Source organism: Bufo gargarizans, chromosome 1 (genome assembly GCF_014858855.1).
Source record: "Bufo gargarizans isolate SCDJY-AF-19 chromosome 1, ASM1485885v1, whole genome shotgun sequence".
NCBI classification, from domain to species: Eukaryota; Metazoa; Chordata; class Amphibia; order Anura; family Bufonidae; genus Bufo; species Bufo gargarizans.
Window position 1 is genome coordinate 669,249,697 of NC_058080.1, and position 144,179 is coordinate 669,393,875.

General features: G+C 44.9%; 1 protein-coding gene across 1 annotated transcript; it reads right to left on the reverse strand.

Annotated features, from left to right (window-relative positions):
- Window positions 1–5,417: 5,417 nt before the first annotated feature.
- On the reverse strand, window positions 5,418–74,119 carry WDR41 (WD repeat domain 41). Its single transcript, XM_044276098.1, has 13 exons — window positions 73,988–74,119; window positions 72,759–72,874; window positions 55,217–55,265; window positions 47,787–47,918; window positions 45,923–45,985; window positions 37,579–37,690; window positions 27,737–27,799; window positions 26,520–26,630; window positions 15,294–15,478; window positions 13,493–13,614; window positions 11,994–12,082; window positions 9,851–9,984; window positions 5,418–7,167 (listed from the first exon to the last, which is right to left on the reverse strand). The coding sequence occupies exons 1-13, from the start codon at window positions 74,033–74,035 to the stop codon at window positions 7,006–7,008; spliced, it is 1,386 nt and encodes a 461-aa protein (XP_044132033.1). The 5' UTR covers window positions 74,036–74,119; the 3' UTR covers window positions 5,418–7,005.
- Between the last annotated feature and the right edge of the window lie 70,060 nt (window positions 74,120–144,179).

Sequence of the window (144,179 nt, forward strand, 5' to 3'; positions counted from 1 at the left end):
TTTCTACATTAATCTCTGCTGATCCTCTCAGGTTGGATGCGGACCGTTGTTGGACAGCCATTTTCAGGTCTCTCTAGAGATGTTCAATTGGGTTGAAGTCAGGGATCGCTGGCAAAGGTGCCTCAAATAAATGCTGAGTAAAGGGTCTGAATACTTATGTCGATGCAAGATTTTAGTTTTTCCTTTCCAATAAATGAGCTAATATTTGGAACATTCTGCGTTCCCTTTGTCATTATGGGTTATAGAGAGCAGACTAATGGGGGAAACTTTTATATTTTTACTAGCAGAAGGACCCGGGTTCGCACGGGTATATTTCATCCATTTAATGTTTGTGTGCGTCATTAACATATCGACAGTATCCACTACTCCTGTGACTTCCACAGCCCCCCCACCCCTTAAGGCCTCTTGCACACGACCATATGGCTTTTTCAGTGTTTTGCAGTCCGTTTTTCATGGATCCGTTGTTCCGTTGGGCATAAATTTTTTTCAATAGATGGTTCCGCAAAAACAGAACGGATACGGAAGACATATGAATGCATTTCCGTATGTGTTCCGTTTTTTTGCGGACCCATTGACTTGAATAGAGCCATGGAATGTGATTTGCGGGCAATAATAGGTCATGTTCTATCTTTCAACGGAACGGAAAAACGGAAATACGGAAACAGAATGCATATGACGTACATTACTTTTTTTGCTGAACCATTGAAATGAATGGTTCCGTATACGGACCTTATATGGAACGTAAAAATGGCCCGTAAACGAAAGAAAAAAAAACAGTCGTGTGAAAGAGGCCTAACACTGACCCCCACAGTGCCGTCTCCTTAAAATAGGACCTCCACAGCAGCCCACCCCCTTAACAGTGACCTCCACAGGGGCCCACCCCCTTGACAGTGACCTACACAGCACCCGCCCTTTAACACTGAACATAGGTTACAGTCCCCTTATCTGACCTCCATCATTCCTGTCCCCCTTAACAGAGAACTCAACAGCGACTGCCCCTTTAACACGAGTGAGTATTCTGCACGGATGCGATGCGTGAGTGAGTTGAACGAATTGCACCCGCACTGAATACCGACCCATTCATTTCTATGGGGCTGTTCACATGAGCGGTGATTTTCACGCATCACTTGTGCGTTGCATGAAAATCGCAGCATGCTCCTCTTTGTGTGTTTTTCAAGCAACGCAGGCCCCATAGAAGTGAATGGGGTTGTGTGAAAATCACAAGCATCCGCAAGCAAGTGCGATTTTTCACGCAGGGTTGCTAGGAGACGATCGGGATGGAGACCCTATCATTATTATTTTGCCTTATAACATGGTTATAAGGAAAAATAATAGCATTCTGAATACAGAATGCATAGTAAAATAGCGCTGGAGGGGTTAAAATTTTTATTTATTTTTTTAACTCCCCTTAATCCACTTGCTCGCGCAGCCGGCATCTCCATCTGTCTTCATCTTAGCTCTGTGTAGTAATAAGGACCTTTGGTGACATCACAGTCATCACATGGTCTGTCACATGATCTTTTACCATGGTGATGGATCATGTGATGACCAGAGTGACGTCACCACAGGTCCTGTTGCTACACAGAGCTAAGATCAAGACAGAAGGAGATGCCGGCTACGCGAGCAAGTGGACTAAGGTGAGTTAAATTATTTTTTATTTATTTTTAACCCCTCCAGCCCTATTGGACTATGCATTCTGTATCCAGAATGCTATTATTTTCCCTTATAACCATGTTATAAGGGAAAATAATACAATCTAGAGAACACCGATCCCAAGCCCGAACTTCTGTGAAGAAGTTCGGGTTTGGGTACCAAACACTTGCGATTTTTCTCACGCGAGTGCAAAACGCATTACAATGTTTTGCACTCGCGCTGAAAAATCGCGGGTGTTTCCGCAAAGCACCCGCACATTTTCCCGCAACGCCCGTCTGAAAGAGGCCTAACAGTCTCCTCCCTTAACAGTGACCTCCACAGTACCCCATCTCCTGAACAGTGATTTCCACAACACCCCATACCCTTAACAGTGTCCTCTACAGCAATCTGCCCCTTAACACTGACCTCCATAGCGGACCGTCACCTTAACTGTGACCTCCACAGCAGCCTGCCCCTAGGGTGGCCAGAGGTCCGGTTTTAGGCCAGACAGTCTGGCTTTCAGATTCCCTGTCCTCCATCCGACGCAGGGCCTGGACGAACACAGGGATCTCCTTTTGAACAGCTCGCTCTCAGACAGCAGCACTGTGCTGTCTGAGTGTGAGCTGCAGGGAGAAAGTCACCGTCCCTCCCACCCCTGCAGCTGACAGAAGTTGATTTTTACCTTCATTTTTTTAATCCCCGTCGGCTGTGGAGTGGGAGGGGGTGAGGTCTGACGCTTGGCGGGACCTGGGGGTGGGGTTTTAAGCCTGTCTTTCGAGGGTGCCCTGAATGGCCACCCTACCTACTCCCTTAAATGTGACTTCTACAGCACTCCACTCACTTAAGCCTCATTCACATGTCAGGGTTTGTGAGCCAAAACCAGTATTGGAGCCTTCACAGACATAAGGTATAAGGGAAAGATCTGCACCTGTTCTGTGTTTAGAGCCGCACTGATGGAAATCACTGACCGAACACCGACGTGTGAATGAGGCATTAACAGTGTCATCCACAGCGCCCTGCCCCTTTAAAGCTGACCTACAGCAGTATAGAAAAATGTCTGGCTTGTTATGGAAACCTGGAGTAAAACTGTATGTGTAGACTAAGGGCCTGCGAGCTTCTATTGGCTGATCAGGGTCATGTTACCAGGCTTCTATTGGCCAATGCATTTTTTGGGAATATCTCAGGAACGGTAAGTGGTAGAGAGCAGAGTCGAAAACCTGACTGGACACCTGATGTACCTGTGTGCCAAATTTCGTGATTGTAAATGCGATGGTGCGGATTCCTTTAGCGGACATACACACACACACACTCAGATTTATATATTAGATTTTTTAGCACAAGGACACAACATAATAAAATGTGAAAGGGTGAAAATGTCCTGTAAATTAAGTCAGCTGGATCATGCAATATCTAGTAATGTCAGTATTTAGAGAGGCCAGGTGATCCAGGTTTTATCCTGGAGTATAGAGGCTGTGCTTAGTACTGCAGCTCAGCCCCATCTGGGCCATGTGACCGATGTACGGTGACATCACATTGAGTACGAAGTCCGCGGCACCTCTTTTATCAGCCTTTATTACACCAGGGACCCTCGCTGATCTGATATTGATGACCTATCCTGAGGATATAACTACACTGTGCAGTCATGATGGGGCAAGTAACAATATAAAGCAACAAAACAGCACCATTCTCATTAACAGGAACCAGCTGCAGCCTGTATAGCTACGTGATACTTGACGACAGGGCAGCTGCGTCACAACCGTGCCGTATGGGAGTACTCTAAAGTGATGTTATAGCCCAGAGGTATGTCATCGCTTTATAATGGGAATAAATCTTTAAAGCATATCCAAGTTTAAAAAAAAAAAAAAAGTTTGCATAATGGCTGTGCTTCATTGGGGAATCCTAACCGACTTCTTCCGGAAGAGTTTTTTTTTGGACTTCCCCAATATCTTCTTCAGTCATATTATTCCCTGTTTCACTTGCGCAGCTAGATGCATTTCTTTCACAAGCAGGGGGCATCTCCATTCTGTGGAATCTTCCAGTACTGTATGCAGTGACCTCTCTGTATGTTTTCTTCTAGGGAGCTAGAAAGCTGATCTCTGACTAGGATAAATCACACTTACAAAAGTTGTTGTATAAGGCTGAGGTTTCTCAGCTAGCTCTAACACGCCCCCACACGACGGATCTTGCCTGTCAACATGTAGTGGACTACAAGTTAGGTGGAAGTGAGACCCCTAGGGGGCCATGATTTTACAGATTATTTTTTTTCCAGGTGGATGCAGGCATTTTCTTTTTTTTTTATGAAGTGATTTAGAAATGTGCTAATTACACCATTCTCTATTAAATGAAATTGTGTGAAAATACAAGGACTCTCTAAATCTCCTGGAAGGGTGGGTATTGAACTATGGAGGCTTTCTGAAGCAGCTGTGACCATAGACATAGTATAATACTGGATCTGAAAACACCCACCACTCCGGAGACTCCACTAACAGAACCTATAACCTATGTCACAGAAGCTATATTATGTATAGGTAATTAAGAGTGGCACACAAACCATGAACCAGACAAGGATTTTTGTAAAAAAAGATTTAATTCAATGTCACATATTAGTATAATGAGCATAAGGACATCTGAAACAGAAAACCCCACTTGTCAGAAACCACTGAAATGTGGCAGCATTAATACAGTACGGAATTGATCACAAGAACATGTGGCACATATAGAATGAGTGGTTATCAGCAGTGCATACATGTAAAAATGTTCCTCTTTAGAACAAACATAAAATGTAGGTAAAGCTACAAAGCTGATGACTATACCTCCACTCGTAAAACAAGATTTATATACAGAAGAGATTGCATTGGAGCTTGTGGGTATGCCTCATGTATGCTGGAGTGGATAAGGTCGACTTAGTGGCATTTGGTAAGTATTCCATATAGGTTGTTCAAATAATATTGTAATGCTCTTTTGAAACCACTAGATGGTGCACCATCAGATCAATGACAAGATCACCCTAAGGGAATGTTCAGACAGTTTATTTTTTTGTGCAAATTCGGTGCTGAAAACTGGGTAGAATCTGCACCAAAGCCTCTTTCCATTGTTTTCAATGGAGCTAAACCTACAGAGGGACCACATGAAAATCTATGACAGAATCCGCAAAACAGTACAGTGGTTTCTGCCATGGAACACGAAATCCTCCATCTAAACACACCCAAAGGGTATCTGCACACGTGTTGGATTACGCACGTTTTTACCATGTGGGTTCTTGTGCAGAAAAACCACACAGTAATACTGTACCAGCAAAGCGTGCGTTTTTGCACAGATTGTACCTGTGTGGAAATTGACCTGTTGTGAAACTGACCAAATCACTGAAGTGTGAACGAGGCCTAAATCTTAGTTTTGTGGACTGGTGTATTGGGGTTAGCTTACACTCTAAACTTTAGATTTGGCTGCAGTTGTCCTTTCATATTTAATGCTCAGGTCGCACAGCTCCGTGTCTCATATTGAACATAACAAATTGGTGTTATACCATCAGACTATTTGATCTCCTGTAACTTCCATTAGCTTTTGGAAAGTTTTCTGGCTGTATTTCTCAACCATGGCAAGACATCTGCGTTCCGCAAATCGCAGATCCTAAAAAAACGGAAGCCTCCCATGTGCCTTCTGCAATTTGCGGAACGGAACGGGCGGCCCATTGTAGAAATGCCTATTCTTGTCCGCAAAACGGACAAGAATAGGACATGTTCTATTTTTTTTTGCGGGGCCACGGAACGGAGCAACGGATTCGGACAGCACACGGAGTGCTGTCCACATCTTTTGCGGCCCCATTGAAGTGAATGTGTCTGCACCTGAGCCGCAAAAACTGCAGCTCGGATGCGGACACGAAAAACGGTCGTGTGCATGAGGCCTAAGGCTCTCTATATTTTACAAGAAGAATCAGGGCTTAACCAGGACCAAAAGCAGATGTAAGACTGTGTTCACATACGTGTCACATACTGCATTGCACTTGTTGCCCTAACAAAAAAACACAATGCAAATGAGAAAATAGCCTCAGACTGCGGCAATTCACTTTCCACTCATTCTACACTGGTTACGGACATTGTAATAGCATTATACAATCAAAAACTAATTTTAAAGGGGTTGTCTCACTTCAGCAAATTGCTTTTATCACGTAGACAAAGTTAATACAAGGCACTTACTAATGTATTATGATTGTCTATATTGCCTCATTTGCTGGCTGGATTCATTTTCCATCACATTATACACTGCTCGTTTCCAGGGCTTACAACCACCCTGTAATCCATTGGTGGTGGTTGTGCTTGTACACTATGGGAAAGAGAGCTGGTCTCTAGTAGCCAAGACCATGGGAGTGCACATAGGCACGCATGTGCAGCAGCTCCGGTGGCATCTACGCTGCAGCGGTGGCCATCACTCCAGTGTACAATACGATGGAAAAATTTAAATGACAATACATTAGTAAGAGCCTTGTATTAACATTGTCTACATGATAAAGGTCATTTGCTGGAGAAAGACAACCCCTTTAACAGAAAAAAGGTAAAAAATAAAATACTTTTATCTAAATAAAATAATTGCGAAAGCCAAATGCCCAATGCCTTCATTGGCAGCATCATCTTCTAATCCCAAAGGGGTTCTCCGGGGCTTTGACTAAATTCTAGCCTTCAGGCAATATGTGAAAGGATTACTTCCCATTCTGTTACAATAGTGATTCTGCAGTCTGGGCTGTACGCCCGGCACCCCCTGACTGGCTGCTCCTCCACTAATGTCTCAACCAGATCAGCTCCTTTGTCTTCCTGGTCAATGTATATGGTATATGCAGCTGAACAGGAAGGCACAGGAGAAGACGCGGTCGAGGCTTCAGTATAAGGGCGCATTCACACGACTGTAGTATTTTGCGGATCCGCAAAGCACGGATACCGGCCATGTGCTTTCTGCAATTTGCGGACTGCATATGACCGCAACTATAATAGAAGATGATTTGTTTTTAAATTTTTTTTATTTTTTGCGGGGCCGCAGAACGGAACCACCGATGCGGACAGCACACGGCGTGCTGTCCGCATCTTTTGCAGCTCCACTGAAATGAATGGGTCCGCACCCGTTCTGCAAAATTGCGGAACGGATGCAGACTCATTCAGAAGGCCATATGAATGATCCCTAAGAGCCCGCAACCAGTCAGGTGGTGACGTGAGCACAGCTCAGTCCACAGAATCGGAAAGTAACGGTGAAAGAATCTCCCATCACAGGTCGAAGCTCCAGAGAATGCCTTTAAGGATTTCTTCTTTTTTTAAAATAAATTAACACTGAAAATAAAAACAAGCTTTGCTCTTTGCTCCACACTGGGCGACACAGTAACTACATGGTTTAGTGTAGGGAGAACCTCGCCTGTAAGTCTCCATTTTGTTCCAGTTTTTGAAAGAGCATCAGGCTACGCAGTCTGGACTCTCGCTTTCCCTCCTTCCAAAGGATAATTAGGTGATCAGCAGAACACGTCACCAGACCATGATCTTGAAGATACAGAAACATCTAGAGAAAAAATAAAATAAAAAAAGTGTAGCAGGAAACAATAAAAAAGATAATTATCTAGTTATAGACACAAAACATGAACCGTTTTTAGATCATATGCTCACATGTAAATATCGGTTGCTGAAATATTACCACTGAAACCAAATTTTATGCCAAAAATATTTTCAAAGAGGTTGTGCAGGCAGAATCTCCCTCCAGATCTGAGATTCATCACCCAGCAAGCATCGTCCACAGGTCTCCATCAGAATGGGACCAGAGCGCGATACTCGCCGGGATTGGACAACTCTTCTGCTCAGAACGCGGTGAAATCTCAGTGGGTGGGAGAACAGGCCTGCAGAACCCCTTTAAGTTTTTATTTTCAATGTTTTTATTACAAAAATATCCTGAATTATTTTATTTTCACGATCATGGGCCCTGATATTCTCTACAGACAATTTTTTTTGTTATGTTAGGCTGTGAACCCCGAAGACCGGATCAGCAGACGGAGTGAACGCTTGCAGAAAATCTCTTCATCACAATGTGAACATTGTACACCAGGCATGCTCAACCTGTGACCCTCTAGCTGTTGCAAAACTACAACTCCCAGCATGCCCGAACAGCCTACAGCTATCAGCTTACAGAGGGCATTGTGGGAGTTGTAGTTTTACAACAGCTGGAGGGCCGCAGGTTGAGCATGCCTGTTGTACACAATGTCAGCAGAAAGCACCTGAGCCATTAGAAGTGGACCATCAGCACTTGGGCTCTTCCTGCACATTGCTCCTTGATTTCAAATAAGTATTTATATTTTTTTTTTCAAGTTTTAGAGGGAATCGTAGTATCAGTCCATAAAGTCCTAAGATAACGGCGCGAACACAATCTGCATTGTTAAGTTTGTGTAGCGTTTTTTGTGTTTTTTTGGGAAAAGTATAGCATTCAGACATCATGTCTAGCTAGACAATTTAAGGTATGTCCACGTGGGACAGATATGATGTGGATTTTTTGTGTTGCAAATTTTTCCACCACGTTTGGTTACCACCTTAAAGTTTTTAAATGCCACAACAAGATACAAAACTGGCCCGAGAGGCAGCAGTGGTGCAGCCTTTGGGGGTTAAATCGGGCAGAGAGACTAGGCTAGCTTCACATCTGCAAAGGAGGTTTCAACAGGAGCCGCTGTCGCAGATTTTAGGGGGGGGGGGGGGTAAAGTACAGCTGCATGCAGCGGTGTTATGTCTAGCAGAATGCCAGTATCCATGCCAGAGAACCAGTTAACTCCATTATAGTCAATAGGATCTGTTGGGCGCCGTTGGTGTCTGGTGTAAACCAGATCCAGCGATTCCGATTTTTTGTTCCTATGCCAGAACAGAAAGCTGGAATTCTGCAGCAGATGTGAACCTAGCCTTAAAGGGCTCAGTTAGAATTAGATCCGCTATTTCTACAAGGCATAGAAAGTACCATATGGATGGAGATTTACGAAGTAAAACACTCCAAAACGCTGGTTTAAATCGCTCATGTATAGATCTAACATCATCATTTCTGTGCGGCGGATTGTCCTGTTTAAAGAGGGATCTGCTGCCCAGAAACAAAGACTCGATTGCTGTAGTGACTGTTTGTCCCCCTACAGAGGGGATGATTACTGCCTGTAAATGCAGCTCTCACCTCCCTGACGATCAGGGAATTATTCAGAAAGTTGTGGGTCGGAGACCCAGCACCCCCGCAAATCATGTTTCAGAGAGTCCCTTCACAGACAGGAGCTCTGGTAAGCGCAGTCCGCTCCCGGCAGCTTACCAAGGACAGCGCCGCACACTGTACAGAGGCTGTGCTTGGTATTGCAGCTCAGCCCCATTGACTTGAACGGGGCTGAGCTGCAACTAGGACATGTGACCCATGTATGGTGATGTCACATGGTCTAGAAAGAAGGGGTCCCGGGTTTCCCGATCTGATATTGATGAGAACCTAATCCAGAGGATAAGTCTAGCAACATTCACCAAATGTGACAAATGTACAACAGTTTCTGCCTCTCATCAAGGATTTATTCTGTCTAAATTTAAAGGGCTTCTGTCACCCCACTAAACTCATTTTTTTTTTTGTGTACTTATAATCCCTATCCTGCGATATTGCCATACATTATGTTATTAATAATTTTCGTTCAGTAGATTTAGCAAAAAAAGTACTTTTAAGATATGCTAATTACCTGTCTACCAGCAAGTAGGCCTGCGCCGATGACGTCTTCTCTTTCGGTGACGTCATCGGCGCAGGCGCACTGAGGGAGTGCTGAGGAGGCGAGCCTCCTTATCTTAGAGCTCCTGCGCCGAATCAACACAGGCGCGATTTTTGAAATGCTGACAGGGCCGGCCGGAGGAGGAGATCGCGGCTGGCCCTGTCAATCAACAGAAGGAGGGGGCGGTTATCTGCGGCTGCTACCAGCAAGTAGACGCCCTACTTGCTGGTAGACAGGTAATTAGCATATCTTAAAAGCACGTTTTTTGCTAAATCTACTGAACGAAAATTATTAATAACATAATGTATGGCAATATCGCAGGATAGGGATTATAAGTACCCAAAAAAAAAAAAATGAGTTTAGTGGGGTGACAGAAGCCCTTTAAGACCGTATTAATAAATCTCCTCTATTGCATTTTAGGTTTTATCTACCAAACAGTACCCTACACGTCGCTGCCTTCCCTAAATTGACAACATCTGCCTTTACCTGTACAGAAGAAGAATGTCCGATCAGATCACCGATGAGCTCCAGCGAGGCTATAATTCCATTTTCTGCAGCCCTCTTCGCTGTATGATTAGACTGTTTGCTTGGTTTCCCAAATGCCCACATACTGAAGAAGCCTAATACAAAAGGAGTAGAATTACAAAAATAAGAAAAAAAATGGTGAAATACCAAATATGCAGACAAGCCAATTCCATCTCTGGATCTATAGGTGAAATATATTTTAATTGAGACTTTTGGGCAGAGACGTTGGAGACTTTCAAGGGGTTTCCCAGTTCTTAGAAATTGATGACCTGTCCTGAGGATAGGAGAACCACAAGAACCAGCAGCACAACGTATAACCAAACTTGGTATGGGCCAGGAATAGGATAGCCTGGTGCACACAACCTTTGATTTCTGGCTTGGAATCCCAGACAGCATAATAAAGGTTATCTGCAGCGCTCCTCCAATTCATGCGATTTACTGAATCTGCATCAAACATGGCTATGCAATGCCATGTTTGATGCAGATTATTAACCCCTTAAGGACACAGCCTTATTTCACCTTAAGGACCAGGCCATTTTTTGCAAATCTGACCAGTGTCACTTTAAGTGGTGATAACGTTCAAACGCTTTGACTTATCCAGGCCATTCTGAGAAAGTTTTTTCGTCACATATTGTTCTTCATGACACTGGTAAAATGAAGTAAAAAAAAATCATTTTTATTTACAAAAAATAAAACATTTACCCCAAAATTTTTAATAATTGCAAATTTCCAAGTTTCAATTTCTATACTTCTATAATACATAGTAATACCTACAAAAATAGTTATTACTTTACATTCTCCATATGTCTACTTCATGTTTGGATCAATTTGGGAATGATATCTTATTTTTGGGGGATGTTACAAGGTTTAGAAGTTTAGAAGCAAATCTTCAAAAACCCACTTTTTAGGGACCAGTTCAGGTCTGAAGTCACTTTGCGAGGCTTACATAATAGAAACCACCCAAAAATGACCCCATTCTAGAAACTACACCCCTCAAGGTATTCAAAACTGATTTTACAATCGTCATTAACCCTTTAGGTGTTCCACAAGAGTTAATGGCAAATGGTGATAACATTTTAGAATTTTGATTTTTTGGCAAATTTTCTATTTTAATCAATTTTTTCCAGTAACAAAGCAAGGGTTAACAGCCAAACAAAATGCTATATTTATTGCCTCGATTCTGTAGTTTGCAGAAACAGCCCATATGTGGCTGTAAACTACTGTACTGGCACACTGTAGGGCGTAGAGGGAAAGGTGCGCCGTATGGTTTTTGGAAGGCAGATTTTGCTGGACTGTTTTTTTTGACACCATGTCCCATTTGAAGCCCCCCAATACACCCCTAGAGTAGAAACTCCAAAAAAGTGACCCCATTTTAGAAACTACGGGATAGGGTGGGAGTTTTGTTGGTACTAGTTTAGGGTACATATGATTTTTGGTTGCTCTATATTACACTTTTTGTGAGGCAAAGAAATAGCTGTTTTGGCACCGTTTTTTGTTTGTTATTTACAACATTCATCTGACAGGTTAGATCATGTGGTATTTTTATAGAGCAGGTTGTCACGGACGCGGCGATACCTAATATGTATACAATTTTTTTGTACACAATGATTTCATTTTTGAAACAAAAAAATAAAAAAATTATGTTTTAATGATTACCTTGGGTAGGGTCTTTTTGTGGGATGAGATGACTGTTTGATTGGCACTATCAGTGGGCATCCTGTTCCAATTAACGCCCGCCGCAATCGCGTTTTAAACACATGACGTACCGGTACGTCATGTGTCCTTAAGGACTCGGGAATCATGCCGTACCGGTACATCATTTGTCCTTAAGGGGTTAAATAAATCACATGAATTGTCCTAAGGATAGGTCATAAATATCAGATTTGTGGCGTGATTGCTAATACCCGCCAATCAGCAATTGGACTAGAATAGTAATTTCTATCATAGTGCCGGCCATGTGCGGTCCTCAAAATGTGAAACACACACACGGCCGGTATCCGTGTTTTGCGGACCTGCTGTTTGCGGACTGCAAAACACTATGTTTGAATGAGCCCTAAATTAGATGCAGAACAGGTTAGAGAAATAATCCATGTGCTGTGCTTACCTGCAGGAACAGACTCCGCCTGAAATTGTGGTTTTGACCTTAACTCCCAAATGCGAACGCTACCATCTTCTGAGCACGACACCAACTGTCTGGAAGACAAAGTGTCAAATGCTGATTCCTGAGGTCATTGATAAACTGCATATTAGAGAACACAAAGCCCAGCACACTCATTTATAACTAAGGCACATCCATGGAGACACTTAAAGGGCACCTGTCAGCAGATTTGTACCTAGGAAACTGGCTGACATGTTACATATATGCCCGCATTGCTTTGAAAAATATTATAATATAGGCAAATAAGCCTCTAGGAGCAACGGGTGCGTTGCTGTTACTCCTAGAGGCTCAGCTCTTTCTGCAACTGCTGCGCTCTTTTCACTTTGATTGACAGGGCCAGGCAGTAATGATATTTTCACTGCCTGACCCTGCCAATTAAAGTGGAGAGGGCACAGCGGTTGCAGAGAGACCCGAGCCTCCAGATGTAATGGTAATGACCCCGCTGCTGCTAGAGGCTCATTTTCATATATGAAAACATCATTCCAGTGAGAAGGACTGGCGCTGTGCATGGTATACTATGAAGAGACTGCTGCTCTCGTCCAAGAGCAGCTGCCTATTCAGAGGATCTGTGGGGTGCAGAGAGTCGGATCATTTATTGATGACCTAAGCATGAGGACATGTCATCGATATATTTCCAGGAAAAAAAAAATGCTTTAAAATGTAAACTTCTAGGAAAAACAAATGGTCTAAAGCACTTTCTAGCCCTTGATAAAAGATACCATGACACTCAAATGTTTGAGGATGTTTTCCCAACATAAAAGATCACAAATCTTCAGCCATCAGGTCATTCTCCAATGCAAAATAAGGCCTCTCTCACGCGACCGTATGCCCTCCGAGATATACGGTCCGTGAGCGGGCCATATGTCCCAGAGCGGCATTGATCATGCGCACGGGAGCACACAGCATTATAGATTACAACAATGTGCTGTGGACGTCGGACCGCCCGCGGGACTATTGTCCCGCATTCATATGATCTTATGAGTGCGGGACAATAGTCCCGCGGGTGGCCCAACATGCACAGCATCATTGTAATCTATGATGCTGTGTGCTCCCGTGTGCATGATCAATGCCGCTTCGGGACCGTATGTCACGGAGGGCATATGGTCGTGTGCAAGAGGACTAACACAACTTTACAAGTGAGGGGAAGTAACTTCTTACAACTACTTAGAAGAAGCAAGAGCATGGAAAAGACAATGGGGGCACTGAAGCTGGCGCTATGGGACACAAAGTATGCTGCATCCCTCTTGGGCAGGAAGGCAGTTGCTAATGAATGCCAAACATTACTATGGTCTTGCTGAGCCAGGAGAAAATGCCTGATAAGTCTGGGTCTAAAAATGTCATACTGTGTTGTTCAATGAAAGGTAGCTCTACCATCACACAAAAGATGGACAACACATTACCAGGGCTGTAGAGGAACCCTAAAATATAGGATTTAGAAAAGTTACCTGTTAGGAAGAGTTGCCATGTGCTGAATATCAGAATCATGGGCGTTCTTATGATAAGCAATGACTCGCTTTGTTTGCAGGTTGTACACATAAATACTTCTACATACAGCCACAAAGACACACTGGAAAGGAGAAAACAACAAATACTGGATATAAATTTACAATCTATGAAAATCTGGATTTATATATTCAAAATCTTTGCATCAAACGAGAGCGCATCATGTCTTCCATAAAAGAGCCAGCTGACTGCCCCATATGTACAGGAATTCAGTTCTCTCAAGAGTGTGCCAATTTAAATGCATCCAACCGCACTTCTTTCACTACTTACAAGCTCCAAGTTAAACTACGGGGTGTTGCACTCCATGAGGGAGCAGGACCGGGTGACAATTTGTTACATAGACTTGTTATCCTGATGGAACCTTATAAGCAAATCTCAGGAGATAAGTAATCAGTGGGGGTCCCAGCAGTAGGATCTGATAGTTATCCCGTATCGACCATCAATAGGCATCAACGCTGATTTTTGCCAATAAATAGCGAGAACCGAAAAACTGCCAAACTTGTTCATCAGAGACATAGCTGCCGATAGGGAAGATGTCGCATCCCCCAGAAAAAGAAAAGTGTCATCAGCGTATAGCGCAATTTTGTTATTTATCTGCCCGTATTGGAAACCCTTAATGTCTCGGGACTTACGCACTTCCGCCGCTAAAGGCTCAATAGCTATAGCAAAGAAGAGGGGGGATAATGGAAACCCCTGCCTAGTTCCCCTAGCTAGCTGGATGTAGTTAGACACACTCCCATTGGCTCTAATACGCGCCCTTGAATTAGTGTACAGGACCTGCACCCACTTAATGAACCGCTGACCAAAGCCCATACATCTCAACGTACCCCAGAGTTACCCCCACTGTCAAAGGCCTTAGCAGCATCTATCGACAGAACGGCCCTATCCCCACAATTATCTGCTGGGATTTGTAAGCTGGTATAAACTCTACGAATGTGAATAGCTGTAGATTTTTTAGTTTTATATACACCAATAGACTTTATCAGTAGCCCCCTTAGATATGCTTTCATAGCATCCCAGATCATGGGGAGATGTTGTACCACTATTTTAAGTAAAATATTCTTTGAGGGATCCAGTCATATTTGTCAGGTCCCCCAGAATTTGTACCCAAATTGCATTGCACTTCCATAATTTTGGCCCCACTCTAGCCCTTCCCATGTCCAGCTTTATCTTTAGTATGGAATGGTCTGATATCGACCTGGGAAGATAAATCGGAGGAATTAAACATTCCATCGTTCACCAATGCTAAATCTATTCGAGATAGAGAGAACAATACGTGGACGAGCTAGAAGGGTATTTCCATTCTGTCGGGTGCCTCAATCTCCATACATCCATTAAACCCATCTTTGTCATAATGTTATAGAACGCCAAACTTCTATCCATCCGGTCATCTGGTGTACAGTTGTAGTCTCCCACCAGCATCCACGGAATTCCAGGATATTCTACCACAAACTCAAGGATCACTCAACAGGGTTGACGCAAACGGAGGGGGAATATATAATGCTACCAGTATCAGATTAAAAGTAACAGACTTTGGCTCCCACCAGATTTTTTGATCAATGTTACACCACTATGGCCATGATGCCGCTGAGCAGGATGGGGTGGGACTTCCCACTGCTTGACAGTTATTATAATTTATGCCATAGCTGATGCAAATCATAGAACAAATCTATGCCAGCTTCTAGCCACTTCCGATTATGCCTGGCATACAAAAACCGCACTGATTGTTTGTAGACTACCCACCTCTCCATCCGATGCAATGCACTGGATTGAAACCTCCTCTTGCAGAGGCAGCAGGTTATTCTCTGGGGACACATCTTGTGGTGAAGCAACGCAAGAAAGATTCCTTTCAAAAGCTTGAACCGACCAATCTAAAGCATCCCACACGATCAATTCCCCAGCATGGGAGCCGCTTACAAATGTTACCTCTAAAGTGGGAGGGAAACAAACACATGCATTATTTTCCTCAGGATTTACAGAAGTGGCATACAACCTCCATAATTATATATGCAAAGACATCATAGACAACAAGCAGCAACCCTGGGATCTTTGCCTTAGGTTTGCGCCAGTTTTGTTGGAATGCTGAATGTCACCAGCCTTTAGGAGACCATTCTATATGGTTTTAATGGCCAAGAGTAGTATTTTCAGCAACTAAAATATATGAGCAAATAATCTGCAATTAATTAAATGGAAAGTAGTAGTAAAATGGGAGCTAAACATTTCTACACAGACAAAAATATTCTTACTGCTAGAAAAGACAGACACTTTATACTCAGATCATTCAAAATGGTTAAAAGGACTTATCTAATGGTGAGAACCCCTTTCTATACGCTCTGTGAAGAAGGACCCCCCTCTATGAGCTAGAATGGAGAGACGCTCTAAATTGTCCTTGTATTGCATGGACGGCCATTCACCTATATGGCCACCACTGCAGGAGGTACCGGAAGTGGGACCTGGGGAGATTCTGAAAGGGAATGTCTCAGATGAGACAATCCCTTTAAATATTACTTGTCTGCACATACTACTTTAAATTTTTAATTCTATATTCTGAAATTAATTTGTTTTCTGTTATCTTTTGGCAGCACCGACTCCCCCCCCCCCCCTCTTTAGCATGAGGTGGTACACTTTTAGAGACTGAAAATCAGTTTTATTCGCCTGAATGGAGCTTGCAGAAATCCATGTACTTCCTGCCAAAACAACTCCATACAAATGAATGGAACAGATTTTCAGTTGCAGTAAAATTTCAGAAACAAAATTGTGTGAGGGCACCCTTATTCTGCTCGGCATCAGCCGTTATCAATCTTCTCTTTACTGTTGGTAATCCAATTGGGAAAGCTGCTTATCTTGGTTCAGGCAGTATATTAGAGATATCAATCCAGCATTAGCCTACCAACGCCAACTCAATTTCAGTGTAGGATTTAACCTCTTAAGGACATAGGGCGTACCCCTTGTGCCCTGGTACTTAAGGACACAGGGCGTACATGTACGCCCTGTGTATTTCTGATCACTGCCGTGCGGCTGGCAGTGATTGGAACCCGGTGCCTGCTCAAATCATTGAGCAGGTACCTAGGCTAAATGCGCAGGGGGGGTCCCGTGACCCCCCCCCCCCCCCCCATGTCGGCGATCGCGGCAAACCGCAGGTCAATTCAGACCTGCGGTTTGCTGCGATTTCTGCAGTTTCTGATCCCCGCAGTCCCTGACCGCGGGGATCAGAAACTTTAGGATTCCAAAAATGTTCCTGCATCCCTCCCCCCTGCACCCCTGAGTTATTTGAGCACGGTGGGAGGTGCAGGGGGAGGGTTGCGGGCGGTGCGGGAGGCGGGATCGCGATCCCCGCCCGCCTCCCCTTGAATAATAGTTGGTTTCTAGTGGGTATACCAGGGTACCAGGGTGCCAGCACATTGCTGGCACCCTGGTATAAACGGCTGACATCTGTGCTGAGATGTCAGCCGTTTAACCCTTTCCATACCGCGGTCCGTACGGACCGCTGTATGGAAAAGGTTAACAGCGCAGGGAGCTCCCTCCCTCTCCCATCGGGGGGCTGCTGTGCCTTTGCAGCCCCCCGAATGGAGAGGGAGAGAGCTCCCAGGCAGCCCCCCCAGAGCCCCGTCCTTACCCTTCCCCGTCTGCGCAGTTCTGACCATAACTGAGCAGACGGGAAAGGTTCTCATGGCAACAGGACGCCTTCTCAGGCGTCCTGCTGTCCATTGTGCTGAACAGATCTGTGCTGAAAGGCATAGATCTGTTCAGACAAAGTGTAAAATACAGTAAAGTACTATATATTGTACTGTACTGTATTATACAGACATCAGACCCACTGGATCTTCAAGAACACTGGATCGTCAAATCAAGACCCACTGGATCGTCAAAAAGAAAGTGAAAAAAAGTGAAAATAAAGTAAAAATCAAAAAAACACATTTATCACTAATTAAAAATAAAAAAAATTAAATTCCCTACACATGTTTGGTATCGCCGCGTCCGTAACGACCTGATCTATAAAACGGTCATGTTACTTTACCCAAACGGTGAACGCCATAAAAATTAAAAATTAAAAACTATGATGAAATTGAAATTTTGCCCACCTTACTTCCCAAAAAAGTTAATAAAAGTGATCAAAAAAGTTGTATGTACTCCAAAATTGTAACAATCAAACCGTCATCTCATCCCGCAAAACTCATACCTTACCCAAGATAATCGCCCCAAAACTGAAAAAACTATAGCTCTTAGACTATGGAAACACTAAAACATGATTTTTTTTGTTTCAAAAATGAAATCATTGTGTAAAACTTACATAAATAAAAAAAAGTATACATATTAGGTATCGTCGCGTCCGTATCAACCGGCTCTATAAAAATATCACATGACCTAACCCCTCAGGTGACCACCGTAAAAAAAAAAAAAAAAAAACGGTGTAAAAAAAGCTATTTTTTGTCATCTTACTTCACAAAAAGTGTAACAGCAAGCGATCAAAAAGGTCATATGCACCCCAAAATAGTGCCAATAAAACCGTAATCTCATCCCGCAAAAAATGAGACCCTACTTGAGATAATCGCCCAAAAACTGAAAAAACTATGGCTCTTAGACTATGGAGACACTAAAACTTTTTTTTGTTTTAAAAATTAATTCATTGTGTAAAACTTACATAAATAAAAAAAATTGTATACATATTAGGTATCGCCGCGTCCGTGACAACCTGCTCTATAAAATTACCACATGATCTAACCGGTCAGATGAATGTTGTAAATAACAAAAAAAGAAAAACTGTGCCAAAACAGCTATTTCTTGTTACCTTGCCGCACAAAAAGTGTAATATAGAGCAACCAAAAATCATATGTACCCTAAACTAGTACCAACAAAACTGCCACCTTATCCCATAGTTTCTAAAATGGGGTCACTTTTTTGGAGTTTCTACTCTAGGGGTGCATCAGGGGGGCTTCAAATGGGACATGGTGTCAATAAAACCAGTCCAGCAAAATCTGCCTTCCAAAAACCGTATGGCATTCCTTTCCTTCTGCGCCCTGCCGTGTGCCCGTACAGCAGTTTACGACCACATATGGGGTGTTTCTGTAAACTACAGAATCAGGGCCATAAATAATGAGTTTTGTTTTGCTGTTAACCCTTGCTTTGTAACTGGAAAAAAAATATTAAAATGGAAAATCTGCCAAAAAAGTGTAATTTTGAAATTGTATCTCTATTTTCCATTAAATCTTGTGCAACACCTAAAGGGTTAACAAACTTTGTAAAATCAGTTTTGAATACCTTGAGGGGTGTAGTTTCTTAGATGGGGTCACTTTTATGGAGTTTCTACTCTAGGGGTGCATCAGGGGGCTTCAAATGGGACATGGTGTCAAAAAAACAGTCCAGCAAAACCTGCCTTCCAAAAACCATATGGCGCACCTTTCACTCTACGCCCCGCTGTGTGGCCGTACAGTAGTTTACGGCCACATATAGGGTGTTTCTGTAAACGGCAGAGTCAGGGCAATAAAGATACAGTCTTGTTTGGCTGTTAACCCTTGCTTTGTTAGTGGAAAAAATGGGTTAAAATGGAAAATTAGCCAAAAAAATGAAATTCTCAAATTTCATCCCCATTTGCCACTAACTCTTGTGCAACATCTAAAGGGTTAACGAAGTTTGTAAAATCAGTTTTGAATACCTTGAGGGGTGTAGTTTATAGAATGGGGTCATTTTTGGGTGGTTTCTATTATGTAAGCCTCGCAAAGTGACTTCAGAGCTGTAGTGGTCCCTAAAAATTTGGTTTCTGTAAATTTCTGAAAAACTTCTAAGCCTTGTAACATCCCCAAAAAATAAAATATCATTCCCAAAATAATTCAAACATGAAGTAGACATATGGGGAATGTAAAGGCATCACAATTTTTAGGGGTATTACTATGTATTACAGAAGTAGAGAAACTGAAACTTTGAAATTTACAAATTTTTCCAAATTTTTGTTAAATTAGGTATTTTTTGGTGCAAAAAAAAATATTTTTTTTTTTACTTCATTTTACCAGTGTCATGAAGTACAATATGTGACAAAAAAAAACTATCTCAGAACGGCCTGGATAAGTCAAAGCATTTTAAAGTTATCAGCACTTAAAGTGACTCTGGTCAGATTTGCAAAAAATGGCCTGGTCCTAAGGTGTAAAAAGGCTGTGTCCTAAAGGGGTTGTACAAGATTATAAAAAAGAAGGATCAGCTTATTTTTTTTTTCCTTCAGAACAGTGCAGTTCTTGTCAATGCAGCTCATCCCCCTACTCAAATAAAAATTGTTTTTCTCACTCGTATCATTGGGGGACACAGAAGACCATGGGTATAGCTGCTGCCACTAGGAGGAGACACTAAGCAAAAAAAAAAATGTTAGCTCCTCCTCTCTGCTATATCCCTCCTGCAGACACTGAGCTGATCAGTTTTAGCTTAGTGTCTGTAGGAGGCAGACCTCCGTGCTTTGCAGGTCTGCTGATTTTTTATTTTTTTTATATTTACATTTTCTCTTTTTCTTTCCTTTAGTTCGGCTGATGGCAGGCTCCAAGCTGCCCGTGTTCCCACCCAAGAGACGGGAGTCCAGGGGCTCCCCAAGCCCGCTGTTCGTTCCCGGGCTCCAGAAGGCAAGGAGGACCCGAGGTTCCTGAAGCCTCTGTATCCCGCCAGCTTTCGGTTCACCAGGTCCGGCCTCCACCAAGTCCCCTCTGTTACCAGTGTAGCTACCCTCACCAAGGGGGTAACACAACAAAGCTGGGGACCTGGCTGAAACCAGGGGGCAGAAAACACCAGACAGGCGAGTATTCTCTCAGTGCCAAAGGCCCCATTCCTCCTCCCTCCTCCATCTCAGGTTTTACCATGTGAATATTCCCCAAGGAAGGCTGCTTACCTCCACCTGAGGCCTCAGTTTCGGCAGGCGTCCCTCCCCTGGCGGGGGAGGGGAGACTTCATGTCAGGCCACCTTCTGCTTACTCCCAGAGATGCAAGCAGAAGGTAGCATAATTGGGTGAGCGCCTCCTGAGAGCTTGGTCCAACTCACCCCCTTGGTATGGAGAGGCAGGACCTCAAAAGCCATTGGAGTAGCTGTAGGAAAAAGGCTACTCAGCTGAAACATTGCACATGCATTAAGTAAAAAACAACAACAAAAAAAAAATAAAAAAATACCCCTGACTTGGCTTTAATCCCCACCAGCTGCCCAATAAGCTCCGTCCCTGCCTTCTGCCTAACCCCTTCATTACCTTCCTTCCACAGGCGGAGTAATTGCCCTTGCGCTGGATACCATACGGCCTGTAGCATTACCCTCCTTCCACAGGCGGTGTACTTGCTCTTCCACTGGATACTGTACAGCCCATGCCATTACCATCCTTCCGTAGGAGGAGTAATTGCACCCCCGCTGGGTTCTGTATGGCCTGTAGCATTGCCCTCCTTCCTTAGGCGAAGTAATTGCACTTCCACTGGGTACTGTAGGGCCCTTAGCATTATATTTTTTCCATTTTTTCCAAGTATTCCTCTATCGACGGAGTGTTTACATTCCCTTGGTTTCTATATGTCCGGCAGCATTGCCCGCTTTCCATGGGCGGAATATTTATACCACCACTGGATACCGTACATCCGGTAGTATTACCCTCCTTCAGTAGTGGGAGTATTTGCACTTACTCTGGGTACTGTACATTCTGTAGCATTACCCTCCTTCCCTAGAGTATTTGTACTACCACTGGATCCTGTACAGACGATCACATTACCCTTCTTCCTTAGACTGAGTAATTGCACTTCAACTGGATATTATACGTCCTGTTGCATTGCTCCCTACACAGGCGGAGTGATTGCATTAATGCTGGATGTCATCCGTCCTGTCGGTTTCCACCCTTATATAGGTGGTTTTGTTGCACCTCAGTCGCATACTGTAGATCCTGTAGCATTATCCTGCTTCTATAGAGTAATTGCACAATCACTGGATCCTGGACAGACTGTCGCATTACCCTCCTTCCTTAGGTCCCTTTCACACGAGCGTGATTTCCGCGCGGGTGCAGTGCGTGACGTGAACGCATAGCACCCGCACTGAATCCTGACCCATTTATTTCAATGGGGCTGTGTACATGAGCGTCTTTTTTCACGCATCAGTTCTGCAATGCTTTGAAATCGCAGCATGTTCTATATTCTGCGTTTGTAACGCAGGACAGGCCCCATAGAAGTGAATGGGGCTGCGTGAAAAACGCATTGCATCCGCAAGCAAGTGCGGGTGCGATGCGTTTTTCACTGATGGTTGCTAAGAGACGTTGTTTGTAAACATTCCGTTTTTTATCACGCGCGTGAAAAACGCATCAAAACGCATTGCACCCACGCGGAAAAAACTGAACAACTAAACGCAATCGCAGACAAAACGGACTTGTTTTAGTGCCAAAATCGCAGCATTTTCACTGAACGCATCCGGATCAAATCCGTCACGCCCGTGTGAAACCAGCCTAAGGCGGAGTATTGAACTTCCACCGGATACCATACGTCTGGTTGCATTAACCCCCTCCGCAGGCTGAGCAATTACTCTCATACTGCATATCAGCTATCCTTTTTGTTTTCCCCCTTCTATTGGGGGATTAGTTGCACCACAATTGCATGCTATAGATCCTGTAGCATTACCCTCCCCCCATTGACGGAGTAGTTGCACAACCAGTGGTGCTTGCACTACCAGAGGACCCTGTGTATCTTTTCAGTTCCCCTCTTTCAGTCAGCGGAGTAATTACACTACCACTGGAAACTGTTCCTCCTATTACATTATCAGTCTTTCTCGGATAGAGTAATTGCTTCGACATTGTCTACCACGACTACTCATTTGTTCCTTGTTGAATGGCATCCCGTTCCACGAGTGGCCTATTGGCTAGACACGGTACCTACAATCGCCTTATCCCCCATCATAGGTGGTATTTTGGCACTCCTGCTGGATACTGTGACTGTTTCACACTACCCCCTTCCTCAGGTAGTCTTAGTTTGGATTGGTGTCTGGCGCCTACGTGGCAGCCTTGGTCGGCCTGTAGCTCTAACAGGCCGTTGGTATACCTCATACCTTTTCTCGTGCCTTGAGTCTCTGTGAGGGACAATCTCAATCTCATTTGGTTGATTGTCATTGGCACGCCCATCGTCCACACTCCTTCCGTAGGTGGAACGTCTGCTCTGATTGCCAGTTTTCTTCCTTCTCAGGTGGAGTGTTGCGCTAGCACCAATTCTTGGTGGCTATTGCTGTTGTCCTCATTTTCAGGTGGAATCTCTCCCCTGACCCTAGAGGCCATGGTTGATGCTATCGCCTCCCCCCTGTGAGGCAGTCTTTGCACTGCCCATAGATATTCTGGCTACTCCGGTTCCGTGGCTACTACTGCATGAATCCTTCCCAGGGGGAATTTTTGCGTTCATCCTTCAACTGCGGCTTACATGACGCATAGGCGGGAGACACTACATTTATGGTTTTCTCCTCATCCCCTTCCTCCATGTGGAGTATCGGCCCTGGCATTCCAGCGGCATCTACACAGCATTCCTCCTGGTGCCTTCTCACTAGTTGCAGTTGTGATCATGTCTATATTTCCTTCTTCCACAGGGGGCACTTTGCTTATGTTCTTCTGGGCATTAGTAAGTTTTCTGTACCTGGTATAACCTACCGATTTCTATAGAGCTGGCTTAGCGCCTTGTTCCCTTTACATGTACCGCATTGACTCTACATTCTACTACGGTGACAGCATCAATGTTCCCTCCGTGTCGAGTTTGGGTATGCACTTATTCAGTTTGCATATGCGAGTTTTCTACATGGCTCCCCTCACCGGGTCGAGCGGTCGTAATGCCCTTGTTGTCACCCCTAAGTGCTGGTTTTCTACTAAGCTGCATCAGCTGCTTCTACTTCTCCCCTTCCGCAGGGCAAGTAGTTGCGCTCCCCCACATACTGTTACTGCCTGCTCGGCCAGTGTTCATAGCTATTGGGTTCTTGTATGCCTCCTTTCTGCTGTGGGGTGCCTGCGCGGGTAGTGTTGGTTCTGTTACCATTTTTTTTCTTAGACTTTGTGGCGTTTGCGTCCCTTCCTGGCGCAATATTTTTCCTATCTCTGGTTAACATAGAATGTGTCGGCAGATAAGAACCATTTGGCCCATCTAGTCTGCCCAATATACTGAATACTATGAATAGCCCCTGGCCCTATCTTATATGAAGGATGGCCTTAAGCCTATCCCATGCATGCTTAAACTCCTTCACTGTATTTGCAGCTACCACTTCTGCAGGAAGGCTATTCCATGCATCCACTACTCCCTCAGTAAAGTAATACTTCCTGATATTACTTTTAAACCTTTGCCCCTCTAATTTAAAACTATGTCCTCTTGTAGCAGTTTTTCTTCTTTTAAATATTCTCTCCTTATTTACCTTGTTGATTGGTTCCTGTCTGCAGCTTTTGATTAGGTCTGTCAGGTCAGGCAGCCTTCAGTGGAGTATCAGACGGCTTCTCTCCTCTCTTGTTCTGGAATTTTTTCTTGTGGGCCATTCTCATGCCTGACTTCCAGATTCTCTAGCACTGACTTGTTCGTCATGGTATCCAGACGCCATTTTCAGTTCGTCTTCTTCCTCTGGATCCAGGCTACATATTTATCTGCTGTATCTTCCGCAATCGCTTAGTTGCTTTTAGGGACTGTCTTGTCTTCATTCTTGTCCACATTGTGGATATTCTGTGTGCTCTCCACTTCTTCTGAAGTATCCTAAGCCATGAATTATATTCCCTAGGCTGTTCTTTCTTCTGCCCAGCCGGAGCCTCTGCGTATTCAACCGCTCTCTGGCTGCCCTTCCGGGGAATGGGTCTTCCTGTCCCTTTACAGGGTTCCTGGTGTGTCTTTCCCCCGCATTTCTGTGCGGGGCCTTATGACCGGCCTTGGATTCGTTCTGTTTTTGTTCCCTCCCCATGTTACTACTCTTTAACATTCCATGGTCTTCTGTGTCCCCCAATGATACGAGCAAGAAAATAGGATTTTTGGTACTTACCTGTAAAATCCTTTTCTCGCCGAGTTCATTGGGGGACACAGCTCCCACCCTGTTTGTACATTGATAGTTCTGCTATATGGGTCCTTCTGGTTCTTGATGATGACCCATCTCCGGGTTTTTTATCCTTTTTATTGTGTTCTGTTGGTTTCTCCTGGCTGCTCCTACTGCTTTTGTACAAACTGATTAGCTCAGTGTCTGCCGGAGGGGTATAGCTGAGAGGAGGAGCTAACACTTTTTTTGCTTAGTGACGCCTCCTAGTGGCAGCAGCTATACCCATGGACTTCTGTGTCCTCCAATGAACTCAGCGAGGAAAGGATTTTACAGGTAAGCACAAAAAATCCTATTTTACCAAATTGCGGTAGCGACATCTAGTGGCAAATGTGAAAACTACAGAATTTCATCTGTTTACACAAAAAGACTCCATGAAATACAAAACACAATAAAAAATAATTCCTGCAGAAAAATATAGTTTAAAAAAAACATTTTACCATTTTTTGTGGTAATAGGGTCCTTTTATTTGCAGCAATTCTAGGCCTCCTTTAAGTCCTCCTCTTGAAATAAAGCGCACATTTAACTGCAACGGATACTTCTGACACTCTGGAAACGCTGGGCGAAACTTTACTACTAGTCACTAATCACTATAATATCCTGTCATGCTTACTCTATATTACCTGAAAGATTTTACAACGTAACTTGATTGCTCTTGTCCGTTAATGGTGCTTCCATAAAATTTATGCTTTATTAGTGCATAAATGTTTGCATAATATATTAACGCACTGTGCTTGCTGGTAAAGTCGCTATTGCACAAATATATTTTGGGTGACTATAAAATGTTAACTATTCAGCACAGATTATAGACACGAATGGGCTGCACATAAACATGGACTGATCACTATTGCACAATGGAGAATAGCTTGAAATACGCAAGTAAAGCTTTGGAGTCACTTGAATATATAGGACAAGTGCAGGAACAGCAATCCCTTTATGAACAGGAATTTAGACATCGAGCAGCTGCTCCCTGGACACAGGAGAAACAGGATCCATACATGTCATCTGTATTCTGCGAATAGCACCAGTGAAATTCCCCTGCTTATACTCTCCTATTAAGGGAGGGATTTAAAGGCTATGGACACCTTTAGGGGCAATTTGTATTATTGCATTCAACTCATTTAGGATTAAAACATGTTTCAATTGGTCTTTATTAAAAAATGTTCAGCTTTTTTTTTTTCTTTCTACAGCTTTCAGTTACTGTGTGTTGGTCTCTGCTTCAAGGGAACTGTTCTGTCTGATCTCGTAAAAGCTCAAACACGCCTTATAGCTAAATGAGTGTTTATGAGCTGTCAGAAGTTCAGAGATAAGGGCTACAGATTGAGCTGTCATAGCAGCTCTCTGATGGATTCAGTGTAAAACAGAAAACCTGCTAGTCTGCAAATGCACTGAAATTAAAGGCTATAGAAGAAAAACTGCTGACATCTTTTAATAAAGAGCAATTCAAAAAATGACTGAGCCCAAAATTAGTAGAATGCAATAATAAAAAAATATATATAGCCTTTAAAGTACCACTATCTATGTGCAATAAATAACTGCTTATAACACAATTCCCAATAAACCAGTAAAAGTTATATTCATCGTGGCCATTTACAGCATATCCACAGGGGATCAAGGGGTGGGCCAAACTTACATGAGACATTGTCTATGGGAATAGCTGAACACTGCCATAAATGCCCACGATGGACATAACCATTTAAAAGAAACATTATATAAAATAGATTTAAGTGAAAAAGTGAATTCTATATTTTAGTAATTGATATAAATAGTAGCAGATATGATTGTATATTTTTAAGCACTGATGTTCATTTGGGTCATTTTTCTGTGCACCGAAGAAGTACACATCTATATAAATGCATACAGCATGCCTGAGAGTTTCTTCAATCAGAAAGTCAAACATACAGAAGTCTAAAGAAAAGACACCTCAATACGACAATTCTTACCGTTCACATTTGCAAGTGTTCGAATAACATCTTGGTGAGTAGAAAGACATCTGACTTCAGAAATGCTCCACTTGTCAGACCCTGCAGCTCCTGCTCCAAGTTTATAGATACCTATTAAAAGCAAGACCAGCAGTGAAATGGTTATTCCCACATTATAAGTTATGCCTTCACTTTATGATCGGTGGGGTCCAATCCTAAGAATCAGCACTATGGCCTAGATCTATCGTTTCCCTGAATGGCAGCATCTTCGTCACCCGCTGTGTAAGGCTACAGCACTACAGCTCTAGTCAAGGGAATATGACAGGCTGAAGTTCTCTGGACAACTAGGTGGCCAGGATGCATGGAAAAAAGATTGATGAACTATCCTCAGGATAGGAGATCAATATCAGATTGGTGGGGTTCCAACACCCGAGACCTCCACCGATCACCTGTCACATGTTGTCACAGTACATTGGTCACATGACCTAGCTGCAGCTACAATACCAAGCATAACTGCTATGTATGGTGCTGTTCTTGGTGAGCTGCGTGTAGCCCGCCACACTCACGAGAGCTCTGGTGAGCATGGTGGCTCCCTGGAACAGCTAATCAGTGGGAGTGCCAGTACTTAGATTCCTGCTGATGTAATAATGATGACCTATCCTGATGATAGGTCATCATAAGCATTACCTGAGTAACCCCTTTAAAAGGGTTTTTCCAGGAGTACCATATTGATGACCCATCCTTAGGATAGGTCATCCATATCAGATCGGTGGGAGTCCAAACCCCCACCGATCAGCTTTTTGAAAGGGATGCAGCGCTTGGACAAGCTGTGCAGCCTCCTTGCAGCACACATCGTATAGTGGCTGCACTTATTACAGCCCAGGCCCATTCACTTGAATGGGAAGGAGCTGTCATGTGACCAATGATTGTGACATTACTGGCCTAAGAAATGGTTGCGGTGCTCATCAAAGCGTTGCAGCATCTTCAAATAGCTGATTGCAGGGGTGCCGGGAGTCAGACTCCCATCAATCTGATGTTGATGACCTTTTGCTCCCAGAAAACACCGTTAGTAACCAGTTTACTCCCCTGCTGACACCCTTTGCTTTTCTGTTTAATCAATAATTTAGAATTCAATACATTTCTATTAGATATAAAATTATTCTGTAGTTGTGGCTTTCCTATAGAAGGATATAGTTATAAAGACAGCTCTTACTTAGTGATAAGAAGGATAAACTTACGCAAATCTCTTCCGACTGCGGCAGCCACGCAGTTCTTAGGTAGTTCAACCAGTGCTGCAATGCCTTAGAAGAAAAACAGATCCATTTCATAATTGTATAAATTAGGTATTTAAACCATGTAATACAACTTACAGTATTGTTAAATTAAACAAACAACCCACAAAAATACAGAGATTAAAAGGTGCATATATAGTGCGTCTGGGTATTTGGTCTAATTACCATAAACTGATCTCTAGATTGAAAGGGATTTCGCAGGGACTACTTTTTCTTTATAAAATCGGACATAATGTGTTAAAAATAAAAAACAAACAATCACAACTCCCCTCCATTAAAGTTCTGACGCTGCCATTCTGATGCTGCTCCGGTACCGGCTCAGCTCCACCTCATGGTCCAGGGCTCAACACACAGGAAAAGGCTTGAGCTACCTGCTGAGCCAATCACTGGCTGCAGTGGTGACCTGCTTCAGTCAGTGACTACTTGAGAAGGCAGACCAAGCCATTTCCTGTGTGTCGAGCCCAGAAACAGGACAGCAAGACCAGTGGGGACATATGCAGTGTTGCAATGGCAGGGGTGGGGTATCGGTGCAGATGAATATTGATCGTTTGTTCATTTTAAGCCATTTTGCCTTATTTTATAAAGAAAAGCATTGCCTGAAAACCACATTCTAAGGAATTTATGCACCAATAAGTTACTATTTATTTACTGGTGCAATGAGTTGCTTCTCATTTCTTAAACAACCATGTCAAAAGACATCTCGTGGTCATGGAAAAGAGGTTAGTCTGTCTGAGAAGGGTCAAATCATTGGCATGCATCAAGCAGAGAATACATCTAAGGAGATTGCAGAAACTACTAAAATTGGGTTAAGAAGCATTATTAAAAACTGGAAGGATAGTGGGGACCCATCGTATTCGAGGAAGAAATGTAGCGGGAAAAAAAAAAATCCTGAATGATCGTGATCGGCGATCACTTAAACGTTTGGTGAAATCAAATAGAAGAAAAACAACAGTAGAACTCAGGGCTATGTTTAATAGTGAAAGTAAGAGCATTTCCACACGCACAAGGCAAAGGGAACGCAAGGGATTTCGACTGAACAGCTGTGTAGCCATAAGAAAACCACTAATCAGTGAGGCAAACCAGAAAATTTTTTGTTAGGGAGCATAAAGATTGGACTCTGGAGCAATGGAAGAAGGTCATGTGGTCTGATGAGTCCAGATTTACCCTGTTCCAGAGTGATCGGCGCATCAGGGTAAGAAGAGAGGCAGATGAAGTGATGCACCCATCGTGCCTACTGTACAAGCCTGTGGGGGCAGTGCTATGATCTGGGGTTGCTGCAGTTGGCCAGGTCTAAGTTCAGCAACAGTATGTGCTCCAAGAAAGAGGTCAGCTGACTACCTGAACATACTGAATGACCAGGTTATTCCATCAATGGATTTTTTCTTCCCTGATGGCGCGGGCATATTCCAAGATGACAATGTCAGGATTCATCGGGCTCAAATTGTGAAAGAGTGGTTCAGGGAGCAGGAGACATCATTTTCACACATGGATTGGCCACCACAGAATCCAGACATTAACCCCATTGAGAATCTTTGGGATGTGCTGGAGAAGGCTTTGTGCAGCAGTCAGACTCTACTATCATCAATGCAAGATCTTGGTGAAAAATTAATGCAACACTGGATGGAAATAAATCTTGTGATATTGCAGAAGCTTATCAAAACAATGCTACAGAGAATGCGTGCCGAGAGGGCTTTTTAGTCTTGTCGCCATTTGAGACTAGCTCTGAATACAGCGGCGGGGCACAGGAGATGATAGTTCTCTGCCCCGCCGCCGATGTTCTTCTCAGCAGCGCAGAGGAGGAGGAGTCTCTCCCTCCCCCTGTGCTGCCGCCGCCAATAAGAAGAGAGACAGGAGGAGGAGGGGAGGGTCTGTGGCCACTGCGCCACCAATGAAGATAACTGACCTGTTAATACAAATACAGGAGGCGGGTGCCGGAATCAAATAGCCAGCACCCGACCTCTATGACGGGGAGCGGCACCTGAGGGGTTAACTGCGGCTGATCGCAGCTCCCTGTCATAGAGGTCGGGTGCCGGCTATTTGATTCCGGCACCCGCCTCCTGTATTTCTATTAACAGGTCAGTTATCTTCATTGGTGGCGCAGTGCCCCTCCCACCCCCCAAACACCCCAGTATAATAAAAACATTGGTGGCGCAGTGCCAATGAGGGTTAAAAAAATAAAAATTAACTCACCTCCTCCAATTGATTGCGCAGCTGACGGTCTCCTGTTCTTTCTTCGGGATCTGTGGTGACGTCACTAAGCTCATCACATGGTCCATTACCATGGTGATGGATCATGTGATGTACCATGTGATGAACACAGTGATGTCACCACAGGTCCTTTGACAGGTCCTGAAGAAAGAACAGGAGACCGGCAGCTACGCGATCAATTGGAGGAGGTGAGTTATTTAATTTTTTTAACCCTCAATTGACCTTCTACTATGCATTCTGTATTAAAGAATGCTATTATTTTCCCTTATAACCATGTTATAAGGGAAAATAATACAGTGAATAGACTTTCATCCTAGAAACCATGCGTGAAAAATCGCACACCGCATCCTCACTTGCTTGCGATTTTCACGCAGCCCCATTAACTTCTATAGAGCATGCTGCGATTTTCACGCAACGCACAAGTGATGCGTGAAAATCATCGCTCATGTGCACAGCCCCAGAGGAGTGAATGGGTCCGGAAATCTCGCCCGTGTGAAAGGGGCCTAAGGGTGAATAGGACAAGGGGGCTAAGGGTTCCAGCCCCTAAGGGGGCTAATAGTAAGTTAAAAAAACAAACAAAAAAAACCACTAAGGCTACTTTCACACTTTGGGCAGTGTGATCTGGCATGCAGTTCTGTCGTCGGAATTGCCTGCCGGATTCGCCGATCTGGATGTGACTGAAAGCATTTGTGAGACGCATGCAAATCTGTCTCTCAAATGCATTGCAAGGACTGATCCGTCTCTCCGCTTGTCATGCGGACAGACGGATCCGTCTTGTATCTTTTTACACATTTTTACCGGTTGGTATTTTGAATGCCAGGTCTGGCACTAATACATTCCTATTGGGAAAAATGCCGGATGCGGCATTCAGGCTACGTTTTTATCTTTTGCCTAATCAGTCAAAATGACTGAACTGAAGACATCCTGATGCATCCTGAACGGATTACTCTCCATTCAGAATGCATGGGGATAAAACTGATCAGTTCTTTTCCTGTATAGAGCCCCTGTGACGGAACTCTATGCCGGAAATGAAAAATGCTAGTGTGAAAGTAACCTAAAATATTAAGTTTAAATCCCCCCTTTCCCAATTTTACATATAAAATATATAAACAATAAATAAACATATTACATAGCGCTGCGTCCAAAAAGTCCAAACTATTAAATTATGAAAAAAAATATCTCCTATGCAGTGAGCGCTGTAACAGACATAAATAAAAACCATGCGATTTGCCATTTTTTAGTCACCTTGTCACCCCAAAAAATAGGATAGGACTGTTCTATTATGGGCCAAACATTTCACGAAATGCATGTGGCTTTTTTTTTTTTAACCAAATCTCTTTTTATTGGTCATATCATGTGCAAACAAAAATGTACTGATACAAGAACCCTTTTACATCAATACACATACAGGGAGCTGCAAAAACAGCAAAAGTACAATACATCTTTTCAGGCACTTTCAGCAAGCTGCACATGGCAAAGATGAACAAATATACCCTCAAAGAGTGTAACACAGTAGACAGAAGTTAAGACAAACGAAAATGAAAAGGACTAGAAGACAGACAAAGGAGAAGAGGGGGGGGGGAGGGGGGGGGGGGGAAATGTAATGCTCTATCCGGCAGGATGTTTAAAGTTTACCCAGGGGCTCCATGTCTTCAGGAATTTAGCACGGGTATGCGACTCCCAATGGGCCAGTTCCTCAAACCTGTACAACTGATCTATTTTTCCCATCCACCTCATAACAGTAGGAGGTTCGGTTTGTCGCCATAGAAGGGGGATTAAGAGCTTGGCCGCTGTAATAAGTATAGTAGGCAAATCTGACTTAGCTGGGGTGATCGACGCGTTTGGGCACCAGAGTAAAATTAATTTGTGATCCAAGACAATGGAAGTGGAACAGATCTTGTTCAAATCATTCTCTATCTGCTTCCAATAGGGGCGAATACTAGGGCAACTCCACCATATGTGCGAGAGAGAGCCGATGCCCGCTCCACACCTCCAGCAGACCTCAGGAATTTCCGGATTAAGTTTATGAAGGAACTCTGGTGTTTTATACCAGCGGGTTAGCAATTTATACGAGTTCTCCTGAATTTTGATGCAACGGCTAAAGCCGTGTGAGTGGGTCAGTATAAAGGCTTTCTCTGGATCGGACAGCGTAAGGGATAATTCTTTCTCCCAGGAGCCTATAAAGTGGGGTTCAGAGTACGTAGAAGATAGTAATTCTCTATACATCACTGAGAAGGGTCTGCTGGAGGGTCGAGCGGCCCTCAGCCTCCGTTCCAACCAGGTGGGAGAAGCAAGGTGGGAGGTCTGCAACTTCAAAAGTTTAATGTCTCTCTTAAAGCTAAGGAGATGTAGAAATGCAATCGATTTAACCCTGGGCAATCCGAGTATCCCCTCCCAATCCAGCCCTCCCCCTGTGGACACCACCTCCTGTAAAGTATGATTTCTGAGCAAAGCCCATACTCCCGTAGCATTCGATACCTTAGGATAGATAAAGGACTGCAGGAGATGTAGCGGAAGGTCGGGGCTGGGGAAGTTAAGTGTCTTAGAGCCATATAGCAAAGACCAAGTGAGTAGCACCCCTCTCCACAATAATGGTAATTTAGAAGCCGTGGGGGGACAGGAACGAACACCCCACAATATTAACCTTTCACGGTCTGTAAGCAAAACTCGTTCCAAACGCGAACAAATACTTCCAGAGCGGTCTGAAAGAAGGTCCAAGCCTCTGCACATAAGATTTGCTTTATAGTACCCATGAACATCAGGTAATCCAAATCCCCCAAACCTCCTCTCCCTAGTCAGGATGGTGTAGGCTATTCTAGGGGACCGACCTCTCCAAAGAAAGAGGGACAACATCCGGCGAACCTCTATGAAGTAGGACTGCGGAATCCATATGGGTAATGTCTGTATAAGGTACAAGAACCTAGGAATTATATAAGTTTTTAGGTAGTTTTTCCTTCCTATCCAGGAGATAAATGGCATGTTTAAGGATTGTAATTGCGTCCTGACAGACTTCAGTAAATGCAGGTAGTTGGACGGGAACAGCTCCTTGGGATCCGCTGTGACACGAATGCCAAGAAATGGGATTTCTTTCGGGGCCCACTTGAAGGGGGTGGAGTTTTTCAGGTGTTGCACCACATTAGAAGGGCAGGAAATATTAAGGGCCATGGATTTGGAGTAATTAATCTTAAAATTGGAAACAAACCCAAACTCTTCAAAAATAGCAAGTAATTTGGGGAAAGACGTCTTAGGGTTTGAGGTCATCACCAGTAGATCGTCCGCAAAGGCAGCAGTCAGGTGTCTCTGAGATCCTATGGTAATTCCCTCAATCCCAGACGATTGGCGAATTTTGCTCAAAAGCGTCTCCATCACCATTACAAATATTGCTGGAGAGAGTGGGCATCCCTGGCGTGTGCCATTTGTAATGCCAAATGATGGGGAAAGGGTCCCGTTGACTTTGACCCTGGCAGAGGGGGCCAAATATAGTGAGAACACAGCAGAAATAAATTGCTCCGGTATTCCAAATTTAGCCATTGTTTTAGACATGAAGGGCCAGCTCACCCTGTCAAAAGCTTTTTCCGCATCAGTGCTCAATAACGCTACCGGCACCGCCTTAGCCCTCGCCCAAGACATCAGATGCAATAGACGGATGGTGTTCTCCGTGCCCCGTCTGCCAGGAACAAAGCCAACCTGCTCACCATAGATTATATCTGGGAGTATCTGTTGAAGACGCTGAGCCAATATTTTCGCCCACCATTTGACATCCACATTCAATAGTGAGATGGGCCTGTAGCTGCCGCATTCAAGGGGATCTTTATTCTCTTTAGGGAGAATGGTTACATGGGCCATCAGGGATTGTGAGGGTAAAGAACCGCCCTGTAGTAGATAGTTGCATAAGGAGTTAAAGTAGGGAAGGAGTGTGTCCTTAAAGGTTTTATAGTATGCAATGTTTAGGCCATCGGGGCCGGGACTTTTACCAGATGGGATAGAAGATAAGACTTTCAATATCTCTTCATCTGTAATCGGGGATGTGAGTTGGGAAACCTGAGAGGGGTTCAGTGATGGGAGATTAATGGAGTTAAGGAAAGCGTCTGATGCCTTGGCAATCATATCAGGAGTAGCCTGGTTCGGGGGGGGTAAGTTATATAAACCGGAATAAAAGGCGCAAAAAGCTTTCGCTATTTCAGGAGTGGTTTTACATTTGATACCTGCTGCGTCATTAATGGCAGGAATAAAGGAGTCTGTCTGCTGCTTCTTACTGAGCGCTGTCATTAGCTTATTTCCTTTGTCGCCATGGGCGTAGGCTTTAAACTTCGCTCTGAACAGTAATTTGGCAGAGGTGACATTCAAAAGATTCTTTAAATCATTTCTAGCGTCACACAATTCCGCAGCTACTCGGGAGGCCTGAGACTGCTTGTGTGAGAGTTCAAGGGCCGAAATACGGGACACTAACAGGTTTTGGGCCTGGGAACGCTTCTTCCTGATATGAGAGCCAAGTGCAATCAGTTCCCCCCTAATCACAGCCTTGTGCGTCTCCCAAATAATGGGGATAGCTGGAGCAGATGGGCCGGATGCATTTATCTTAAAAAACTCTGCCAGTAAAGCTGACAATTTGGAAACACTGTCAGGGTCCTGAATAAGTGTGTCATTCAGTCGCCATGTCCAGTCTTTCTTTGGGAGGTCGGTCAGATATAAGGTCAGGGAGATTGGAGCATGATCAGACAGTACAATGTTCCCAATTTTAGCACCAGAAACCAGCGAGGCATTAGCTGATGAAAGAAAAAGGTAATCAATCCTATGGTACGATGTTTTGGCAGGAGAATAGAAGGAATAATCCCTTCCAGAGGGATTCAATGTGCGCCACACATCCATTACTCCCAGCCTCCTCAAAGAAATCTTGAGACGCCTCAAGAGTCTGTGCGTAATGGATGACCTGCCTGCGGATGAGTCTAGAGACGGTTCAAGGGCCACATTAAAATCCCCCCCCAAAATAAGCATTCCCTCTTTAAAGGCACTCAACTGCTTGAGGGTCTGAACGAGCCATGGGACCTGACCCCTATTAGGGGCATAAACATTCGCCAGGGTAACAGAGGAGCCAGCAATCAGGCCCTTGAGGAACAAAAAACGCCCCTCAGGATCCGTGGAATTCGCAGTAACCTGAAACGGAAGATTTTTGTGCACTGCAATGCTGACCCCCCTGCTAGCCGAGGAATGGGTGCTGTGAAACCACTGAGAGAATTTTGCAGTAGATAATTTTGGGACCTTCCCAGTTTTAAAATGTGTTTCCTGCAAGTAAACTATAGAAGTTTTATCTTTTTGCAAAAGCGACAGTACCTGAGATCTCTTACATGGCTCGTTCAGACCCCGGGCATTCAGTGAGGATACGACAAAGGTAGTCATGACAACCTAATATAGAATGGAGAAAAAGCATATGCCACCTGAGAATCACATAATGCAATTACACAATAACACGTGGAAGAGCATGGAAGGAGGACAAGAGGAAAGGAGACAGACGAACAGACTGGGGGAGACAACAAACAGATGATAAAGCAAATTAAAGACAAATAGACAAGCAAATGAACCGAGCAATCAAGCTCGCATTGTGGGAGTCCCATGAGACATCTGATGCTGGCTAGACCCTTTTTCAGTGCGACAATAAGCCGGGATCTAACATCAGAGGGGGGCTTCCATGGGACAACTGAAAGCCGCTGAGAGGCTGTCAGGAGGGGGATGAACCTCATGTGGTGAGGAGCCGGTGAAACCCCATAACTGAACTAACTGGGGTAGAACAAAACATAGCCGCACAAACCGTCCGAGCCAGGGCATGGCTGCACGGATACAAGTGGACGAAAGGCCACACAGTTAGCTGTGATCTTCAGCCAGCGAGCTCGGCCACTTTGCACCGCAGGGCAGGATAGCGTCCATAACTCAGAGCAAAACTTCTCCAGTCAAAAAACGGACAAAGGAGCTGGAGACAAGGGCATACAGCCCAGTATCAAGCTGCACAGCAGCCTCTGCTGTACGAGGAGAGATGAAAAACCTCATGCGGATAGCAAGAGGCTAAGACTTGCAGATCAGGTAACGTGGCGGCTTTTCTTGCTTCTCTCCGCTTTCCCTGGGGAGACTTCCGACCAGGTCTCAACGCTTGGAGGGGCAGGTATGGGATCCCCCTGGTCAGCGGGCATCCAAGACGGGACATCAATAGGCGTCAGGCCCAGCGGACCCCAGATGGTCTTCAGATCCGCCGGTGTGCGGACCGTGAGCTGCCTGCCATTCTTCAAAATGGCTAGGCCAAATGGGTATAGCCACCGGAACTGTGTGGCAGATGCTTTCAAGGCCTCTAGTAGTGGCTTGAGTATGCGCCGCTTAGCCAGCGTGGTGGGCGCTAGGTCTTGGAAGAACAATATGGCAGAATCCGCATACCTCAGGTCTTCAGCTTCCCTGCCGGATCGGAGTATGTCCGCGGTATCCACAAAACTTAGCAGACCGCAGATCACATCGCGCGGTGGGTCCGATGGTTTCGGCTTAGGCCGTAGAGCGCGGTGGATGCGCTCCACCACCACTGTGGCGGCCCGGTCCGGGCCTAGTAGCTGGGCGAAAAGTTCAGACGCCACCTTGCGAAGGGCCTCGTGCGCAATGGATTCCGGCAGGCCTCTGATTCTCAGGTTCCGGCGTCTGCTCCGGTTTTCCTGGTCTTCTATCCGAAGTAAGGCCTCGTTAATCATATCTCGGTGCGCCTGTAGAGCCTGGCAGGTCTTTCCTTCATGCAGGAGGATCGCGTCTTGTGAGGTCTCCAGCGCCAGCACTCTGTGGCCTAGGCCCCGGAGGTCCTCTTTAATGTCCTCTAAATCCCTCTTCAGGGGAGCCAGAGCCGCGTCCAGTAGCTCCTTAAGAACCTCCTTAGATAAATTTGAACGCCTCCGCGGCAGTCTGCAAACCGATGCCTCCGATGCGCTTCCCGCTTCAGACGGGTCTTCAGCGTCTGATGGCTGCGGCGCTCGCGGCGCCATTTTGGAGCTTTCGGCGGGACGCAGTTTCGCCTGCTTTGTGAGGTACTGCTCCATATCAGGTTGCTTCGAACGAGCGGGTGTCAGCTCCAGATGTTCCCTGGGTCGGTCTTTGCCTGTTTTCCCCATTAGTGAGCGCTTTTATAGCATATAAAGGGGTTTAATCACCAGCAGAAGTGAGGAGCTCAGGAAGCTGCTGCCATTCAGCTTCAAGGTCAAGCTCCGCCCCGTGGCTTTTTTTTTTTTGTGGTATTGAGTATTGCAATACTTTTTTATGGTGACAAAAGCGAATCAAAATTTTTGTATTGAAACAACCCTACGCCGATCTGATCGGCATAGCGTTGTCACGATACCAAAATTTTGATTCGGTTTTGATTTGGCGACTAAAAATTTAATTTGGCTCCTAAATTTTTCAGTTCAGGAGCCAATGGCTACTAGGTATTTTTTTTAGTCTGGAGCACTGTGTGTGTGTGTGTATATATATATATATACACACACACACACACACACACACACACGCACACAGTATACATATGCTTTCAATTACAGAAGATAACATCTATTTCTCTAACTCACCTCCATCAAAAAAGGAGCCAATCTCACCCAGAACCTTAAAATCACGACTCCATATACGGATCTCTCCTCCACCGGAGAGCCAGACGTCTAAGCTCTGAAGGACTATTAGATTCTGTCAAACAAGGGAAAGACCATCAAATAAGAAGAAAATAAATAAATAAATAAATAAGTGGTCAACAGAATAGAAGCTGCTGCTTTGTCAGAATTTACCACTAGTGATGGCGTGTGTATGAGAAGTCATTTCTAATGACTTTGCTCTGGGACCTGCATCATGACAACACGTACTGCACATGGTCTGGCTGTGGTCAGTGCAAACACACGACATGGATCCACATCAGTGTTCACATTCTAACTGGCTTAGGCCCGAGTTACACAACTATATTTTCGGTACATGCGCACAATGGACTGCACACACATCCATTGCAGTCAATGGTTCAATTCACATATCTGTGTCGGCCCATGCTGAGCATCTCCCAGAAGGTACTATTCTTGTCCGTTTTCTGTTCAAGACTCATTGATTAAAGTGTATGGGTGCAGGGAAAAAAAAAAAAAAGTCCGTATGGCATTTTTCATGTACTAATCTGAAATACACCTAAACTAGGCGTATTTCAGGAGCAGATGGTGGCGCTGCTATCTGCAACTTTGCCCTGCTGATGCCAGGTCTAAAATTGTGGGTGGGGACGGGCTGGCCCCTCTCATTTAACATTTTCTATTCCTGTTTTAGGCGTAGAAAAAGGTCTAAATGTAACACAGCTCGGAAGCGGTCTTGCATTGAGAATTGGTGGAGGATCTGCCGAAGTTATGGAGAGGCCTGCACCTCTTCATAACTCCAGCGGATCCACCGCCAGCATAGGGCCTTTATTAAGACCGGCGTCTAAAACGCCAGTCTAAATCAATGTACCCCTATATCTGGCAGCCACCCCTTCAACATGGGGAATTGTACTTGTAATAGATTTTGAATTGAAATAATGCTATGGTAATATTAGACCAGTATTTCCTCACATAGACTCTGTTACGTGACCTACATTTATGAGTAGACATGACAGGAGCTCCATGCAGAGTTTTGCTGACTATACATGTTAGATTAACCCCTTCAGTAACAAGCCATTTTTCACTTTAAATTCCAGGCTGATTTTTGCAAATCTGACATGTCTCACTTTATCTGGTAACTTTGGAACGTTTTTACTTATCCAAGCCGTTCTGAGACCGTTTTCTCGTGACACATTGTACTTCATGTTAGTGACAAATCTGAGTCAATATGTTTTACCTTATTTAATTTAATTTATTTATTTAAAAAAAAAATCCAAAATTGATAGAAAATTTGGAACAAATGCACAATTTTCAAAATCTGAATTCATCTGCTAAGGCAGATAACTACTTTACATTTACCATATGTCTACTTTATGATTACATCATTTTGTAAATGTGATTTTATAATTTTTTAGGACTTTAGAAAGAATTCTTAAAAGAAAATTTCCAAAACCCACTTTTTTAAGGAACGGTTCAGTTATGAAGTCACTTTGCGGGGCTTGAATAGTAGAAACCACTCATCAATGACCCCATTTTAGAAACTACACCCCTCAAGTTATTCAAAATTGATTTTACAAACTTTGTTAACCCTTTAGGTGTTCCACAAGAATTAAAAACCCTATTTTGGAAACTACAGGATAAGGTAAGGTGACCGTTTTATTGGTACTATTTTGGGGTACATAGGATTTTTTAATTGTTTAACCCCTTCAAGACACAGCCTTATTTCACCTTAAGGACCAGGTCATTTTTTGCAAATCTGACCAGTGTCACTTTAAGTGCTGATAACGTTAAAACACTTTGACTTATCCAGGCCGTTCTGAAATTGTTTTTTCGTCACATATTGTACTTCATGACACTGGAAAAATTAAGTCCCAAAATTAATTTTTTTTGCATAAAAAAATACCAAATTTACCCCAAATTTGGAAAAATTAGCAAATTTCAAAGTTTCAGTTTCTCTACTTCTGTAATACATAGTAATACCCCCAAAAATTGTGATGACTTTACATTCCCCATATGTGTACTTCATGTTTGAATTATTTTGGGAATGATATTTTATTTTTTGGGGATGTTACAAGGCTTAGAAGTTTAGAAGCAAATCTTGAAATTTTTCAGAAATCCAATTTTTAGGGACCACTACAGGTCTGAAGTCACTTTGCGAGGCTTACATAATAGAAACCACCCAAAAATGACCCTATTCTATAAACTACACCCCTCAAGGTATTCAAAACTGATTTTACAAACTTTGTTAACCCTTTAGGTGTTGCACAGGAGTTATTGGCAAATGGGGATGAAATTTGAGAATTTCATTTTTTTGCCTAATTTTCCATTTTAACCAATTTTTTACACTAACAAAGCAAGGGTTAACATCCAAACAAGACTGTATCTTTATTGCCCTGACTCTGCCGTTTACAGAAACACCCCATATGTGGCCGTAAACTACTGTACGGGCACACAGCGGGGCGTAGAGTGAAAGGTGCGCCGTATGGTTTTTGGAAGGCAGGTTTTGCTGGACTGGTTTATTTACACCATGTGCCATTTGAAGCCCCCTGATGCACCCCTAGAGCAGAAACTCCCTAAAAGTGACCCCATCTAAGAAAGTACACCCCTCAAGGTATTCAAAACTGATTTTACAAACTTGGTTAACCCTTTAGGTGTTGCACAAGAGTTATTGGCAAATGGGGATGAAATTTGAGAATTTCATTTTTTTGCCTAATTTTCAATTTTAACCCATTTTTTCCACTAACAAAGCAAGGGTTAACAGCCAAACAAGACTGTATCTTTATTGCCCTGACTCTGCTGTTTACAGAAACGCCCCATATGTGGCCGTAAACTACTGTACGGGCACACAGCGGGGCGTAGAGTGAAAGGTGCGCCGTGTGGTTTTTGGAAGCCAGATTTTGCTGGACAGTTTTTTTGACACCATGTCCCATTTGAAGCCCCCTGATGTAGAAACTCCAAAAAAGTGACCCCATTTTAGAAACTACGGGATAGGGTGGCAGTTTTGTTGGTACTAGTTTAGGGTACATATGATTTTTGGTTGCTCTATATTACACTTTTTGTGCGGCAAGGTAACAAGAAATAGCTTTTTTGGCATCGTTTTTTTTATTGTTATTTACAACATTCATCTGACAGGTTAGATCATGTGGTAATTTTATAGAGCAGGTTGTCATGGACGCGGCGATACCTAATATGTATACATTTTTTTTATTTATGTAAGTTTTATACAATGATTTCATTTTTAAAACAATTTTTTTTTTCGTTTCTCCATAGTCTAAGAGCCATAGTTTTTACAGTTTTGGGGCGATTATCTTAAGAAGGGTCTCATTTTTTGCGAGATGAGATGACGGTTTGATTGGCACTATGTTGGGGTGCATATGACTTTTTGATCGCTTGCTATTACACTTTTTGTGACGTAAGATGACAAAAAATAGCTTTTTCTACACCGTTTTTATTTTTATTTTTTTACGGTGGTCACCTGAGGGGTTAGGTCATGTGATATTTTTATAGAGCCGGTCGATACGGACGCGGCGATACCTAATATGTATACTTTTTTTATTTATATAAGTTTTACACAATGATTTCATTTTTGAAACAAAAAAAATGATGTTTTAGTGTTTCCATAGTCTAAGAGCCATAGTTTTTTCAGTTTTTGGGCGATTATCTTAAGTAGGGTCTCATTTTTTGCGGGATGAGATGACGGTTTGATTGTTACAATTTTGGAGTACATGCGACTTTTTTGATCACTTTTATTATCTTTTTTGGGGAAGTAAGGTGGGCAAAATTTCAATTTCATCATAGTTTTTTATTTTTTATTTTTATGGCGTTCACCGTTCGGGAAAAGTAACATGACCGTTTTATAGATCAGGTCGTTACGGACGCGGCGATACCAAACATGTGTAGGGAATTTTATTTTTGTCATGTTTAATCAGTGATAAATGTGTTTTTTGATTTTTACTTTTTTTTTACTTTTTTCACTTTTTTTTTTGACCCAGACCCACTTGGTTCTTGAAGATCCAGTGGGTCTGATGTCTGTATAATACAGTACAGTACAATATATATTGCACTGTACTATATTTTACTTACACTGAACAGATCTATGCTTTCAGCATAGATCTGTTCAGCACCATGGACAGCAGGACGCCTGAGAGGCGTCCTGTTGCCATGGGAACCTTCCCCGTCTGCTCAGTTATGTTCAGAACTGCGCAGACGGGGAAGGGTAAGGACGGGGCTCTGGGGGGGCTGTCTGGGAGCTCTCTCCCTCTCCATCGGGGGGCTGCAAAGGTACAGCAGCCCTCCGATGGGAGAGGGAGGGAGCTCCCTGAGCTGTTAACCTTTTCCATACCTCGGTCCGTACGGACCGCGGTATGGAAAGGGTTAAACGGCTGACATCGCATCACCGATGTCAGCCGTTTATACCAGGGTGCCAGCAATGTGCTGGCACCCTGGTATACCCACTAGACACCAACGATGATTATAATGGGAGGCGGGCGGGGGATCGCGATCCCGCCTGCCGCACCGCCCGCCTCCCGCAACTGCCACACCGCCCCGCACCGCCCACAAACCGCCCCCTGCACCCCGCCACATAAATGGAATTCAGGGGTGCAGGGGGGGTAAAAAAAATCGATTTGGGGCAATTTTTAGGTTTCTGATCCCTGCGGTCAGGGACCGCAGGGATCAGAAACGACATAAAGCGATCGCCGATAGGGGGGGGTGCTGAAACTACCCGATCGCCGATACGGGGGTCACAGGACCCCCCTCGGCATTGAGCCTGAGTGCCTGGCTGTGTGTAACAGCCGGCACTCAGCGCTGTCACCATGTCTGCAGACATGGTGACAGTTTTATGCCATGACGAGTATACTAGTCATGGAGCGCTAAGTAGCAGTGCTCCATGACTAGTATACATGTGATAGGTACAGTATATTGTCACACTCTCCTTCTCTGATCGCTTCCCTGACAGGAATGGGGACGATCAGAGAAGGAGAGGCACACAGTCCCTCCCTAACCCCCCTTACCTGCCCCGATGCGCTGCGATTGGTCCCTCTGCAGTATTGGACCAATCACAGCGATCGTGGGCGGGTCAGGGGTCTAATACAACTCCTTCCGGCTTCTAGGGTTGCCTAGCAACCCCAGCACGCCGGCTTCACTGAATCTTCAGCGCTCAGGTCCCTGCGCTGACAGTGAAGCCGATCACGTACATGCACGTGGGGATGCGGTGAGGCACCACATTCCCCCACGTACATGTACGTGATGTTGCGTGAAGGGGTTAAGGTTACACTTTTTTGGGGCAAAGTGACATTATTGTTTTTACAGCATTCATCTGAGGGGGTAGATCAAGCTATATTTTTATAGAGCAGGTTGTTACGGATGCAGCGATACCGAATATGTCTACTTTTTAAAATTTATTTCAGTTTTACACAATAAAAGCATTTTTGAAAAAACAAAATCATGTTTTTGGGTCTCCAATTTTTGAAAGCCATATTTTTTTTATTTTTCTGTGGATCATTTTATGTAGGGGCTCATTTTTTGTGGGAGCAGTGGGGACATTTTGATTAGTACCATTTTTGGGTACATATGATTTTTTGATTATTCAATATTACACTTTTTTGGGGCAAGGAGACCAAAAAAAATGGCAGTTTTAGTACACTTTATATATAATTTTTTTTTATTTTTACGGCATTCATCTGAGTGTGTACACCATGTGAATTTTTTATCGAGCTGGTCGTTACGGACGCAGCAACACCTAATATGTATATATATTATTTTTTTTTGTTAAGTTTTACAAACAAAGCATTTTTGAAAAGAAAATATCTTGTTTTGTGTTGGCATTTTCTGAAAGCCATTTTTAAAAATTTTTTTAATGATTGTCTTATGTAGGGGCTCATTTCTTGCAGGATGAGGTGACTGTTTGACAGGTACCATTTTGGGGTACATATGACTTTTTTTGAGGCAAGGTTTTGGCACCCAATTTTTTTTTATGGTGTACACCCGATTGGGTGGATCATGTGATATTTTTATAGAGTCGGCCATAGGCTTCCGTAGGAGGCAAGCCCCGATGCCTGCGTACAACATCGGACTGCCGTTCCTGCCATTGGGCCCCCCCATCACCACAGCGCTGACTGCGGCATACAAATGGTTAATACGGCATTTACAGCAGGTACCCGACTGCCCGTAATAGCCAGACCCCAGCTGCTGATCGAGCGGGCGCAGCTTCTGCACCCGCCTGATCAGAGTGCCATACATATACAGCGCTGGGATCCTATGGGTTAAAGGGAAAGTCTCACTTCAGCAAATGGCATTTATCATGTAGAGAAAGTTAAATTACTAATGTAATGTGATTGTCCATATTGCCTTCTTTGCTGCTCGTTTCGAGGGGTTATGACCACCCCGCAATCCAGCAGCGTTGGTTGTGCTTGCACATTACAGGAAAAAAGCACAGGTGGCTGGGACCTCGGGAGTGCGCATAAGCCGATGCCTATTTCTATAGTGTGCAAGCACAACCACCGTGGCTGGATTACAGTGTGCTCGTAACCATGGAAACTAGTTGTGTATAATTTGATGGAAAAATGAATCCAGCCAGCAAAGGAGGCAACATGGACAATCACAATACATTAGTAAGTGTCTTGTATTCACTTTCTCTACATGATAAATGTAATTTATGAGTGAGAGAACCCCTTTAACATCTGCCAAAATGAGGGAAACTAGGATTCTAGCTCTGCAAACACTGATGATATGGATTCTGAATCGCAGTACTAATATATTCATTATACATGAAAAGTTGAGGATCTTAGTGTACATTTTGATCAAAGTGTGCGATTTCATTTGGAGGTCTAGGCCCAAGACAGGCAAGTCGATTTAGTGTAGGGTACCATCTGTAAGAGGTCAGCTTGATGGGACACATGGGCTCTAACACTTTGATCAAAATGTATAATAAGAACCTCAAATTTATGTGTAGAATGAATAGATCAATAATACAATTCAGAAACCATATATTCAATGCTTGATAAGTGCTGTTGCAGCCATGGCGTACACGCGCCTGCGCATTTATTTCATTTGGAGGGAAGGGCAGAGTAACACAGTGCACTATACATATGGGGCAATGGTTGTCTGTACCTTGGTGGGGCATCCACTCATCTGTCCAGAGCAGAGTGTGCATGTGTATGTGGGGTAGGGGTATATACGGTATATGGCCAACCTAACTCCGCAGATGTAACTACAGTTCTAGGCAAGTCCACAGATAAGTGACCAGATTGTCATGTGAAGTTAAAAAATAAAAATACCTGCCATATTTAACATATGATGATCTCCAATCTGCTATCCCTATATAAATATTGTGGTTAAAGGGTTTATGTCACCAGAATTAGGGTCCATTCACACGTCCGTAATTTGGGTCCGCATTCGTTCCACAATTTGCAGACCCATTCACTTTCAATGGGGCTGGAACTGATGCAAATCCACATTTCTGGATCCGCATCCGCATTTTCGGGATTCGCATCCGTTTTTTCGGGATCCGCAATTTTGTTCCTGAAAAAAATAGAACATGTCCTATTCTTGTCCGCAGTTGCGGACCAGAAAAGGCATTTTCTATTATAGTGTCTGTGATGTGCGGTCCGCAAATTGCTGATTGCACATTGCAGGTGTCCGTGTTTTGCGGATCCGCAAAACACTTACGGACGTGTGAATGGACCCTTAACCCTATTAAACTAGCTGACATTAGCGATGTGCTAATGTCAGCTGAACCTAACTAGCCTATTCCTACTTTTATCTATGACAGGGCCAGGCAGTGTTGGTCTCATACTGCCGGCCCTGTCTGCCGTGTAAATCTCGCGCCTGCGCCGCCCCGTTCAGTATTCGGTGCAGTGAGTGAAGGGCACTCGCTGGCTTCCTCACTGCACCGGATACTGAACTACGCGAGATTACCCCAGCGCACAGAGCCGGCAGTTGGAGGTGAAGGCTGCCTGGCCCTGTCAATCAGTGTAGCAGGGCGTGGCCAGAGGTCGGAGAACGGAGCCTCTAGGAGCAGGGGAAACCTAGAGGCTAATTAGCATAAAATAAAAGTTATATTTCTGGAGTAACGGGGGCATAGATAAAAGTAGGAATAGACTAGTTAGGTTCAGCAGACATTAGCACATCGCTAATGTCAGCTAGTTTAATAGGGTTAATTCTGGAGACAAAATAAAACATCTCTACAACATAATTAAGTATAGACTTTGGTTTAAAGGGATATTCACATCTCAGCCTAGCGAAATGCCACTAACGTATGGGATGGACACCCCTTTAAAGGCGTGTGCAGAAAACAAGTACGGCTAGTTTGTACCTTTACAGTAGAGAGGAAGTCGGAGGCTTTATAAGCTACCTGGCCGCTTTCACAATCCCAAGCCTAACTTCAGCTATTAAGGAACAATTCTGTAGACATCTTTGGAAAATAATTTACCACGCAAGTGTGTGAAATGAGAGTCACAATATTACTATGGGAACCGCAAAAAAAAAATTAAAAATAGATTTGTGGTTCCATTGTAACAATGCCTGTCCACGTCCGCAAAACAGACAAGAATAGGACGAGTTCTATTTTTTTTGCGTAACGGACATATGGGCACGGAATGCACATTCAGTCATTTCCATTTTTTCAAGCCCCCATGGGGGTTCTGTATATGGACCTGTGAGAAAAAAAAACAAAAAAAAAAAAAAACGGAATGGAAACAGAAGAAAATTATGTTTGTGAGCAGATAGTGACTTTGCAGCCATAAACCAGTTGCCAATCTAAAGTGTATGGGGACCTACTGATTCTCCCTAGACAGATGATGTCGAGGAGAGAAAAAAAAAAAAAAAAACGGGCATGCCGAATTTCAAAGCCTGATCCTTATGTTCCCCTGATGGATAATTGGTGCAGCAACTTTCTTCCCATTGAAGGCACATATACACTCTGCACAGCCAAAAGTCTATGGGGAAGATTTATCAATACTGGCTGGTAACGTAGAACTGGCTTTGCCTACAACAACCAGATTCCACCTTTCATTTTTCACAGCTCCTTTGCTATGGGTAACTAAGCCACCAGTTTGGATAATTCTTCACCTATGTGTATGGGAGAGTAGGGACAGCTGCCGGATGAATGAACTTTGGCTGACAGCTATCAGGGAAGGGGGGAACCTTTTGGGAATGTTTAAACAACGGATTTTGAAAACCTGCTGAGAAAAAATAAATAAAAAATAATAATAATAATAATAATAATAATAATAATAATAATAATATTAAATTGGCACAGAATCCACATCAGTTTTTCGGCGCGTTTTTGAATTTTTTAATCAATGGGTCCTCAATACAAAGCTGCATTTTCAGCTCGAGGATTTTTTAGTGGATTTGCACCAAAAAACGCGCAGAAAATGCATGGTCTTACGTGGAGCTGATTTTTTTCATTTCAATGGGAGATTCAGTGCGCATTCTGCCCCAAGATGGGACACGCGGCTTCTTTTTTCCACGTAGAAAAAAAAACAAAAAACAGAAAAAACAAAGTGCTGTTTCTCATTGAGATGAATAGGAGGCTGTTTTGGAGCTCATTTTGGAGGTAGAAACACTCCAAAAATCAGCGCCAAAAAACTCCATGTGAACTGGCACTTAGAGTGAAATAGCCGGGTTCAAACACTATTACTCCAATGCATATGAGCAGCTTAAGGCTACTTTCACACTCGCGTTTTGGGCGAATCCGTCATGGATCTGCAAAAATGTATCCGTTACAATAATACAACCGCATGCATCCGTCATGAACGGATCCGTTTGAATTATCTGTAACATAACAAGACGGATCAGTCATGAATTCCATTGAAAGTCAATGGGAGATGGATCCGTTTTCTATTGTGCCAGAGAAAACTGATCCGTCCCCATTGACTTACATTGTGTGTCAGGACGTTTGGCTCAGTTTCGTCAAGCAGACAGCAAAGCGCTGCAGACAATGTTCTGGTGTCCGCCTCCAGAGCAGAGTGGAGACTGATTGGAGGCAAACTGATGCATTCTGAGTGGATCCTTTTGCATTCAGAATGCATTAGGGCAAAACTGATCCGTTTTGGACCGCAAACGGAAAGCCAAAACGCGAGTGTGAAAGTAGCCTAATACACATTGCTGCAATGTGGTCTGCAGCTGATTGATTGACTCTTCTGTGGTATGAAGACATCACAACATAAGGATACAATGACGGTCCTATCAGACGACGCCGTCAGCATTAGGTCAACCCTTTCGCTGTGCATTTCATTGCTTGGAAACACAATGATAGCGGTGATCTTCTGTGTGTGTCCATGAAGCTCGAAAAGCACTTCACCAGTCTGGAAGAAAGACGTTTGACAGTAAAGATATAAAAAGGTTTCTTCAACATGAACTGATATCAAGTACAGGCTGGGAGCTGCAGTTCCTCAAGTACAGGCTGGGAGCTGCAGTTCCTCAAGTACAGGCTGGGAGCTGCAGTTCCTCAAGTACAGGCTGGGAGCTGCAGTTCCTCAAGTACAGGCTGGGAGCTGCAGTTCCTCAAGTACAGGCTGGGAGCTGCAGTTCCTCAAGTACAGGCTGGGAGCTGCAGTTCCTCAAGTACAGGCTGGGAGCTGCAGTTCCTCAAGTACAGGCTGGGAGCTGCAGTTCCTCAAGTACAGGCTGGGAGCTGCAGTTCCTCAAGTACAGGCTGGGAGCTGCAGTTCCTCAAGTACAGGCTAGAAGCTGCAGTTCCTCAAGTACAGGCTAGAAGCTGCAGTTCCTCAAGTACAGGCTAGAAGCTGCAGTTCCTCAAGTACAGGCTAGAAGCTGCAGTTCCTCAAGTACAGGCTGGGAGCTGCAGTTCCTCAAGTACAGGCTGGGAGCTGCAGTTCCTCAAGTACAGGCTGGGAGCTGCAGTTCCTCAAGTACAGGCTGGGAGCTGCAGTTCCTCAAGTACAGGCTGGGAGCTGCAGTTCCTCAAGTACAGGCTAGAAGCTGCAGTTCCTCAAGTACAGGCTAGAAGCTGCAGTTCCTCAAGTACAGGCTAGAAGCTGCAGTTCCTCAAGTACAGGCTAGAAGCTGCAGTTCCTCAAGTACAGGCTAGAAGCTGCAGTTCCTCAAGTACAGGCTAGAAGCTGCAGTTCCTCAAGTACAGGCTAGAAGCTGCAGTTCCTCAAGTACAGGCTGGGACCTGCAGTTCCACTGACTCTCCCTCCTCTTTCCAGCAGCAATCATTTCCCCATAAATACAGCATCAGTGTGGCACCTGAGGGGTTAACTACCGCGGATCGCAGCGCCCTGTCATAGAGGCTGGGTGCCGGCTATGCGATTCTGCCGCCGGAACATGCCTCCTGTATTTGTATTAAAAGGTTACTTATCTTTATTGGTGGCGCAGTGCGCCCCTCCCCTTCCCCCAGTACTAAAAACATTGGTGGCGCAGTGCGCCCCCCAACCCCCTCAGTATTATAATCATTGGTGGCAGGGGCCACAGGGTCCCCTCCTCTTCATTCGTTGGTGGTGCAGTGGTAGCTTCTGATGAAGCCCTGGCTGCCATGGTAATCTCCATGCTGCTGTGTGTACTATGCACAGGAGAGCAGGGAGAGTGTGAAGTCCTATTCACCCTAATAGAGCTCTATTCGGGTGAACAGGACAAGGGTTCTAGCACCTAAGCGGGCTAATAGTTATTAAATAAATAAAAATTAAAAAAATACACCAAAATATTAAGTTTAAATCACCCCCTTTCCCAATTTTACATATAAAATAGATAAACATATTACATAATCGCCACGCCCAAAAAAGTGCAAACTATTAAAATATTTTTTTTTAAATATCTCCTATGCAGTGAACGCCTTAACAGAAAAAAAATTAATTAAAAAAACGTGCGATATGCCATTTTTTTGTCATCTTGTCCCCCCAAAAAATAGGATCGGACTGTTTGATTATGGGCCGGTTGTTCCATAAAATCCAAAATGCACGCTGCTTTTTTGGAGTTTTATTTTTTTAGGATATCGAAATCGAATTAAAATTTTGGTATCGCAACAACCCTAGCTTGCACACTATAGGAAAAAGTGCTGGCCTATGTGCACTTCTATGGTCCCGGCCACCAGAGGGGCCAGTGCTTTTTCTATAGTGTTAAACACGACCACCACTGAAAGACTGCAGGGTGGTCGTAACCATGGAAACAAGCAGTGTATAATTTGATGGAAAAATTTGCTTAGCCAGCAAAGGAGGCAATATGGACAATCACAATACATTAGTAAGTGCCTTGTAGTAACCGTCTCTACATGACAAATGCCGTTTGCTGAAGTGAGACAACCCCTTTAACCACCTCCCGTCTGCCCATTGACTATAAACGTCCAGGAGGTGGATCTCTATTTCTGACAGCACGTTTTAAAACGTCCTGCAGCTTTCCCCCCTGTGCTCCGCCCCTGTACACAGAAACTCCGTGACTCAGCTGCCTCCTGACAGCCAAGAACATGGAGCTTTACCCTGAGACCTTTTTTCCTGGTCTCTGTTCTTTTGATCGCTCTGACAAGCAGTCAGAGCGATCACAAATGCATCTACCATCTCCCTCTCAGTACTGCCGGTCAGAGAGGGAGATCGGTATTTAAACTAATTATTGCAATGTTAATGTTAAACTTTAAGCCCTGGAGACCGATCAGCATGGTCTCCTGGGCATGTGAGCGCTGTAATTGCCAGTTACAGCGCTCTGAAATGCTTATACCGTCTCCCTCTCATTAGTGCTGGCAGGAGAGGGAGATCGGTACATTTACACTGCAGCAGCGATCCCCCCAGCAGCTGATTTCACCTGGAGACCGATCAGTATGGTCTCCAGGACATGTGAGCTCGGTAGTATCCAGTTACAGCACTCAGCTGTTTGGGAGGGAGGGCTGAGGGAGATTGCAATAGCCCCATAGTACCTGTGACTCCTGCTGCCTCCAGAATCAGAATGGTCTCCAGGGCATGTGATTACTGTGACATCCAGTCACAGTAATTATGCAGAAGTTTGTGAGTAAACAATAACTTACTATCATCTCCCTCTCCTCACAGCCTGCTAGTGAGGGAGACTGGTATGTACAGAACACTTACTGTAACACATTTCTTTCTTTCATTCTTTTTTTTTCAATAAATGGCAATCTATCTATCCCTTTTTTGCTTCTATGTATATATACATAAAATACAGTTTTAGGGTATGTGACTGAAATGCTGTGGATTTGCTGCCATGTATTTTCATGTGGCAAGTCCACAGTGTTGTACAGTATCCACACACTGCATAAAAAAAGCAGAAAAAAGCTGCAGTATTGTAGATTTGAAATCTGCGGCATTTAAATTTATACAGTGGATTTCGCTTGCAGAATTCATCCTTCTCAATGAAGAGGATGAAATCTGCTGGCTTTTCCACAACCAAAAAGGTTTTTTTTTTGTTTTTTTTCCGCTTGAACCCAGCCTAATGCCTTATTCACACAGTCGGCTTTCGGTCAGTGATTTTCATTAGTGCCGCCAGGTGCGGCTCTAAACACAGAACAGGCGCAGATATTTCCCTTAGGGCTCATTCACACGACCGTGGTTTTGGTCCCCATCCGAGCCGCATTTTTTGCGGCTCGGGTGTTGACCCATTCACTTCAATGGTGCCGCAAAAGATGCGGATAGCACTCTGTGTGCTGTCCGCATCCGTTGCTCTGTTCCATGGCTCAGCAAAAATTATAGATCATGTCCTATTCTTGTCAATTTTGCGGACAAGAATAAGCATTTCTTTATCCACCTCCCGACCGCCTAACGCGCCGATGCGTCCAGGAGGTGGTTGATTTGTTCCTCCTGGACGCATCGACGCGTCATATCGCACGCAGGCGCGCGCGCTCACAGGAACAGAAGGTAAGCGAGTGGATCTCCAGCCTGCCAGCGGCGATTCGTTCGCTGGCAGGCTGGAGATGTGATTTTTTTTAACCCCTAAAGGTATATTAGACGCTGTTTTGATAACAGCGTCTAATATACCTACTACCTGGTCCTCTGGTGGTCCCTTTTGTTAGGATCGACCACCAGAGGACACAGGTAGGTCAGTAAAGTCGCACCAAACACTACACCCCCCCCCGTCACTTATTAACCCCTTATAAACCCCTGATCACCCCATATAAACTCCCTGATCACCCCCCCTGTCATTGATCACCCCCCTGTCATTGATCACCCCCCTGTCAGGCTCCGTTCAGACGTCCGTATGATTTTTACGGATCCACAGATACATGGATCGGATCCGCAAAACACATACGGACGTCTGAATGGAGCCTTACAGGGGGGTGATCAATGACAGGCGGGTGATCACCCATATAGATTCTCTGATCACCCCCTGTCATTGATCACCCCCCTGTAAGGCTCCATTCAGACGTCCGCATGTGTTTTGCGGATCCGATCCATGTATCCATGGATCCGTAAAAATCATACGGACGTCTGAATGGAGCCTTACCAGGGGGGTGATCAATGACAGGGGGTGATCACCCATATACACTCCCTGATCACCCTCTGTCATTGATCACCCCCCTGTAAGGCTCCATTCAGACGTCCGCATGTGTTTTGCGGATCCGATCCATGTATCCATGGATCCGTAAAAATCATACGGACGTCTGAATGGAGCCTTACAGGGGGGTGATCAATGATGGAGGTGATCAGGGAGTCTATATGGGTGATCACCCCCCTGTCATTGATCACCCCCCTGTCATTGATCACCCCCCCCCCCCTGTAAGGCTCCATTCAGACATTTTTTTGGCTCAAGTTAGCGGAAATATATATTTTTTTTGTTTGTTTTTTCTTACAAAGTCTCATATTCCACTAACTTGTGTCAAAAAATAAAATCTCACATGAACTCACCATACCCCTCACGGAATCCAAATGCGTAAACATTTTTAGACATTTATATTCCAGACTTCTTCTCACGCTTTAGGGCCCCTAAAAAGCCAGGGCAGTATAAATACCCCACATGTGACCCCATTTCGGAAAGAAGACACCCCAAGGTATTCGCTGAGGGGCATGGCGAGTCCATGAAAGATTGAAATTTTTGTCCTAAGTTAGCGGAAAGTGAGACTTTGTGAGAAAAAAACAAAAAAAAATCAATTTCCGCTAACTTATGCAAAAAAAAAAAAATTCTATGAACTCGCCAGGCCCCTCATTGAATACCTTGGGGTGTCTTCTTTCCAAAGTGGGGTCACATGTAGGGTATTTATACTGCCCTGGCTTTTTAGGGGCCCTAAAGTGTGAGAAGAAGTCTGGGATCCAAATGTCTAAAAATGCCCTCCTAAAAGGAATTTGGGCTGCTTTGCGCATCTAGGCTGCAAAAAAGTGTCACACATCTGGTATCGCCGTACTCAGGAGAAGTTGGGGAATGTGTTTTGGGGTGTCATTTTACATATACCCATACTGGGTGAGAGAAATATCTTGGTCAAATGCCAACTTTGTATAAAAAAAATGGGAAAAGTTGTCTTTTGCCAAGATATTTCTCTCACCCAGCATGGGTATATGTAAAATGACACCCCAAAACACATTCCCCAACTTCTCCTGAGTACGGCGATACCAGATGTGTGACACTTTTTTGCAGCCTAGGTGGGCAAAGGGGCACATATTCCAAAGTGCACCTTTCGGATTTCGCAGGCCATTTTTTACACATTTTGATTGCAAGGTACTTCTCACACATTTGGGCCCCTAAATTGCCAGGGCAGTATAACTACGCCAAAAGTGACCCCATTTTGAAAAGAAGACACCCTAAGGTATTCCGTGAGGGGCATGGCGAGTTCCTAGAATTTTTTATTTTTTGTCACAAGTTAGTGAAATATGAGACTTTGTAAGGAAAAAAGAGAAGAAAAAAAAATCATCATTTTCCGCTAACTTGTGACAAAAATAAATAAATTCTAGGAACTCGCAGTGCCCCTCACGGAATACCTTGGGGTGTCTTCTTTCCAAAATGGGGTCACTTGTGGGGTAGTTATACTGCCCTGGCAATTTAGGGGCCCAAATGTGTGAGAAGAACTTTGCAATCAAAATGTGTAAGAAATGGCCTGCGAAATCCGAAAGGTGCACTTTGGAATATGTGCCCCTTTGCCCACCTTGGCAGCAAAAAAGTGTGACACATCTGGTATCGCCGTACTCAGGAGAAGTTGGGGAATGTGTTTTGGGGTGTCATTTTACATATACCCATGCTGGGTGAGAAAAATATCTTGGTCAAATGCCAACTTTGTATAAAAAAAATGGGAAAAGTTGTCTTTTGCCAAGATATTTCTCTCACCCAGCATGGGTATATGTAAAATGACACCCCAAAACACATTCCCCAACTTCTCCTGAGTATGGCGATACCAGATGTGTGACACTTTTTTGATGCCAAGGTGGGCAAAGGGGCACATATTCCAAAGTGCACCTTTCAGGTTTCGCCGGTCAATTTTTACAGATTTTGATTGCAAAGTACTTCTCACACATTTGGGCCCCTAAATTGCCAGGGCAGTATAACTACCCCACAAGTGACCCCATTTTGGAAAGAAGACACCCCAAGGTATTCTGTGAGGGGCATGGTGAGTTCCTAGAATTTTTTATTTTTTGTCGCAAGTTAGTGGAATATGAGACTTTGTAAGAAAAAAAATAATAATAATAAATCATCATCATTTTCCGCTAACTTGTGACAAAAAATAAAAAGTTCTATGAACTCACTATGCCCATCAGCGAATACCTTAGGGTGTCTACTTTCCGAAATGGGGTCATTTGTGGGGTTTTTCTACTGTTTGGGCATTGTAGAACCTCAGGAAACATGACAGGTGCTCAGAAAATCAGAGCTGTTTCAAAAAGCGGAAATTCACATTTTTGTACCATAGTTTGTAAACGCTATAACTTTTACCCAAACCATTTTTTTTTTTTGCCCAAACATTTTTTTTATCAAAGACATGTAGAACAATAAATTTGGCGAAAAATTTATATATGGATGTCGTTTTTTTGCAAAATTTTACAGCTGAAAGTGAAAAATGTCATTTTTTTGCAAAAAAATCGTTACATTTTGATTAATAACAAAAAAAGTAAAAATGTCAGCAGCAATAAAATACCACCAAATGAAAGCTCCATTAGTGAGAAGAAAAGGAGGTAAAATTCATTTGGGTGGTAAGTTGCATGACCGAGCGATAAACGGTGAAACGAGTGTAGTGCCAAAGTGTAAAAAGTGCTCTGGTCATGAAGGGGGTTTCAGCTAGCGGGGCTGAAGTGGTTAAAGTCCTGACATCTGCTGTACAAGTAAAGGAAACAGGCCTATTTTAGGTGGGACAAGAGGACACTCTACACATACATACTTGGCCAGGCATGTAAATGCATGGGGGTTTCAGGAGCAGTAGCGCCTTTTGGCTCAACCAAACGAAGAATGAAGCAACTTTACAATAGGCCTTAATGTTATAATGTCCTGCCGTTTTGTTTCTACAGTTCCTATACAGACCGATGTGTCTCCATGGTAGCAGACAAACAAACCCAACTTTATGCTAATACACACAGTAATGGATAGATAGTTAGAGACAGATTACAGGGCACACAATGCACCCCCCACCAATCACCTATTCTGTGTCATGGACAGAGCTGGTTACTACATTACATTATTCCCATTAAAAAATATATATAAATAATAAGAACATATAGAGGTCTCCTACCTGAACATCCCATACAATGACGGAGCCATCATCACAAGCCGAAGCAAACCTAGAAGAGAAAGAAAGTGACTCAACATAAGAAGAATGTCCTGTACACACAGAGTAAGGGCTGGGGTCCACACAGATCTCTACGCTATGTCGCCAGCGTCCTCCTTTGCCCATACCCTTGTCATAAGGAATTGCAAAATCCTTTTGCTTCTGAGCCTCTGAAATTCCACGAAATTGAAATGTAAAGGGAAACTTTGGTTTGGAGCCACATTATTATATTGGGGAATCATAATCAGAATTGCTTACTATACAGAGTAGAAATAAGCCTTTTTTTTTTTTTTTTTTTTTTTTACAGGCTTGTTTGGGGTGGTGCTTTTTAGTCACAACATTTTGTGTTTTTTCAGACTTTTTTTCCTTAAAGAGAGATCTACAGGAAAAAAATAAAAAAAACTAAAATAAAAATGCAAGGGACCAAAAATGGCAGGAAGCACCACGACGAGAAAAAAAATAAACTTACTATGTTTGTAGAAAAAAAAATTGCCATTTTAAAAAAAATACCTACATGTACAACAACCCTAATAGAGGATTCTGCTGACGTGGTATGTATTCCCTCTATGGACCACAGCAGCTATGATGAAAGTGCGGGGCAATGGTGGAGAATATCATTTGTAAACCTAGAACAATCACATTATCTTATACACAGAGCTTTATATTAAACACATTAAGGGTGTAGGAAGGCGCAGGGGTCCGTCATTGACGGAAGGTACGTGTCCCCGAGGTTCCTGGCCTCGGTGAGATAGGAATCGGTAGTTTAGTGTGTCAGCAGCAGCTAGTGCTCGCTGACACAGTGTTTTTACTTAGTGTGGCTGTAAAGCCGATCCGGGCCAGTTCTTATTGGGAGCAGCCAAAGAGCAGGGTGGGTGGCTGTTCACCAAGTTCCAGGCCAGGGTTTGGGCTGGGAATAAAAACCCAGGAGAGACACTGGAGAGCCGCACGCTGAAAATCAGGCGCCCTAAAGCCTGCTGTGGACGGCTGTGGATTGCCATGGACAAAACAGTCCGCCAGGTGACACGTTTGTGCTGTGGACTTTATGCGGTGTGAATTAACACCAGGACTCTGCACAGTGTTGTTTTTGCCTTATTGCTTTCTGTGTGAATAAACACTGAACTTTTGCTTTATTACCGTGTTCTTGCCTCTGTACTGCGTCCACTTACCCTGCCTAGCAGAGCAAATCCCTACAAGGGTTAACCACGGTGTGACTTGCAGAGAGTGACTTTGCTGCCACATCTGTGTACAGTTTTCCAAGTTCTTGAGCCCGGTAAACCCATACTATGAATCTATTATCGGCGACCCCTATTCCAGGTCATTTTGATCCGATTAGACGGCTATGGGGGGGCAGTGGTTAAGGATCGGTGAAGCATTTCATTTTCTCTCTGGTCTGGCCGTGGCCGCCCTCAGGGAATAGGATTGCTTTTATCATATCCCCTTTCTGCTCCTATTAAAAGCAGAAGCAGTGCTGATGATACACATTGCTCGCTGTAAGTACACCTCCTAATGCCTTCTCTCCCGGCTATTGATTTCCTCGTTTACTCCTGGATTGACAGGTGAGGGCTGCAAGAACGCAAGTCTCCATATTTTGCATTTTCTTTTGCACGCCGGCATCATTTCTATTGATCTTTTAAGCCTTTGTAATTGCTTTTTTTCTTTCGAAAAACAGCTATTCTCTACACTAAATCTGCAGTTTTCACAAAACGGGGAAAAAAAGAATGAAAAAAAAAAGCCTATTTTTGTTTGTCAGAGTCCACATTTGTCAAGGTGGCAGCCATAACCTGCTGTAGTGAATCAACTCTTATTGGATTTGCTGCTTAGAAAGATGGATATGTTTCCTAAAATCCATTGCCAAGCGTATGATGTGGTCTACAAGTAGGTTACAGTCACACCTTGTTGTGCATCCTGTCTATGCCTTCCATAAATCAGCATTTATTCTGGAAACATTTCTCAAAGCTAGAGAGATGACAGAACATTCACAGAATCAATCTGAAGGTTTCATGCACACAGCAGTGTAGTTTATGCAAATTTTTGTGCGGTTTTCTCTGCACCAAAATCTTGCTTGATTTCCCCGAGATCTCACTCTTTGCATACTGTGTACATGAGATTTTGAAAGTCTCACCTATTTAGCTGGTACTGTATTAGGGCTCATGCACATGTGCGGCACATGCCCGTATTGCGGCCCACAAACAACGGGTCCACAATATACGGGCACTGGCCGTTTGCACGCCGCATCATGGATGTGTACCCCTTCACTTGAACTGTGTGGAAAGCCCACCGTGTACATAGACCCTTAAGGCAGGTTTAGACAGATGGAGCGGCTGATTGTCGGGAAGGAAGCGTTTCTTCCCGACAGTCGGTTGCTCGTCCAGTGAAGGAAATCACTGCATTTATATGCATCGATCTCCACCACAGTATGAGGAAGAGGGATTGCTATTGCCATAGCTTGTCCTGATACAGCTGCACTGTTTCCGGGCAGCAGATCGCTGTTTAGACCACATGATCTGCTGCCCAAAAATGATGATCGATGTACCTGCACCAACGACAGGATCACCCAATGATGGAGCGCTTTTCTCCTTCATTGGGTGATCGGCGGCACATTTAGATGGCCAGATTATCGGGAACGAGTGTTCACACAGGATTATTAGTTGGTCTAAATCCACACGTAGGTTTTTGCTAGTGCTTTTCTGCCTTTTTACAGTTTTTGTAGAGTGTTTTACGAACGTACAAATTCCAAAGTGCTAGGAAAATGTGTGAAAAAAAATAAAGTATATTACAAAAACTCATTGTCTGACATTTAGATTTGGTTTACATAAAGTATATTCAAAAGTTTAGCACCAAAGATGACAAAAATTAAGGTGGGCCCAGCATGCATGTGGAACCAACACTCCCTGAATTTTATGGTAGCCGTCATGGCACATTACAGGAAGAATTTAGTTTTAGGTTCCTGTCTTACAGAGATCGCCTTGACGTTAGGCAGACGGGCCCAAATCATTTTATACAAAATGGATTTGCCAAGAATCTCTAATTTTCATAATAAGCATAGCATTAGAATACTTTTCTAATTGTACTTTATTTGGTTTGCAGATCGCTGTTACACTTAATTTTTTACCTTGTGTTTTCAGCCACAGCAACGTGCACCTGCACATTGGGATGTGCTGACTGACCCCCCCAACCCTTTAGTTATACTATAATTATCATTGGATTTTTTGTTGTTGATACAATTATAATGGGCCACAGCGTCATTCTGACCTTTGTAATGTCTGGCGACAGAGAAGTCGTCAGACAAAAAGATGTCATTGTAAAGTTTTGCACAGGATTCATTTAGTATCTTGAAAACCAATCAAAGTAAATGTTCCAATCACTGACTTTTTTACCCGTCTACAATGAGAACATGAAAATCCCTTTTCAAAGCTCGCAATAAGATATTATCAAACCACTTGAAGCATGAAACCATTTACAGAGGCTGACGAAAACACACTAGTGTACATATTGAACAGGCTTGACTCATTCATTGCTGCTCGCACTACCCAAGTCAGAAATAATAAAATAATAACGATTATAATACTTGCTGTGGCTAAAATGAGTTATCCAGGTTCTCCAAAGCAATAAGTGGGAACCTCGAAAGGACCCTCGGTTGCGAATAAATAAAAATTATACAAAACAGATTATGAAAGGACATAAAAAATTATTGTGCATACATTACATAAAAACGAAATACCTACCCTTATTAAAGGGGTTGTGCCAAGTTTAGACGTTATCGCCTATCCACACATGCCCGGCCTACCACTCTATCAGATCAAGGGAAACGGGAACCCATTCTTGGGATCGGTTGGGGTCCCAGTGGTCAGGCTTCCAGTGATCAGTTTAAGGAGTTGTACCCGGACATAACCCCTTCTTTCCCCATTCAGCCCCTCTGATGCTCTCCCTTACCCTGCGCTGTACAGAAAGGGCTTTTCTTAAGTCCCGGTGACGTACTGTGCCAGGCTAGGCAGAGGCTTCCGCCTAGCAGTGATCACGGTGACATCACCTGCACTAATAGGTGGTCTTTAGCACTGCCCTAGGTTGTAAAACAGGCCGCCCATTAGTGCCGGCGATATCACCGGGATCATTGTAGTGAATGGTTCGGCATACGGGCTGCAAAAAAAAAAAAACACACAAACAGACACGGAAAGAAAATGGGTGCAGGCACTTTATATTTTTAAATTATGTAGGCTGAAGCAGAGGTGCACGTACAAATATGAGGCATCAGTGACGCGGTCCAGTGGCTGACAAAAATTTTGTTTTTATGGTGGCAATTTACATTAAGGCTCATTCAGATGCAGATCCGTTTTTTTTTTGCGGACAGTTCAGCATGTCCACAAAAAAAAAAAAAAACGGATTGCATTCCACACTTTTGTGGACCCATAGACTTCAATGAGGCCACGTCTTGCTTTTCACTGACAAGCATAGGACATGTTTTATTTGTTTTGCGGAGAAATAAAATGGAAGAAAAGGGCCCCATAGAAGTGAAGGAGTCGGCTTGTGAACAGCATACGGCTGTCTGAATGAGCCCTTAACTCTAGATTTTTATGACCAGATGAATTGTAACTAAGTGCAAAGTCATTGTTTGACATGAATACTAATTTATTCACAAAAACCCCATTTCCCTTGCATTTTAACAATGCCACAAAATGACCTGCATACATCATTTCAGTGATCTGGTTAGCTCAGGAGAAAGAGTTAACAAGGCTGTTATCACTGACATGCAGACTGAATTAAAAGAGCAGACTGGTTGCTTATAAAAAAAAAAAAAAAAAAAAAAAAAAAGGAGGAGTGCTTGTAATCATTGTCTTCTTCTGTTAACCATGATTACCTCCAAGGAAACACATGCAGTCATCAAAAGGCCTTCGTAGGCAATGACATTTCTTGTATGATTGCATCTAAATCAACCACTGATCCGATCATCAAGAACTTAAGGAGAGATGTTCAATTGCTGTAAAGAAGGCTTCAGGGTGCCCAAGAAAGTCCAGCAAGTAATAAGATTGTCTCATAAAGAGGATTCAGCTATGTGATAGGGTCAACACCAGTGGAGAGCTTGCTCATGGAATCTGGGAGCGCTAAAACGGGGAACTCTGCTCTTTCCGCCTCAGTGTGCCTTCCACTGGCTGACAGCGAAGAAGGTGGCCCGGACTAGTAATAGGCCTAAGCTTCTACAAGGCTTAGAGGCCGATTAGTAGTATATTCAGATGCTGGCGGCCTGCAGGTGGCAGCACAGCATAGGAACATACTGAATATTGTATTCTGTAAGGCATGGATATGAATTACAGAATACAAGATGCAATCTAATGACGGACTTAACCCCTTCCTGACGCAGCCATTTTTTTTGTTTGTTTTTCGCTCCCTGCATTCCTGGAGTAGTAATCTTTTTCTTTTTCCATTCAATACCATTCATTTTCCATTCATACCCCAATAACTTTTTTTTTTTATAGTTTTGTCTATGGAGACATTTTTGTGGTACGGTCTGTAGTTTTTGCTAATACTGATATGTATGACTTTTTGATCACTTTATATTGAATTTTTTTGAGCAGTAAAGTGATGAAAAAAATAGCGAATCAGACTTTTTTTTTTTCCATTGCATCATTCACCATATGGTATTTTTTTTATATATTTTAATAGTATGGTTGTTTTTGCACGCAGCAATGTCCATGATGTTATTTTTGTTATCGTTTTTTTTTTTTTTTTTGGGGAAATGGGGGTGAAAACACCCGTACTATTGAAATACAAAAATATCCCATATAGTAATTGTAGAAATGGGAAGGAAAAACAAAACAAAAAAAAAAAAGCCAATTCGCCATTTGTCACTTCATCTCCCACAAAATTGAATAAAAAGTTATCAAAAAGTCGTACACACTCCAAAATGGTATTAATAAAACTGCAGATCGTCCGGCAAAAAAATTAGCCCTCATACAGCTCCGTAAACATAACTATAAAAAAGTTTTGGGTTTCAGAATATGAAAATGAAAAATAAAGGTTTTTCAAAGTTTATTTAGTTCCACATTAACACACAAGAAAAGCTATATAAATGTGTTGTCACCATAATTGTACTGACCTGGAACATGAAGGCACGGTAACTGGTCGCTTTTACCTCATAGGGAAGGCTGTAAAAACTAAACCCATTACACCCATTGAATTGCGTTTCTTTTCCAATTCCACCCCAACTGGAATATATTTTTCCAGCTTCCCGCTACATTGTATGCAATATTCAATAGTAGAATTAGAAAACGCAACTTGTCCTGCAAAAAACAATCCCACATACGGCTATATGACAGAAAACAGAAATATAAAATAAAGTTATTGCTTGGTAAACCCGTGCTGGTTATCACTTATGATATTATTTACAGTCACATACTCCTGTATATAGTCCCTTAAGGCCCCTTGCAGACGAGCGTGCTGGATTCAGTCCGAATGCGTTGCGGGTAGGTTCAGGGAAATCCGCGCGAGTTTGTATGCAATTTGTCTGCGATTGCGTTGTTCAGTGTTTTAATGCGTTTTGCACGCGTGTGATAAAAAAAATGAATGTGGTACCCAGACTCGGACTTCTTCACTAAAGTTTGGGTTAGGTGTTCTGTTATTTTCCATTATAACATGGTTATAAGGGAAAATAATGGCATTCTTAATATAGAATGCTAAGTAAAATGTCCCTTGAGGGTTAAAAAATAATAAAAAATTACTCACCTCATCCACTTGATCGCGCAGCCGTTATCGTCTTCTTTCTTCTATCTTCAGGACCTGCACTGACGTCATCACGCGGAGACGTCAGCGCTGGTCCTGCGGAATGAAGATAGAAGAAAGAAGACTATAACGGCTGCGCGATCAAGTGGATGAGGTGAGTAATTTTTTATTATTTTTTAACCCTCAAGGGACATTTTACTTAGCATTCTGTATATAGAGTGCTAATATTTTCCATTATAACTATGTTATAATGGAAAAAAAATTAAGGAAATGGACTTTAATGGGGTCCCAGGGTTCATTCCTATTTATTAACATCATCTCTTTAGCAACCATCCGTGAAAACCACATTGCATCTGCACTTGCTTGCGCTTTTCACTTAGCCCCATTCACTTCTATGGGGCCTGCGTTGCGTGAAAAACGCAGAATATAGAACATGCTGCGATTTTCATGCAAACGCACAAGTGATGCGTGAAAAGCATCTCTCATGTACACAGCCCCACTGAAATGAATGGGTCCGGATTCAGTGCGGGTCACGCATTGCACCCGTGCGGAAAACTCGCCTGTGTGAAAGGGACCTAAGAGTCCTTCAAACATTTTTCCCCACAACAGAAGTTAGGCCTCATGCACACGACCGTAGTTATGGTCCGCATCCGAGCCGAGGACCTTAACATGTATAGTTTGGAAGAAAGACGAGACAGAGGGGATATGATAGAAACTTTTAAATACATAAAGGGAATCAACTCGGTAAAAGAGGAGAGAATATTTAAAAGAAGAAAAACTGCTACAAGAGGACATAGTTTTAAATTAGAGGGGCAAAGGTTTAAAAGTAATATCAGGAAGTATTACTTTACTGAGAGAGTAGTGGATGCATGGAATAGCCTTCCTGCAGAAGTGGTAGCTGCAAATACAGTGAAGGAGTTTAAGCATGCATGGGATAGGCACAAGGCCATCCTTCATATAAGATAGGGCAAGGGGCAGTGCTCCAGACAAAATAAATAAATAAAATATCTAGTAGCCATTGGCTCCTGAACTGAAAAATTTAGGAGCCAAATTAAATTTTTAGTCTCCAAATCGAAACCAAATAAAAATGTTGGTATTGATACCAAAATTTTGATTCGCTTTCATCACCATAAAAAAGTATTGCGATACTCAATACCATGCAAAAAATAAAACACCAAAAAAAGCCGCGTGCATTTTATGACACGTTCGGCCCATAATAGAACAGTCGTATCCTATTTTTTGGGGTGACTAAAAAATGGGAAATCACATGGTTTTCATTTATTTATTTCTGTTACGGCGCTCACCGCATAGGAGATATTTTTTTATAATTTAATAGTTTGGACTTTTCAGACACAGCGCTATGTAATATGTTTATTTATTGGGAAAGGGGGGATTTAAACTTAATATTTTAGGGTACTTTCACACTTGCGTCTTTCATTTTCGGCATAGAGTTCTGTCACAGGGGCTCTATACCGGAAAATAACTGATCAGGTATATTCCCATGCATTCTGAATGGAGAGTAATCCGTTCAGGATGCATCAGGATGTCTTCAGTTCAGTCATTTTGACTGATCAGGCAAAAGAGAAAACCGTAGCATGCTACGGTTTTATTTCCGGCGAAAAAAACTGAAGACTTGCCTGGATCCGGCATTTTTCCCTATAGGAATGTATTAGTGCCAGATCCGGCATTCAAAATACCTTAATGCCGGACCCGTCCTTCGCATGCGCAGACCGGTAAAAATGTGTAAAAAGATACAAGACGGATCCGTCTGTCTGCATGACAAGCAGAGAGATGGATTCGTTCTTGCAATGCATTTGTGAGATGGATCCGTCTCACAAATGCTTTCAGTCACATCCAGATCGGCGGATTCGGCAGGCAGTTCCGACGACCGAACTGCTTGCCGGATCACTCTGCCGCAAGTGTGAAAGTAGCCTTAGTGTTTGTGTTTTTTTTTTTTTAACTTACTATTAGCCCCCTTAGGAGCTGGAACCCTTGTCCTATTCACCCTTAGGCCCCTTTCACAAGGGCGAGATTTCTGCGCGGGTGCAATGCGTGAGGTAAACGCATTGCACCTGCACTGAATCCGGACCCATTCACTTCTATGGGGCTGTGCAGATGAGCTGTGATTTTGACGCATCACTTGTGCGCTGCGTGAAAATCGCAGCATGTTCTATATTGTGCGTTTTACATGCAACGCAAGCCCCATAGAAGTTAATGGGGCCGAGTGAAAATCGCAAGCATGTGTGGATGCGGTGCGATTTTCACGCATGGTTGCTAGGATTAAAGTCTATTCACTGTATTATTTTCCCTTATAACATGGTTATAAGGGAAAATAATAGCATTCTTTGATACAGAATGCATAGTAGAAGGTCGATTGAGGGTTAAAAAAAATAACATAAAATGAACTCACCTCCTCCAATTGATCGTGTAGCTGCCAGTCTCCTGTTCTTTCTTCAGGACCTGTCAAAGGACCTGTGGTGACATCACTGTGCTCATCACATGGTACATCACATGATCCATCCCCATGGTAATGGACCATGTGATGAGCTCACCGACATCACCACAGGTCCTTTGACAGGTCCTGAATAAAGAACAGGAGACCGGCAGCTACGCGATCAATTGGAGGAGGCGAGTTAATTATTATTATTATTTTTTTAACCCTCATTGGCACTGCGCCACCAATGTTTATTTGTTTGTTTATTATACTGCGGTGTTGGGGGGGCGCACTGCGCCACCAATGTTTATATGTTTATTATTCGGGGGAGGGGGGGGCGCATTGCACCACCAATGAAGATAACTGACCTGTTAGTACAAATACAGGAGGCGGCTGCCGGAATCAAATAGCCGGCACCCGACCTCTATGACAGGGAGCAGCACCTGAGGGGTTAACTGCAGCGAATCGCAGCTCCCTGTTATAGATGTCGGGTGCCGGCTATTTGATTCCGGCACCCACCTCCTGTATTTGTATTAAAAGGTCAGTTATCTCCCCTCCCCGTCTCTCTTCTTACTGGCAGCGGCGGCAGCAGCAAAGGGGGAGGGAGAGACTCCTTCTCCACTGCGCTGCTGAGAAGAACATCGGCGGCGGGGCAGAGAACTATCAGCTCCTGTGCCCGCCGCTGTATTCAACAGCAGAGTTGCAGCGGCGGGTCTAGTCGCAAATGGTGACAAGACTAAAAAGTCTGGTCACCATTTGTAAATTCCAAGTCGCATTGGTGACCATTTTGGTCGCCATCTGGAGCTTTAAAGGGGCTATTCATAGTATTCAGTATATTGGGCAGACTAGATGGGCCAAATGATTCTTATCTGCCGACACATTCTATGTTTCTATGTTCCGAGGCCCCGCAAATAAATAAATAAAAATAGTATGTCTTATTCTTGTCCGTTTTTCAGACAAGAATAGGCCTTTCTACAATGGGCCGCCCGTTCTGTTAATTGCGGAAGGCACGCAGTTTGCGGACTGCAAAAAAAAAAAACAGCACGGTCTTGTGCATGAGGCCTTAAGCTTACTGGTCTATAATTACCTGTGGAACACAATACCATTAAAACCTCCGACAAAAAGATCTAAAAATACTGAAGCAGCAAGCTTTGTGAAAAACTAAATTTGTGTCAGCCTTAACTGTGTGGGTATATATTTATATGATTGTGGACATTTTGTGTGGTACTGGGAGTAGATTAGATACAATTTCTCTATGGTTATTTTTTCCCCAGGGGTCCCTGGACACATTCAGTACACGGTTGACACTATGCACAATACATGGTACAACAGCATTTAGCAACCAGGGGTGTGGAAAGCCGGAATTAGACTTACCGGTAATTCAATTTCCACGAGATCACCACGACGGCTACAAGGAGATTGACCCCTGACCTCTGTAGGGGCAGGAACAGAGAGAGGGTTTAAATCCCCCCCTCCCACCACCAGCACCAGTGTGTCCAAAATTACAGAGACAGAAAAAAGGTGGTGAGAACAAACATAATAAACCAAGAGGGTATTACTTCATAACCTCCCAGGTAAGGCTAAAGGAAGGGTAGGGAATATATGTGCCGTCGTGGTGATCTCGTGGAAATTGAATTACCGGTAAGTCTAATTCCGGCTTTCCACTTCATCACCACGACGGCTACAAGGAGATATAAAAAATTATAGCTTAGGGGGGGACGACCGCCTGAAGGACTTTTCGTCCAAAAGACAAGTCTGAGCTAGATAGGTCTAACCTATAGTGTTTTGTAAAGGTGTGGATGTTAGACCACGTAGCGGCTTTACAAATGTCTTCAAGGGAAGCTCCGGCCCGTTCTGCCTGGGAGGAGGACATAGCCCGGGTAGAGTGAGCTCTTAAATTTGAGGGGCAAGACAGGTCTTGGGACTCGTAAGAAATGGAAATGGAGTCTTTTATCCACCGTGCTAGAGAGGATCTGGAGGCTTTTAGACCCTTATTCTTCCCCGAGAAGAGGACAAACAGGTTATTGGATCTACGGAAACCTTTTGACACTTCAAGATACCGTAAGACAGAGCGTCTTACGTCTAGAGAGTGGAAGTTAGATTCCCTATCGTTAGAGGGATTATTGCAAAAGGAGGGTAAGACTATCTCCTGGTTTCGGTGGAAGTCCGATACTACCTTAGGCAAGAAACCCGGATCCAATTTAAGAATAATCCTATCATCGGTGATACGGAGATAGGGTTCCTGTATCGATAATGCTTGGATCTCGCCTACCCTTCTTGCGGACGTGATGGCCACCAAGAAAGCAGTTTTAAACGACAGATGTTTGATGGAACAATCAAATAGGGGTTCAAATGGAGCGAGAGTTAAGCCAGTGAGTACCACGTTAAGGTCCCAGCTGGGGATCCTAGATTTTAGAGAGGGACGTAGACGGGAGGCAGCTTTCATGAATCTCCTGATCCAGTGATGACTGGCTATATCTCGATCAAAGAAGCAGGCTAGTGCCGAGACCTGTACCTTTAGGGTAGAGGGTCTGAGACCTAGTTCAAGTCCCTGCTGGAGGAAGTCCAAGATCTTCAAGAAATTGGGCGGCTCTAAGTTTGGGGCCGGGTTCCCCATCCATGTACAGAATCTCTTCCAAATTTTTAGATAAATTGAGAAGGTAACCTTCTTCCTACTCGCTTTAAGGGTAGTTATCACTTGGTCCGAGAGCCCCTGTGACCTCAACTTCTGGACCTCAGGATCCAAGCTGACAACTTGAGGAAGCTTGGGTCTGGATGTAGTATTGGGCCTTGGTGAAGCAGGTCCCTCCTGGCAGGAAGAGGCCATGGGTCCTCTACTGATAGATTCCTTAGAGCAGGAAACCAGCTCCTCTTCGGCCAATAGGGAGCTATCAGGATTAGTGTCGTATCTTCTAGGTAGAGTTTCTGGATTATCCTGGGAAGTAGAGGCAATGGTGGGAACGCATAACTGAGATCCCAGTCCCAACGAATTGTGAGCGCATCCAACGCCCAGGGATTGTCCCGTGGGTTTAACGAACAGAACGTCGGTACCTTTGCGTTTCTTTTGGATGCGAACAGATCCACCTGTGGAGTGCCCCATCTTTCTGCCAGTAGCTGGAACACTTCTGGATTCAAGGACCACTCTGTCTGGTCTATCGACTGGCGACTGAGATAGTCCGCTTCCACGTTCAGTATCCCTTTTAAGTGGATTGCGGAGATGGAATTCACGTGGGATTCTGCCCAGTTGAAGATCTTCTTTGTAATAGACATCAGTTTCTCCGATCTCGTGCCTCCCTGGTGAGATAGGTACGCCACCGTCGTCGTGTTGTCTGAAAGAATCTTTACGTGTTGACCCCTCAGAAGTATCTCTGCGGTTTTCAGGGCTTTCCAGACCGCTTCTAGTTCCCTGAAATTGGAGGACTGAGAGCGGATAGTTGGGGTCCAGGAACCTTGAAACCAACGGTCTCCCACTGTCGCTCCCCATCCTTTCTCGCTTGCGTCTATAAGTACCTGAATGTAGGGGATTTTCTCCCAAACGACCCCCAAGGACAGATTGCTTGTGTTTTTCCACCAATCTAGGGAGGTTTTTACTGCCAGAGGGATCAGGACCTTCTGATCCAAGGAGGCCTGCTGTCTGTTCCAAGCTCTGAGGATCCACGACTGGAGGGATCTGAAGTGGGACTGGCTCCATGGGACGGACGTGATGCAGGACGAGAGAAGACCCAGGAGGCTCATAGCTTCTCTTATAGGACAGGACCTCCTGTGCTGGAATCGTCGGACCTTTAATTGAAGGTTTCTGACCTTGTCTGGCGGAAGGAAGGTATGTTGTGTTCGGGAATCCAGGATAACACCCAGGAACTGGATAGTGCTGGAGGGCACCAGGTTTGATTTCTTCAAGTTCACCAACCAACCCAGATCCTGAACGAGAGACAGAAAGGTTTGTAGGTCTCTTCTGAGTTCTTTCTCTGAATTGCCAATTAGGAGGAAATCGTCCAGGTACGGTATGATCACCAGTCCCTTGTGTCTCAAGAAGGCCATCATTTCGACTACCAGCTTTGTAAACACTCTGGGTGCAGATGATATCCCAAAGGGAAGGGCCGTAAACTGGTAGTGACGGGTTACCCTCTTGTGGTCCTGGATGGCGAACCTCAAGAACCTTTGTGACTCTGGATGAATTGGGACGTGATAGTATGCGTCCTGAAGGTCTACTGAGCACATCAGGGCATTCCTCTTTATCAACGGAATCAGGGATTTCAGGGATTCCATCCTGAACTTTCGATAGATGACAAATTTGTTCAGGGCTTTCAGATTTATGATTGTACGGAAAGAGCCTTCTTTTTTCTCTACCAAAAACAGGTTTGAGTAGAAACCTTGTTTTTGCTGTGTTGGCGGGACTTGTACTATTACGTCCGTTGCCAGAAGGCTTTGAATTCCTTCCAGAATCTTTCCGCGTACTTTGGGGGAATGTGGGTTGGTAACAATGAAGCGGTTTGGGGGAGATGAAGAGAGTTCGATCCGGTACCCGGATCTTATGATGTCCCGGACCCAAGGGTTCGGGGTAATGGACTCCCAAGGAGTCAGAAAATTCTTCAATCTCCCCCCCACTCTGACGTCATTGTTTATCCGAGGGTTTACTCTGGGAGGAGGAGGGGTTATTCCTACCCCTGCCCCCTTTGGGGTAACTCCAGCGTCCTGACTTCCCTTTACCCTTAAAGGGATTGTTCTGGCTAGTGGGGGCCCGAAAGGGATATTTCCTTTTGTAGGGTCTCTCTTCTGGGAATCCCTTTTTCTTGTCAGCCGCTTTCTCCAGGATACGGTCTAGGACGGGGCCAAAGACGTATTCCCCTGAGAACGGGATGGAGCAAAGCTTCATCTTTGATGTGTTGTCGCCCGACCAGCTTTTCATCCATAGGGCGCGACGGGCCGCATTGGAGAGTCCCGCGTCCTTTGCAGCGAATCTGACCGATTCCGCTGAGGTGTCAGCCATAAATGCTGTGGCGGATTTTAACAGGGGGAGGGATCTCAAGATCTCATCCCTAGGAGTATTATCTCTGATACGAGATTCCAGTTCCTCTAGCCACAGTTTCATGGATCTTGCAACTGAGGTAGCTGCGATGTTTGTTTTTAAGATAAGCATCGCTGCTTCCCATGATTTTTTTAAGAGGCTATCAGCCTTCCTGTCCATGGGATCACGCAGTTGAGAGGTGTCTTCAAAGGGCAAGGCAGTCTTTTTATTGACCTTTGCGACCTGAATATCGATTTTCGGTGTTTCACTGAAGATTTTAACTTCGTCCGTGTCAAACAACAGCCGGTTTTTAAAGGACCTGGACACCCCCAACCTCTTTTCTGGGTTGGACCACTCGTCCAACACCATATCCCGTATGTTCTCATTGATTGGGAACACCCGGGTTTTTTTAACCCTGAGTCTCCCAAACATCTCATCCTGGACTGAGTGTGCTTTAGGGGTTTCTTCGACCCCCATAGTGGCCCGGACTGCCCTTAGCAGGTCTGGCATCTCGTCCAAGGAGAAGCAGAATCTTTGATCTGATTCTGAAGTCTCAAGATCAGAGGAGACCGCCTCGTCCTCCCGTGTTCTGGAGGACGAGGCCTCCTCCTCTATAATCTCTGGATCAGATAGGGAAGGGGATGGGCCCCTACGTCTTTTTGAAGGGGGTGCATCCCTAGGTAAAGGTATCTGGGATAAGGAGGTTTTAACTTCCTCATGGATCATGGACCTTAGATCTTTAAGGAAAGAAGGCTGTTCCTCGGCGATCACATTAGATATGCAGTCCTTACAAAGCTTTTTACGGTAGTCGTCCGGTAGCCGTTTGAGGCAGGACACACATTTGGACTGTTTTTTGATCTTTTTCTGAGCCTCCTTAGTGACCTGGGGAGAACAACCCTTATTAGCTATGGTAAGTACACATGCCAACAGCAGGTTATAGCCCCAAGCCAGAGATGTGGAGGAGGAGGAACAAGCAACCTGGTACAGTGTATAGACAAGTACAGGGTAAAGGAAGAAGCGCTTCCCCACAGGGGACTTACTACAGGCGGCACAGAAGGGTCTCCAGGGGAGCGGGGTTCAGCCGACATGACTGCACGCTGGCTCCGATGTACGCCGGTACACTGAGACATTCGGCGCTGCTGCGCGCGAAAATTTGACTCGGAGACGCTTCTGAATGACGTCACTTCCTTCGGCACCCGGAAGTGACGACGGCCGTTATCCTGAAGCGCTTAGGCGCGCACCCGGCGATAGCCAAACAGGCCCGGCGGGAGATCGCGACCGGGAGCAGGCTCACATATAATAATGGAGCGAGGCCTCCCTCCTTCGCCCCTGCCCAGCGTTAGTACGGAGACCGCAGGAGGGCAGGGGGAACACCCGGTAGGTGTCAGGAAGTTCCGCTTTCATCTTCATCTCCCCGCAGGGAGACTCTCTCTGCCCCTGTCCTCTGTAGGGACAGGAAACACTGGTGCTGGTGGTGGGAGGGGGGGATTTAAACCCTCTCTCTGTTCCTGCCCCTACAGAGGTCAGGGGTCAATCTCCTTGTAGCCGTCGTGGTGATGAAGTGGAAATTGTATCGCCCGATGCCCGGGACATGCAGTTCCGGGCGCCGGGCAGGTAGTTTGTTTAGTAGCTTAGCCCTGCTGCGGACAAGTAGCAGGGCTGAGATGGCTTTGTTTACCGGAACAGTGGATCGGCGACGAGCTGGGGGTGTGGAGCGGCGGTGACTGAGCAGTGGGCGTAGAGCAGTGACGCAGCCGCGGTGACAGAGCGGGGCGGGGGAGGGGCGTGGTGTAGTGACAGCATGGGGAAGAAGAAATGACAGAGCTGGAGCAATGAAAGGTTCTGTCACGTCTCCGGCTCGGGGGCAGGAGCAGTGATGGAGCAGTTATAGAGCCAGGGGCATTGATAGAACTCAGCTCTGTCAGCGTCCCTCAGAGGACCCCCTTTCTGCAGGTGTTGTCAAACTGGGAAGGTGAGGGGGGTCCTTTCCATGCCACATCAGCAGCTAATTTGCCTAAACTACCTAGAGGTACGGGTAGTAATGTGCCAAGAGCAAGAGTGCGCACTAAACTAATTGCTGTGATCACATTAAGGCCTCATTCACACCAGGGAGCGCGTTCCGGCCCGATTCTGTCCAGAATGCACTGCACCACATTGCGGCCGGCTAACTATATTGTGGGGCAGGAGGGGGCGGAGTGGTCTGTTGAAGAGATTAGCACCATAACCATGCCCAACGGCTGCAATGAGATTGGCTGCACAGGATCGCAAGGAACATTATGCCTGCCGTCCAGTCCAGACAAAATGCTGCAAGCAGCATTGTGACCGTACTGCAGGCATAATTGTGCCTTGCGATCCTGTGCATCCGATCGCCTGCGGCTGTGGCTATGGTGCCATTCACTTCGATGGATCGTCACACCCCCTCCTGCCCCACAACATAGTGAGCCGGCCGCGACATAGTGCATTCTGGACAGAGTCGCCTGGTGGGAACGAGGACTAAACTTAGAGTCATTTCACACCACAAAGACTGGAACGCAAGCCAGCCACCTCCCTGCATAAGGAAGCGCGGCGGTGCATTGAAATATGGTTTTGATGTAAAATAATTTTTTGTATCAGGACAAGTAGATCGAGCCCCCGCTATAGTCCTTCGACAAGTAGTTTTAAAAAAAAATATTTCCACACCCCTGGCAACTCAAAGCTAATATGGATCCATGTGATAAAAACTGTATAGGCCAATATGTTATCTTCGATTTTGTAAAAAGCTGAGCTGATGTCTGTTTTTTTCTCAAGGATGCCATGAACATCTGCAAGTCATGCTAGAGGTAAACACTGACCAATGGGTCGCTTGGAGCGTGGCCATCATAAGCGCATGTTGTCAAAAAGAGCACGTTGGCATCAAACATACCGTTCAGTCAAATAAAACAATCTGGGGGGGGGGGGGGGGGGGGGTCATTGACTAAAGACCAATGCTTCACATATCGGTCTTAGTAAAAAAAAAAAAAAAAAAAATGCTGATGCAAGATCCAACCAGTTGCATGCATGCCTCTTAAGAAATTGGTTGCATCCTCTGCCAGAAATGAAATCTACCGTACTCCAGTCAGGAGGCGGTGTACTGTGTGCCAGTTTTCGGGCATGCATGTTGTTAAAGGAGTCGTTGTTAAAGGCCCACCTCCTAATGCCCATATCCCCCCAACTTTTTTTAAAAGTGTCACAAGAGGCCAGAAAGTAACACAACAGCACTTTCACCAAAACATGGTGTTAAATGTTAGTACATGAGCCCCATAGTCTTCAATGCATCCCCCCCCCCCCCCCGCCATATATTAATATTGAACTTTATATGCTAGGCGTCCTCTCACCTGTTGTCGTCTACTTGCACTAGGAAGCGCACAATGTCCGTGTGGGCTTTTAGGGCTGTAAGTTCTGTATATGGATTCTGGCTCTGCTCCTCCCCGATGTTTAATATGGCAGACTTCTACAAAAAGAGGAAACATTGTATTTCTGAGGCAAGGGGTACAATGACACAACGCTGCACGTCAGGGGTGGGCAAACTGAGCTGCAGATCCAAGATCCCAAGCTGATCCGTTCTCCATATTAGTTTTAATGCTGTATGGAGACCTATTTCTATACAGCATTAAAATGTATGTGCTGCAGCGAGGCAAATTTCGCTAAGTCCGAACTTGCACATCACACATTATTCCCACAATCAGAGCGCTGATTGGACAGAGTGAGGAGGGACATGCCTGGTCACGGGCTGTCTGACCACTATGGCGCCAGTTCTGGAGGTTGACATGGTAAGATAAGTGGCCAGAATTCATTTAACCCTTTAAATCACACTTGTTCGTGCTCACATTGATGCCCATTTGTGCGCCAGTCTTTTCTGTTTTCATGCCGACCTCAACTGATATTACGTCGGGACAGCCCAGATATGTTCCCATAATTCATTAACAAAAAATACTAATCATGTGAAGAAACCAACTTCAGCTTCCTAAGGGCCAGTTGACACTGAGTTTTTTTGTGCTGATTTTGGAGCGTTTCTGCCTCAAACCGGCCTCCCATTCATTTCAGTGGGAAGCACCCGTGTGTCCTTGTATTATTTGGCGCAGATCCACACCAAAACCCTCAAGCTTAAAAAATGCAGCTTTGTATTAAAAAAAACATTGCTTAAAAAAAGTGTAAAAAAAAGAAAAAAAAACAACACAGGTCAAAAAAATGCATGAGAAAACATGCCAAAAATGCGCTAAATAAAACAAAACAAAAAAACTTGTGGATTCTGCGCTGATTTTTTTCAGCTTGTTTTCAAACTCTGTTGCATTACACACACACACACATTATATATATATATATATACACACACACACACACATTATATATATATATATATATATATATATATATATACATATATACACACACATAATATATATATATATACACACACACACAATACAAAAAACGCACAAAACACATAAATACACACATATAGACAGATACATAATATACACACATACATAAGAGACAGGTATATATATATACACACACATGATATCACTCCCAGCACCACACACCATCACTACAGCCATATTACCTCGGCCCCGGCCTGCTGCTCTCTGCTGCCCAGCAGCCACCGGAACATAGCGGCTGTTCTCCGCACAGGGTCTCCGGGCTCCGGGGTTTACAGCCGGTAGATTCTATTTCCTGGAGAGGGAAAGGACCTGAGATGACGTCATGCCCATGTGACCAGACTTTCCTGGGGGCGGAGCAATGCTGGGAAGCTGGATGGATTCTGAGCAGCTGCTGGAGCCGTGCACTCTGTGCGCTGTCATCAGCAGGACGAGAGCCGCTGGTGCACGGACATGTAATGCTCTGCATGGATTAGAGACACTGTCTGGGACGTAATGTTCTAAGAGGGGGGGACACACATTGGGATGCAGTGCTCTGCATGGACTGGGAACTCTGGGTTTGCTCTGCATGGACTGGGTGCACCAGGATGTTACGCTATGGGGGCACTGGGCACGTTGGAATGCAATGCTCTGCATCGACTGGGGACTGTAGGTGCACCTTGTTGCAATGCTCTGCATGGACTAGGTGCACCAGGATGTAATGCTCTGAGGGGATTGGGCACATTGGGATGCAATGATCTGTATGGCCGGGGACTTTGGGGTGCAATTTGTTGCAATGCTCTGCATGGACTGGGTGCACCAGGATGTAATGCTATGGGGGCATTGGGCACATTGGGATGTGATGCTCTGCATGGACTGGGAATTCTGGGTGTGCTCTGCATAGACTGGGTGCACCAGGATGTTACGCTATAGGGGCACTGGGCACATTGTGATACAATGCTCTGCGTGGACTGGGGGCTGTGGGTGCACCAGGATGTAATGGTATGGAGGGACTGGGCACATTGGAATGCAATACTCTGCATCAACTGGGGACTGTAGGTGCACTTTGTTGCAATGCTCTGCATGGACTAGGTGCACCAGGATGTAATGCTATGGGGGCACTGGTAACATTGGGATGCGATGCTCTGCATGGACTGGGTGCACCAGGATGTAATGCTATGGGGGCACTGGGCACATTGGGATGCAATGCTCTGCATGGACTGGGGATTCTGGGTGCAATGTTCAGCAGGGGGGTGTGGGTGCCCTTTCAGACCCGCACTGATCCTCAGAATGAGGGGTAGAACAGTGTCCCCTTCAGTGGTTTTTTTCCTGCATATGCCATCAGTCTATGAATTTCTTAACCACCTTAAAAGGGGTTGTCCAGGATTTCGATATTGATGTCCTACCCTCAGGATTGGCCATCAATATCAGGTCAGTGGCGGTATGATACCCCCCCGCCGGATCAGCCGTTCTGCAGCAGCTCCGGCACGGGAGGTCCATGGCTCAGATCACTGTGCAGCGGAGGGCGCCGGTGGCTGCAGTGCTGCTCACATTGACTTCAGTGGGATCAGTGCACCTACACAGTGGACAGGGGTGCTACTGCAGAACAGCTGACCGGGGGGGAGCAGGGTGTAGGACCCCGCCAATCAGATCCTCAGGATATGCCATCAAAATCCCGGGCACCGCGTTTATACATTTTTCTGCCGCCATATGAGGGCTTATCTTTTGCAGGACAAATTGTCTTTATTCACGTGAACTTATGCCCCACTCACACATAATGAGGACAGAACGTGCGCCGGTACACAGAAATATCAATTATGTATAGTCTTTTCATGTAAATAAAGCCATTTATAAGAATGTATTTTTTGTTTTTTCATGTACTTTTTTTTTACATTTGACCCCACCAACCTCTGATCACCCACACAATAAGCTGCAATGCTGCATACTGACAGGCTGCCAAAGGTAGGCCCTAATTGCCACCTGTACATGACAGGCATTTTGTAAGCCCCAGGCTGCTATGGCAACCCCTCGGCACCATGAGATCACATCGCCTTGAGGGGCCTTACTTTCACAAAAAATGTAGATGCCACAGTCAGCATTGACCGTGACATTTAGGCGGTTAAACGACCGGGATCCAGGGATGACGTGTGCATTCAGTGTCTGCAAGTCCGTTCCGCAAACAAATAGAACGTCTGTTTGGCGGACAAGGACAGGCATTGTTACAATGGATCCGCCCCAAAAAAACAAAACAAACTAATAACTACCTTCCTGCTGTGACAAATAGGAAGAAGTTTGCAGGGGGAGGGGGCTCCAGAAAGGGTTAAAAAAAAAGGCCTAAGGCCTCGCGCTGGTGGGGGCCTTGCTCTGGCTCCCACCCGACATCGGCGCAAGTACAAATTGTACTTGCGGTGATGTCGGGTGGGAGCATCCTTAAGTCAAAACATTCTGGACTTGAGCTCCAGTGCCCCGAATGCTATTCTCCCCCCCGATACTTGTCCACTGATCTGCCAGGGCCAGGCTGCTGCGCCGCGCACTCATAAATTCAGTCACTTCAGAGCGCTGCGCAACCCCGTCCTGCGGCGCATAATCCCGCAAGACCCGCCACGGGAGGTCACGGGTCTCGCGGGATTACATGCAGAAGGACGGGGTTGCGCAGCGCTCTGAAGTTTTACTTTAACTACTTGCAGACCACCGGATGACGTAAAACGTCTAGCAGGTCCAGATGTATCTCTGCCAGGATGTTCCTGGATGTCCTCGCCGAGTACAAGGTGGGCGGCAAATTACTATATTACCACTAATATGAGGCACTAGTGTGTGGGCAAATTTGTGAGGCAGTGTGGGGGGCAAATTACTTAATGGGGGAAGTGTGGGGGGCAAAATACTTAATGGGAGCAGTGTGGGGGGAAAATTACTTAATGGGGGCAGTGTGGGGGGCAAAATACTTAATGGGGCAGTGTGGGGGGCAAATTACTTAATGGGAGCAGTGTGGGGGGCAAAATACTTAATGAGGGCAGTGTGGCGGGCAAATTCTTAATGGGGCAGTGTGGCGGGCAAATTACTTAATGGGGCAGTGTGGGGGGCAAATTACATGATGGGGGCAGTGTGGGGGACAAATTACTTAATGGGGCAGTGTGGGGGACAAATTACTTAATGGGGCAGTGTAGGAGCAAATTACTTAATGAAGGCAGTGTGGGGGGCAAATTACTTAATAGGGGCAGTGTGGGGGGCAAATTACATGATGGGGGCAGTGTGGCGGGGAAATTACTTAATGGGGCAGTGTGGCGGGGAAATTACATAGTGGGGGCAGTGTGGCGGACAAATTACATAATGGGGCAGTGTGTGGCAGGCAAATTACATAATGGGGCAGTGTGTGGCAGGCAAATTACTTAATGGGGCAGTGTGTGGCGGGCAAATTACTAAATGGGGCAGTGTGTGGCGGGCAAATTACTTAATGGGGGCAGTGTGGCATGCAAATTACATGATAGGGGCAGTGTGGCGGACAAATTACTTAATGGGGCAGTGTGTGGCGGGCAAATTACTTAATGGGGGCAGTGTGGCATGCAAATTACATGATAGGGGCAGTGTGGCGGACAAATTACTTAACTGGGGCAGTGTGGCGGGAATAGGGGCTAATTACATAGTGTGGGGCAGATTACATAATGGGGGCACTGTAGGGGCAGTATTACTAATGAGGGCATTCTAGAAGGGAATTACTATTGGTGGGACTATGAGGAGCACTTACTATGGGGGCACTATTATTTATTCAGGATAGTATTTGTGGTATTGGGGCCGGGGCACAGCGAGCAGCAGGATAACACTGTGGGGACTCCAGGTTGGGGGATGATGATAGAAAAGTAAGGAAGCTAAGATGTCCGTGTGTCACACTCTGCAGAAACAAGGCGTCTGAGAGAAGTGTCCGGACTGAATGCAGAAGATGATTACAGAGAAGATCTACATCAGAGGAGACGTCACCTGGAGGCCCTGGATGTGACAGGCATGTGCTGCTGTATAGCGAGTACAGCAAAATGCGGTGTGTGGGGGGAGGGGGGACGACTTAGAGAACTGGGCCAGGGTTAATGCAAAGTGTTAATATGCGCTGTGAATATAAGCCCTGTACTGTGTTGTCACTGTGCATATTAACCCTTTACTGTGATGTCACTTCATATAAAAGGGGTACTCCGGGATAGGAAAATAAATCCCCTATCCAAAGGATAGGAGATAAGTGTCTGATCGGGGGGGTCTGGCCGTTGGGATCCCCCACGATCTCCTGTATGGTACTCCGGATCTCCTTGCACCCGGAGCGGTGGTGAACACTCCCCCTCCATGTATCTATGGGAGAGCCGCAGATACAGCACTTGTGTATCGCTGAGTCTTCCATAGAGATACATGGAGGGGGAGTGTTGACCACACTACCGCTCCGTGCGGTGGTTGACACAGCTTATTTCTTTTGGACTGAGCCGGGGCGCCGTACGGGAGAACACGGCATCCCAACGATCTTCGTGGGGGCCTCATGTTTGAGTTTCGCCTAAGGCCTCACAAAGTCTAGAGCCGCCTCTGTACAGTGCAGTGGATGGTAAGCCGCAATACTCCTAGGAGAGCCAGTGCCTTCTGATACAGCTGATAGGCGGGTGTCCGGCGCCCACCAATCAAATATTGATTACCTATCCAGATAATAGGTCAAGAGTTAAAAAGTGTTGGAAACCCCCTTTAATGAGGAGCCATCACTTCTGCTGACTTGTGTGTTGAAGTAACTACTTGCATCCCCATAAAGTAATGATTCTGGAGCATCTTTTCTTATAAATATATTTTGTTTTTCCTATTAGAAGTTTACGAATAAATTGCCAGCTGGGTCTTACTATTCCCCATAGTCAAAGGGGTGTGACCCTGCACAGTCCGCCACTGGCAGCACTGATTGGGCAGTGTCAGACTGTGTTACTGCGTGCCCCCAACTGGTAACACCCCCATTGGCAATTTAGTCATCAATTTCTAATGGGAGTTATATAGGAACTGGGTCACATACTGTTAGGCCTCTTTTACACGGGCATTGTGGGAAAAGGTGTGGGTGCGTTGCGGTAACATGCGCGATTTTTCCGCGCGAGTGCAAAACATTGTAATGTGTTTTGCACGCGTGTGAGAAAAATTGGCATGTTTGGTACCCACAGAAGTTCGAGTTTGGGTTAGGTGTTGTGTAGATTGTATTATTTTCCCTTATAACATGGTTATAAGGGAAATTAATAGCATTCTGAATACAGAATGCATAGTACAATAGCGCTGGAGGGGTTAAAAAAAAAAAAACCATTTTTAACTCACCTTAATCCACTTCTGTCTTCATCTTTGCTGTGTGCGGGAAAAGGACCTGTGGTGACGTCACTCTGGTCATCACATGGTCCGTCGCATGATCTTTTACCATGGTGATGGATCATGTGATGACCGGTGTGACGTCACCACAGGTCCTGTTCCTGCACACAGCAAAGATGAAGACAGAAGAGATGCCGACAGCGCGAACAAGTGGATTATGGTGAGTTAAATTATTTTTTTATTTTTTTTAACCCCTCCAGCGCTATTGTACTATGCATTCTGTATTCAGAATACTATTATTTCCCTTATAACCATGTTATAAGGGAAAATAATAATGATCGGGTCTCCATTCCGATCGTCTCCTAGCAACCGTGTGTGAAAATCGCACCGCATCCACACTTGCTTGCGGATGCTTGCGATTTTCACGCAACCCCATTCATTTCTGTGGGGCCTGCGTTACGTGAAAAATGCACAAAGAGGAGCATGCTGCGATTTTCAGGCAACGCACAAGTGATGGGTGAAAATCACTGCTCGTGTGCACAGCCCCATAGAAATGAATGGGTCAGGATTCAGTGCCGGTGCAATGCGTTTAACTCACGCATCGCATCCGCGCGGAAATCTCGCCTGTGTGAAAGGGGCCTTACAGGGAAGGATGCTCAAGAATTGGCTTTCCCACAACTCCATCATCGGGAAAATAAAAATGTAGCAGCAGCAGAATACAGTGACACATAGCAATTTTTTTTACAGTGGTAAAACCTAAGAACTATGGGGGTCATTTACTAAGCTGAAATATATTAGGTGTATTTCAGGAGCAGATTCTCACTGCTTACACCAGGTCTATATAAGTGGGCGTGGGGTGGAAAAAGGTCTAATTGTAAGACAGGAAGATGTGCCCCTATATCATTTAGATATTTTCATAATAGTACTCAAGGCAGAATAAAGTTATCATGCCACTTGTACATCATAAATATAGCGCATCCTCTGGCAGCGCACGGAATATCAAAACCGGTCTTCAGAAATCCCCCCCACGTATTACAGCTGAAATCTGCAATGGATGGCACCTGTATAGATCCCAAGCCCAATAATACTGTGTGGTGCATGAACTACCCACTCCGGACACTGTGCCGCCCCGGTGCATGCACAGCTCCCTGCGCCGAGCATGAAATACCCGCTCTACATACTGTACTCATCGCGCTGTTCGGGAAGGTGTTACTATATAAATGCTTGGGAAACAAAAGTTTTGCACTTTTATGGTGTCCAAAATTCACAGTTTTTGGCACGAGCCCCACTCTTGCAAAAATGTGAGTTTTTGAACTTGCCGCTTTTCAAATAAGTTGGTGGAGCACATTTATTATAATTTAAAGGGGTTGTCTCACTTCAGCAAGTGGCATTCATCATGTAGATGAAGTTAATACAAGGCACTTACTAATGTATTGTGATTGTCCATATTGCCTCCTTTGCAGGCTGGATTTATTTTTCCATCACATTATACACGGCTCGTTTCCATGGTTACCACCACCCTGTAATACAGCAGCGGTGGCCGTGCTTCCACACTATAGGAAAAAGAGCGGGCCTCTCTGGTGGCCAGGAACGTAGGAGCGCACCAAGGCTGGTGCTTTTTCCTATAGTGTGCAAGCACGACCAACTTGCAGGATGGTTGTTACCTTGGAAACGAGCAGTGTATAATGTGATGGAAAATTAGTCCAGCCAGCAAAGGAGACAATATGGACAATCACAGTGCATTAGTAAGTGCCTCATATTCACTTTCTCAGATGATAAATAAATACAACCCCTTTAAGCTGGAAAATGTTGAAATTTATGTCAGAGGACCACAGATTAGGCTACTTTCACACTCCGGTTTTGTGCGGATCCGTCATGGACGGATCAGTTCAGATAATACAACCGTCTGCATCCATTCAGAACAGATCCGGTTGTATTATCTGTAACATAGCCAAGACCGATCAGTTTTCTATTATGCCAGATTGTGTCAGTGAAAACGGATCCGTCCCCATTGACTTAGGCCTCTTTCACACTACAGTATGTTGAATTCAGTGTTTTGCGTTCCGTTTTTCACGGATCCGTTGTTCCGTTTTTTGCTTCCGTTGTGGTTCCGTTTCCGTTCCGTTGTTCCGTTCCGTTTTTCCGTATGGCAAATACAGTATACAGTAATTTCATATAAAAAATTGGGCTGGGCATAACATTTTCAATAGATGGTTCAGCAAAAAACGGAACGGAAACGGAAGACATACGGATGCATTTCCGTATGTGTTCCGTTTTTTTTGCGGACCCATTGACTTGAATGGAGCCACGGACTGTGATTTGCGGCCAAATATAGGACATGTTCTATCTTTTCAACGGAACGGAAAAACGGAAATACGGAAACGGAATGCATACGGAACACATTCCGTTTTTTGCGGAACCATTGAAATGAATGGTTCCGTATACGGACCGTATACGGAACGCAAAAAACGGACCGTATACGGAACGCAAAATACTGTAGTGTGAAAGAGGCCTTACATTGTGTGTTAGGACGGATCCGTTTGGCTCAGATTCATCAGACGGACACCAAAACTCTGCAAGCAGCATTTTGGTGTCCGGCTCCAAAGCGGAATAGAGGCAAACTGATGCATTCTGAGCGGATCCTTTTCCATTCAGAATGCATTAGAATGCAAACTAGTCCGTTTTGGACCGCGTGTGAGAGCCCTGAACGGATCTCACCAACGGAAACCAAAACGCCAGTGTGAAAGTAGACTTAACTATGCCTTAGGCCTCATGCACACGACAGTTTTTTTTCACGGCCCGCAAAAACGGGGTCCGTGGGTCCGTGATCCGTGACCGTTTTTTCGTCCGTGGGTCTTCCTTGATTTTTGGAGGATTCACGGACATGAAAAAAAAGTCGTTTTGGCGTCCGCCTGGCCGTGCGGAGCCAAACGGATCCGTCCTGAATTACAATGCAAGTCAATGGGGACGGATCCGTTTGAAGTTGACACAATATGGTGCCATTTCAAACGGATCCGTCCCCATTGACTTTCAATGTAAAGTCTGGAGTTATTTTATACCATCGGATTGGAGTTTTCTCCAATCCGATGGTATATTTTAACTTGAAGCGTCCCCATCACCATGGGAACGCCTCTATGTTAGAATATACTGTCGGATATGAGCTACTTCGTGAACCTCAGATCCGACAGTATATTCTAACACAGAGGCGTTCCCATGGTGATGGGGACGCTTCAGGTTAGAATACACTACAAACTTTGTACAAGACTGCCCCCTGCTGCCTGGCAGCACCCGATCTCTTACTGGGGGATATGATAGCACAATTAACCCCTTTAGGTGCGGCACCTAAAGGGGTTAATTGTACTATCATATTCCCCTGTAAGAGATCAGGGCTGCCAGGCAGCAGGAGGCAGCCCCCCCCCCTCCCCAGTTTGAATATCGTTGGTGGCACAGTGTGCCCCCACCATCGCCCCCCCTCCCTCCCTCTATTGTATTAAATCGTTGGTGGCACAGTGTGCCAACCACCATCGGCCCCCCTCCCTCCCTCTATTGTATTAAATCGTTGGTGGCACAGTGTGCCAACCACCATCGGCCCCCCTCCCTCCCTCTATTGTATTAAATCGTTGGTGGCACAGTGTGCCAACCACCATCGCCCCCCCTCCCTCTATAGCAGTAACATTGGTGGCAGTGTGCGGTCTCAACAGTAGAAGATTCATACTTACCTGCTTGCTGCTGCGATGTCTGTGTCCGGCCGGGAGCTCCTCCTACTGGTAAGTGAAAGGTCTGTGCGGCGCATTGCTAAAGAACTGTCACTTACCAGTAGGAGGAGCTCCCGGCCGGACACAGACATCGCAGCAGCAAGCAGGTAAGTATGAATCTTCTACTGTTGAGACCGCACACTACCACCAATGTTACTGCTATAGAGGGAGGGGGGGGGGCGATGGTGGTTGGCACACTGTGCCACCAACGATTTAATACAATAGAGGGAGGGAGGGGGCCGATGGTGGTTGGCACACTGTGCCACCAACGATTTAATACAATAGAGGGAGGGAGGGGGGCCGATGGTGGTTGGCACACTGTGCCACCAACGATTTAATACAATAGAGGGAGGGAGGGGGGGCGATGGTGGGCGCACACTGTGCCACCAACGATATTCAAACTGGGGAGGGGGGGGGGGGGTCTGCCCCCTGCTGCCTGGCAGCCCTGATCTCTTACAGGGGGATATGATAGTACAATTAACCCCTTTAGGTGCCGCACCTGAAGGGGTTAATTGTGCTATCATATCCCCCTGTAAGAGATCGGGTGCTGCCAGGCAGCAGGGGGCAGTCTTGTACAAAGTTTGCAGTGTATTCTAACTAGAAGCGTCCCCATCACCATGGGAACGCTTCTGTGTTAGAATATACTGTCGGAAATGAGTTTTCACGAAGTGAAAACTTAGATCAGAAAAAGCTTTTATGCAGACGGATCTTCGGATCCGTCTGTATGAAAGCAACCTACGGCCACGGATCATGGACACGGATGCCAATCTTGTGTGCATCCGTGTTCTTTCACGGACCCATTGACTTGAATGGGTCCGTGAACCGTTGTCCGTCAAAAAAATAGGACAGGTCATATTTTTTTGACGGACAGGATACACGGATCACGGCCTCGGCTGCAAAACGGTGCATTTTCCGATTTTTCCACGGACCCATTGAAAGTCAATGGGTCCGCGAAAAAAAACGGAAAACGGCACAACGGCCACGGATGCACACAACGGTCGTGTGCATGAGGCCTTATTCACACGTCAGTGTTCAGTCAGTGATTTCCATCAGTGATTGTGAGCCAAAACCAGATGCGGCAATAACCAAAGAACAGGTGCAGATCTTTCCCTTTATACCTTATATCTGTGGAGGCTCCAATCCTGGTTTTGGCTCACAATCACTGATGGAAATCACTGACCAAACACTGACGTGTGAATGAGGCTTAAGCCTATATATAAAGCGGCAGTCTTAATAAATGACCAAAGACTTTGAAACCAGGATATTCATCTAAAATAAAAGGGCTGTTAGAGATTGTCATGTCCTATATGATGGCTGATTTTCATTTTTTATATTAGTCATGGGATAACCCCTTTAATGCTCTGCATGGCACATCTGTGCAGGAGACCCCATATTATGCCAGGCTTTGTTTGTTCTGCACTTGGACCGTACACAGATGTGAACATCGCTCGTCTAAACAAGCCCCAAAAAGGCAGAATTGTAATTTCTTGTATACTCAACAGTAAATACATGTGCATATTCTTCACTTGGAATAAAGAGAATACACCTGGAAGATGTAGTGTTAAATAAAAGGATACATGACGCACGGTGGGATGTTGATGGGCAGATGGATCTATCTGGAAATCCTAGCATACTTATACTTGACAATCTAGATCCAGTATCTGATTATCCTATATAAGAATGGTAGAGCCTGCTTGGCTAAAAGCTGTGATTCTCAACCTGCAAAATGTGCACTCAAGGGGGTAAACGCCAAATCCCAGCCCCCCCCATGACGCGGCCGCCGCAGAGCCCAATACAATGAGCGGGCTCTGAGGCGCCACGCCACTGCCACCAATGAATGTGTGTCTAATATTAAAGTAGGAGGCGGGACGGGGGAGGGATTACCGCTGCGGCGTCTCAGCTTGTGCTTGGTGAACGGCAGCAGCTGTAGCCTCCTCCTGATTCTTGTGTTCTTCAGTCCCCAGCCATCAGGCTGGGTTCACACCTGAGCGTTGCGCAAACGTGCGTTTTACACGTGTTTTTGTCGCGCATTTTTATGCGCGTTTTTTGTAATAGTAAACGCGCGTTTGACGCGCGTTTGTGTGATTGACTACAGTGTCCTATGGCCACAAACGCGCGTCAAACGCACCAAAGTCGCTCATGTACTTTTTTGAGCGTCGGGCGTTTTACAGCGCAATCGTACGCGCTGTAAAACGCCCAGGTGTGAACCATTCCCATAGGGAATCATTGGTTTCTCCTTGTTGAGCGTTTTACAGCGCGTAGGAACGCGCTGTAAAACGCTCAGGTGTGAACCCAGCCTTAGTGCTCTGAAAAGCGCAGGTTCCCACTCCCCGTCCCACACACTGCAAGATTATTAGCCTGCCTCACAATAAAGGCATTAACCGCAATGTTGCCAGTAGCAATAATTTGAGAAGATGGGGTCACCTATTGTTAATCTGAGGTAGATTGTGCTATCACATTAGTACCCCCATGTACCTCACATTAAAAGTAAGTGGCCCCCAAGCACTTCATCAAATAATGTGCAACATTAGGTTAACCATTAATGTGGTTACTCATTAAGCATATACCTGATGCCATTAACCCCGTTATATAGTGTTATATATTTTAATATGCACCTTGTGTTTTGTTATGCGCGTGAATCAGTCGGCACCGACGAGCACCCCCCTAAGCCCTGCCCCAGAACCCACCCCACCCGGTCCCTGGGAAAATTGTCTTGCATGAAACTGGTCCTTAGTGCAAAAAAGGTTGGGGACCACTGCTTTAGCCCACTAAATCCAGCATTCTGACATAAAAGAAGCTTAAAGGGGTTGTCTCACTTCCGCAAATGGCATTTATCATGTAGTCGAAGGCATATACTAATTAGAGATGAGCGAACCAGTCAAGATTATTTTCTTCTCTGGTTCCCTGTATTTTTGAAAAAATTTGGTTCGGACCTGGATCGGTTTGGGCAGAACCAAGGTTGCTCCAATTGCCCCGAATGTTGGTATGTAACCACCTCTAGCCTCCTTTTTTAGGAAAATTATGTCTTTTAGGGGGGTTTTTTATGATTTTTTTTCACTCCCCAAGCTCTGTAACACAATTATTGTAATAGTAAATGATGTCTGAGTGACACTGACATACATAGCTATGGGTGAACTCACATTTGGCAGCGTTAACATACAACATGTTTAAAAAACAAACCTCGTCGGCAGATATGTTCTGCTTTTTTATATTCCAAAGCCTCCAAAAATTGTCCCTCATCAGGGGCAGATGATGTTTAAACACACAGTGTTATGGGATATTTTTTTTTTTTAAGTGGCTCGTTGTAAACAAGCCTAAAAAAATTATTTCTTTTAAGGCCTCTTGCACACGAATGTTGTGTGCCTGTGGCCGTATTGCGACCCGCATATATGGCAAGTCCGCAATACACGGTGTAGGAAGGTGCAAGGGACCGTCTTTGACGGAAGGTATGTATCACCGAGGTTCCTGGCCTCGGTGGAGTAAGAGCCAGTTTTCATGTGTCAGCAGCAGTTGCCGTTTGACACCTTGCTATTAGCATAGCTGTAATAGCTGATCCGGGTTGGCTCTTACTGGGAGTAGTCAAAGTGCTGGGTGGGTGAATACTCCCCACGTTCCAGGCCGGGTCTTGACTGGCCTATATAAAAAATCCAGCCAGTAGTGTCAGGTGGTGGTAATTACCTCTCTCTCTGACAGAGGAGCTCTGGCAATCGCTGGATTGGGATCTGAGCCGTGTGCTAGGCTGGAGGGTTGAGTTTGGGAGGTCTGCTCTGTCCTGAGCAATGCTGATTGGGTGTGAACTAACACCTAGGATAACAAGTGACTCTCTTCCTGTATGAACTGTCTAGGTGTGAACGAACACTAAAACTGCAAATGGACTGTCGTACTGTTTTGTTGCCATAAGTGTGAATAAAACACTGAAGTTTTTGAGTTACAAACTGGTCTTTCACTCTATACTGCGTCCGCTTGTCCTGTCTACTAGAGCGAATCCCTACAACGGGCACCGGCCTGTGTGCACTTCGCATCACGGATGCGGACCCATTCATTTGAATGGGTCCTCAGTCACGGAGATGCGGAACGGAAGCACGGATCAGAACCCCATGGAAGCACTAAGGAGTGCTTCCATGTTGTTTCTGTTCGTGCCTCCGCACCGCAAAAAAATAGAACTTGTTACGTTACGGACGGATCACGGACCCATTCAAATTGCATTCCCCAATGCACAGAACGTATGCACAATGTTCGTGTGCAAGAGGCCTAACTGGGAGCAGCAGCAGTGCAGTATAAATGTGGAAAGGGTATGGTACAGATATAGTGAAATGCGGCCGCAATAGTGGCAGCAGCAGGAACAGTATAGCATGGAACATACAAGGCTGTCTATGGGTAGTAATGGCAATAGTAATAGTGTTGGCAGTAGGCGATTAATAGCGAGGAGCAGCAGCAGCCATATGGTACATGTTGACAGAAAGGTAGCAGCATGATGGAGGCAGCAGCAGCCTTACGGAAAGTGATGGTCAGCAGGTCACAACAGTGGCAAGATGGTGGCAGTGGCATGATGGAGGCAGCAGCCACACAGAACGTGATGGTTGGAAAGCGGCATAAGTATCATGATGCAGGCCACAGCAGTCGTACAGAACGTGATGGTTGTAAAGTGGCATGATGCAGGCCACTGCAGCAATCCTACAGAATATGATGGTAGGCAGGCAGACAATAACAGTGGTAAGATGGGGCACCGCAAGCAAGGTGAGGTTGTAGTGTCCCAATCCAGGTGGATGAGAACACTCCAAAATTGGTTGTGCCATTCTTTGTCATTTTGCACTATTTATTGTATTTTCCTTTGTCAATGCTGTTAAATTCCCATTTCAGGCTGGTTCAATGCACTACACCTATCCTCCTCTAGGTGTCACTTTAACACCATTAATATAGGTCAGCCACAGGAAGTTAGGGGGAGATTAGGAGTGAGGAGTTAGGAGGAGAGTAGAGGAGACAGACTTGTCTCTGCTCTCCTGGGCCTAGCCCAGGGGACTGTGAGATTGTGAAACAGCTATTTCTGCATAAGGTATGTACTTAAAGAGGACCTTTCACTAGTATGCAAACTAAAAACTAACTCTATCTGTGGGCAGAGCGGCGCCCAGGGGCCCCCCTGCACTTACTTGTATGCCTGGGCGCCGCTCCGTTCGCCCCGTATAGGCTCCGGTGTCTCAGCTCCGTCTGTTGTATTGGACTGATTTTTTGTAGGAGGCGTGTCCCTTGCTGCAGTGCTGGCCAATCGCAGCACACAGCTCATAGCCTGGCTCAGACCTGCTGAGGCTGTCTGGTGCATGACAAAATCATTCACGGCTTTCCGTTGCTCAGTACAGATGTTCGAGCATGTGCAATGACGAATTCCAGTAGGTTGGCATGTCATGGATTAAGTGATGTAGCAGCAGGCCGTATGTCGCTACAGGTCTGGGAGAGCGTCCCTCACCTCGTAAGAGTGGCTGAATTGCTGGGACAGTCTCCTGGACTTTGCCAGCACCTGGCGCAAGCCAGTGTATTTATTTAGAAAGCACTGCACCGCTAGATTCATGACATGCACCATGCAGGGAGCATGTATTATTTTGCCCAGGTTCAGGGAGGCCACGATGTTGCGCCGATTGTCGCTGACCACGTTGCCCAGTTGGAGTCGGTGGGGTGACAGCCAGCAAGATGTTTGCTGCTTGATGTACTTGAGCAACTGCTCGCCGGTGTGGCTACTCTTTCCCAGACCGATCACATCCAACACGGCGTGGCAAAGCTTGACCTGACACATGTGATAGGAAGGAGGGGGAGTGCGAGCAACCCTGTGCCCATCTGCTGTTGGGGACAGGAACAAATCCATAGAGGAGGCAGATAAGTCTTGGAGCCAGGATAACGCATTTGGTGGTGTCATTGCCGGGGTGCTCCTTCGCAGCTGCTAGAAAAAACATTGACCCAGGTGGCCGTGAAAGAGCTGCTCCAGGGGTGAACCGTGTTGTGAACCTTGCCGCACAGCGAGAGGGAAAGTACAAGTGAGAGTACAAGGCAGAAGTGGCTTTTTGGAAGAAATAATGCCGGCTAAGAATCTTCCAGCGAGGTTGAACACATGCCATAAGCTTCCTAAAGGCAGCAGACTAAGCTAAATGGTATGGCAGCAACTGCACCGCCTGCAACTTCTCCAGGTGGAAATTCAGGTTGCACACGCCTTTCTGAAGCCAGCAGGGACAACTGCGGCATACTACTACTAATTCTGGACAGATAGTTGGTGCTGCAATTATGGCTCTGAGAAAGTTTTGGGCCTCTCAGATGTTCTGCACTACCCTGTGTATTGTTGTAGAAAACACGTATGTGACGAAACCAACCTCGCCACGGTGTTTTGGAGGGGGCTGGTTGCTAGCCTCTTGCCTCAGGATTATGGCCCATAGTAACTTTTAAACCCCTGAACCTATTCCAGGGAATTTTGGATAGGTTTGTCCCCCAAGTTATACTGTTTAAATTGATGTAAGTTATATGTATGGACAATGTAACCTCACAAAGTTATAACAACTTATAATAAGTCTAACTTGTCAGCTTGGGAGGAATATGCTGGGTGTGGTTCTATTGTCCCATTGTGTGTTTAAATGGTGATGTCTGTCCTGTTGTCTCCACATGTGTATTGGTGATCTCCCCTTTGTCCTGAGAGATAATTGGATTGGCTTCGGTCGTCTCCGGGACAGAGAGGAGGAAACCATGATGCATTGTGGGGATATGTTGTATCTGTCCTGTGTCGCAGTCTCCTTTCTGGTCCTCTAGGGGGCGGGAACGATTGGTTGCTGTACTTGCATTGTGTGTGTTATAAGGTATTGATTGGTTGGATTTCAAAACCCTGTGGGCAGTACTATGTATGTTTTTTATGAATAAAAGAGTCTGTACCTGAAGTACAGTCAGATCACTGCTGACCCTCAAGACAGAGCCTTGTCTCGTTATTGGGGGGATTCCCTGTATGCTGTTTGAGACTGATTGCCAGGAGTGTAAGCTGATTGGATCCTTTTCCTGTTCGTCTGCTGACAGCTATTTGTGAGGTTCCAGTTTGGAGTGCTATTTTGTATGCAGTTCGGGAGGTTGGTGTTCTGCAGTAGCTGTGCCTGTCTCTCGGAAAGGGGCATATCGCCTAAACGGATTTTAACCCCTTGTCTGCTGAAACGGTCTGTTACAACGTATATATGCTGCCTAATTAAATAAATGAATAACCCTTCCCCCCCCCAAAAAAAGCAACTGTGTGGAGAAATAAATGAACTTTAACAGATGAATGAGTGCCAGGATTGGCACGCTTAATTTCACTTTGTAAGAACATAATTAGACTAGGGCTAAACTGATAAAATGTCCTCTTTAAATTCAACAAGTCTAAATTGCAACCTTGTGGAAACTGAATATACGTAATTGGACTATCGAGGCTTGACGCTCAATTTCTCCTTAATACACACAGGTAGATTGCTGGTATTGATGCAAACAGACAGCAGTACTGGCAAGATGGGACACCGCCAGCAAGGCATGGTCTATTCATTGAAATCAGCCGGAGGAGTGTGAAAATGTCGGTATTGATGCAGTAATCACGCATATATATGCAGCTTAATTAAATTGAAACGCCGCCCCCCCCCCCCCTAAAAAAATATTAAATTGCAACCATGTGGAAACTGAATAAACAGAAACTGGTGATTCAGGCTTAATGCTAAATTTCCCACAGATAGATTACTGCTACACCTTGGGTATTGATGCAGAAAGACAGCAACAGTGGCAAGATGGAGCCGGTCGGTTGCCCTGACTACCAGGGGAGCAGTGGGAAGACAGTCTGGGACTTGATATCACCCTTATTTGGCAAGGGGTACCATCTTTATGTGGACAATTTTTACACAAGTGTGCCCCTCTTCAGGCATTTGTTTTTAGAACAGATTGGCTGCTGTGGCACCACGCAACCTAGTCGCCGGGGCTTCCCCCAACGGCTCGTTACTACCCGTCTTGCAAGGGCGGAGAGGGCTGCCTTGTGTAACAAAGAACTGCTCGCGGTGAAATGGAGAGACAAGCTCTCCTCCATTCACGCAAACACGACAATACAAATTGAACGAGCAACCAGTGTCATTGAAAAGCCCCTCTCGGTCCATGACTATAATTTGCTCATGGGAGGGGTGGACTTCAATGACCAGATGTTGGCTCCTTATTTAGTGTCCCGCCGCACCAGACGCTGGTATAAGGAGGTGTCTGTATATTTAATTCAATTGGCACTGTATAATAGTTTTGTTCTCTACAGTAAGGCTGGGAGAACAGGATCCTTCCTCAAATTTCAGGAAGAGATCATCGAGAAGGTTCCGTGGCCCCATCCACCAGTGTAGTTAGCCGTCTACACGAGCGACATTTCCCCAATGTCGTTGCTGGCACCTCAACCCAAGCGCCACCTCGAAAAAGATGTCGTGTCTGTAGCAGGAGTGGAATAAGGCGTGACACCCGCTATTTCCGTCCTGACTGTCCTGAACACCGTGCCCTATGCTTAGGGGAGTGTTTCCAGAAGTACCACACACAGGTACACTATTAGCATAGGGATTGCATCACACTGGACAGGCACACAGGGCTCTTAGGGCCCTTTCACACAGGGCTGCTGCAAACCTCTCCTTTCACCTGGGACAAAGTGCATAATGTACTTCGCCACATCTCTGGGTGATTTGCGCTTTGCACATTGTCCTATGGGGAAGAAGAGGTTTGTCCTATAAAGGTAAAAAAAGCAAAACAAAAAAAAATCACCGGTAAGCAAAAAAGTTAATGTTCTGTTCCAAAAGTTCAATAAAGTTTATAAAAGTTAATGTTCTGTTTAAATGTTATTATAAAGTTCATGTTAATAAATTTATTGCGTTGAGCCCTGGTTTTTTATTAAATTTTTTTTTTTTTTTACCTTCTAGATGGACCAACCGATAAACCAGCTGCAGCACTGATGTGCATTCTGACAGAAGCATTGCGCTGCTGTCAGATTACACAAAAGTCGGTGTATGCAGCGCTGCAAGACGAGATTTCTCCTCTGCAGTAAAAAAGATACATTTGCCAAGGCTTATGAGCTGAGGGGCGGTGTTCATATGCTTTGGCAAACACTTTGTATATAAAAAAAAAATATCCCGGCAATGAATTTTTCATCCACATCGATTGATGTGAATGGAGAAATCGGGTTTGCCAGGACATACGGGCTGAGTGGGTTTGGCTGTTGGGCGGAGCTCCTATGTCCTGGCAGACGCCTTTCCCCTCCTTTTTTTTTTTTTGGTCAGAGATTTTTTCATCCACATTGATCGATGCGAATGAAGAAATCTGTGCCATTCATTTATTCTTTCAGCCCGGAGGCTGAAAGGAAAAAAAATAAAATCTCATTACCCGTTCAATATAAGGAGAATAGCAGAAACTCCTAATGCTGGCCATACATATAATGATTGCGGAGACCCTCAAATGCCAGGGCAGTACAAACACCCCACAAATGACCCCATTTTGGAAAGAAGACTCCCTAAGGTATTCACTGATGGGCATAGTGAGTTCATAGAAGTTTTTATTTTTTATCACAAGTTAGCGAAACATGATGTTGTTGTTTTTTTTTTTTCCTTACAAAGTCTCATATTACACTAACTAGTGACTAAAAATAAAAACTTCCATAAACTCACTATGCCCATCACAAAATACCTTGGGGTGTCTTCTTTCCAAAATGGGGTCACATGTGGGGTATTTATACTGCCCTGGCATTTTAGGGGCCCTAAAGCGTGAGAAGAAGTCTGGAATCCTAAATGTCTAAAAATGCCCTCCTAAAAGGAATTTGGGCCCCTTTGCGTACCTAGGCTGCAAAAAAAGTGTCACACATGTGGTATCGCCGTACTCAGGAGAAGTTGGGCAATGTGTTTTGGGGTGTCTTTTTACATATACCCATGCTGGGTGAGAGAAATATCTCTCTAAAATGACAACTTTGTATAAAAAAAATGGGAAAAGTTGACTTTTAGAGAGATATTTCTCTCACCCAGCATGGGTATATGTAGAAATACACCCCAAAAAACATTGCCCTACCTCTTCTGAGTACGGCGATACCACATGTGTGACACTTTTTTGCAGCCTAGGTGGGCAAAGGGGCCCAAATTCTAAAGAGCACCTTTAGGATTTCACAGGGCATTTTTTACACATTTGGATTTAAAACTACTTCTCACGCATTAAGGCCCCTAAAATGCCAGGGCAGTATAAATACCCCACAAGTGACCCCATTTTGGAAAGTAGACACCCCAAGGTATTTCGTGATGGGCATAGTGAGTTCATGGAAGTTTTTATTTTTTGTCACAAGTTAGTGGAATATGAGACTTTGTAAGAAAAAAAATCATCATTTTCCGCTAACTTGTGACAAAAAATAAAAACTTCTATGAACTCACTATGCCCTTAGGGTGTCTACTTTCTGAAATTGGGTCATTTGTGGGGTGTTTCTACTGTCTGGGCATTTTAGAACCTCAGGAAATATGACAGGTGCTCAGAAAGTCAGAGCTGCTTCAAAATGCGGAAATTCCCATTTTTGTACCATAGTTTGTAAACGCTATAACTTTTGCGCAAACCAATAAATATACACTTATTGCATTTTCTTTTATCAAAGACATGTAGAACAATAAATTCATAGAAATGCAGTTTTATTTGAAAAATGTTACAACTGAAAGTGAAAAATGTCATTTTTTTGCAAAAAAATGTATACATTTCGATTAATAACAAAAAATTAAAAAATGTCAGCAGCAATGAAATACCACCAAATGAAAGCTCTATTAGTGAGAAGAAAAGGAGGAAAAATTCTTTTGGGTGGTAAGTTGTATGACCGAGCAATAAACCGTGAAAGTAGTGTAGTGCAGAATTGTAAAAAGTGGTCTGGTCATTAAGGGGGTTCAAGCTAGGGGAGCTGAGGTGGTTAATTCCAGGGGGCAAAGGGACCTGGACATTTAGGCCACTAGGATTTAGCAGGACATATATGGCATATAGAATTTACTTTGGTTTTTATAGATTCTATGAATCAAGTGGAGTGGATTTTTGTAAGATTAGTTTAACTAGGGGCTCATGGGCCCGGTGCAAGAGTTCTGCTTGGGCCCCCCTTCCCTCAGTGCTTTGTGTGTCTTCTTATGCGGCACAAGTGTCTTTGGGCCCCTTCAGGCTCCTGGGCCCGGTAGCGACTGCTACCTCTGCACCCCCTATAGCTACACCCCTGACTAGGGGCCTTAGACGTAAATATCAAGTTTAGAGGGGTTCTCTGGAATATACATTTTGATGACTTAAAAATTGCGGACACCACACCATGTGCTGTCCACATCCGTATGTCTGTTCCGCCGCCCCGCAAAAAATAGAACATGTTCTGTTCTTGTCCGATTTGTGGACAAGGATAGGCATTGTTACGGTGGATCTGCACAAAAATCGGATGCAACACAGACGTCACACGGACGTCATCCGTATTTTATGTGGATCCGTTTTTTGCGCCCCGCAAAATACAAACGGTCATTTGAGTGCACCCTAAATCCTGATTGTAACCTTTCTACAGTTCCTTCACTTTCTAGCAGGGAAAGGAGGTGGCCAGGAACAGAGCAGAGCCACATGACCATGGACTGGTGAGTTTTTTTACTTTTGGACACGGGTTATGACCTCTGAGGTTTTCTGCTCACAGGCCGAACACCCCTTTTAAATTCGATATCCACTTTTAAGCCCCCTAGTTTTTTTAAAATTAACTTTAAACAAATCAATCCACTTGATTCAATGAAATCTCTAAAAATGAATGTACTGTAAATTCCATATACAATGTATGTCCTTTACCCCATGAGTTTAGTTCTCTTGTATAGACATGTCTAAGGCCTCATGCACATGAACGTGTGCCGGCCATGCCTGTACTGCAGACCGCAAATTGCAGTTCGCAATGCACGGGCACCGACCATGGGGCCGTTGCATGCGGATCGCGGACCCATTTACTTAAATGGGGTCCGCGATCCGCATCTGACTGTCCGCAAAACAGCTTAAATTCAATAGGCAATGGTCATGCTGTGGTTGAAAAAGACACAATGTGGGTGATTTATCAAGACCAGTATATTGTCTTGATATCTTCACAAATTATGTGACTTCTGAAGGTAATTGGTTGCACCAGAGCTTTTTATGGGCTTCCTTACAAAGGGGGTGAATACATACGCACATGCCAATTTTCTGTTTTCTATCTCTAAACAATAGTTTGATTTATATATTTTTCCCATTTCACTTCACCAACTTAGAGTATTGTGTTCTGAGCCATCACATAAAATTCAGATTAACAAAACATTGAACTTAAGGCTGTAATGTAAAAAAACACGAAAAAAGTCAAGGGGGTGAATACTTTTGCAAGGCACTGTACATGACAATTCCACATTACTCACAAGGATTATGCTGCAGATTCATGGAAAATTCAGGTGCAGATGTTTTTACTGTAAATCTACATTCCATGTGGATGTACTGTTAGTGTGCCAATGAGCCCGTTCACACGGTGGGTTGTACCCCAGAATTTTAGTGTGGACAGCCAGGCCAAAATTCTGCCGAAATTCTGCCGAAAAAAATACAAACAGGATTCCCAAAAAGTTGGGACACTAAACAAATTGTGAATAAAAACTGAATGCAATGATGTGGAGATGGCAAATGTCAATATTTTATTTGTAATAGAACGTAGATGACAGATCAAACGTTTAATCCGAGTAAATGTATCATTTTAATGGAAAAATACGTTGATTCAAATTTTCACGGCGTCAACAAATCCCAAAAAAGTTGGGACAAGTAGCAATAAGAGGCTGGAAAAAGTAAATTTGAGCATAACGAAGAGATGCAAGACCAATTAACACTAATTAGGTCAATTGGCAACATGATTGGGTATAAAAAGAGCTTCTCAGAGTGGCAGTGTCTCTCAGAAGCCAAGATGGGTAGAGGATCACCAATTCCCACAATGTTGCGCAGAAAGATAGTGGAGCAATATCAGAAAGGTGTTACCCAGCGAAAAATTGCAAAGACTTTGCATTTATCATCATCAACTGTGCATAACATCATCCGAAGATTCAGAGAATCTGGAACAATCTCTGTGCATAAGGGTCAAGGCCGTAAAACCATACTGGATGCCCGTGATCTCCGGGCCCTTAAACGGCACTGCACCACAAACAGGAATGCTACTGTAATGGAAATCCCAGAATGGGCTCAGGAATACTTCCAGAAACCATTGTCAGTGAACACAATCCACTGTGCCATCCGCCGTTGCCAGCTGAAACTCTACAGTGCAAAGAAGAAGCCATTTCTAAGCAAGATCCACAAGCTCAGGCGTTTTCACTGGGCCAGGGATCATTTAAAATTGAGTGTGGCAAAATGGAAGACTGTTCTGTGGTCAGACGAGTCACGATTCGAAGTTCTTTTTGGAAATCTGGGACGCCATGTCATCCGGACCAAAGAGGACAAGGACAACCCAAGTTGTTATCAACGCTCAGTTCAGAAGCCTGCATCTCTGATGGTATGGGGTTGCATGAGTGCGTGTGGCATGGGCAGCTTGCATGTCTGGAAAGGCACCATCAATGCAGAAAAATATATTCAGGTTCTAGAACAACATATGCTCCCATCCAGACGTCATCTCTTTCAGGGAAGACCCTGCATTTTTCAACAAGATAATGCCAGACCACATTCTGCATCAATCACAACATCATGGCTGCGTAGGAGAAGGATCCGGGTACTGAAATGGCCAGTCTGCAGTCCAGATCTTTCACCTATACAGAACATTTGGCGCATCATAAAGAGGAAGGTGCAACAAAGAAGGCCCAAGATGATTGAACCGTTAGAGGCCTGTATTAGACAAGAATGGGAGAGCATTCCTATTTCTAAACGTGAGAAACTGGTCTCCTCGGTCCCCAGACGTCTGTTGAGTGTCGTAAGAAGAAGGGGAGATGCCACACAGTGGTGAAAATGGCCTTGCCCCAACTTATTTGGGATTTGTTGACACCATGAAATTCTGATTCAACATATTTTTCCCTTAAAATGGTACATTTTCTCAGTTTAAACTTTTGTTCCGTGATTTATGTTCTATTCTGAATAAAATATTAGAAGTTGGCACCTCCACATCATTGCATTCCGTTTTTATTCACGATTTGTATAGTGTCCCAACTTTTTTGGAATCCGGTTTGTAGAACATGTCCTATTATTGTTCGCATTACGGACAAGGATAGTACTGTTCTATTAGGGGCCAGCTGTTCCGTTCCCAAAATTCGCAATGCACACGGACGTCATCCGTATTTTTTGAGGATACGTGTTTTGCGGCCCGCAAAATACATACGGTCGTGTGCATGAGCCCTAAGGGCCAGCTGTTCCGTTCCGCAAAATACGAAATACACACGGATGTCATCCGTATTATTATTAGATGGATCCATTTTTTGCTGACCGCAAAATACATACGGTTGTGTGCATGAGCCCTCATGCCTCATTCACAAGTCAGTGTTTTGGTCAGTGATTCTGAGCCAAAACCAGATGCGGCTCTAAACACATAACAGATGCAGATCTTTCCCTTATACCTTATCTCTGTGGAGGCTCCACTACTAGTTTTGGCTCACAATCACTGATGGAAAACACTGACGTGTGAATGAGGCTTTACTTAACAAAATGTCTAGAATGTATAGTTAGTTGTTAGTGGCCTCCCATTATAAACTATGATCCATATTTCCAGCAGGTGGTGCTATACTACAATATAATGAAATTCAAATAGGCAATTTGTGCTAGGATGCTTTAACTATTGGAAGACCATTAGGTAGAAGCTATGTATCCAGACCATTGATGTTCGTTTTACATTATGAAATGAACCAGGTACCGGAATGTATAGTAGTAGTAGTAGTGTTTACAGAGAAAATAAATGAAGGCCATAGATTGGTACAGTGCCAAAACCATACCTGCCCACCTTTAGAAATGGTCTTCAGGAACATAATGAAACAGGCGTGCATTATTATTTTTTGGGTTATTTAACTATACACCCTTTACACACAGGGATGCACTGCCAACGAGGCAGGGTGAGGCGATTGCCGCAGGCAGCTTCACCTAGGGACAAGTGGGGGGCGGCAGTAGAGTATCAGCTTGGCACAATTATTTTTGGGAGACGCTATTTGTGGGCGCAATCATTTTTGAGGGCACTGTGTTCCAATAGTTATTGAAGGGGGCACTATCTGCGTGATACTAGTATTTTCAGGAGGATTATCTGTTTCTGCAGTATAGTATTGGGGAGCACAGTGGGCACAGTATTAGAGGTAGCAGGATGGGGTGTCCAGAAGTTTGGGAGGAGGATAGAAAAGTCGGAAACTAATATGTCTGTGTGTCAAACTCTGCAGAGACAAGAGATGGCTGAAAGAAATCATCATGGTGGTCTGGTCCGAATAGAGAACATGAGGAAAGAGAACGTCTACATCAGAGGAGACATTCTGCGATATGTAATGTTTTGTAACTATGTCTTTAACACTAGGGCTGGAAGGAAGGAGTTAGGTTGAGAATTTGGCATTGGGAAGAGGGGTGCCGTTTCAGGTTTCGCCTCAGGCAGCAGAAAGGCTAGGTGCACCCCAGTTTACACACCACACCCCTGTTTGCAAGCCATACCCCTTTTATATGCTGTATACCTGAGTATAAATTGCTTGTACATTTTTCCCCTGCTCGCTATACAAAATACACTATGGGGGTCATTTATAAAACTGGTGTGGAGTAGAACTGGCTTAGTTGCCCATAGCAACCAATCAGATTCCACCTTTCATTTTCCAAAGGAGCTGTCCAAAATGAAAGGTCTGCTCTACTCCTGTACGCACCCTGCCTGTGCTCCTACATTTCCAGTTTCAGTTCTGTTCATGTTTATGTTAACCTTGTCCATCTGCCTTGTTTGTGTTCCTGTCAAGGATCCAACCTGCCTGTCCAGCCTGTGTCTTCACAACCATCCAGCCTGCTGGTTTATCCTGTGTCTCTATTCATCTACACCACCTTTGTGCAGTTCAGACTCCAGATCTAGTTACCTGTATTTAAGCCTTAGTGACTGCTCCGACTGTTACTGTTGTTTTGGTGCTTTTTCTGTATCCTGGACTCCCAGTGATTGCAACTGAGTCCCTGATCTCAGTGGGTCAGTTGCCAACTACACTGGGACTATCCCTGGAGGTAGCGTCCGGTTGCTTTCTTGCATCGAATGCCAGATCCCTGTACAGGGCTTAAATTGTGAATACCAGGGGAACGCTGGAATAACGCCCTTAGTAATAGCCCAAAACAAAACTGGTGCGTTTGCAGAGTGGACCCACACTTACTGATCTGTAATACTATGGCCAAGCAGCTGAATGCAAGCCTGACATCACCAGGCACAATGCCAAGCATCGGATGGAGTGGTGTAAGGCACGCCACCAATGGACTCTGGAGCAGTGGAAACGTATTCTGTGGAGTGATGAATTGTGTGTCTTTGTCTTGCAGTCTGATGGATGAGTCTGGGTTTGGTGAATGCCAGGAGAACGTTACCTGCTTGACTGTGTTTGTAAAGTTTGGTGGTGGAGGGACACTGCAATGAGGTTAGTTTTGAGGGTTTGGCCTAGGCCTCTTAGTTTTAATGAATGGAAATCATAATATCTCAGCAAACCAAGACATTTTGGACAATTGTGAGCTTTTTTGAGAACAGTTTGGGAAAGGCCCTTTCCTGTTCTAGCATAACTGTGCCCGTGCACAAAGCAAGGTATATAAAGGTATGGTTGGGTGGTTCATGTTGAAGAACTTGACTAGCCAACACAGATCCTTGACCTCAATGCCTCTGAACACCTTTGGGATGAACTACAATGGAGACTGTGAGCCAGGCTTTGTCATCCAACATCAGTATCTGACTTCACCAATGTTCCCACAGACAAGTTCCAAAATCCAGAAGAAAGCCTTCCTGGAAAAGTGGTAGTGGTTTAGCTGCAAAGGGAGGGGTGACCAACTCCATATTGACGCCTAAGGAATTACAATGGGATGTCACAAAAGCTGTAGGTGTTCTAATACTGTACTTCTGTCCTTTGTTTTGTTAATTGGTCAAACATATGGTTTATACTGTGTAGGAGGTAGACCTCCCAGAACATGCATCATTCAATCATAGTGATACAATTTGAACCTTACAAGAGTCAAAATAAATGGTAGAGGGTTATTTATCATAGCTATGTGATTATTTTTTCTGTGCTGTGCCCTGTATTGATTATATCAGGAATATCTGTGCATTTATTCCTAGGCAGAATTCCATATTGATCCTATAACAATAGTGTTCACCTTCATTCCTAGGCTATCAGCTTCTGTGTACTGATGTCACAGTGGAATGTGCCTTTATTCCATAGTTTGTGTTCTATTGGGACGATGTGATAAACGCCTAGGTTATTATTTTTCATCTGTGTCCTGTGGTAGATGTTTATGTCTAGGCTCCCAGGCTATTATCTATATTGATGTCACAGTGGACTGGGTCTTTATTCCTAGATTGTGTTCTACTGTGATGGTGACATAATAGTTGGTGCCTTTATTCCTTGATTTTCTTCTATTGTGGGTATGTCACAATGTTTACCACAATTGTGCAGGCAAGAAAAGCACCCCGTTTGGGGATCAAGGTTAGGTGAGTATAGCTATAATTCTGTTCTGGGGCACAATTTTTATTGTGTATGCACAAATGACTGCTTTGATGCACTCATGGACTCAAGAAGCATTATTAACTTTTAAGGTGCATACAGGAGGCATATCACCATATAGGGCAAAAAATGGGGCACTTACCTTCTAGAGCGTATAAAGGGGCTTTCTTACTTTCTAATGGAAACACAAAAGGGGCATTATTATTATGTGAAAGTGCACAGGTGGCATTATTACTTTGTGGGGTAATGAGAAGATCACTATCACACAACCTTATGAATGAGTCCACATCCTTGCGGAACGGTTTGCGACCCATTAATTTCAATAGGGCCGCAAAAGATGCGGACAGCACACCGTGTACTGTCCGCATGCGTAGTTCCGTTCCAATGCCCCGCAGCATGTCCTATTCTTGTCTGCAATTGTGGACAAGAATAGGCATTTTTGTATCATAGTGGTGGCCATGTGCGGTCTGAAAATTGCGGAATGCGCACGAGCCGGTATCCGTGATTTGCGGATTCACAATTTGTGGACCGCAAAACACTACGGTTTTGCGAATGTAGCCTTAGTCTTTGGGCTACAAAAGATAGGAACAATTACTGTTTGTGGTACAAAATGTGGGGCACTATCTTTGGTACTATTATGTTTAGGCGCACCTAACTGGCTGTATTGTTTTCAGGGGCGTTGTCTGTGTGCATTTTTGAGGGTAAATATGGTTATGATAACCATTTCTGAAGTACCATGTTTGGGGACATCATGCCACACAGCAGCTACAATATTAGGGGCAGACAAAGCAGCACCAGGGACCATATTTTAGGTAGCAGCAGGAAGGGTGGATTGGTGGTTTCTGTAGGTTGGAAAAAGGTATGGAGGTGCCAAATATGTCTGTGTTGCAAACTCGGAAAACAGAAGTAGAACCGTTGAATCAGCGCTGTCAGCAGGAATTAATGAAGTATACTGGGTGATGAAGAACGTTACTTTTATTTGTTTGTCTACACATTTCAAGGGCTCAGTGCCCTCTTCCTCAGGACCGGTCAGGTCAGCTTATTTACTTACCTTTCCTGAACATCACGTCTGCGGTGCGCAACTCAGAACTGGGGCAGCGGTCCAAGACCTCCGTTTGCTGGTCGGACAGAAACCAGCAAGGCGGTCTACAGCGTTGTGACTACTCACAACAGTATCTGGTAGGCACAACTATTACAGCAATTTATTCCTACATTTAGATGACACGGCACATGAGGTGGTGCTGTTTCTCTTTTTTGTCTTACATGTGTTGCAAACTCTGCACACCTAAGGCTACTTTCACACTAGTGTTTTTATTTTGTGGTATTGTGATCCGTCATAGAGTCTCAATACCAAAAAAATAAAAAAATTCAGTTTTGCCCCCATTCATTGTCAATGGGGACAAAACGTAACTGAACAGAACTGAATGCTCCAAAATGCATTCCGTTCCGTTTGGTTGTGTTCCCATACCGGAGAGCACACGGCAGCAAGCTGCGGTTTTCTTTCCGTCATGGGATGCGTAGCAAGACGGATCCGTCATGACCCACAATGCAAGTCAATGGGGGACGGATCTGTTTTCCCTGACACAATCGAAAAAAAATCCGTCCCCCTTTGACTTTCAATGGAGTTCATGACGGATCCGTCTTGGATATGTTAAAGATAATACAACCGGATCCGTTCATAACGGATGCAGATGGTTGTATTATCGGTAACGGAAGCCCTGACAGATCCAGCAAAAACGCTAGTGTGAAAGTCATAACTGGAAAAGGTCATCAGTGCTGGTGGTGTAGCAGAACTGTAGAAGCAGTCGTGGTATAGCAGAGCCCATGATGTTCCAGAACCAATTCTTTTTTTGTTCTAGAACCTGCATTATTTTATGACTGTATGGCAATTATCATCATCCCTTGGATATGTTCAATTGTTAGTTAAAATAATGTTTTTCTTTGCTCCAAGATAACGTTCTGTGTTGATGATGTCACATAGTCTGTTTCTTTATTGCTACATGTTCTATTTTGTTTTATTCTTAGGCTGTCTTCTATTGTGATGATGCCATAATAGTATCTTCTACTTTATCTGCAGGCTCTGTCTATGTTTATGTCATAATGGTTTGTGTTTTCATCCCTTGAATCAGTTTTATTGAGATGATATCTCAACAGTGTTTGAATTTACTCCTCAGCTATGTACGTTTTTCTTTTGAGATTTACATTATCTTTTAATAACGCATTGTGAAGTTTATTAAAAGACCAGTTTGCATGGATACATCCCGTTTGACAGAGAAAGCAGAGTGCAGATATCCGTGAAGTTGGGGCTTTTTCTTGATGATAGGCAGAAGCTCAACAAACGTCTGGTCTGCTTTGCATTGTTGTGTAACTCAATATTTTTCCTTCTTTGTGCCAAAGGTCTCTCCCTCTTGGTACTTGGGTTGACTGAGCTTCTTCTGCTTGAAGTAGGAGTCAGTTAAGTGTTTTGTAATCTTGATTTTTGAGATATCAACTTTGGTGGATGTAGCAATGACAAAAATGCTGGTCCACAGAGGAACAGATGAATTCCCTTAGTGGGCCCCTAGTCCATCACTCCCTGCACAAGTGCCACATGGCACAGTACACTGACTACACTACATATAGATAGGCAGCGTACAACATCTTTGGTTGTTTGGATGTTTCTTTAAAAAAATACTCTATAGATTTTTAACAAACTACCCAGTTTATTATTATAGAAGCATCGGCTGGCTGAGATGATTTGTAGGTTCAGAGGCAGGCAAGCCAGTATCATCTGTCATCAGAGATCTTCTATCTCAAAGTCACTGCAGGGACCCCCATAATCAATCATCCTATAGTATTCTGCTACTGCCTGCCACTGTGTGAGCAGATAATATCTGCATGTACAGTAGCTGTACAGTGGGGCCCCAGAACAAATTTTAATGCTGAGCCCTAGGAGCCCAGTCTGGCACTTATGACAAATTTCTGGTGAGCTCTTCTAAGAGGAGCTTTGTTGATGGCCAGAGGGCCTGTTACCAAAAAGAGTGCAGTCTGAAGTTGCTTCAGGAAGACATAACATACGACTTTATTAATCCTGAAGGAAATTTCAATGTCACAGTGCTGTACATAGTACATAAGAAGAAGATAGAAAAAGATAACATCATCATAGTATAAATGGACACATAGGGTAAGATGAAGCTTAGCTCAGTTCATGTAGAAGCAGATATTAGCTCTGAAGTAAGGAGACTCATAGGAGGTCATTTACGAAGATATACGCCACCTTTATGGAGTATATCTGGCGACGATTCTGTTGCACTCCATGTTGCGTCAGAATCTACAACTTCCTACATTCTCACGCAGGTCTAAAAAGGGGGGCATGGCGGGAAGGGGGATGTGCCGGCAGGCTGTCTCATTCATCATTTTCGATGCCTGGTATTGCCATTGGATTAGGGCTAAAGATCGCACCCTCCATTAGAAATCATACAAAAAAAGATGGTACCACTCTCCAGAAATGGTTAAACATGAATGGCTTTAAAAGGTGTGGGAAATGTCTGGGATGTAGGAGTACGACATTCCCGAGAAAAACAACCAACGTACAATCCACTCAGAACAGTTTTTCAAGGGCTGTCTGACATGTGACTCCTCCAGTGTCGTCTACATGATCCAGTGCCCCTGCCGAAAACAATATATTGGCAGAACCAAGAGACCCCTGAGGGTGAGGATCTCCAAGCACATCAATAATATAAAAAAGGGCTTTGAGAACCATTCGCTATTAAAGCATTTCAAGACTGTACACAATAGCGACTTCAGGGGTATCTCCTATGTGGCGCTGGAGAAGGTGGACGTACACTGGAGGGGAGGTAATCATATCATGAAAATGTCGCGGGCTGAGTCTAGGAGAATTTATGACTTCGGCAGCCTCCTTCCAGCAGGCTTGAACTCTGACTTAGAGATTTTTGGGTTTAACTAAAAATTGGACCCATATTTTAGAAATTACTCATAATTAGTGATAAGGCAATCACAGCAGTGCACGATACACTGTCAGGCACATTACAATAATAAATTTCATTTACAATTAAAAAGAGCACATTTTCATTTTTGTTAAAACGGGATAAATGGACTTAAAAATCCTGCATATAGAATAGTAAACATAAGTTTTTGCACATTACGGGGTTAAAAGCAAAGTGTGCTTGGCGTGCATGCTGTACCTGCGCTCCCTGGACTTTATGTGGCTGTCATGGCCCATAAAAGGTAGGAACTAGTGTTAGGGACCACTCATGAAGGCGACCTTGACGTGGTGAGTGGCTTATTACGCTTTGGCCAAAATGTACACCAATGCCTTATTCAACATCCAGCATAAAGGCAGGGCAGAGTGCTGGTTGCAGAGTGCGATTGCATTTTGTGTTTTTACATTTATATCTCTATTTCGCCACAGCAATCTGCACCTGCTAGGGGTTGTGCGGGCTGAAATTTTCCATATTTTTCTCTTTGTAGTACGTATTGGAGGCGTGGCGATCTCCAAGCAGTCAAGCACACCTGACCAGTTAATCTGCCCCCTGGAGGCTGGTTTTAAAGTCAGTATAAAACTGAGTCTGCTTATACAGCACCTACCAGTAGCCATTAGGCTCCAGGAGAAGTATAAAGTGGGCTCAGCATGCATGTGAGTACTTGCATCCCTGGATCCGATGAAAGCTGTAATGGCACCGGACGGGGTTAAAAGCAGAGTGTGCTTGGCGTCAGTGGCGTAGCGTGGGTTGCCAGCGCCCGGGGCAAGCCAAGTATTGCGCCCCCCCCCCCAACCTGTGAACACGCCCCTTTTTACAAATAATGCAGTACATGTCACCTACAGTCCTATGAAACGCCACAGATAACAAAGTGATAACTGAGTACAGATAATGTAGCAGATGTCACCTGCAGTCCTATGTAATATCACAGATAACACAGTGGTAACTCTGTGAGTACAGATAATGTAGTAGATGGGTGTGAGGCCTCAGAATTCAGTACAGTGTGACCTGAAGTCGGGGGGCAGGCTTCGGCAGTGTGGGCCAAATCCTATAGCCACCCCCCCTAAACAGATATGTGGATGGGCATTACATATAATGGTACACACTATACAGTAGAGTACAGCAGCACATACCTGTTACATCCAGTGACATCTCCTGTCATGTAGACCTTCCTCAACGTCTTGATTCGGACATAAGACCGTCATGATACCTTCTTTCAGCCGCGACTCTGCAGAGTTTCACAGAAAAATGGTTAGATTCCTCACTTTACTATCATCCTCAGATAACAGACCTCCCCTCCACCCGTAGTGCCCAGAAGTATAATGCCCTCTGTGTAATTATAATATATACTGGCCCCTCTGTGTTATTATTATTCTTAAAGGGAACCTGTCCCCAGGATTTTGTGCATAGAGCTGGGGACATGGGCTGCTAGATGGCCGCTAGCACATCTGCAATACCCAGTCCCCAGAGCTCTCTGCGCTTTTATTGTGTTAAAAAACTGTTTTGATCCTTATGCAAATGACCGGATATGAGTCCTGTATCCGGAGATGAGTCAAGCGGAAAGGAGTCCAGCACCGCCCCGCGTCCTCCGAATCTCCTCCTTGCTGGCTGACGTCACAGAGCTGGAGCGCCCCTGCTTGGCGTGCATGCTGTACCTGCGCTCCCTGGACTTTATGTGGCTGTCATGGCCCATAAAAGGTAGGAACTAGTGTTAGGGACCACTCATGAAGGCGACCTTGACGTGGTGAGTGGCTTATTACGCTTTGGCCAAAATGTACACCAATGCCTTATTCAACATCCAGCATAAAGGCAGGGCAGAGTGCTGGTTGCAGAGTGCGATTGCATTTTGTGTTTTTACATTTATATCTCTATTTCGCCACAGCAATCTGCACCTGCTAGGGGTTGTGCGGGCTGAAATTTTCCAAGTTTTTGCACATATATCCGAAAAAACGCACCAAAAACGCACCGCCCTTCGCGGTCATCGGATCCATCTGCAACCGCGCTGCCGGCCCCGTCTATCCATAACCGCACTAAGCATCCACAGCACACAGAGGATCCTGCGTGGAGACACCTACATAGAAGAACCGACGATCCTCCAGGAAAGGTAACAGGGACCAGTTGGCCAATTTTAGGTAGGACGCCACCAGGCACTGGTTTGCTGAAAATAACTTTCGCATAGCTGTGTATACACATACATCGGATCTGGAATGCTGCTGATATATCCTTTTAAACCTGTCACAATTTAGATGTTTGCACTAACTTTGTACTAATTTTAATCAACTGAATCCATCTCAGACTATTGACTATATTTGTCTAATATTTTATAGTTCTACAAACCATGATTCTGGACTTATAGCCCAATACAGGGTGTTTTATCATCACTTTCTCACATTATTTTTCTTTATTCATTTATCCATTTTTCTATTTGACACCACCCACTCCTCTCCCTGTACATTGGGAGTGACCTATATTGATAACGTTTCTATTACTTCCAAAATAAATATAGTTTTTATCATATACACAGATCATATCCCTTGTCCTTTGTTGATATCTGCTGGTGACCTCATATAGAGTGCCTGTCTTCCTATGTTCCTATACGCCTGCCTTTTCTGACTGGGTGAGTCAGCTTAGACACGTGCACCTTGCATATTGCCCACACAGGAGAGCCACCGTATTCCCTCCAAGAAATTAATAAATATATCTATGGAATCGGAGAAAAATAATATACAATGCCCCAAGGGAGAGGTATCTATACATTGTGACAGGGTGTCACAATTTTTGGCAGAGAAAGTGCTGGATGGTGTGTACATTGCACCAAGTTTCCGGCACTTCATGTGTTAAAAGGCTCCAGGAAGGTTTGGGTTTTATTTGTTTCCAGAAGCTTCCTGGGGAAAAAAAGCCAGTTTAGGGTCCTGGAGCCGGTCAGGGAAGAGTTGGGTGGGTTCCCTGATCACCCGGAGCCAGTCCGGGTTTTACCTGCCTGGGGGACTGCTCACACAGATGTACAGTCGTGGCCAAAAGTTTTGAGAATGACACAAATATTAGTTTTCACAAAGTTTGCTGCTAAACTGCTTTTAGATCTTTGTTTCAGTTGTTTCTGTGATGTAGTGAAATATAATTACCCGCACTTCATACGTTTCAAAGGCTTTTATCGACAATTACATGACATTTATGCAAAGAGTCAGTATTTGCAGTGTTGGCCCTTCTTTTTCAGGACGTCTTTAATTCGACTGGGCATGCTCTCAATTAACTTCTGGGCCAATTCCTGACTGATAGCAACCCATTCTTTCATAATCACTTCTTGGAGTTTGTCAAAATTTGTGGGTTTTTGTTTGTCCACCCGCCTCTTGAGGATTGACCACAAGTTCTCAATGGGATTAAGATCTGGGGAGTTTCCAGGCCATGGACCCAAAATGTCAACGTTTTGGTCCCCGAGCCACTTAGTTATCACTTTTGCCTTATGGCATGATGCTCCATCGTGCTGGAAAATGCATTGTTCTTCGCCAAACTGTTGTTGGATTGTTGGAAGAAGTTGCTGTTGGAGGGTGTTTTGGTACCATTCTTTATTCATGGCTGTGTTTTTGGGCAAAAATGTGAGTGAGCCCACTCCCTTGGATGAGAAGCAACCCCACACATGAATGGTATCAGGATGCTTTACTGTTGGCATGACACAGGACTGATGGTAGCGCTCACCTTTTCTTCTCCGGACAAGCCTTTTTCCTGATGCCCCAAACAATCGGAAAGACGCTTCATCGGAGAATATGACTTTGCCCCAGTCCTCAGCAGTCCATTCACCATATTTTCTGCAGAAGATCAATCTGTCCCTGATGTTTTTTTTGGAGAGAAGTGGCTTCTTTGCTGCCCTTCTTGACACCAGGCCATCTTCCAAAAGTCTTCGCCTCACTGTGCGTGCAGATGCGCTCACACCTGCCTGCTGCCATTCCTGAGCAAGCTCTGCACTGGTGGAACTCCGATCCCGCAGCTGAATCCTCTTTAGGAGACGATCCTGGCGCTTGCTGGACTTTCTTGGATGCCCAGAAGCCTTCTTAACAAGAATTGAACCTCTTTCCTTGAAGTTCTTGATGATCCTATAAATTGTTGATTGAGGTGCAATCTTAGTAGCCACAATATCCTTGCCTGTGAAGCCATTTTTATGCAACGCAATGATGGCTGCACACGTTTCTTTGCAGGTCATCATGGTTAACAATGGAAGAACAATGATTTCAAGCATCACCCTCCTTTTAACAGGTCAAGTCTGCCATTTTAACCCAATCAGCCTGACATAATGATCTCCAGCCTTGTGCTCGTCAACATTCTCACCTGAGTTAACAAGACGATTACTGAAATGATCTCAGCAGGTCCTTTAATGACAGCAATGAAATGCAGTGGAAATTTTTTTGGGGGATTAACCTCTTCAGGACACATGACGTACCGGAACGTCATGATGTCCTGGTACCTAAGGACACATGACGTACCGGTACGTCATGTGTTGTTCTGATCACTGCCGCCCGGCGGGCGGTGATCGGAGCAAGGTGCCTGCTCAAATCATTGAGCAGGCACCTAGGCTAAATTCGCGGGGGGGTCCCATGACCCCCCCATGTCGGCGATCACAACAAACCGCAGGTCAATTCAGACCTGCGGTTTGATGCGCTTTTTGCAATCAGGGACCGCGGGGATCAGAAACTTTATAATGCCCCAAATATATATGTTTCACCTCCCCCTGCACCCCTGAATGATATTATGTGGGCGGGTGGTGCAGGGGGAGGGTTGCGGGCGGTGCGGGAGGCGGGCGGTGCGACAGGTGATCCCCCGCCCGCCGCGATTGCGATCCCCCGCCGGCCTCCCCTTGAATAATCATTGGTGGCTAGTGGGTATACCAAGGTGCCAGCACATTGCTGGCACCCTGGTATAAACGGCTGACATCTGTGATGCGATGTCAGCCGTTTAACCCTTTCCATACCGCGGTCCGTACGGACCGCTGTATGGAAAAGGTTAACAGCGCAAGGAGCTCCCTCCCTCTCCGATCGGGGGGCTGCTGTGTCTTTGCAGCCCCCCAATGGCGAGGGAGAGAGCCCCCAGACAGCCCCCCGCCAGCCCCGTCCTCACCCTTCCCCGTCTGTGAAGTTGTGGCAGACGGGGAAGGTTCCCATGGCAACAGGATGCCTTCTCAGGCATCCTGCTGTCCATGGTGCTGAACAGATCTGTGCTGAAGGCATAGATCTGTTCAGACAAAGTGTAAGTAAAATACAGTGCAGTACCCTATATAGTGTACTGTACTGTATTATACAGACATTAGACCCACTGGATCTTCAAGAACCAAGTGGGTCTGGGTAAAAAAAAAATGTAAAAAAAACACATTTATTACTGATTAAAAATGAAAAATATAAAATTCCCTACACGTTTGGTATCGCCGCATCCGTAACGACTTGATCTATAAAACGGTCATGTTACTTTACCCGAACGGTGAACGCCATAAAAATAAAAAACTATGACGAAATTGAAATTTTGCCCACCTTACTTCCCAAAAAAAGGTAATAAAAGTGATCAAAAAAGTCGCATGTAAGCCAAAATTGTAACAATCAAACCGTCATCTCATCCCGCAAAAATCATACCCTACCCAAGATAATCGCCCAAAAACTGAAATAACTATGGCTCTTAGACTATGGAAACACTAAAACATGATTTTTTTTGTTTCAAAAATGAAATCATTGTGTAAAACTTACATAAATTAAAAAAAAGTTTACATATTAGGTATCGCCGCGTCCGTATTGACCGGCTCTATAAAAATATCACATGACCTAACCCCTCAGATGACCACCGTAAAAAAATAAAATAAAAACGGTGTAAAAAAATGCCATTTTTTGTCATCTTACGTCACAAAAAGTGTAATAGCAAGCGATGAAAAGGTCATATGCCCCCCAAAATAGTGCCAATCAAACAGTCATCTCATCCTGCAAAATTAGACCCTACTTAAGATAATCGCCCAAAAACTGAAAAAACTATGGCTCTTAGACTATGGAGACACTAAAACTTTTTTTTGTTTTAAAAATGAAATCATTGTGTAAAACTTAAATAAATAAAAAAAATTGTATACATATTAGGTATCGCCGCGTCCGTGACAACCTGCTCTATAAAATTACCACATGATCTAACCTGTCAGATGAATGTTGTAAATAACAAAAAAAAACGGTGCCAAAAAAGCTATTTCTTGTCACCAAAAAATATCAAAATTGAAAATCTGCCAAAAAAGTGAAATTTGGAAATTGTATCTCTATTTTCCATTAAATCTTGTGCAACACCTAAAGGGTTAACAAAGTTTGTAAAATCAGTTTTGAATACCTTGAGGGGTGTAGTTTCTTAGATGGGGTCACTTTTATGGAGTTTCTACTCTAGGGGTGCATCAGGGGGCTTCAAATGGGACATGGTGTAAATAAACCAGTCCAGCAAAATCTGCCTTCCAAAAACAAAACGGCGCACTTTTCACTCTACGCCCCGCTGTGTGGCCGTACAGTAGTTTACAGCCACATATGGGGTGTTTCTGTAAACGGCAGAGTCAGGTCAATAAAGATATAGTCTTGTTTGGCTGTTAACCCTTGCTTTGTTAGTGGGAAAAAATGGGTTAAAATGGAAAATTAGGCAAAAAAATTAAATTCTCAAATTTCATCCCCATTTGCCAATAACTCTTGTGCAACACCTAAAGGGTTAACGAAGTTAGTAAAATCAGTTTTGAAAACCTTGAGGGGTGTAGTTTATAGAATGGGGTCATTTTTGGGTGGTTTCTATTATGTAAGCCTTGCAAAGTGACTTCAGACCTGTAGTGGTCCCTAAAAATTGGATTTCTGAAAAATTTCAAGATTTGCTTCTAAACTTCTAAGCCTTGTAACATCCCCAAAAAATAAAATATAATTCCCAAAATAATTCAAACATGAAGTAGACATATGGGGAATGTAAATTCATCACAATTTTTTGGGGTATTACTATGTATTAAAGAAGTAGAGAAACTGAAACTTTGAAATTTGCAGATTTTTCAACATTTTTGGTAAATTAGGTATTATTTTGTGCAAGAAAATGTTTTTTACTTCATTTTACCAGTGTCATGAAGTACAATATGTGACGAAAAAACTATCTCAGAACGGCCTGGATAAGTCAAAGCGTTTATAAAGTTAACACATAAAGTGACACTGGTCAGATTTGCAAAAAAATGGCTAAGTCCTTAAGGTGAAATAAGGCTGTGTTCCTAAGGGGTTAAGTTAATTTTAATGGCAAAGAAGGACTATGCAATTCATCTGATCACTCTTCATAACATTCTGGAGTATATGCAAATTGCTATTATAAAAACTTAAGCAGCAACTTTTCCAATTTCCAATATTTATGTAATTCTCAAAACTTTTGGCCACGGCTGTACTAATTCAGTCACCAGCCCTGACCCAGGAGCTCTCTCTCTCTCTGGGAGTCTGGGCAGTCTGTTTGAGAAGCTGCAAGCCTAGGTGCTCTGAGAGCGGTCGGCTTCTCTACCTTACTACTGAGCTGTAAGTTGCTCTGTTTTCCCCCTTGAAAATCCTCTGTGTGTTTTGTGTTGTGAGTTTAGCTAGGGCTGCCGAGTGAGATAGGCAGGAGCCAGATGGCTATTGTTTGCTTTGGTTTTGTTTGTTATTTTGAGCAACTTGCAAAATAAACTAGCAACAGTCTGACGCACAAGCTACAAAGGTGTTGGTGTTCCTATTTCTGCCCAAAACAACCCCGCAGGAAGGTGTAACAGTTCACAAATTGGTGGAGGATGCGAGCAGACGGATCCCTGCCAGATACCATCCATCTAGCAACTTAAATTGCATTTCATCTTATCATCCAATACGATGGAAGACCTGGTGTTGAGGTTGGCACAAGCCTGTGCAACCCAGCAAGACGCAAATGCAGTCCAGCGAGAGACTAATGCCAGATATGAAAAGGCTTTGGTTGCCCAGCAGGAGGCGCAGCAGGAAATTGTATGTCTGTTGAGTACTCAGGTGGCGGCACTAGCTGAGGGGCGGAAAGAGACAGGCAAATGCAAGCTGAAGCTGCTCGGAAAGACAGAGAAACTCTTTCAGAGGTTCTGCAGAAGCTGGCGAATACGCATCAGGATCGACCTAGCAATAGTGGGTTGATCAAAGCAAGCCACTTTCTTCAGAAAATGACCCCACACGATGACGTGGAAGCGTTTCTGAATACGTTTGAACGTACCGCTGATCGGGAGGCGTGGCCTAAGAATCAGTGGGCGGGGTTGTTTGCTCCGTTTCTAACAGGTGACTCTCAGAAAACGTATTTTGATTTGTCTGCCGAGGATGCCCAGGACTACGAGACGCTAAAGCTAGAAATTCTCCGCCGTTTGGGTGTCACTCCTGCTGTGCGGGCCCAACGAGTGCACAGCTGGAATTACCAACCTAATAAGTCTCCCAGGTCACAGATGCATGACTTAATTTATCTGGTACAAAAGTGGTTGCAACCTGAGATACTCACGGCACCCCAGATTGTCGAAAGGGTCACAATGGATTGCTTCCTGACAGCACTGCTGTATGAGTTAAGAAAATGGGTCAGTCACGCTGATCCAAAGTCCGCCAATGAGTTAGTTGAGATGGTTGAATGCTACCTCGTGGCAGAGGTTTTTTGGCAGGGGGGTCTGACCCAAGAACTTGCCTGTAAAGCGGTGTCTGCCCGCAGTGGCGGGGAGAGGCGCCGCAACCTTAAATGCTGATGCTGGTTTGAAAACGTGGGTGAAGACCAACATGAATACTAGGCTCCGGAAAGAGACCCTACCAGGCTCCGGTGTCCAGTGCTGGAGGTGCAAAGCCCGGGGGTATGTGGCTGCTAAATGTCCTGACGTCCCAGAACCTATGGAGTGTGGAGCCGCTCGGCACCTTTCCTTCTTCGCCAATCCAGCGTGTCTGACAATTGCGCTTGCTCACATAGCACAGGTCAAAGTGGGTGGAAGGAGTGCCCAGGCCTTGCTGGATTCTGGGAGCCTCGTTACGCTTGTACATTCAGACCTGGTAGCTCCAGACCAGCTGAAAAAACTGTGCATGGGTGTTGTGTGCATACATGGTGATGCAAAAAGTTATGGTACAGCGGTGGTCCCCATTGAGACTCAGTTTGGTGTGACGTCCCATGAGGTTGGAGTATCTAAATCCCTGATGCATAGTGTCATACTAGGGCGAGACCTTCCTTTGTTCTGGGACCTGTGGATGGTCAAGTTTCCACCTCGAATTTCCCTAAGTGTAGGGGATAAAACTCCGGCTAGCCTGCCTGACTTTGGGGATTCCGGTTCTGAAGTACCAGCCGGTGGACTGGCCCCAGTTGAGCCTGACCAGTTCCCCTTCTCTGTGCTAGTGGGGGAATCCGAGAGACCTCTAGAGTCTGTGGAAGAGTTACCTATGCCAGAAATAAACTGTTCTCAAGATAACTTTGGCACATATCAACTGAGGGACCCAACGTTAGCTCATGCTTGGGAAAATGTTGCTGTGGTTAATGGGGTTGCCCACAGTATGGACTTGGAGAAGGTGTACCCTCACTTTGCTATCAACCATGATCTTCTCTATCGTGTTGATAATATAAGGGGTGAAGTCGTAGAGCAACTAGTTGTTCCCAAATCGCATAGGAAATTGGTACTTGACCTGGCTCATAAAAACCCCATGGCAGGACACCTGGCAGCTGAGAAAACTCAGCAACTGGTACTCTAGAGTTTTTTTTGGCATGGAATGTTTGCAGAAATCAAACGATTCTGTGCGTCTTGCCCAGAATGTCAGTTGATGTCCCCTGCACCTCATTACCGGGGACCCTTGGACTGTTACCCATCATTGAGGTACCTTTTCACCGGATTGCAATGGATTTGGTGGGGCCCCTGGTGAAGTCTGCAAAGGGACATCAATACATTCTTGTGGTTTTAGACTATGCCACTAGGTATCCCGAGGCGGTTCCTCTGCGGAACACGTCAGATAAAACAATTGCCCGGGAGCTGTTTCATATGTTTGCTAGAACAGGCATTCTCAAAAAAATCCTGATGGATCAAGGAACACCTTTTATGTCCAACGTAATGAAAGGTTTGTGTGAGCTGCTGGGTATAAAACAGTTAAGGACATCTGTCTATCACCCTCAAACTGATGGGTTGGTGGAGTGCTTCAACAAAACCCTCAAGAGAATGTTAAAAAGGTCGAGAATGTCGTTGAGGCAGACGGGAGAGATTGGGATTGCCTGCTCCTCTACTTGATGTTTGCTGTTCGTGAGGTGCCTCAGTCGTCTACTGGGTTTTCCCCGTTTGAGCTTTTGTATGGGCGACACTCCCGGGGGCTTTTGGATATTGCAAAGGAGTCGTGGGAAGAGGAGCCCTCTCCCCACCGCTCCGTGGTGGAACATGTTCTACAGATGCAGGACCGCATCACAGCTGTAATGCCCATAGTACAAGAGCATATGAGACAGCCTCAAGAGGCCCAAAGTCGCATATACAATCGGGGAGCCAGACTCAGGGTTTTTCAGCCGGGTGACCGGGTCCTGGTTCTGGTTCCCACCGCGAAAAGTAAATTCTTAGCAAAATGGCAAGGGCCCTATGAGGTCGTAGACAAAATAGGGGATGTGAATTATAAAGTCCACCAACCCGAAAAACGGAAAAAATGCAAATCTATCATGTCAATTTAATAAAGGCCTGGAAGGAACCGCTAGTTTCTATGGCGGCTGAGCCTCTCAGCCCTACACTTCAGGGGGGAGTTACTGAGGTGAAGGTCTCGGAGACTCTATCAAGGGAACAAGCCCAAAAGGTAAAGGAATTCCTCCTTAGGAATGCTGATGTGTTTTCAGAGTGGCCAGGTTGCACTCATGTAATTAGGCATGATATTGTTACAGATCCACAAGCTCGTGTTCGCTTGAAGCCATATCACATTCCCGAAGCCCGCAGGCAGACAGTAGCCGGTGAGATTGAGAGAATATTGGAGCTAGGTGTTATTGAACCATCCCATAGTGATTGGAGTAGCCCTGTGGTGTTGGTACCAAAACCGGATGGGTCCTTGCGGTTTTGCAACGACTTTTGCAAATTAAATGAGATCTCAAAGTTTGACGCTTATCCCATGCCACGGGTGGATTAGTTGATAGAAAGGTTAGGTCCAGCCAGATACATTACCACCCTGGATCTAACCAGAGATTATGGGCAGTCTGTTTGAGAAGCTGCAAGCCTAGGTGCTCTGAGAGTGGTCGGCTTCTCTACCTAACTACTGAACTGTAAGTTGCTCTGTTTTCCCCCTTGAAAATGCTCTTTGTGTTTTGTGTTGTGAGTTTAGCTAGGGCTGCCGAGTGAGATAGGCAGGAGCCAGACGGCTATTGTTTGCTTTGGTTTTGTTTGTTATTTTGAGCAACTTGCAAAATAAACTAGCAACAGTCTGACGCACAAGCTACAAAAGTGTCGGTGTTCCTGTTTCTGCCCAAAACAACCCCGCAGGAAGGTGTAACAGTTCACAACATATAATTATATATAAGGTTTTAAAGGATAATATATATATATATATACCTCAACCAAAACAAAGTAAGTTTACATGGCCCAGTTTAAATGAAGCATGTAAAATCTATATTTTCATTCAAGCCCTTTGGTGAAACTGTATTCAATCGATATATCCATTGAGATTCTTTTTGTTTTAATGTCTGATCAATATTGCCACCTCTGATGGAACATCTCACTACTTCAATCATAGAGAACGAAATACCAGTGACAACCCCCTGATGGTGTAATTGAATATGTCTGGCAATAGGTTTGTCATGTTTATTCCTAATATCACCAAAATGTAAAATCTGTGTTTTAAACTCCCCACATGTCTTACCCACATATAAAATTCCGCAATGACATTGCATTAGGTAAACGACACCTATGGTGTTGCAATTTGCAAAACTACGGGCTTTATAGATTTTTGTGTCCATACTGTCTCTAAAGGTGTCTTGATAAAGGGGCAAGCCTTACATCTCCCACATTTAAAGGTACCGTTTTTACAGTTCTGAAGCCAGGTTTCTTTTTTTGGGGGGGGGGGGGGGGTCAAAATAACTGTGCACTCAGGAGTCACTGATATTTCTTCCTCTACGAAACGTTATAGAATGGGTATTTGTCAAATGATCTTTTAAATCAGGATCTGTTTTAAGAAGGGACCAATACCGGTTAAGGATGTCCCTAACTTGGTTATGTTGAGAATCAAAAGACCCAATTATACGTATTAGGCCATCCTCTTTTTTATCTTGTGATTGAAGAAGAGACGCACGATTACTTTCACGTGCATGAAACCAAGCTTGTTTCAAACAATAATCAAGATAACCTCTCTGTTTAATTCTATAAAAGAGTTGTGTTGCCTCAAGTTCAAATTCATCCAGTGTGGAACATTTGCGCCTCACTCTTAAAAATTGACCCTTTGGGATGCCTTTTCTTAATGATCTGGGATGAAAGCTTTCCTACTTCAGCAAACTAATAGTTGAAGTTTGTTTGCAATGAAGCGTGGTCTTTAATTGTTGGTTTTCTCCCTTACTGATTTTTAAATCAAGAAATGATATCGATAAATTGCTAATTTCAGATGTGAAGCATAGACTGATAAGGTTTACATCGAGTATATCCATAAATTGTTCAAATTCAAAGGTAGTCCCTGTCCAACATAACAAAATATCATCAATAAAGCGCACCCATAAGGGAATAAATTGGGTCCATAATGACATATCATCCGTAAAAACAACTGTATCCTCCCACCAGCCCAGGAGAAAATTTGCATAAGTGGGCGCACATGGGCTCCCCATTGTGGTGCCCCTGAGCTGGTGGTACAATTTGCCATCAAATAAAAAATCCATCAGCTATAAATTACAACAGTTACAACAGTTTCTGGAGTAAATTTTAGTAAATCCAGACGGCTGTGCTAAGCTGCGCTCTTCCCAATAAGCCCTGCGTCCTTTTCTAGCCACTTTCACAAATATGGTGTGCAACATAATTTTTATGCCATCATTGTGGCATAACGACATTAGTAAATGCCCCTCACCGTGTTCTATATTGATGAAGTAACAGTGGTCATTGATTTTATTCATAGGCTGCATTCTATACTGATGATGTCCCAATGGCTATGTTCTATTATGATGTCATAATTTGTTGCTATTACTAGGTTATGTTCTATTGTGATGTTAATCATTAAAATTTTTACTTCTGTGCTGTGTATTTTAGCGATTACTAGTGATGGACGAACATCGGCCGGGACGGTTCGTGAACGCGCGCTCGCAATCAAATCTTCGCAAACCGCACGTTCGTGGCGGGCTCCATTGACTTTAATGGCAGGCAAACCTGAAAAAGCTTCAGGTCATATTTGCAGCCACCAAACACTTACTAAAAGTGCACAAATAGTCCCACAACATGGACAGTGACATACCAGAGGGGAATCATTGGCAAAAATTCCTACAAAAAATACGTGGCTACACTAGGTACATTAGGCGGTCAACCATCTCCTTTGCCTCCTCCCCCTGTTTTGGTTGATGGTAATCTGGAGTTTTAGATCTTTAGCTGCTGGGATACCGCAGCTAGATAGAGGGACAAACACTATTGGAATAACTAATTGCAACTGGTGTGATATACCTGTTGCCGCCCAAAAGAAAACTGATTGAGGGGTGTGATATACCTATAATATACCTTCTAACATAGAAAGTATATTATAGTGCATTTGTATTGTGCAGCAGTTGTGTGCGGTTCTGCTGAGATACTGCAGCTAGATAGAGGGACAAATGCTATTGGAATAACTAATTGCAACTGGTGTGATATACCTGTTGCCCCAAAAAATACTGATTAAGGGGTGCGCTATACTTGCTTCCACAAAAGGGTTTGATATACCTGCTTCCACAAAATACAGATTTAGGGGTGTAATACACCAGCTTCCACCAAATATTGATTGAGGCCTGCGATACACCGGCTTCCACCAAATATTGATTAAGGGGTTTAATAAACCGGCTTCCAGAAAATACTCATTAAGGGGTTCTATATACCTCTTTCCACAAAATACTGATAGAGGGTTTGATATGCTTGCTTACACCAAATATTGATTGAGGCCTGCGATACACCGTTATCCACCAAATATTGATTAAGGGGTTTGATATACGAGCTGCCAGCAAATACTCATTAAGGGGTTCTATATACCTCTTTCCACAAAATACTGATAGAGGGTTTGATATACTTGCTTACACAAAATATTGATTGAGGCCTGCGATACACCGTTATCCACCAAATATTGATTAAGGGTTTTGATATACCAGCTTCCAGAAAATACTCATTAAGGGGTTCTATATACCTGTTTCCACAAAATAGTGATATAGGGGATTGATATACTTGCTTACACCAAATATTGATTGAGGCCTGCGATACACCGGCTTCCACCAAATATTGATTAAGGGGTTTGATATACAAGCTGCCAGCAAATACTCATTAAGTGGTTCTATATACCTGTTTCCACAAAATACTGATATAGGGGATTGATATACTTGCTTGCACAAAATATTGATTGAGGCCTGCGATGCACCGGCTTCCACCAAATATTGATTAAGGGGTTTAATAAACCGGCTTCCAGAAAATACTCATTAAGGGGTTCTATATACCTCTTTCCACAAAATACTGATAGAGGGTTTGATTTACTTGCTTACACCAAATATTGATTGAGGCCTGCGATACACCGGCTTCCACCCAATATAGATTAAGGGGTTTGATATACGAGCTGCCAGCAAATACTCATTAAGGGGTTCTATATACCTGTTTCCACAAACTACTGATATAGGGGATTGATATACTTGCTTGCAAAAAATATTGATTGAGGCCTGCGATACACCGGCTTCCACCAAATATTGATTAAGGGGTTTAATAAACCGGCTTCCAGAAAATACTCATTAAGGGGTTCTATATACCTGTTTCCACAAAATACTGATATAGGGGATTGATATACTTGCTTACACAAAATATTGATTGAGGCCTGCGATACACCGTCTTCCACCAAATATTGATTAAGGGGTTTGATATACCAGCTTCCAGAAAATACTCATTAAGGGGTTCTATATACCTGTTTCCACAAAATAGTGATATAGGGGATTGATATACTTGCTTACACCAAATATTGATTAAGGCCTGCGATACACCAGCTTCCACCAAATATTGATTAAGGGGTTTGATATACAAGCTGCCAGCAAATACTCATTAAGGGGTTCTATATACCTGTTTCCACAAAATACTGATAGAGGGGATTGATATACTTGCTTGCACCAAATATTGATTGAGACCTGCGATACACCGGCTTTCACTAAATATTGATTAAGGGGTTTGATATACCAGCCTCTAGCAAATACTCATTAAGGGGTTCTATATACCTGTTTCCACAAAATACTGATATAGGGGATTGATATACTTGCTTACACCAAATATTGATTGAGGCCTGCAATACACCGGCTTCCACCAAATGTTGATTAAGGGGTTTGATATACGAGCTGCCAGCAAATACTCATTAAGGGGTTCTATATACCTGTTTCTGCAAAATACTGATAGAGGGGATTGATATACCTGTTTCCACCAAATATTGATTGAGGCCTGTGATATACCTGCTTCCACAAATTCCTCTTCTATAGGGACTTTGTCACAGGGTCATTTTGAAAATGGCAGGCAGTGCGATTACATCAAAGGACGCACCATAATTGGTTGAGTGGCTCACTTAGCCTTCCACTTCTGCACTCTCCTCATCCTCTGTATCTGCACCCACCTCATCCTCTGTATCTGCACACTCCTCACTCTCTGCTGTGTGCACCCCCAAAGACACTACCACCACCCCCACCATAGCTCCTCCGCTCGAGTCAGAATTATTATTTTCCCATCCATTCCCAAACCTTACCGATGCACAGCCATTCTTGGCATCGGATCAGGAAGAGGAGATAGCAACGGCCGACACCCAGCGGTTTGATGACAGTACCCAGATCAGCCCAAGGATGAAGGTCCCCGCTGTTGCTGCCTACTCCGAGATCTCTAATGTCAGTGGTGGTGAAGGTGACGATGATGACCTGTTGATGGATGTCAGGTGGGTGCCCACAAGAGAGGAAGGGAGTTCAGAGGGATGGACAGAGGAGAAGCAGGCAGAACTCACAGTGCACAGGAGGCAAAAAGCAGACTGCAAATGTATCTGGAGCAAGCCATCCACCATGCACAGTCACATCTGGCGCTCCGAGGACGCCGGCACATGGCTCTCCAGTGTGGGCTTTTTCAAACGTGTTAGCTGCTGACAATAGTGTTGCCATCTGCAGCCTGTGCTATCAACGCATAAGTCACGGTAAGCCCAACACTGACCTAGGTAAAAAGAGAAAAAGGTCCAGCTCAGTTAAAATGTTACCTTTATTTTTCAGTGCAGATAAAAGCCAGTTACAGTCCAGTCTACATGTTTTGGATCAGAGACAATAGCTATCCTTCCTCATGACATACACATACTGTCATGAGGAAGGATCGCTATTGTCTCTGATCCGAAACATGTAGACTGGACTGTAACTGGCTTTTATCTGCACTGAAAAATAAAGGTAACATTTTAACCGAGCTGGACCTTTTTCTCTTTTTACTCAAGTAACGCTGTGGTTCTTGGCATGGTCCGTGCTTGGTGTGAGCATGCCTATACTCTCTCTTTGCCTACCAACACTCACCTAGGGATGACCGCCTTAAGAAGGCACCTGGCCTCCCATCACCGAGCCCAGTGGGAGCAACACCGTCAGAACCCACAAAGCCACACTCCCGGTGCTCCACGTCCTGCCTCTTCTCCTTCTCCTCTCTCCTCCCATTTGTCCTCCACTCCACCTTCCACCGTGCCATCATCGCGTTCAACTGGCAAAAGGCAGGCTTCCGTGGCCCAAATGTTTGAACGTAAAAAGTTGGTGACGCCGGATAACCCTCTTGCCCAACGGCTGAACGCTGGCTTGTCGGAAATGATAGCCCGCAAACTACTGCCATATAAACTGGTGGATTCGGGGGCCTTTAGAAAATTTGTGACCATTGACACACCACAATGGAAAGTCCCCGGAAGGAAATATTTCTCCCAGAAGGGCATCCCAGAACTATATGGCCATGTTTAACGGCAAGTGAATGTATCTCTGGCACACAGTGTCGGTGCCAAGATACATCTGACCACAGACACGTGGTCTAGAAAACACGGGCAGGGAAGGTACATAATATTTACTGCCCACGGAGTAAACCTTTTGACAGCTGTCAAGCATGTAACCCGTAGCACCCGTGTGGATTTGGTGTTACCCCCACGGATTGCATGCAGGCCTGCCTCTTCTTCTTCTACTCCGACTCCATTCTCCGTATCCTCCTCGGCTGACTCCTCCTGTTCCACTGCTACTGCCTCTTCCGCTACGCCCCCCAAGCTCCCTAGAACCTATTCGACTTGCCAGGTGAAACGTTGCCATGCTGTGCTGCGGCTTTTTAGCCTATAAGCCAAGAGCCACACCAGTCCTGAACTGCTTTCAGCTCTGCGGTCACAGGCCGATCAGCGGCTAACCCCGCTCAATTTGACAGTTGGTAAAGTGGTGTGCGACAACGGTGCCAATCTGCTGAGCGCGCTGAAACGGCAAAATGACACACGTGCCATGCATGGCACACATCCTAAACTTAGTCGTGCAGCGATTAGTTGCTAAATACCCCGGAGTCTAGGACGTCTTGCGGCAGGACAGGAAAATCTTTGGCCATTTTAGAAGATCTTACATGGCCATGGCTCGCCTTGCTGACGTTCAGCGGCGACACCACTTGCCCGTCAGACGTCTGATTTGTGACTGCCCGATGCGCTGGAACTTCACCTTGTATATACTTGATAGGCTGCTCCAGCAGAAATGTGCCATTATCAACTACCTGTACGAACTCTGCAGCATGACAGGTTCTGGGAGCTTGTTTTTTTTTTCACCATGCCAGTGGCTGCTCATGCGCGACGCATCCAGGGTGCCATCAATGACAGCGTACCTTACGCCTTCTTTCTGGAGTGTGCATTGCGTTGTGTCATTGATCAAGCCGTCCAGGAGCAGGAGCAGGAAGATGAGGTTGCAATGCTGAATGAATTCCATGTGGGAGCAACTTCATCTGAGACAAGTCAGCAGGAGTCTGAAGAGGAGTTGGAGGAGAAGGTGGCTGGGGGAAGAGGAGGAGGAGGAGCAAGAAGAGCAGGCTTTGAGGGGGACTTTAAACTTTTTCGGGGATCCCTGGTGTTGTCCGTGGCTGGGGGGAGGAGACCGAGGACGACATTCTCCTGGGCGATGATCAGGTCCAGGGCGCTCCACCGCTTCCAACTTAGTACAAATGGGGGTACATCATGCTCCAGTGTTTGAAGAGGGACCTCGTATGAAAAGCATAATGGGCAAGGACCAGTACTGGATGGCAACGTACTTAGACCCCCAGTACAAACACAAAATGGCGGACATGTTACCAGCATCACAGAGGGCTGTCAGAATGCAGCATTTCCAGGCCTTGTTGCGAGAGATGCTGCATTCTGCTGTGTCGGGCACTGGCAGAGGAATTTCCACCCACAGAGAAACAGGTGTGGGTACCAATCCTACCGCACATGCAGGAAGAGGGCGGTTTGAAGATGTGTTGGTCACTTCGGATATGAGATCATTCTTTCAGCCAACCCATCGACAGCTGCCCTCCGGATCCAGCCTCAGGTAACGCCTAGACCGACATGTGTCCGACTACATCAGGTTAATGGCCGATGTGGACGCTCTGAGAAGCGAGGAACTCCTGGACTACTGGGTGTGCAGGCTTGACCTGTGGCCAGAGCTAGCACAATTTGCCATGGAACTCTTGGCTTGCCCCTCGTCGAGTGTCCTGTCCAAAGGCACGTTCAGCGCAGCAGGGGGATCGTGACCGATAAGCGCACTCGCCTAGCTCACGACAGTGTGGACTACCTCACATTTCTAAAAACACCTCTGACGACCACATTTAATTGAATTTCCTCATGCCAGCCTACACATATCCGCCACCACAAAGAACAAAGAATGGTCCCCGTCCTATGTAAATACAGCGGCATTAAAAGGCTTTTTCTGTCTGGTGAATGCCTAATGTTTGGGGCCTGTACTCCACTGGCCTGCAGTAAAATTGTTATCCAATGACCGTCTAATATACCTCCAGCCACATAATCACTTGATCTTTTCTGTACGGTGAATGCCTAATGTTTGGGTCCTGTACTCCAATGGCCTGCAGTAGAATTGTTATCCAATGACTGTCTAATATACCTCCAGCTACATAATCACTTGTTCTTTTCTGTACGGTGAATGCCTAATGTTTGGGGCCTGTACTCCACTAGCCTGCAATAAAGTTGTTATCCAATGACCGTCTAATATACCTCCAGCTACATAATCACTTGATCTTTTCTGTACGGTGAATGCCTAATGTTTGGGTCCTGTACTCCACTGGCCTGCAGTAAAATTGTTATCCAATGACCGTCTAATATACCTCCAGTCACATAATCACTTGATCTTTTCTGTACGGTGAATGCCTAATGTTTGGGTCCTGTACTCCACTGGCCTGCAGTAAAATTGTTATCCAACGACCGTCTAATATACCTCCAGCCACATAATTACTTGATCTTTTCTGTACGGTAAATGCCTAATGTTTGGGTCCTGTACTCCACTGGCCTGCAGTAGAATTGTTATCCAATGACCGTCTAATATACCTCCAGCTACATAATCACTTGTTCTTTTCTGTATGGTAAATGCCTAATGTTTGGGGCCTGTACTCCACTGGCCTGCAGTAAAATTGTTATCCAATGACCATCTAATATACCTCCAGCCACATAATCACTTGATCTTTTCTGTACGGTGAATGCCTAATGTTTGGGTCCTGTACTCCACTGGCCTGCAGTAGAATTGTTATCCAATGACCGTCTAATATACCTCCAGCTACATAATCACTTGTTCTTTTCTGTATGGTGAATGCCTAATGTTTGGGGCCTGTACTCCACTGGCCTGCAGTAAAATTGTTATCCAATGACCATCTAATATACCTCCAGCCACATAATCACTTGATCTTTTCTGTACGATGAATGCATAATTTTTGTTGCCTGTAATCTAACTGGCCTGCAGTAAAATTGTTATACAGTGACCGCCTAATGTACCTCTAGCCACATAATCACTTGTTCTTTTCTGTACAGTGAATGCCTAATGTTTGGGGTCTGTACTTCACTGGCTTGCAGTAAATATTTTATCCATTGACCGCATAATGTACCTCGAGCCACATAATCACAATTTATTTTATGTCAAGTGAATGCCTAATTTTTAGTGCCCGTACTCCCGTGGTCTAAAATAAAAAATTTCCCGCGAACTTGCGGTTCGTGAACATTTGATCTTGTTCGCGCGATCGCGTTTGCGAATCGTCCTGGCCGATGTTCGTCCATCAGTACCCAAGTGACATCCCTTCCAACTGGTGCGGGTGTTTCAGCCACAGAATCCCCGCACCTAGTCAGACCCAGGCGTCAGCGAGGAGACAGCGGAGCCAGGTCAGGGGCTCCACGTCTGCTGTTCCCCTCAGTCAACCACTGGTCGACCTTGGGTCTGACATTACAGGTGATGAAGAGGAGGGTGATTTAGAATGGGTGCCACCTCCTTTGTCAGGTGACAGCAGCACTGATGAGGAAGGTAGGCACCCGAGGCAAACAGTGCGCCAGGTCACCAGGGAGCCCAGTGGCAGGGGCTCCACTGGTAATGGCAGCAGGAGGCAGCAGCAGCAACAGGTGTCGGACCGAGCCTGAACAGGCGCAAGCCAGCAGCACCTCATCTGACAGGAGGTCGGTGTGCAAGTCGCCTGTTTGGGCTTACTTCACCCTGGCAGCAGATGATGTGACAATTGCCATCTGTCAGCTCTGCCATGCCAGGGTGAGGAGAGGGAGGTCTGTTGCTTGGCTGGGTACCACTACCCTTACTCAGCACCTGAGAGTCAACCATTGGCGGTAGTGGGAACAGATGCAGGGTGGTCGTAGCAGTGCACAGGGGACAGCAGCTCCTGCCACTGTCCTACAGCCACCCCACCGCCTTCCAACAATGCATACCCACTACCCCACTTCCTCCCCTAGAGGTATTGATACCAGCAGCCAGACCTCTGCCTCCTCTGCACCCTCCTCTATAGCCTCCACTGCCATGCGGCACCAGCTGTCGGTTGCCGACACATTTGAACGCACCGCACCCTACTCCCCGCATGCGTTCACTCAATGGGCTCCTAGCAAGGGTTATCGCCCAACATCTGCTGCCCTTCAATATTGTGGACTGCAATGCATTCCGGCAGATGTTGGAGCAGGCCCGACCCAGATGGTCGCCATTTATTTGCCAGGACCGGCGTCCCTGCTCTACACCAGCACATTGTGCAGAATGTATCCCTGTTTTTGTATCACGCTGTCAGTGACAGGATACATCTGACAATGGATGCATGGACCAGCAGACATGGGCAGGGACAATACATGAGCTTTACTGCCCATTAGGTGTCCCTCCGAGCCGCCGGGGAGGGATCTTCAGTCGTGGTGGCGTCTCAGTTTGTGATGCCACCCTAGGGTGTCCAGGGGAGAACTGTTGCTCTCCCTCAAGCCACTGTCTACGCCGCTGCTGAGCCCCCTAGCAAGCGTCTCTGTAGCTATGCAAGTGTGGGGCACGTCCACTGCTAGGCCGTGCTCCAGCTTGTGAGCTTAGGGGAATGGAGACCCACTGGACCTGATGTTCTGGCCACCCTCCAGTCTCAGGTCCACAAGTGACTGACACCCCGAAGGCTCCAGGCAGGTATGGTTGTCTGTGACAACGGCAGCAACCTCCTCGCCGCCCTCCATGCTTGTAGTCTCACACACGTGCCCTGCATGGCACATGTCCTCAACCTTGTGGTACAGAAGTTCCTACGCACATACCCAAGGTTGAGTGACATCGTGCCAAGGGTATGTAGGATTGCCAGCCACTTCCAATGCTCCCCAACCGCCACCGTGTCCCTGTCCAAACTGCAGCAGGACAACAGTCTGCCACCTCACAGGCTGATTGTGCACAGCGTGACACGGTGGATCTCCACCCTCCACATGCTGGAGAAGTTGTGGGAGCAGCAAAGAATACCTGCTGGAATACCTGCACTTCCGGGCCATCACACCCACTCCCCTACATCACCGATGCGGAGTGGGGGTAGCTACACCAGGTTTGCCACATGTTGGCCCCATTCGAGCAGGCAACCAAGATAGTCAGCGGGGAGTATGTTGGCCTTAATGAGGAGTTTGCCGATGTCCAGGAGTCTGGGCCTGGTTAGGAGGGAGAGCCGGTGCAGGGAGCACCGTTAGTCCGTGGGTGGGGTAGCTCCCATAGGGAGCAGCAGCAGCAAGAGGACCAAGATGTCATGATCCCAGGTAGCCAAAAAGAGTCACAGCGGGCTGTCCTCTTCCCCATCGCTGTCCACATGCTGTGATGCCTCAGGAGGGACCCCTGGATCAGGAAAATTAAGAAGAGGGATGAGTTTTGGTTGGCCACCCTTTTAGACCCTCGCTGCAAGGGGAAAACTGGAGCAATTCATCCCAGCAAGCCGGAGGGAGACCCGTATGCCAAACCTGTGGGCCTGTCTGCTCCTCCGGCTGGAGCAGGCAAACCCTCAGCCTCATGCTCCAGTTCTCCCTGCCCATCTCACCCAACAGGTGGCTGGCACAAGCAGCTCCACCCGAGCAGGTGATCTTATGGGTGAGATGAGGTTGTTCTACCAGTCTGCGCGATTCAGTAGCAGCAGCAGTCACCACCAGCGGCTGGCCCGCATGGTGGCAGACTACATGGGGTCCGTTGGTGCATCCAACAGCATGAGCACCAATGACCCCATGGAGTACTGGATTGCCAGTCTGGACACCTGCCGTGAGCTCGCTCAATATGCACCGGAACTACTGTCTTGCCCCCCCTCCAGCGTACTGTCTGAGCGGACATTCAGCGCGGCAGGTGGGGTGGTCACCGACAAGCGGACCTGTCTGTCCACTGACTCCGTGGACAGACTAAAGTAGAAAGCAGTTGGCACTTGACATAAAACTCAGTCCGCACGAGAAGGGAATGCTTCCAGACCGTATATAATAAATCTCAGCGGACGTTCTCTTCTTATTTCAATATGTTTGTTTTTATTCCATCAATTCAGAGGATATAATATAAGGACGCGTTGCGGCTCATATAATACATTCTTACACACTTTTATAACATAACTGATTAAACACCTGGAGTGACGTCAGACGCAATAGGCGGCGCTTAAACACGTCAATCAAATAGCAACATGTATACAAACAATAGTTAACACAATTAAATCAAATAAAAAGATTGACGATACCACTCAGGAGACCAGTCATCTGAGGTTTCCAGTCTGCAAAAAGAAATATTCATTTAGTTATATGCATAACGCTATTATAACTGGGTAATCTCATAATCTCTATTCAACCCCCTGGGCTGCAATGTGCCCAGGGTGTGAATCCAGTTTACTGATGAAGGCTATATGAGCCGCAACGCGTCCTTATATCCTCTGAATTGATGGAATAAAAACAAACATATTGAAATAAGAAGAGAACGTCTGCTGAGATTTATTATATCCGTGGACAGACTGACATTTCTCAAATTGAACGAGTCCTGGATCAGCAGCGACTTCTTGACCCCGTCGTCGGTTCCGGGCGCTGAAGGGTCCCTTGTCAATCCCTCTCCTTGGCTATCCCTTCCAAACTTTGTTGTTTTTTCTGTATATATTTCTTAAAATAAAGAAAAAGACCTGGCACAGCAATGTGGTCTGTACTGTATATTACAGACCAAAAGTTTGGACACACCTTCTCATTCAAAGAGTTTTCTTTATTTTCATGACTATGAAAATTGTAGATTCACACTGAAGGCATCAAAACTATGAATTAACACATGTGGAATTATATACATAACAAAAAAGTGTGAAACAACTGAAAATATGACATATTCTAGGTTCTTCAAAGTAGCCACCTTTTGCTTTGATTACTGCTTTGCACACTCTTGGCATTCTCTTGATGAGCTTCAAGAGGTAGTCACCTGAAATGGTCTTCCAACAGTCTTGAAGGAGTTCCCAGAGATGCTTAGCACTTGTTGGCCCTTTTGCCTTCACTCTGCGGTCCAGCTCACCCCAAACCATCTCGATTGGGTTCGGGTCCGGTGACTGTGGAGGCCAGGTCATCTGGCGCAGCACCCCATCACTCTCCTTCATGGTCAAATAGCCCTTACACAGCCTGGAGGTGTGTTTGGGGTCATTGCCCTGTTGAAAAATAAATGATGGTCCAACTAAACACAAACCGGATGGAATAGCATGCCGCTGCAAGATGCTGTGGTAGCCATGCTGGTTCAGTATGCCTTACAATTTTGAATAAATCCCCAACAGTGTCACCAGCAAAGCACCCCCACACCATCACACCTCCTCCTCCATGCTTCACGGTGGGAACCAGGCATGTAGAGTCCATCCGTTCACCTTTTCTGCGTCGCACAAAGACACGGTTGGAACCAAAGATCTCAAATTTGGACTCATCAGACCAAAGCACAGATTTCCACTGATCTAATGTCCATTCCTTGTGTTCTTTAGCCCAAACAAGTCTCTTCTGCTTGTTGCCTGTCCTTAGCAGTGGTTTCCTAGCAGATATTCTACCATGAAGGCCTGATTCACACAGTCTTCTCTTAACAGTTGTTCTAGAGATGTGTCTGCTGCTAGAACTCTGTGTGGCATTGACCTGGTCTCTAATCTGAGCTGCTGTTAACCTGCGATTTCTGAGGCTGGTGACTCGGATGAACTTATCCTCCGCAGCAGAGGTGACTCTTGGTCTTCCTTTCCTGGGGCAGTCTGCATGTGAGCCAGTTTCTTTGTAGTGCTTGATGGTTTTTGTGACTGCACTTGGGGACACTTTTAAAGTTTTCCCAATTTTTCGGACTGACTGACCTTCATTTCTTAAAGTAATGATGGCCACTAGTTTTTCTTTACTTAGCTGCTTTTTTCTTGCCATAATACAAATTCTAACAGTCTATTCAGTAGGACTATCAGATGTGTATCCACCTGACTTCTCCACAACACAACTGATGGTCCAAACCATTTATAAGGCAAGAAATCCCACTTATTAAACCTGACAGGGCACACCTGTGAAGTGAAAACCATTTCAGGTGACTACCTCTTGAAACTCATCAAGAGAATGCCAAGAGTGTGCAAATCAGTAATCAAAGTAAAAGGTGGCTACTTTGAAGAACCTAGAATATGACATATTTTCAGTTGTTTCACACTTTTGTTATGTATATAATTCCACATGTGTTAATTCATAGTTTTGATGCCTTCAGTGTGAATCTACAATTTTCATAGTCATGAAAATAAAGAAAACTCTTTGAATGAGAAGGTATGTCCAAACTTTTGGTCTGTACTGTATATACTACACATTAAGCCCGTTAGAATAACAGGTGCAAACATTTTTGCATAAACATTAATAGGAACAGTAGATCTTAAATGTCAAGAGAACTTGACCACATTTGCTTTTTGTGTCTAATAAATCGATTCAATTGATTAATCGTTTCAGCCCTAGTATAGTGTAACCCTTAGTCCTCTGTGAGATCTCTGGACACTGCCCTCCATACATAAACCATACTGGAAAATAGACCTCTCAGATACCAATTGGCACACAGTGCTCCACACGCTGCCCACACAGGTCTGCTCTCAGTTTCCATATCAGGCACATCAAGTCTGTAGAAAAACACTGCGGTAACGCAGCCTGCCGCACCGTGTGCTGATTCCTCCAAGCCAGAGGGCACCAGGACTGGCGTGGTATAGTAGTGGTTCTCTCATCCTCCTTTTGTTTGTGAAGAGTCATGGTTACTAACGCTCGCACGACCCATACATGATCAGCGCCACACACACGCCGTGCTCCAGCCATCGGCAGCACCCAGCCGTCCTCTGCCCATCAGAGCACAGAAGCCATTGAGGAACCAGCTTGCCTCGTCCTGGGTGTGGAAGTGTTCCTGGCTCTGCCGCCGAGATCAGTTCCCCTCCCCTCGTTGATGACTCTGTCACGGTCCCCGGCTGCTGGCGGGGTCCTCGGCAGCTGCCTTCAGTGCGCAGCCCGGATCATCGATCGCAGGTCATGCTGCTGAATAAGCCTTTAGCTGCGAGGCTTGACTACACACGGGGGGTAGTGTCACACACAGGGCTGTGGAGTCGGTAGATAAATGCTCCGACTCCAACTCCGACGTGGAAGGAAAGAAAGGCAACATACATGTCATTACCACAGAACTACTGGCTAGGAAGCTGCTGCCTTCTCCTTTGTGTGATGATCTTCTGCTGAAGATAGGGCAGTGGAAGGATCCAGGAAGGGGCATGGGAAAGGGAATTTATTTTAAAACATGATTTCCCTAGTAGAATCCCATAGTCATGTTTAAAGTTTAAGCTAACAATCTGAGTTTACAAGTTTTTATAGCCTTAGCTGAATGACAGCAGTTTTTCAAATGGTTTACAGCTTCAGTCTTGAACTATTGACTATCCATTCCCTTCACTTATCTAAGTGTCTCTAGTCCTGCAAAAAACCTATTTACTTAATCAGTTATCAGTGAGAGGCTAGGTTAACCATGGGCGTTGCCTTCCCTGTAACAGCGGAACACAACGGAAAGTATAAGTATTGCTGCTCCTTAACTGTGCATTGCGTGCCATAAAGGGAAGCATATGAAAAGCATGCTTCTTCATGGTCACTTTACATGTTCGTTTTGCGGTAACGTGACGCACTGCATGCATTAGCCTTTATTCTTACAGTAGAGAAGTACCGTATTTTTCGCAAATGTGGGGGAAAAATAGCAGTGCGTCTTATGGGGCGAATGCTGCGACTGTCCGGTGAATAGGCTGAGAGAGAGGAGGGGCTGGGGGCTGACATGTGTTTCTGTAATGGCATCGGGGCCCGGTGCAGTCACTGTATTCTACTACACCGGGCCCTGCTCACTGTAGTATACGGTAATCATATCTAACTTGTGGGTATTGTTAAAGTATTCCAATCATCTTAAATCTAGCGCTGTACTACTTACTACTAACTTCTTGGCAGTCAGGAGGCCGGATGGGCGCTCGTAGCGTAGCTCACTACGTCACGCGCCTGCTCCGCCCACTTTATGAATGAAGCAGGCACCGGGCCACGCTGCCATTACAGAAACAGATGGCGGGCGGCCCCTATTCACTACACAGGGACACTGTTATGGGGGGGATCTGTGGATGACACATAAGATAAGATGCTATATATGTGTCATACACAGATGCCCCCATAACAGTGCAATCCACATATGCCCCCACAACGATCCCCCATAACAGTGCCATCCACATATGCCCCCATAACAGTGCCATCCACATATGCCCCCATAACAGTGCCATCCACATATGCCCCCATAACAGTGCCTTCCACAGATGCCCCCATAACAGTGCCATCCACAGATGCCCCATGACAGTGCCATCCACAGATGCCCCCATAACAGTGCCATCCACAGATGCCCCCAAAACAGTGCCATCCACAGATGCCCCCATAACAGTGCCATCAACAGATGCCCCCATAAGTGTCATCCACAGACCACCATTAGTTCAAAACCCACCAAAAGCACACCTTTTGGTTTCAAATATTTTTTTTCTTATTTTCCTCCTCAAAAACCTAGGTACGTCTTATGGGCAGGTGCGTCTTATAGGGCGAAAAATACAGGTAATTAATTATAACTTTTTGTGAATTGGGACATTTAAACTTGCTTTTTTTATTCCAATTTAAATCTAGTAGGAGTCGGAGTCAGACTCCTCGACTCCGACTCCACAGTCCTGGTCACACAGCCCGGGAGCAGACTTTAACAGGAAGGGGCTGACAGGCACCAGGGAGCACCTCCACTGTCATCCAGCAGAGAGGAGTTTGTAGTCTGTTTTGAAGGCAACATGTGTTCTGGAGTTACATAGAACTGCCGGTAAACTTACCCCATTAACGAATGCAGCTTTGCTTCATCTTTGTGGACTTGACATAGAAAATCAGATCTTGTACGTTTCAGAAAAACGTACAGTAATCCGGTCCACTACAATGCAGATGTCTGGAGGGGGAGAAAATTTAAGGGCTTCCAGGGAGAGATGGGGTAGATAGAATGTAGCATGATGGACAACATGTATATATCTATCTACCCAATCTCTCTGGAAGCCCTGCATTATTCTCCCCCTGCAGCCATGTCACCATTTTGGGAGTTATGCTTACAATTTCCAAGGTTTGCTATCATGTGATCGCATAGATTGGATGCGTTTGTGGCTCAGCTTGCGTTTAGTTTCTAGGTGCGAACATGTGATCTGTTATCATGTGAACGCCCTGTCTTTGGACACTCGCGGCCTGTGTGTGTTCCTCCTTCGAAGCAATCACATTATTGCATGAGGAAATTCAATCACACGTGGTCGTCACAGGTGTTGAATTCCTCCGAGATCCATGCCTTTTTTTTACGGACCTGTAAAAAAAAAAAACAGAAGGGAAAGAAAATATGGTTGTGTGCATGAGCCCTTAGGGCTCATGCACATGACATATGTATTTTGCGGTCCGCAAAAAATACGGCTGACATCCGTGTGCATTCCGTATTTTGCAGAACGGAACAGCTGGCTCATAATAGAACAGTATTATCCTTGTCCGTAATGCGCACAGTAATAGGACATGTTCTATTGTTTTGCGGACAGTGAACGCATAGCACCCGCACTGAATCCTGACCCATTAATTTCAATGGGTCTGTGTACACGAGCGTTGTTTTTCACGCATCAGTTCTGCGTTGCGTGAAAATCGCAGCATGCTCTATATTCTGCGTTTTTCACACAGCCCTGGCCCATAGAAGTGAATGGGGCTGCGTGAAAAAACGCATTGCATCCTCAAACAAGTGCGGGTGCGATGCGTTTTTAACTGATGGTTGCTAAGAAATGTTTGTAAACATTCAGTTTTTTATCACGCTCGTGAAAAACGCATCAAAACGCATTGCACCCGCGCGGAAAAAACTGAACAACTAAACGCAACCGCAGACAAAATTGACTGAACTTGCTTGCAAAATAGCGCGAGTTTCACTGAACGCACCCTGAACGCATCCGGCCCCAATCTGCAACTCCCGTGTGAAACCAGCCTTAGCAACCATCAGTGAAAAACGCATCGCACCCGCACTTGCGTTTTTCACGCAGCTCCATTCACTTCTATGGGCCAGGGCTGCGTGAAAAACGCAGAATATAGAACATGCTGCGATTTTCACGCAACGCAGAACTCATGCGTGAAAAACAATGCTCATGTACACAGAGCCATTGAAATAAATGGGTCAGGATTCAGTGCGGGTGCTATGCGTTCACGTCATGCATTGCACCCGCGTGGAAAACTTGCTCGTGTGAAAGGGACCTTAGACAGGCAGATCAGCAAGCAATTGTCGGAAGGAATCGTTCCATCGCTCGTCCCCATACTGTTTAGTGGTTTGCTGATGCTTAAAAATCTGAAGTTTCTGATAAACAAGCATTTGCTAGTTTATCGGGCAATCGCCAGCAGTATCACACTGCAAGATGATCGCAAAAGAGTATTCATGTGAATGCTCGTTAGCGATTATCGACCGAAATATCGGCCAGTGTAATACAGCCTTTAGTGTTAAGCAGATTGATGGAGCAGCAGTGAGTGGGGACTGCTATGCCACTAAGCTCAGTCACACTCCATTGACTCCAGGGCCCACCAAGGAGGAGGCAGGAGCACCCCGAAGCCTCTGTGTGTTCAAACTCGCCTGCCCACCTCTGAGCACCACAGCCAGTGCCCCTCCTGCCCCTGTGGCTAGAAGAAGCAAACCAGCAACCGGCCAGCAGCCACACAGCCGCAGGGCAAGAGGATTTGGAGGACCTAGTTCAGAAGAAAGTCCTCTCTCCAGTCAGAGCCTGAGGAGGTGAGTCAACAGTGCCTATACTGACACCAAGGGACTCGATTACTGTGAATACAGTGAATGTGTGTCAGCGTTACTTTTACTACGTTTGCTCAGGAAATTAAATAAGACAGAGATGTTCTCTTTATTATGGGCTATCAGTGTTCAATCTTCACTCATTATTAAAGGGGTTGTTCATCCTGGAGGGCTTTTGGGGCAGACTCCTTCCCCCCCCCCCCCCCCCCGGGCCACTAGGGCATATTTACCTGCTCCCCACTGCTGGGTTCTGGTCCCTCACTCCCCCGCCTTCACTGACTCTCTCCCGTCTCGCATGCTAACTTTCTATCTGATATGTCTCTTATGGGTCATGTCACAGCTGTAGACAGTCATTGGCTGCAGTGCCCTTTGGTCGCAGTGCATCTTTTACATTAGTCATGGGATAACCCCTTTAATGCCTTCCAGTTAAGAGTATCTATACCCTAAGTTCCTGTTCATACTGGGTTTTTTGCCCGATGAATTTGGTGCAGAATCAAAACAAAAACTGCATGGAGCCGTCATGCCCTGCCCTGTGAGTGATCTGAGAAGATCTGTCAGACTTGCGGCACATGAGCCTATCTGACAGATTGCTTTGTTGTGGTGTTGGGCAGGATCCCACCTCCTCACAGGTTCTGCTCATTTGTTAGTTAGTGATGCTATTTATCTTCGCCTCTCACTATAGCCTTTGCGGTTTATAGTTTCTTCTGGAGTTCTCTGCTGGTGCTTGGTGGATGTCCTGCTCCCAGTCCATCTTAAGATAAGTCCTCTTTACTTCCCTTTTGCTGTATTTCTTGGCTAGGCCTCAGGAAGACACTGGTTCCTTCATCTCGTGCAAGGAACCGGTTGACTTATCGCCTGCTTCCTAGCCTAGGGTTTGTTTCAGTTGCAGCAGGTATTAGGTTCCAGTACATGAAAATTTCTATCATTGGGATTTTTTCATTTAGTTAGCAGACAGGGAAAGCCTGGTGTTTTGTTACCTGTTAGTTGTGTTTGGTTTGCTTTCCTTTCCTCACCTTCCGTGACATTATAAACCACCTATACCGTCATTTTATTTTTTTTCCTTGCTCTTTGGAGGTTGCTAACCTCCGCAATTCGGTTGCACTGTATCAGAGATCTCTGGCGTCTGGCGCCACAGGTGTGAACCAGGTCAGCCTTGAACCTAAGGTCGCTCTCCCAGATAGGTTTTCCGAGGGAAGTGATAACTTTGTCCGGTTCAGGGAATCAGTGTCCGATTTCATCTGGTGACGAAAATCAAAGAGTGGGGATTATTATTTCTCTGCTAAAAGGTGATGATCAGTCTTATGCTTTTTCTCTGCCGATCGGTTCTCAGTCCCTCCGATCGGTGGACAAATTTTTCAATGCCCTGGGGCTGATTCATGATGACCCAGACCGGGTCTTTTTAGCTGAATCTAAGCTGCGTAGCTTGCGTCAGGGAGAACGTTCTGCTGAGTCATACTGTGCTGAATTCAGAAGATGGGTCAGGGCCGGCGCTACCATAAGGCAGACCAAGCGGCTGCCTTAGGGCGCGCCCTGCGCAGGGCGGAAAAATGAATGCCCTTCTTTTTTTTTTTTTTTATAACTTTATTGAATTTGTGCCGCAGCGCCGCCGCCTTGCGCCCGCCCCCAGCCTGCGTGTGTCGGCCGCTCAGAGTCACGGCAACACACCGGTCACATGTGCTCAGCCTGCCATGGGGGCCTGACTGGTAGTAAGCTGCGCCGCCGGCGGGTATGGCAGGGACTAATAGGCGAGGCTCGAGCTGACTGATTGTGTTGTGTCTGACTCACACAGACACACACAGCCGTCAGCCAGATTAGACCACCAGACGCACTGGCAGCCAGCAGCAGCAGGAGTCAGGCAGGTCAGGAGTGGACTCAGGACTTAAGGTAGGTCACTTGAAGTTTGAACTGTTCCGAATTGAATGTATTGTATATAATAATTAATATGATCATTTAAAATTATTTCAAAATCATAAAATGAGGCCATAAGTGCTAGTCTAGTGCCAGAGCAGAGGCGCTCAGGCTTTTAGCACGGCATTCAATTATGTGTTTTAAAAAAGTAATTAAAAAACAACAATCATTAATATTGGCCCCCCCCCCCCCCCCAATATTAATGATTGTTGTTTTGTAATTACTTTTTTTAAACACATCATTGAATGCCGTGCTAAAAGCCTGAGCGCCTCTGCTCTGGCGCTAGTTTGTGTGACCGTGACATGATGGAGGGAGGGGGTACAATGTAAATGTTGTACAGTACTCTGAGTATGTGACATGGGAATGGGGCCAGGCCGCCAGGAAGGGTCGGCTGGGGGGGGGGGGTTAAAATGTGACACAGTAAGGGGTAACGATGTGATCATGGATGGCGCCAGGGCTGTCCGGGCTGGGGAGGGATTAAGTGCAATGGGGGGTAGAAATGTGACACAATAGTCTATTGTGTCACATTTCTCCCCCCCCCCCCCCATGGCACATCATTCCCCCGCCTGGACGTCCCTGGCCCCATCCATGATCATATTATTACCCCCTATTGTCAATAGGCCGGGGCGGGGGGGCGGGGGGGGGGGGGGGAATGTGACACAATAGGGGGTGCTCATGGGATGGGGCCAGGTCCGGACGGGGGGGGGGGCGATGTGCCATGGGGGGGGGGGGGGGGGCGCCAAAATGTAGCTTCGCTTGTGTTGGCAAAAATCCTTGCACCGGCCCTGAGATGGGTGACTGACTCGGAGTGGAATGATCCTGCACTCCATAGTCAGTTCTGTCAGGGGCTGTCTGAGAGACTAAAAGATGCCCTTGCGTTTCATAAAAACCCCAATTCATTGGAGGTGGCCATGTCCCTAGCTGTAAGGATTGATAGACATCTGAGGGAGAAGCGCAAGGTTCCCCTCAGGCAGGAGGCACTGTCGTATGGGGAATCTGTCCCTCCTGTCCCTCGAGGTACAGTGACACTGGAAGCAGGGACTGGAGATGAGCCTATGCAGTTAGGCCAGGTCTCTTCTTACCCTGGTTATAGGAACTCTAGAGTACAGAAAAGACTGTTATTTCTGTGGTAAAGAAGGACATTTAATTAATGTGTGTCCCTTTACTAAGCCTCAAAGTGGTAATGAAAAAGAAAGGGGGTTTCTTTCAAAGGGAAAATGAGTTCCCTTACTCTTTGTAGTATGAATGGGGAATCAGAACAGGTATATTTGTATTCTACCTGCAGTACCCGTTTTCTCCTGCCTGCCATGGTGGCACTAGACTCTGAAAATATTAAGTTAGAAGTATTTGTTGACAGTGGCTCAGGGGTTAATCTTATTGATTATCAATTTGGTCAGAGTCATGGTTTTATAACTAGCGCATTAAACAAAGAGATATAAGTGTTTGCTATTATTTCCGCTCCTCTCTCGCAAAAATGTCTATTGTGCAGGATATTCATTTGATGGTGGGTGATTCTCATGTTGAATCCATTTCTTGTTTTGTTCTGAAGGGTTTGCCTGCTCCTCTGGTTCTGGGTTTACCATGGTTAATCAAACATAATCCTATCATTGATTGGCAAACTGGACAAATATCGGTAATTGGAGCGATTTTTGTATGGGCAACTGTCTCGGCGCATCTATTTCCGTGGTATCCGCTAAGGTGTTACCTCCGTTTCTACATGATTTTTCTGACGTATTCTCGGAGGGTGGAGATCAGGAATTGCCCCCCCACAGAGAGTATGATTCTGATCAATCTTATTCCCGGAGCTAAATTGCCAAAATCTTGGTTATATAATGTTTCCCAACCCGAAAGAGTAGCTATTCGAGAGTATATTGCCGAGAGTTTGACAAAAGGTCATATTAGACCATGTCGGTGCCAAGGTGTTTTCTAAGTTGGATTTAAGAGGGGTTTATAATCTGATCACAATCAAGGAAGGGGATGAATGGAAGATGGCCTTCAATACCCCTGAGGGTCACTTCCAAAACCTGGTTATGCCCTTTGGTTTGACTTATGCTCCAGCAGTCTTCCAGCACTTTATCAATTACATTTTTCATCATTTGGTGGGGAGGTTCGTTGTTATTTACCTCGATGACATACTAATTTACTCACCCGATATGGAGACTCATCAGGATAATTTAAGACGAGTATTATCGATCCTTCGGGAGAATAGATTGTATGCTAAGTTGGAGAAATGTGTGTTTGCTGTCCAGGAGCTGCAGTTTCTGGGTTACTTACTTTCTGCCTCAGGTTTTCGCATGGATCCCGAAAAGGTCCGTGCGGTACTGGAATGGGACCGGCCAGAGAATCAGAAATCTCTGATGCGGTTTTTGGGATTTACTAATTACTACAGAAAGTTCATCCTTAATTATTCCACGGTTGTCAAACCTTTGACTGATATGACTAGGAAGGGTGCTGAATGTCTGGTCGGAAAAGGCATTACAGGCTTTTTCTGCCATAAAGGAATGTTTTGCTTCCGCTCCCATTCTGACGTAACCCGATGTGTCTCAACCCTTCATTGTGGAGGTTGACGTGTCAGAAGTGGGCGTCGGAGCAGTTTTGTCACAGGGTCCCTCTCCTAGCAAATCCCGCCCGTGTGCTTTTTTTCTCAAACAAACTCTCTGCTGCCGAAAGAAATTATAATGTTGGGAATAGAGAGTTGCTGGCCATCAAATTGGCCTTTGAGGAATGGCGTCATTGGCTAGAAGGAGCGATTCATCCGATTACTGTAATTACTGACCATAATAATCTGGCTTACCTGCAATCAGCAAAGTGTCTGAACCCTAGGCAGGCCATGTGGTCATTGTTTTTTACCAGATTTAATTTTGTGGTCAAACGTAAAAGCAGATGCTTTGTGACGTAGCTTTCCTGGGGGGAAGTGGCTGATGGGGTGGTGGTATCTGTTCTCTATCCTGAGCTGGAGGCGGAGGTGTTGGGGGCTCAAGGTGAGGCACCTGATTCCTGTCCTCCAGGGAAGTTGTTTGTTCCTTCAGAACTGCGACACAAGGTGTTCAAGGAACATCATGATACTGTCCTTGCGGGACACCCTGGGAATAGATCCACAGTGGATCTTATTTCCCAGAGATTCTGGTGGCCAGGTTTGCGTAAATGTGTTGAGGGCTATGTAGCAGCTTGTAAGACCTGTGCATGTGCTAAGGTGGTTCACACTCGGCCATCAGGATCTCTTCTTCCTTTGTCAATTCCATCTCGTCCTTGGACGCATTTGTCCATGGACTTCATCACTGATTTTACCAAGTTCCTCTGGGAAGACTGATTTTGGTGGTTGTAGACCGCTTCAGTAAGACGTCTCACTTTGTACCATTATCTGGTTTGCCCAATGCTAAAACTCTTGCTCAGGTGTTTATTGATAACATTGTGAAATTACACGGCATTCCCTCTGATGTGGTGTCTGATAGGGGAATGCAATTTGTTTCCAGGTTTTGGAAAGCGTTTTGTACTCGTCTGGGTATTCAGTTGTCTTTCTCTTCGGCTTTCCATCCTCAGTCGAATGGACAAACTGAGCGCACTAACCAGAACCTGGAGATTTATTTGAGGTGTTTTGTTGCTGAAAATCAGGAAGAGTGGTCCTCGTTTTTGTCCTTGGCTAAGTTTGCCTTGAATTACTGTAGACAGGAGTCAACTGATAAGTCACTATTTTTTGGCGTATATGGGTTTCACCCTCAGTTTGGTACCTTTTCTGGGACTGAAGCTTCTGGTATACCTGAAGAGGAGAGATTCTCTTCTTTGTTGTCTTCTATTTGGTGGAAGATTCAAATTAATTTGAGAAAAATGGGTGAAAGATATAAACGTATGGCTGACAAGAGACGTATGACTGGTCCGGTCCTGTGTGTGGGTGATTTGATGTGGTTGTCCACTAAGAACATTAAGTTGAAGGTACCCTCTTGGAAGTTAGGCCCAAGATTTATTGGTCCGTACAAAATCTCGGCCATTGTTAATCCGGTTGTGTTTCGTCTGGAACTTCCACAGTTCTGGAAGATCCATAATGTGTTTTACAGATCCTTGTTGAAGAAGTATGTTGAACCTGTTGAACCATCTCCTTTGCCTCCTCCTCAGGTTTTGGTAGATGGTAATCTGGAGTTTCAGATCTCCAGAATACTCAACTCGCTTGTTCTTCGGGGCTCCCTTCAGTACCTTGTACATTGGAGAGGATACGGTCCTGAGGAAAGAATGTGGGTACCGGCTACCGATGTCAATGCTAGCCACCTTGTGAAGGCCTTTCACAGGGAACACCCGGATAAAGTTGGTCCTGGGTGCCCGGAGGTCACCCGTAGAGGGGGGGGGGGTACTGTCATGCCCTGCCATGTGAGTGATCTGAGAAGATCTATCAGACTTGCGGCACGTGAGCCTATCTGACAGATTGCTTTGTTGTGGTGTTGGGCAGGATCCCACCTCCTCACAGGTTCTGCTCATTTGTTAGTGATGCTATTTATCTCCGCCTCTCACTATAGCCCTTGCGGTTTATAGTTTCTTCTGGAGTTCTCTGCTGGTGCTTGGTGGATGTCCTGCTCCCAGTCCATCTTGAGATAAGTCCTCTTTACTTCCCTTTTGTTGTATTTCCTGGCTAGGCCTCAGGAAGACACTGGTTCCTTCATCTTGTGCAAGGAACCGGTTGTCTTATCGCCTGCTCCCTAGCCTAGGGTTTGTTTCAGTTGCAGCAGGTATTAGGTTCCAGTACATGAACACTTCTACCATTGGGATTTGTTCATGTGGTTAGCAGACAGGGAAAGGCTTAGGATTTGTCAGGTGGTGACCTTTCCCTGTTCCTTAGCTGTGGGTCCTAGCCTGGTGTTTTGTTACCTGTTAGTTGTGTTTGGTTTGCTTTCCTTCCCTCACCTTCCGTGACAGGAGCATTGCTGAATCTCCCTACATTGTTTTCAATAGATGGTTGCCCTGCACTTCATGCTACAGAGGTCTTGCAAGTGATAAATCTTCTCTATTGTTTACCAGAGAGTATGGTCAACAATATGAATAAAGAAAACATACTACATACTTTATAACCAATAGCATTTATCTGTTTGCCATATAGATTTATTCTCCATATGGTTTGGTTGCACATAGTTACACATGATCTGCGGTAATAACTGAGTTTTGTTTCATACTAAATAGATATATTTAGTTTTGGGTGAATTTCTCTTAAGAAAAGATAATGTGGTCACTTGAAAAAAAAAAAATCCATATTTTTAATGATTAACAGGTCATCTATTTTCAGACGATTTAGCGATGTTAAGCTTCCCCATTGTAGAAGAGGAGTGAGCAGGTTTAAGGTACTAGAACATCATGTTTACAGATTTGTTTTCCAGTTGCTTATCAATGTCCCACGTAGGCACTTTTGTATTTTTGTATGTTTAAGTGGCACAGAGGACATTTTTGCATCATTGTTTATTTCTAAGTTCTTCCTACATAACTGGGCTCATATACAAAATGAATGTTCTCTTTTATTTATCAAGGCTATTTCCACCAATGCTATTTTCCTAAATAGTGTTTATGGAGCTCATGACGCATTCTGCAATATTAAAGTATCACTGTGAAACATTATTGCAAAGTCCTTCTCTTTTAATCTTTCCCAGTACTGCCTTTATCCTCTATTGTGAGTGGTACAATTAATAATACCAAAAATAACTTACAGATGTTTCCGTTAAAAAAGAAAATGTTTACTGCAGCTATTAAATATGGTTTCAGCAAAGCTTTAAAGGCAGGGGTGGATTGGCCATAGACCTTGCAATCCAGCAGGGGTGCTCATGCCTGTACACTATGGGAAAAGACTCCGGCCTCTCTGGTGGCTGTAACTGGGGGAGCTCTTTTTCCTATAGTGAGTAAGCACGGCCACCACTAATGGATTATAGGGTGGTCGTAACCATGGAAATAAGCAATGTATAATGTGATGGAAAAATTAATCCAGCCAGCAAAGGAGGCAATATGTTTGTTTGTAATCTCTTTTTATTATAAGAAATATCGTACACAGTAGTTGTACATATTAGCAAGATCAGTCATATTAGAAAAGTGCACAACAGTGAGTACAATAACAAGGTAGTTTGACAAAACAATCAGAACAATTGTATTTATATTAACATCCAGTCATACAAATACAGGACGCAATATTACCATAATGAAGAGGAGTATCTTTCATTTCTGGGGCACAAGCCCTACTTCACAAGTAAGTGGTAATCTGCAATCTTCTAGAGCTGACCGGAAAAGTGTCGGTAAAGGATAGGGGAGGAAAGGTGTAAACCCATCAATAGAAAGTAGGTATTTCCCATATATAAAGCAAGATGTATGCAAACGTGGCTTGAGATGAAGTGTCATCTTTAGTTAGTTAATCATATGAATATGGTCAAGATAGTAAAAATAATACTCGCCAGACTGGGCAATTGGGTTGAAATCTCAAATACCCGTCTATGATGGGGTCATATTAAGGTTGGGGTTCCAAAACCATCTCCTAACTAATTGAGGCTCAGGTTGTTGCCTCTCGGATCAGGCAATAGGAGTCCCATATTGTGTGCGTATGTGTTTCTCTTTAACATGACTCAGCCAGGGATTCCAGATCTTAAGGAAGGACTTTCTAGTCTTATTTTCCTAACTTGCTAATTCTTCCATACGGCATAGGTTATGCATTTTGTCATACCACATTGAAATGGTTGGGGGATCTGTGTCACGGCACTTCATTGGTATGAGAAGCTTGGCAGCTGTAATCATGTAAGTAGGTAGATTTGTTTTAGCTGGTCTGAAATTGCTCTCTGGCTTCCAGAGCAGAACCAAGGGAGCAGACAGTTTTAGTTTGTTTAGGCAAATTTTGTTAAAAGCTTCCTCTATACCTCTCCAAAAATGGTTGAGTGACGGACATGACCACCATATATGTGAGATAGAACCGACATCCCCATTACACCTCCAACACTGATCTGCGGGCGAAAGGTGAACCTTATATAAATATTCCGGTGTTCGGTACCACCTGGATAGTATCTTATAGGAGTTCTCTTGGACTCCGACACATCTGGAGAATCGATGGGAGTGAGACAATATAAACTTGGTCTCTACTCACTTAGTGTAATGTTCAGTTCTTTTTCCCATTCCCCAACATATACAGGACACCGAGGGCCATTGTTTAAGGATAGGGAGTTATTAGTACAGACAGGCATTTTTGTGGATGTCAAGGTAAATGCCTATAAACTTCAAGCCAAGAAGCATCAGGTAACTGAGATGATGCAGATTTTCTAAATTTATTACATGTGGTTTCAAAGTCCTTTTTCTGCAAGATATTGTCTCTGTCCCATGCCCTCCCCACAAGCGATTTATAGTAATTAGAAGTGGCTTAGGATTTTGCTAAATCGCCCAAGTGAGCTAGACCTCCATATGGGAGTAACTGCAATCGGTTTCCCTGTTAAGAGTTGTGGTAATATTCTTAAGGGGGCTAAAGGGGACCATGGATCTCTACTCATAGTTAGAACAGTGTTTTTAGAGCATACATTTATAGTGCTTCTAGTTAAGGCACTAGGAAGTATGTGTCTAGAAGGCATGGGCGCTTTGGACCAAAGTAAATATTCTCTATCTGCCCCTAACATCGTTCTTTTTCTATATCAACCGAAATGGACTTAGAAGTAGGGTGTACTAGTGTGAGCCATCTCTCTAAATGGATAGCCTGTATATATGTGGGGAGATCAGGAAGAGAGATACCCCCCCCCACCACCTTCCTCTTCCTCGTGAGTAGCAAAAAAGGTAACCTGGCTTTTTTGTTAGCCCAGAGAAATCTACTGAAAAGCGTCTTCAGGGTGGCTAGATATGAATTAGGTAAAGTGAGAGGGAGGGAGCGAAGCATATATAAAAGTTGCGGCAAGACATAAG

What these genes read in the sequence shown, in the direction of transcription:
- WDR41 (XM_044276098.1), bottom strand. Translation starts at nt 74,035, where the DNA reads ATGTTCCGGTGGCTGCTGGGCAGCAGAGAGCAGCAGGCCGGGGCCGAG. An exon ending in GTGCAAGTAGACGACAACAG is followed by an intron (nt 55,266 to 72,758) that starts GTGAGAGGACGC and finishes TTTCTCTTCTAG; the next exon opens with GTTTGCTTCGGCTTGTGATG. An exon ending in TCATTGTATGGGATGTTCAG is followed by an intron (nt 47,919 to 55,216) that starts GTAGGAGACCTC and finishes TCTTTCTTCCAG; the next exon opens with ACTGGTGAAGTGCTTTTCGA.